Genomic DNA, 144,179 nt, shown 5'->3' with positions numbered 1-144,179 from the left:
TTGAGCCCATCTTCTCATTTTGCTTATTCCTCTATACAATCAGTATAGTATATACTGCATCATGAAGTCAATCCTTTAAGTCATAAAGTCACTCAAGAAATATATGCTGAACCACTGACCAGATGAAGATTTTCTGCATTCGATCTGACAGTGATGACCACTGGTCCCTCCCTTACAAGATTTGATGAACATCGTGCAATATATAATAGCTAACTAGGAAGCCTGTGTGGAAATCCTTCTTGACTAATGACTGAGAATGTATGTGCTAGCTTTCAGGCTATTATGATTCAGTTTCCATTAAGTCTGGTATGCTATGTTCATGCAAATGTAGAAATTCTAGGTGGGTGAATATTTAAGTTGAAGCTGCTCAAGGATTCATCATCATGATTACTGGAAACCAACAACAGTGCTATGAGAAACATTAATGGGGTTGTTAGAAAAAGGAAACCATTATTACCCAAACTGTGGCAAAATTACAGTCAATCTCTGACCAGTTTTGAAAAAATTTTTATCCTGATATTTCAGTCCTACTTGGAAGTGATTTTTGATTCTTTTTTGTAAGCTTGGAGTAGGATACTGGTAGCAATATTTATTGCCATGACCCAACAGAGGAATTTCATATAAAATCACTGCACTAATTTTTTTTCAATATCAGATATCACTTTTCTAGTTAAGACAATAACCTTATAATGAGCTGGTGGCCTGCTGGAGAATACAGAACTATAAGCTTGAAGCCAAACACTAAAAGAGTCGGGAGAGGGAGATGGCGATTCTTCCATTCAACATTCTGGTCCCATCCATGCCTCTACTTAATCTCAGCCATACTCTGGCTTGTGGACCTTGCGCACTGGCTTTCTTTTAGCTTGTGGAAAGCAATCAATGAAAGTCAGGTCTCTTTTGCTCTTAGCAAGGACTCTCATTCTCAGCCTTCTCTTCTATTCTTGGTGGACATCTTTCTGCCCCACAGGAATGGTTGACAATAGAACTCAATTGCCTCCTGAATGCCGATGCCACCCCGAACCGAAAGGGCTTTTAAAATTTCATGGGTTGAGAAAGAATAGTATGTAAACTTCACACATATGCCATATTTAGAAGATCTGTTTTTATGACCAAAAAAATAATACAAAATAAAGACAAAACATAGTAGGCTCTGAATGACATTATTTATAAACCAAACATCTGAGCTCAAAGCTCATGTATCTCTCTATGCTTTCTGCAGCTGTTGCTCAACCAAGGTTTTTGCACAAATAATCATCAGGATGATTAATTAAAGAAATTAGCTATTGTTTGTCACCAGGCTGATACTGCAAAGCCTTCCCCATTTGATTTATTCAAACAGATTACTTAAAAGGAACTTGACTAGATTGGCCAACATTTTATATTACTTGTTAGCTGTTTATTTCAATGTTTCTTTTCTTTACAGACCCATATAGGTAAGTAGGTCTTAACGTGCCCCAGTGATATTTTTCTGTGTTAAATTTTCTAAAGTTAGTATTCAGACATTAACAAATCTGTAATTTGTGGAACAAAAGAGGTTTCTGGGTTTTCTGGGTTTTGTTTTTTGTTTGTTTGTTTGTTGGCCAGAGAATTTTAGAATTAGAAGCCTCTATATTATAGTACAGGAAATTCACATGTAAGGAAGAGGTCAGATTTCCAGGACATATTTGGGTATAGTATATAATCTGCTGTAACAATATTCTCAATGGTATTTAAATTCCCAGAATATTTAACTAAGGTATCTACATTTTGGCTTTATCATATTTTGGTAAATATGTCTGGGAACCAAGCCACCACTGAAAACACAAACAATGGTAAGAGATGAACAGTGCATTCTGACTTCCAATTTGGGATTCAATATGCAGAGAACAGTACTGTCCATGTACCCCTAACACCCCACACTCATTGTTACCTTGCGAAGTGTCTGCCTCACTCTCACACACTGAATCCACAATTGGAGCCACTAGATATCTGGCTAAAGATGAACACACAAATGTGCATGACAATAATACAAAAGAATAGTAACTGACACTTACTAACTGATCAATATATGTCAACACTATATATCAATTCTTCACTCATATTTGAGACAAGGAATATCACTATCATCTTCGTATTACATATTAGGAAAACAAAGCTAAGAAATATTATTTTCTTAAATCACTTATCTGCTAGTAAAAAGTCAAACCATTTTCATGATGTTAATCTTACATTCTTTCCATCAATTTATGCTATTTTGTGACTAAACTATTTACGACTGAAAATGAGAAGTTGTTTTATTTATTTATTTTTGATAAGTTGTTTTAAACAACTGAGTAAGGACTATCATGATACAGAATACACTACAGGCAAGACTTCAATTTTATAGAGATTAAAAAAGTATAGATATATGATATAGTTTTAAACATTAAGAAAATATACTGAATAAGTTTGATAAGAATAGAATCCTCTGAAGTATCATATTCACATGAAATTAAGGATATGAATATCAACATGCTAAAATATTAAATGCCTGAGTTAAATCATTACAGAATACACATAAGAAATAAAAAGGAAATAGTTATTTGACTCTCAGAATGTGGTTCAAATATATGCAGCATTTTTGAAGTTTCCATATACATGAGGGAATATATACACATGCAAGCATATATATATGTATATATGAGTATATACACATGCAAGCATATATAAAATAAAGACCTCCTGGTTTTGTAAAAGTGAGTGTTAAGGAATATTTAAAACAAAATTTACACATATTAAACTGCTTATACACTGAGCAGTCTAAGTCACTAGTTACATAAGATAATTCTATCTAATCCTATGTTGTCATGCAGTCACTCTTTGTGACCCCGGGACTGCAGCTTGCCAGTTTCCTCTGTCCTATACTCTCTCCTGGAGTTTGCTCAAATTCACGTCCATTGAGTCGGTGATGCTCTCTAACCATCTCATCCTTCGTTGTCCCCTTCTCCTTTTGCTGCCAATCTTTCCCAGCAACAGGGTCTTTTCCAATGTCCATGGCATCAGTGTTAAAACCGAGTCTCTAATCAGCACCACACTAATCCATATCATATAAATGCATGTTTGGACAAGAAATATTTGCAAGATATCAGATTTTTTATCATTGAAAGTAAACTAAGTTAATGGTATATACTGTGTCTCTATATGGAAAACACATGGATTGTCTTCACATCATTATTTCACATTAAAAAATCTATACAAAATAACGTTACAAGACCATTAATTACAGCTAATTTTACATGAAGGAAGTTTGTTAGCTCTTTGTTACTATAGCTTCTGATTATGTTTACTATATGTTTACTTTACAATTTCACATGTTTCTTTCACTTACTCTTAACTTTCACAAAACTCAGTATGTCAGTCAATGATGTAGAGATTTGCTGACAAATTTCAGACGCTATAGCAAGAGAAGTGCAAAAATATTTGCCTGTTTCTTCAGGGCAAAATCACGCAATTGGCTGAAAAATTGGAGTGCACAAATTATAACCTCAAGAAATAATCTACTTCCTCAAGAAATATGTCATTAGGAAATTTCAAAGTGAATCATGACTTACGTAAGCTTTTCTTTTTTTAAATCTATGGTGAATGGTGGTTTTAATATTGAGGATTTCTTCTAATATTTTTAGGTCAGTAATTGGTTTTAAAAAAAAAAGCCTTTGTATACAGGAGGGAAAACTTTGGGCAGTTTAATAATCCAAATAAAGATGAACAATTTGTTTTCAAGAATCAACCTGGAAAGATACAGCACTGACAAGACTGAGCATAGAGGATAAAGGCTTAATGCACCTTGGTCCAAAGTGATAAAGTTGTCAAAATGTTGAATTGATGGAAGATGGATTATTTTCTGTTAGTAGTTTCACAAATTATAGCCAGAGGTATTTACTTGAAAACTGTAGAATCACCTGAGGAAACAGTAATTTTTTATGTAGTAGGTTTATGATTTTGAATGCCTTCTTTCACTTGCTTGTATAGTGAATGGGATTGAGTAAGAAAAGAGTAAACTGTGATTTTGGAGAGTTTGCGGATATTTTTTAATTTTCATGAAGTTTTACATCATCTGTGTTTCATTTGTTGCCAAATATGCCAGCAGTCTTGCCTGGATAATGTTTTAAATACTTTTCATAAAAATGTAGTGACTTCAACCTGTTGCCCCCAAATAAAAAGTTGCTTGAAGGTAAAAGTTTATAAGCATTAGTTCATGCAGTGTTTAATTTTTTTATATTCTATAGTGAACTTTGTAAATTGTACTTGCTCATTAAAGTCTTCCCTAACTTTTTCAAGAGTTCCATAAAGAAACAAAAACACTTATTTCATTTTCATTCAGTGATATACTTATTTGTCAGACATATTTTCATTCAGGTTATGTATTTTTTTACATTTAATTAAAGAGTCTTCATGTTAAAATGTAAAAAAAAAAACAATTAAAAACATATTAAAATATGAAATTTAAACATAATATTTATTTAATCATTTAATTTAATTATATAATGCAATACTCATATTCACTGTTTTACCTTTTACCTGAAGTATACAAAATTAGTGCTTTTTCTTGGGTTCAATAATCATAGACATTATCGTATCTTTTAGCCTAAAAACACTTCCACACAATTAGCAAAAGCTATTTCTTTAGTTAGAATAATCATTGGTTTTAAGAGTAATTAGACATTACTCCAGAGAAGGCAATGGCACCCCACTCCAGTACTCTTGCCTGGAAAATACCATGGATGGAGGAGCCTGGTGGGCTGCAGTCCATGGGGTTGCTAACAGTCGGACACGATGGAGCGACTTCACTTTCACTGTTCACTTTCCTGCATTGGAGAAGGAAATGGCAACCCATTCCAGTGTTCTTGCCTGGAGAATCCCAAGGACGGGGGAGCCTGGAGGGCTGCCATCTATGGGGTCACACAGAGTCGGACACGACTGAAACGACTTAGCAGCAGCAGCAGCAGCAATTACTCAGTCCAGTTCAGTTCAGTTGTTCAGACCTGTCCGACTCTTTGCATCCACATGGACTGCAGCACCCCTGGCTTCCCTGTCCATCACCAACTCCCGGAGTTTGCTCAAACGTATGTCCATCAAGTGATGGATGTATGGCATCACCCATCCATCATACGTCCATCATCCATGGACGTATGCCATCCAGCCATCTCATCCTCTGTTGTCCCTTTCTCCTCCTGCCTTCAATCTTTCCCAGCATCAGGGACTTTTCCAATGAGTCAGTTCTTCACATCAGGTGGCCAAATTAATGGAATTTCAACTTCAGCATCAGTCCTTCCAATGAATGTTCAGGATGGGTTCCTTTAGCACAGACTGGCTGGATCTCCTTGCAGTCCAAGGGACTCTCAAGAGTCTTCTCCAACACCACAGTTCAGAAGCATCAATGCTTCAGTGCTCAGCTTTCTTTATAGTCCGATTCTCACATCCATACATGACTACTGGGAAAACCATAGCTTTGACTAGACAGACTTTGTTGGCCAAGTAATGTCTCTGCTTTTTAACATGCTGTCTAGGTTGGTCATAGCATTTCTTCAAAGGAGCAAGCGTCTTTCAATACCATGGCTGCAGTCACCATCTGCAGTGATTTTGGAGCCCCCCCAAAATAAAGTCTCTCACTGCTTCCATTGTTTCCCCATCTATTTGCCATGAAGTGATGGGACCAGATGCCATGATCTTAGTTTTCTGAATGTTGAGTTTTAAGCCAACTTTTTCACTCTCCTCTTTCACTTTCATCAAGAGGCTCTTTAGTTCTTAACTTTCTGCCACATGGGTGGCGTCATCTGCCTATCTGAGGTTATTGATATTTCTCCCAGCAATCTTGATTCCAGCTTGAGATTCTCCAACCTGGCATTTTCCATCATGTACTCTGCATGTAAGTTAAATAGGCAGGGTGACAGCATACAGCCTTGATGTACTCCTTTCCCGATTTGGAACCAGTGTGTTGTTCCATGTCCAGTTCTAAGTGTTGCTTCCTGACCGGCATACAGATTTCTCAAGAGGCATTTCAGGTGGTCTGGTATGCCCATCTCTTTCAGAATTTTCCACAGTTTGTTTGTGATCCATACAATCAAAGGCTTTGGCATAGTCAATAAAGCAGAAGTGGATATTTTTCTGTAACTCTCTTGCTTTTTCGATGATCCAACGGATGTTGGCAATTTGATCTCTGGTTCCTCTGCCTTTTCCAAATCCAGCTTGGACATGTGGAAGTTCATGGTTCATGTACTGGTGAAGCCTGGCTAGAAGAATTTTGAGCAATACTTTGCTAACATGTGAGATGAGTGCAATTTTGTGGTAGTTTGAACACTATTTGGCATTGCCTTTCTTCAAGATTGGAATGAAAACTGACATTTTCCAGTCCTATGACCACTGCCTGAGTTTTCCAAATTTGCTGGTATATTGAGTGCAGCATTTTCACAACTTCATCTTTTAGGATTTGAAATAGCTCATCTAGAATTCCATCACCTCCACTAGCTTTGTTCATAGTGATTGCTTCCTAAGGCCCACTTGACTTTGCATTCCAGGATGTCTGGCTCTAGGTGAGTGATCACACTATCATGGTTTTCTGGGTCATGAAGTTTTTTTGTTTGTTTGTTTGTTTAGGTCTTCTGTGTATTCTTGCTTCCTCTTCTTAATATCTTCTGCTTCTGTTAGGACCATTCCATTTCTGTTCTTTTTGTGCCCATCTTTGCATGAAATGTTCCCTTGGTATCTCTAATTTTCTTGAAGAGATATCTAGTGTTTCTCATTCTATTGTTTTCCTCTGTTTCTTTGCATTGACCACAGAGGAAGGCTTTCTTATCTCTCTTTGCTATTCTTTGGAACTCTGCATTCAGATGTCTTTCCTTTTCTCTTTTGCCCTTTGATTCTGTTCTTTTCTCAGCTATTTGTAAGGCCTCCTCAGACAACCATTTTGTCTTTTTGCATTTCTTTTTCTTGGGGGTGATCTTGATCCCTGCCTCCTGTATAATGTCACAAACCTCCATCCATAGTCCTTCATGCACTCTATCTATCAGATCTAATCCCTTGAATTTATTTGTCACTTCCAATGTATAATCGTAAGGGGTTAGATTTAGATCATACCTGAATGGTCTAATGGTTTTCCCTACTTTCTTCAGTTAAAGTCTGAATTTGGCAATAAGGGGGATTCCCCTGTGGCTCAGCTGGTAAAGAATCCACCTACAATGCTGAAGATCTGGGTTCGATCCCTGGGTTGGAAATCTCCCCTGGAGAAGGCAAAGGCTACCCGCTCCAATATTCTGACCTGGAGAATTTGGGTCACATTCGGAATTCGGGTCTCAAAGAGTCAGACATGACTGAGTGACTTGCACTTTGCACTTGGCAATAAGGAATTCATTAGACATTACTGGCTGATCATTATTTTTAATTGTGGAGGTAACATTAGTATTATATTTTGAGCACTTGACTAACCCCCTTTTAAAATCATGGATCCCTGCTGAAAGTCTTCCTAACAAACCAATAAGAATCTTAGTTTTCTTCCATTTTTATCATTTAAATAGTTCTGTTAGTTTTGAACCATGTGTTTTTGATCATCTTTTAAATATTGTATTTACTTTTTATCATCTTATAAACTAATGTATTTATTAATTAGTAATGGACAAAGTGTATTTTTATTTTTCAATCATCTTTTAAACTAATGTATTTATTAACTAGTAATGGGACAGTTATAAGGATAAATGATAACTAAAATTAAAATATTTATATTTCTGTTTCCCTAGTGGCTCAGCTGGTAAAATATCCACCTGCAATGCAGGAGACCTTGGTTTGTTCCCTGGGTTAGGAAGATCCCCTCGAGAACAGAAATATGAATTTTTAACAATATATTTTATATATTTATAAATATATAATTATTGTATAAAATATATTTTATATATTTATAAATATACATATTGAGTTTTTTATATATTTGATATATTTATAAATATATAAATATTTTTTTAAATGTATGGTATATATAATTTATAAGTATATAAATTTTATAAAAATATTTATATTTCTAACCCTTTAAAATAGGAAAAATAAAACCCCAGTGCATCAGGCAATTATTCATACAAAAGATGCCAAAGGCAGAAAATAAAAATGTTCAAAGGCTTTGCAATGTAACTAAGGAACGGAAGGGAGCAACACACACAAAAGAAAGACTGGCTCTTCTCTTCCCCAAAACGACCAGCTCAAGAGACCTGTCAAGATGAAGAAGCCTCAGAAAGTCTCCTCCTCACTGTTACATCCAGCAGTCAAGTCTGAGTCATGGTCTGACCCAGCAGCACTGGACCCAGTGGACCAGCCCCTCCTGAATTCACCCTGAAATGATCTCTCCACTTGACCGAGAAGGAGCCAGGCTCCCTCTCAGAGTCTGCCACCTCACTGCTTTCTGTCCCCTGAGCTGTTTCGTCCATCTCCACGTCTAACTTCTTAACTTCAGGTGACCAATAATAGTTCAGTCTTCGGTTCTTCTGTCCCCTCGACAACCTCATTGCCTGGAGCTGCACTGTCCACATGGTTAACAGTAGCCATGGATGGCCATTTGAATATAAATTTAAATTCATGTAAATTAAATAAATTTAGGAATACAGCCCCAGTCTGAAACTTTCTTCCTCTTGTCTGTCTTTCACCCTCGACATTCAACTACCCAGGGATCCATCTGGAACTACATTCACAGTATTTCCAGAATCCTGTCAATTTTCATCGCTTCCAAAATTATCAGTGTGGTACACACCACCATTCTCTTCTGCCTGGGTTATTACAACAGACCCCTAAGCCAAACAAGCATGTCTCCACCACGTGGCCTTTGCACTTCCTTCTTGCTTTTCAAGGACTCTCTTACCACAGTCCTCTCCACTCCCTTCTTCAAGTCTTATTCCCTCACGTCCTTTAATATCTGCTCAAATACTCCTCTCTGGGACTTGATCACACTATATAATCTGATTTTTCTCCCTCACACATCTCACTCTGATTTATATTTTGAGTAAAGGAATTCCCTCCCCCCATTACCCAGATTTATACTTTGATAACGTTCCAGATATAGTCCCTCACCTATCATAGATAATAATATTAATAATCTTACTTTAAAAACCACAGGTATTCTATTTTATGATGTAGCTTTTCACACTATAAAATTAGCATAACCAACATTCATATCAATAAAGTTTGATCTACATAATATATTTCAATATCCTCATGATTGTTTTTAGTACGTATATTCCATCACATAATGACACTAAAATTAGAAGTATTCAACATAGCACTGAAATGAACATCTTGGTGTCTTTGAACACTGGTTCAATATTTACTCATTTCAAATTCAAGTACTAGAATTGATATGACAAAATACATGCACATTTCCAATTTGGATAAAGTATTTCGAAAGTCAATCTTCCTACTCTACTTAAAGACAGTAAATGCTACCTTATCTATTACATAATTACTAACCCCTCTATATTTTTACTTAATATTCTTGAGGTTCAATCTTTTAAATGGTGTGACTCTTCCTTTTTTAAACGTGTTACCCCATATCCTATACCTCTGACCATTTTTCTAATGAGTTGTTGGACATTTTCTCATTGTTTTGCATGAGCTACATGTACAGTTAGGTCTTTAACACTTTTTCTGTTACACACACACACATACACACAGATATACATATAACTATATTTAATATAGAAATAGATATACATACACATATAATTTCATTTACATATATGTACTACTTTCTTTACCATTTACAAGTTTTAAATCTTAGTCAAATCCATTGTTCTACTTTAAAGTTTATAATCTCTGAATTTTGAATATTTACATAAATCACATGTATATATACATATGTGTATATATACACACACACTCTGGTTTATAACTGGTACAAACATAGCATGCATTTAACTCTTCCAGCTCATCCCCAACTTGCAATCCTGGAACTAGGTCACAAGTTGGGGATTCAAAACTGGTGTTTGTTTCCTTGCACCCTTTACCCCAATGACTACTAGTTGATTATAATTATAAAGTCTCCTTGTTATTGCTCATTATCATTCTGTCATTTAGTCATGTCTGACTCTTTGTAACCCCGTGGACTGCAGCATGCCAGGCTATGTGGTCTACTGGAGAAGGGAATAGCAAACAACTCCAGGACTCTTGCCTTGAGAACCCCATGAATATGAAAAGTTTTCTTGAATATAAACTAAAACTCTTTTAATGTGAGAGCCAGTTTCTTGGCTTTACGTTTTTCTCCTACTAATCTGTCTCTCTATTCCCATTTCAGATTCTTCCTTTTATTCTTAAAAGTTTACTTTTCCAGAGCACAGATTCTTAGCACACATGTGGATACTAAAGCTAATCTAATCCCATACTTAGTTGAGTGAAGACTAAAAATTACACATGTTCTTCAGAGTTTATACATTTTTAGTTATAATTCTTTGAAATAATTTTGAAATTATGATCTCTGAAGGTCAATTACCTCTTTTTTCAGTAAATAACAAAACATCACAATATAATCCAGATTTTAAAAGGTACCAACCAAGAGGTGTTCAAAGCTTTTCTAATATTTTGAAAATGCAATCACCATCCATGAAAATATCCCATATTTATTACAAATGGATGGAAAGGTTACCTAGTGGTTGATTAATGAATTTGCTACTTAATTTCTAATCTCAACTTTATTGAGTCTATCTTTAGATTCTTCTGAGTTGCCCCATTGTCTTGCTTCTATCAAATTCATTTATTCTTCTTGTGGCTAATCAGGATACTTAGTAAGTGAAGTATTTAATGCATTTGTGTGCATGTCTACTAAGTTGCTTCTCTGTAACTCTATGGACTGTAGCCCACCAGGCTCCTCTGTCCATGGGATTCTTCAGGAAAGATTACTGGAGTGGGTTGCCTTTCCATTCTCCAGGGGACCTTCTCAAACCAGGGATCAAACCAGTGTCTCCTGCTTCTCCTGCACTGCAGGCAGAGTCTTTACCACTGAGCCACCAGGGAAGCCCCACTTCATGCATTTACTTAGTAATTTACTAAGTAAATTACTTAAATTTTCGTGCATTTACTTAGTAGGTAAAAACTTGCAACCTGGGTGGTGGGGTTCCTGGAACACTCTTGGAGGTAAAAATAATTTAGTAATTGTGCATTTTGTGTTTGAAAGTCATAAAAACTGTTTCATTATATAAAAGAGAAGATGAAGCTCAACAAAATCTCAGTTGTTGATAGATACAAGCAACTGATACTGTGCTTTTTTAAGAAGATCTTTTCACCATAGGGCAATGGAATCAATAATTACTTATGTTTATCAAAGGGAGGTGAACATTTTACCCTTGAGAAGTATTTAAAACAAAATCATTTTTCTTATTTTAATTTAGACTATCACCACAGCCATATACAGGTGTATACGTATGTTTATATACATGAAAATATATACAAATAATTCTAAAAATTATAAGAATAAATGATAAATCATTAAACAGTTTCAAGGTGATATACTATATTACACTGATTCATTATAAGTGTTATTGACTATGACAGATGTTTTATTTAATATAATTAACCAACATCAATAATAAATAGCTGTGTTTTGCAAATAAAAAGTCAAATAACACAAATGTACACTTCTGATAATAAGGATATATTCAAACAGGCAACAAGAATCAAAAGTGAGAATAAATTGTAAATTCATACAGTATACAGTTTAATATGCTTCTCATGTTGTGTTTCTCAATAGAACATGTAGTTACAAAGTTTAAATATATGAGAAATATATATTTATTTTTTTCTTCTAGTGAAAATGGTACAAATAAACCAGTGCAAAACATTCTCAACATACATTCTTAATTTACCTCTCTTCAATCTGCTTTTTCTTATAGTTGCATCTCCCTATGTCTGCATTTTACAGCATATGTTATCACTTTATTTTTTTTACTCTGAGCATCATATTATTGTTTGTTTGCTTTTTGATAACTGCTGTTTATATATGTTTCATTTATGACTGCAAAATATTCTGGTTACACATAGCATCAATAAATAGTTAAAATATGAGGTATGTAATTTTATAATGGTCCAGTTGTTTAAAAACACTTAAAATCATCTCAAAAGAATATTATATAACTATTGCAGAACATAATCATTAGGAGTCGTATATTTTAAAATACTAGGTTAAAAAGTACAATACAAAATTTTACTCTTGTAATAAGAAAATACTGAAAAATATATGTAAATAGGACGAAAAGTAAAGAGACATGGAAATAAGAAGAAAAATTGCTAAAATAATAGAAAATGAGTAGATTTTTCTCTCACTTATATTATTCTACTTACTATTAAATTGCTGTTTGTAAAATAGCTAATTTCTGAAAAGTTATTTTTATAAATTAATGCCCCAAAGCCTCATACTTTGGGCTTCTGCTCCTGTGACCTTGTTGATTACACTTCCAGATCTAGTAATTGGAGACACACACAAATGCGCACGCGCACACACACACACACACACACACACACACAAAGTATAACCATGACTCACACTAGAAGAAAGAAAGTAACAGTTTTTGTCCTACTCAGACTCACCAATATGTACAGACACCACAGAGGAATTTGAACAACATCAAAATGTTAGTTCAGGTACTCATTATTCCTCTTTTATAGTCCAGATGTATTGTAAAGTGGTACATGCCTAATGAAACCTATAAGACAGCCTTAATTGAGACAATTTGAATTCATTCCATTCTGCTTGTTTTGCATATGTCTATACAACAAAAACAATAGTTTAGTGGCAATTTTGTAGTAACATAAAATAAACTTGTATTTATCTATATATCCCAATGTTAAGTACTAGTTTGATAGTATACTTCAATTTAAGAGCTCACCTAAAGTAAGCAAGGTTCTGTTTTGGGAAATCATTATATTGATATCATGTGTAAACCTTGAATTAAGAAATTTTAAAATATTTTATATAAATATCATGTAAATAAGACACCAATGCAAAAGTAATATGGATAACCTATGCCCTTTTCTTAAAACATATCTATTTCTTTTATTACTAGAAGGCTTCATATCTTAATAAACATGTTTGATTTATTTTATTAATAATATCATTTTTTTTGGTCTTAATGGTTCACTCTATACTATGCTAATTCAAGATTCAACATGTAACTTTAAATAGAATCTGTCTCACAAAATCAAATTCCATTTTCCACCTGAAACTGTGCTCATGAGTAATCTTTGCTGGGAAGAAAGAGCCTGGTAGTAATAATTCATTTTGTAATGATTTACTTGTTCTCATGATTTTTATTTCATCAAAGTAATATATAAATTTCCTATATCCCCAAGGAAAGTTCTTCAGACCTAGTAACATGACGTTGCCATTTGGTGAAATATTTCAAAATATATTTCATACATTGACAAATTTGACTACAGAGGAAAAGTGATAATATAATAACTTGATATCTCAACTATTCTTCGGTAAACATTAAAAATTAAAAGAAAAAATAACTTGATATCAAACTGTACCAATTCATCATTATGTACATATTTACAACAACCTTGGCAAAACTATAATAGCTTTAGGTAAGGAAATTCATTCTGGATGAAATACTGTTGGCAGCAAAATGGTGGGATTCATTTGGAATATCGTAGATTGTAAATAGACAGGTACATTACTACACTTTCTCAATTCCAATACTAATATTTCTTCACATTTTAACATTTCTTAAATTGGGTTGCATCCTACAATGGATTTTTAAAAGCAACTTGCCAGCCATTTCTGTTTTTCCCCTAGGAAAGCTGATGTTAAATCAATGGTACCTTGTACAGATATTGACATCTTAGAATTGAAGATACAGACTGTAAGCTGAGGATCACATAATGGCTGATGCCAGCAAGAGTGTAAAACAATATATTATCTCTACTATCACTAATTATTTTATTTTCTTGAATATGTCCATTTTAAACATAATTCAAACATTTCCAATATAGGTTTGGAATAATTCCATTTCATTAGAAACTATTTTTTAAAGCCCTGCCTCTTTTCTGAACTCTAACAAATGAAGGTTATCTAAATAGCTACCTTTCAAGCCAAGTGTTATCTTAATGAAAAGTATCTGAATAAAATTCAACCAGTTTTGCATTAGTGAAGTCGCTTCAGTCGTGTCTGACTCTTTGCGACCCCATAAACTGTAGCCTGCCAGGCTTCTCTGTCCATGGGATTCTCCAGGCAAGACTATTGGAGTGGGTTGCCATTTCCTTCTCCATAATTTTGCATTAACAAACTGCTTTAAGAATGGGCAGCTTAAAAGGAACCTGGAACCTATATATGATTTATTTTCCATTGCTTAAATTCAGTGTTAGTAATATTTCTTATTTTTACTTTCAAAATTGGATTAGGTGTTAAAACATAACTATGAGATAAATATGAGCTTATTAGCATCTTAAATATGAATTATAATATCAAAGGTATCACACCCATCATCAAACTTGTTGTACAAGGGAAATGGTACATATTAATAGTGATATGTTAGATGTTAGAATTAATTTAAAAGAATAACCAAAGGAGAGAGAATCTTAACTGTACCTAAAAATATATGGAAAATAAACATAATTGTTTAGAATCTGCCTGCAATGCAGGTTTGATCCCTGGGTCGGGAAGATCTTCTGGAAGAGGAAACAGCAACCCACTCCAGTACTCTTGCCTGGAGAATGCCATGGACGGAGGAGCCTGACAGGCTACAGTCCATGGGTCACAGAATCAGACACGACTGAGGACCTAACATTTTCATACTTTCATACATAGTTGAGTAAAGACATGAAACCACTTATTTACTTTTTTAAAAGTTAATCAACAAAACTTCACTGAGAAGCCATAATCTTATTCACAAAATATTTATTACGAAAACAGTTTTTCATTTGGAAGATTTTTGCTATTTATCAGAACTGGTTTAAAACAGATCAACATGGCTTACAAATAATTTGAATGAACCAGTTGTATTGGATCACAATTAGTTAACAAAGGTATTCAAAGTAGATTTTTGTTCTTACCACATGATGCTTCTTTATCTCTCTGAGGGCATTAGAAGCAGATGGACAAGAAGTCTGCTTAGCGAGCCAGTTTTTCTACAGGATAACGTGAATTTACATATTTGAAAAATCAACATTTAAAATCTCATAAAATTGATACAAATGCCACATATGCATCACACATAACTCTTCGTTTTTAGTTGTGATTACAGCGAGACTGGAGCGGCACCCCAGCGAGAAAGATGTGCGTGAGCGGTCAGCCAGCCTCCTGCTCTGCCCCTCACCAGCACCTCTGGTCCCCGACCCGGGCTGCGTCCCCAACAATGGCTCCACGAGGCCACCATCATGACCTGCAAATTTGGGGAAAATGTCTGCTTCCCTCTCCTCCACAGTCAGAAACTGAACGGTGCCTTTGTTTTGAATGTATTTTAGCACGGTTCTTTTCTTTAATGATAGAAGCACACAATATGTCAGAGGAGGATATAAAAACTCAAGATGTTGAGCTCTCACTCACACTCAGTAGGCTGAAGGACATTTTTCTCTTTCCATAAGTCCCAGTATTTTCTGGAAGATTTGAGAAGAGATGGTTTTCTGAGGAAGGAATCATTAAATACTATGTTTGAAAAAAAAATTTTTTTTTGAAAATTTTAAAAAAGTATACCTATAATTTTCAAAAGAGCTCATGCAGTCTATCCAAGCATTTTGAACTGGAAATAAATGATACAATATGAATATTTCTGTCTTGAATATGGGTAAAATAGAAATGTTAATAAAGTTAGGGAATATCTCTTTCAGAATATTGGGAGTAGTCTCAGAACAAGTTCTATGATGGAAAAAAATAGAAAAATAAAACAAAAGACACAACAGTGCAGTAGTGGTAGGGAGAAACTAGGTATTGTAGACAAAGGAAGTCACCTGCTGTATCAGTAAAAAAGGATGTTGTGGTTATCAAGCCATCAGTCATGGTGGCCACCCCAGACTATGCACCTTAAGGGGATTCAGGATGGAAAAAAATAAACAGGATCCTGGCCATAGAGAGTTAAGGGGCATATCAAAGAATGATTTCAGTGAGTCCAGACTCTTGCATCTTCCTAGATGTACAAAAGTGCTAAACTTATTACCTTGAGATGTCTGTTTTTTTCTTTAATTAATAGTAATATTTTAAATTTTCCAACTACTTGGTCTTTCCTGCAAAATCTCCTATATATCCTGGCTCCTCCCTTACATCTTGAGAACAGGTTTTCAGAGATATTTGAGAGGCTGTCTCTTGGACTGAAGTCCTCAGTATACCTACCAAATAAAATATAATTCTCATCTTTTAGGTTGTGCAATTTTCCAGTTGGCAATATTACAAGGGCACAAATAATCATATGCACAAAAATTTTAAAACAAAAAAATAGGATAAACCCTATGGAATAATTGATTTTTTTAACTTAAAACATTTAATGGATCTAAAAGATATATTTCAATCATCCAACACATTGTTACTATTATTGGAATAATAGTAATAGTTTATCTTATAATAAACAAATGTTTATTGAAAGCTACTATATTCAAACAATATGCTACTTGACTAGCTGCCTACAGTGGTATACAAGACATAGTTCAGTTCCCTAGGTGTATACTATCTTGGGAATGGTAATGAAAAGCAAACTATGTATATATTTATCTCCAATAAGAAGCATTTTTGGAGAGTAAGATTAAAAACTGTCTTCAATGACTTTAGGAGGAAACAAAACCTCAGCTATAAAATTCTTCATCATTACACTAGGCCTACATCATTCTTCTCTCACAAATAACAAATTTTCTGCAACCATGTCAATCCCTGTTTTTTATTTTTATTTTTTACAACTACTCCTGAAATCTTTAATCCTCCCCTTCCCTGTTTAAAATCTTGGTAAAATAATGCTTTTACGTAACTGGGCCTCTGACTTTAGTATACTATCAGCCACAAAGCCAAAATAGGTAAGTGCCTTTGGATTCAATAATATAAAATCCAGAATGCATGCCCTCTGAGGCATCTTTATGCATCTTCTTTCAAAACTAACTCCTGATACACATGTTAAATTTATTTAAAAGTATCTTGTGCTAAAAATATCATATTTCCTTTTATTTTTGTTCCAGTCTTATCTTCCAGTAAGTTTCAAAAGATAGACAAATCCAACAGAAACCTAACAATCAATACTTGCTTTTATTTTATTCCAGTCCTATCCTTCAGTAAGTTACAAATGATAGACTCCAACAGAAACCAAACAGTGAATGCCCATGTTTTTACCCATTAATCCTACCACAGATCCAGTACAGTTTGGACTTTGGGCAACCGGAAATATAATGAAATGATGTTATATGATCATTCCAGAGATATCAGGGAATGAAACACAGCACACATGCTAATGATCAAGAGAGGAGATGCAGTTGCATGTTTAGGACCATCTGAAATTTGTCAGCAACCACGTATCACAGAGGGACTTCCCTGCTGGCTCAGATGGTAATTATCTGCCTCCAATGCAGGAGACCTGGGTTCATTCCCTGCGTCGGGAAGATCGCCTTGAGATAGAAAGGGTAATCCGCTCCAGTATACTTGCCTGGAGAACTCTATGGACAGAGGCACCAGCTGGGCTACAGTCCATGGGGTTGCAAAGAGTCGGACATGACTGAGCAACTAACACTTTCACATGCACCATAGAAGGCATTGATAGATTCTCAGATGACGAGTACCATCAATTGGCAGGACAGCCAATCGGCCGGAGGACCTTTAAAATGCCAGCGTAAGCACAGTTCTCCACCAGCGCAGGAAGTGAGGGGTGGTTCTGGTGGTAGTCCTTCCAGAGGTCCCGGCCTGCCTGCCAGTGCAGGAGACATAGACACGCGGTTCTGATCCCTGAGTCAGCGAGATCCCCTGGAGGAGGCCATGGCAACCCACCGCAGTACTCTTGCCCGGAGAATCCCACGGACAGAGGAGCCTGATGGGCTACAGTCCACGGGGTCACGAAGAGTCGGACACCACTGAAGCGACTGAACACAGTCAAAGGACAGGAAAGACTGCTCGGACCAGCCTCTGAGGCTTTTGCTTCCTCGCAGCCCCGGACAATAGCTTGAGGGTGGTGGGGACAGTCTGAAAGCATTTCAACTGATCGCGCTCTTGATCAGTCTCCTTTTTGGACTCTATCAGGAGTAACGTTACAGACAGAGATAAATCACAGTGCACCAGGGAGCCCTTGTTCGCCAGGCCTGCTGCGAGCTCCCAGGGTGTTTCGCTGCGGAGCACTGGCTCCAGATCAGACCGCCTCCCTCTGATAGAGACGTCTGTCTGTCTGTCCTGACAGCTGAGCCCGCGGGGCTGTCTCTCAGCCCCTGGAGGGGGCTGCACCAGGAGCTCCAGGACCAAGTTCTCTGAACTCTCTGAAGCTCCGAGCCTTGCTTTTGCTTAAAAATGACTGTCTCTGTACTTTAAAAGATCTAAGTGGCTTAGTCTCTCATCTTTTAGCAGTTCAAACCACTCCTCTTTACTATTATGCACAAAACTTCCCTCGTAGCCCTGTTTCTTCTGTCTTTTTACCCTGCTGTTTTCTTTTGTGCCAGAATCCGCCCACTGAAATAAAGCTCAAGTCAGACCCAGGCAGTCACAGGCAGGACTGTAAATCCAAGGTGATCTTCCAGTACAGTACAAATCCCTCTCGAAATCTCGACTACACTACTTTGGTCAGTGAAAACTTACATAGTAGCTTAGGTGGCGATATGAGAAAGTACCCACAAAACTATCTTTGTCTAATTCCTTAATTATCAAATATTAACAAATATACCAAAAGACTGATGGTAAAATATAAAACACCGTATGAAGCAGCTATAATTTTTTTTTCACCTAAGAGAACAGAACTGTATTGAGTGATACACCTAAACTTTTTTTTATTTTTTTATTGAAGAGTAGTTGATTTACAATGCTGTAGAGCAAAATGGTTCAGTTATATATGTAAATCTTTTTTGTTGCTGCTTTAGTGAATTAGAAACAGTTGTGATCATATTACTTTATTGAGGAAGCTTTTATGTAAATCACTTGCATATGGTATTGCTAATTTTAAATTTTTACTTCTCTAGAAACTACAACTGATAATAAAACCAAAAACTAATGTCATCTTTTGTAGTCATTTCTAACTATAATATTTTTATTGTTGTAATGATTACATTAAAATAGATTTTGACCACATTAAAATTGAATTTCTAAAGATGCTCATGTTCCTCTTTAGAAAGAAAAATTAGCATATGGGAGTTTAGTGCTTCAAGGAGGACCATAAAATTTTAGGTTTAAAATATTATTTTGAAACACTCCTAACTGTTCCATCTTTCTTAGTTTACAGAGTGAGAATGAGGGGACCCAGAGGAAGTTAGTGACTTGTCTACAGCCACACTGGATTCCAGTATACACAGATTTCAATCTAGTCTATTGGCCTGTGCTTTTCTCTGTTTTAAATCTTTCATCCACAAAAGAGGTTTATAGTTTCTAAGTTTAAAGCTGCGCTATCATACCTTTCAAACATCTGATTAGTGTTCAGTAAATGTCATTTACTTTACAGAAAAGCAAAGTCAAAGAGACTTCTAACTCCAGATACAGGTTTATAAACACTGATCTAATCATTGGGACCAGGATTCCTGGGTTTTCTCTGATCTTTCCTATACTGATTTGCGAGCAGTTTAGCTTTCTTTCATATGTGTTTTAACCAGAATGGTCTTTTATTAGAATCCCTGACCACAGATTTTATAGTCACTGATTATATGTTTTATCATTAGCTTTTCAATATCCACATAAAATAGAACCATTAACAGACAAAACATGCACATACATAAACCTAACTATTGGTGAAAGCAATGAATGAGGTCTTTCTCTGCCCAAACCTGATATTTTTTGCAGTATCATACCAGCCAATTTATAGATAATACCTTGGAGATAGCTCTTCAGTCAATAAAACTTTTGCTTTAATCCACCACCAAGACTTATTTTGCCTTATGAGGTAGTAAGTCACTCATGACAAAAATCATAACTAGTGTCTATTTTGTCTCATGGGGACATCCCTGGTGGTTTACTGGTTAAGAATCCACTTTCCATTGCTGTGGACACAGGTTCAATCCCTAATCAGGGAACTAAGATCCCATATGCCATGCGGTAATTAAGCCCACATGCTGCAACAAGGATCTCACCTATGGTAGAGAGTGTTTCTTTTCCAGAAAAAAAAAAAAATTGAAGAAATAAGAAAAGAAAAAGAAAGAAAATAGAAAATTAAATAGAAAATAAAAAGAGGTCTACCCTGACTTCCTGATGACTAGAAATAGGAGAAAATGAAGATGGAAGTAGATGAGCATACAAATAAGATAAAAACATCATTTCAATGACCTGTATATCAGTGTTTCTTAATGAGTGGAGCCTTGATTCTATTTGGGAACAGTATATAATGGTGTGCATGTGCCCCAGCCCTAAAATAATCTTGAATTTAGACTTTTTTTTTTTTTGCTTATTTTACTGCAATTTAAAAACTTTTTTCTTCACATGTAGAGAATTCATAATATAATCTTTATAAGTAATTTGGCTTTCTTTTTTAAATTTTTCATCCAATTAATTCTTTGCTTCTTGAAAATAAATCATTAAAATTTCACAAGTAAAATTGAAAAAAAAAGAGAGCACAAATTTTATTTCTGCACAAAAAATAATTTCTGTGAGATTTCACAGGTTTTTTTTTCTAAAAAGGAAGCTAAAGTGTTCAAATATTAGGCTTAGTCTTCATAAAATATATGCCATATATTCTATATTTGGTATTCATAAGAGACTGCAGCCATGAAATTAAAAGATACTTGCTCCTTGGAAGAACAGCTATGACAAACCTAGACAGTGTATTAAAAAGCAGAGGCATCACTTTGCTGACAAAGGTCCATATAGTTAAAGCTATGGTTTTTCCAGTAGTCATATATGGATGTGAGAGTTAGACCATAAAGAAGGCTCAGTACCAAAGAACTGATCCTTTCAAACTGTGGTGCTAGAGAAGACTCTTGAGAGTCCCTTAGACTGCAAGGAGATCAAACTAGTCAATCCTAGAGGAAATTAGTCCTGAATATTTACTGGAAGGACTGATGCTGAAGTTGAAGCTCTAACACTCTGGCCACCTGATACAAAGAACTGACTCATTGGAAAAGATATTGATGCTGAGAAAGATTCAAGGCAAAAGGAAAAGGAGGAGACAGAGAATGAGATGGTTAGATAGCATCACCAACTCAACTGACATGAATCTGATCAAATTTCAAATAGTAGAGGACAGAGGAACCTGCATGCTGCAGTCCATGGGGTCGCAAAGAGTTGGACACGACTTAGCAGCTGAATAACGACATTGATATATGAATTAGAAAACTGATTATAAAATCCATGTCATTAAAAAAATGAAAAATACAAAAATGAAATTGCCATTGTTGATGTGGCTGAAGGATCCACTTTTGAAGCAATGACTCATTATTGTCTTTGTCTTCAATTTGAGGAAATTATCTTCAGCAAGTTCTTCCTCACTGTTCCCAGCTGTGTCAGTAAGAAAGAATTTTGAATATATTTTTCATATTTAAGGTTATCTGAGAATTTATGTTCATAATGGTTTGCAGTGTTTTAAGGTGTTTCTAGAGTTTTCCAATCAATAAACAGACCAGGTTTTACCCACTGTCATTTCAGTCCACTTGGGGCTTAACTTTTCTAACTCTGGGAAATTTGAACTGCGTCTAGTTTCTTCCTAGGCAATGGCTCCCACCTTTGTTTTCAGCAGTATTGTAATGATGACCTCAGAGCTTTAACCAAAGATGATTTTTCATTATTTACACAAATGACCCAAGCATTATTCAGGTCAAATTTATCCTTCTAACATTCACCTGAGAATTTTGCTGTATTTAAAAAAACAAAACAAAATAAAAAAACAAACTAACAGCACCAAAAAAATAAAAATAAAATCTACAAGTTTCACCTGAATTTGAACCAAGTGCTCCAAGATGCTTTTAAGAAAACCTTATATATATATTATCATATTATCATATTTTATTTCTTAGCAAAATCCTTAAGAAGGTCCTGACATTAAGTGCCTTGAAAAAGTTTAGGATAGCAAGAAAATACTTCTAAGAATATCTGTCTGAATCTCTGATGACAGAGAAGCTCACGAAAAATCATGATTCAGAGCTATGGCTTCCTTTTTTTTTACCAAATAACCAAAATCATATATGATGTCAAGTCTGTAATGGTTTCCACTGCACGAAACAGTCTGAGGTTTTTCTTTCAAATGATGTTTTCATCAGTAAAGTAACATTTCTATATTTTAAAAAATCAGTGGTCCCTGAAATTTTCAAAATAGATTCCCCCCAAATTACACTTAATTGATTGTGCCAGGATGCGCACAACTGGTAGATGGATAGATGTTATTAGTTCTTTCATTTACTTATTAAAGAGAAATTGTGAGGCTTTCATTTCTCTTTGATATTCAAAATATTCAATGAAATGTCACTGATCTAGGATGAATGTTACAGTTTGAAGGAGGCTTTTCAGAAAATTTTTCTTTATCTAGTCTCTCTCTGGAGGTTCCAGGGAGCTGTATTTTTTCCATGGCACCAAGAAACCAAGGTCCCTCAAATTGTCTGTGGGTTAAAAAAAAATAGGGACATAAGCAACTCTGCTTGAAGCATAATGAATTGTTTTTTTTTTTTAGAAAATCCACATATCAAAAAAATAAGTTTCTAGTCATTTTAGATCAGGTCTTTCTTTTTTCTCATGAGAAAGTACATACTGCTCAAGGCACTTTTTCAAGAAACTTTTTAACCTAAAAATAACTAAAGATTCACATAGTTTCATAATATTAATAGAGAGAAATCGTATGCACATTTACCGAGTTTCCCCCAGTGCTAACATCTTGCAAACTGTAGTACAAATAACAATCTGGACATTGACATCAACACAGTCAAGATACAGAACATTTTCCTCACCACATAGGTTTCTTGCACTACCCCTCCTTCCTAAACCCTGTCAACCAGTAAACTGTTCTCCATTTCTAGAATTCTGTTATTTCAAAAGTGTTATATGATCGAATCAGCCAGTACATAACTTTTTGGGACCAGCTTTTTTTCATCCAGTGCAATTTTTTTCATCCTGGAGCCTGAACCAAGTTGTGTTTTTTATTAGCTCATCACTCACCTACTAAAGAACATCTTGGTCCCTTCTAGTTTGGGGTTGTTAACAAATAAATCTGCTGCAAATATCTGTGTACAGATTTTTGTGTGAATGGTCTTCATTTCTCTGGGAGTTTTATGATGGATCCATGTCAGGGATCGCCTTCAGCTTTGCTGAATTAATATTTCCTTTAATATCACTTTTTTTCCATGAAAAGAAAACATAGCTTTTGTGTCCTAGCTCATCAGTCATGAAAATAATACCACAGATTTATGACTGATGATTCTTAGTTTCAAATAAGAACACTGAATTCCCTGATTAACACAAAAAGGAAATATGTTGAAATGTTTCAGAGCAGTTCCCAGAATCAGCCGGTAGAAGAAGAATGAATTTCCCAAAAAGGACAAGAACAAGAAATGCCAGGACATATGGAGGACCACAGGAAAAATCGAAGAGAAGAAACCCAACAGGGGCACTGCCCCCACTATGCTGGGAACAGTACTGGGCATCTAACACCACTGCCCATGCTCTGGAAACCACTGGACAGAGTTTCCATCAGTGACACTTTGAATTCTTACAAACTGGGTTACTCTATCAACACTGACACAACTGGCAAAGTAGATCTCCCATTATCATCAGACCCAACTATATGTATATTCCAGATATCTGGCAGTGTCCCCCGAAATCTGTGATCCCAGAGAAAACAGTGTACTGAACAGGCATATTTTCTCATTAACAATCGAACTGATGGCTTTAAATTTAGGGCCAATTTACTGAAAAAGTATCAGCAGATTAAAGAAAAAGAATGGGCATATTGTATAAAACTATAACTTCCCTGTTATATAAAAACAAGTTCATTTTATAATTTTATAAAAGAAAAAATGTAAATAATAAGGGGGAAAGAGAATGTGTAGAAATTGGAGCGTTCATTTAGGGCTGGAGGGAATGTAAAAATGGAGTTGCCCAAATGTTAAACAGAATTTCCAAGTGACCAGAAATTCCAAGTGACCAAATTTCCAGAAATTCTAGAGCTAGTTACAAACCCAAGAAAATTAAAACATACGTCCACATAGAAACTTGTGCATGAATGTTCATAGCAGCATTCTTCAAAAAAGCCAAAAAAACAGAAACAACCCAGATATTCACCAAGTGATGTAAATCTGGCATTCCATACAATGGAGGATTATTCAGCAAATAATAGAATGAAAACATCCTGCTAGAACATGGATATGTTCTATATAAAAATCTATATAAACATATAAACATATAAAAATATAAACATATAAATCTATATGTTCTATATAAAAATCATTATGCTAAGTGAAAGAAGTCCATTAGAAATCACCAAAATAGCTCATGATCCTGTTTATAAGAAATGTCCAGAACAGACAAATCTATAGAAAATAAGGTAATTAGTGTTTGCCTACAACTGGGTAGGGATGGCAAGAGAGGGAATGAAATTAGATTATGGTGATGGCTGCACACAGCTCCTTAAATCCATGAAAAAATCACTGAATTGTGCACATTAAATGGGTGAATTTTGTAGTATATAAATTACATACCTATAAACGTGTTAAATGAAAGAAGTTCATTTTGTTTTCTGGCTTTTTGAGCTCACTCCTCCATTTACTCTTTATAAACTGCTACTGATATTTGTATATTTCATCTCATTTTTATTGACAATCTTATTAATCATAGAGATTGCAATAAGACATCAACAAATCTGTCATAACATTTTGAAAGTTTCAAAAACTGATTCATCCACCTGCCCTTTAGATTCCCTTTCCTCTTATTCTCCATGACCTTTTGCACTAATTATGAATACTGCCTTAATACTTTAAAGACAATGACTAGTCTATTCTCATGGTCTCCACTTACAGACCTCCCAGCAATTTCTGGCCCTTTTCTGACCCTACCACACTGCTGAAACCCTTCTTCTACCTCTAAATTGATAAATTGCTCTCATTTTTCTTTATACCTCTGCATTATTTAAAATGTTAATCACTTTCTCCTTAATCAATTCCTGTGGCTTCTTACCACCCACTCCCTTGTCTTTTTTAGGCTCTCAGACTAATCATCCCCAAGCACGTTTTCACTTTTCTCTCTTATTTCTTAAGTTCAGGTGTTCCCAAAGGTTTGAGTCTCCATTTTCCTTCCTCCTGCTGTCCAGACTTTCTAGACAACCTCACACTAGGTCTTCAACTTACATTTACTGATATATTAACACACTCAGAAGCCTGTATTGGCAGATCTCAGGGATATTGCAGGTTCTAAGTCCTCTGCCATATAGAAAATACCACGATAAACCAAGGTGCTGAATTTCTTGGTTTCCAGTGCACTGAAGAGTTAAGTTTATGCCATACTGTAGTCTATTAAGCGTGAAATAGTGTGTTTTAAAAAAAGAACATTGTTGCTGGTTAGTCACTAAGTCGTATCTGACGCTTTTGCACCTGCATGGAATGTAGCCCACCAAGCTCCTATGGGATTTCCCAGGCAAGAATACTGGAATAAAGGAAATGCTATCTCCTTCTCCAGGGGATCTTCCCGATCGAAGGATCAAATCCTTGTCTCCTGCATTGGTAGGTGGGCACTTAACCACTGAGCCACCTGGGAAGCCCGAAAAAGAACATATATACTTTATTAAAAAAAAAAAAAAACTTTTCTGCAAAAAATTCTAGCCATCATCTGAACCTCCAGCAAGTCATAATCTTTTGTAATAGTAATACCAAAGATCACTGATCACAGATCCCCAAAACAAGTAAAATCATTTTAAAAGTTTTAAATATTGTGAGACTTACCAAGGTGTAACACAGAGACATGAAGTGAGCAAATGCTGTTGGCAAAATAATCCAAATAGACTGGCTCAAAATAGGGTACAGATAGACCTTCAATTTTGTGGAGAAAAAAATCATTATCTGTGAAGAGAGCAATAAAACAAGCTATGCCTCTATATGCCTAATTTCTTTTGTATTAATAGTACAGATATAGGCATAGCTGTTTTATTGCTCTTTAAAGATATTGTGTTTCTTCTGCGCTAGTAGTACAGACCAAAATTACAAGGAACAATATAAACTGTAGCCACAATCACAAAATCACTGTTAGGTTATGTTTTATAAGCACTCCATAGATTAAACGATCCAATTTTCATGGGGACACTACCTGAAATATAAACTTTGTCCATTTGATAGATTAAGACACTAAAGTTTAGAGAAAGTAAGCAATTTATTCACAGATTTTAGGTGATCAGGTTGGGATTTAATACACAGTCATTGTCTCTAGGGGCTTCCCCGTGATGCTAGTGGTAAAGAGCCGGACTGTCAATGTGGGAGACTTAAAAGAAGCCAGTTCAGTCCCTGGGTTGGGGAGAGCCCCTGGAGGAGGGTAAGACAGCCTGCTTCAGCATTCTTGCCTGGAGAATCCTATGCACAGAGGAGCCTGGCAGGCTACTGTCCGCAGGGTTGCAGAATCAGACACTACCGAGCGACTTAGCACACAGCACATTGTCTCTAGAGCCACAGCTAAAAAGTATATTGGCCTCCAAACCTGTATTTCAAATAGTTCAGTGAGCATAGCAACGTTCCTCAGGCACTTTAAAACTAACAGAGGAAATGTGTTTCTCCAAATTCCTAAATTCCTTAACGGCACATAGTCATCTTAGCATGAACTTTGGGTTTTATTCTAAATTCCTACCACAGCCTCAGGCCCAAATCCAAATAATTCCAATAGATTCTACCTGCTACATATGAATTCAGTCCCTTCACTGCTCTCCACATGTAACACCTGTTTCTTCTTCCAGAATTGTCACCAACTCTCCCCTGGAAAATTGCAAATCTTCCTAAAGATTTCTTCCTTAATCTCAATCTTTGTTAAGACTGTGGTCCATGTATAATTTTGCTGGAATCTTTGCCTAATGATGTGGTAACCCACAGGGTTAAGTCAAGTCTCCTTGCATGGCACGCATTTCTGTCTTATCACTCCACTTCTGTCCATTCTCTTTCACTCTATATTCTAATTATATTGAAGTACTTGCGCTTTCCAGAAACAATTATTTTCCTCAGCCTCATCTGTGTGTTTGCACTCCTGGTCCTTCCACACTGTTTCGGGCCATCTCCTGTGGAAAGCTTTTTCTGACCACAGAGTGCTCTGATTAACCCCTCACCTCCCACTGTGCTCCTTTACATTTGAGACTTCTTTCATCTAAGAGAGGCAGCGTGAGCTCTGAAGCCAGATACACTTGCCCCAGGAACACATTTTTCTATATTCAAGATCTTGAAGAACTAACTTCAACTATCTGACTTCTTTCTCATCTGTACAATGATTTTACTAATATCTACATCAAAATTTTATTGTGAAGATCCAGTTTAAATAAATAGTCCCTGACACAGTATAAGTACTCCAAAAGTGCTAGATATTACATTGCAGTCTTCTAACAAACTAGAGCTTATTTTACATCTCCCCTACTACTAGGACTGTAGCTTCTCACTACTCTTTTGAATTCTCCAGTCCATTGCATAATAGGTGCATCACTATATTTTTCATGTACAAATGAAGTTTTGATATCAATGACTTCATGTTACAGATATTGTTAAATACTATTCATATGCAAATATAAGTATTTATTGTTTTAACCTGTTTTTTCTATTAAAATTATGTATCTTTATTCTTAAAACATGCTTTTGAACTTTGGTGTTAGAGAAGACTCCTGAGAGTCCCTTGAACAGCAAGGAAATTAAACCAGTCAATCCTGAAGGAAATCAGTCCTGAATATTCATTGGAAGGACTGATGCTGAAGCTGAAGCTCCAATACTTTGGCCACCTGATGTGAAGAACTGACTCATTAGAAAAGACCCTGATGTTGGGGAAGATTGAAGGCAAGAGGAGAAGGGGACAACAGAGGATGAGGTGATTGGATGGCATCATCAACTCTACGGATATAAGTTTGAGCAAGCTCTGGGAGTTGGTGATGGACAGGGAGGCCTGGATGGCTTCAGTCCACAGGGTCCCAAGAGTCGGACATGACTGAGCAACTGAATTGAACTGAACTCATTCTTAAAATGCTAAAATATAAAATTTTTAGACATGATTGATACATACAAGCAAATCATACCAAAGTTTGCTCTAAACTGAGAGAAAAACAAGCACAAATGCCAGAGGGTAGAAAACCAGGGAGACAGGAGGGAGGTGAAAAAGACCAGCAAGGCAGGAGAATTCTGAATCACAGGGAGTGTGTGGACAGGCTGGCAGATGTCTGGACATAATGGGCTGGAGAAGGACTCCAGGTTTAAGTCAAGATCAGAGGGAGCTCTATTGCAGAGTTGAAGAGTTAGGTCTTGCAGAGTTCCAGGGGTTTAGTTAGTTCTTGGAGGGTCCAGGGCTGACGTCAGCTGTCTTACTCCTCTAGGGACAGTGTGATGTAAAAGGAGGCTGGAAGCAGGAAGATGAGCCAAGATGCCACTGCCGTGGTGTCGGGAAGAAATACTGTAGGCATGAAATGCCCTTAATAACTGTGCACAGCTTTTATATCATCATATTAGACTCAGTCAGCAGTTTGCCTGTTTTTGTTTTTTTTCCCCAGAAAGCATTACAATTTCTATTCATTGCTTCATTTGTCAACCAATGTTTAAGAAATGCCTACTCTGTGTCAGGCACTATTTCAGGCACAACAGACAGAGAAGCAAAAAAAAAAAAAAAACACACAGGCAAAAACAAGTCACCCTATGGAACTTCCATTCTAGTGGGACTGAGGGTGGGGAGGGGAGACAAATAAAGAACCAAAAAGTGAGTGAAATAAATAGTGTATTTGGAAGAAACATAGTCTAGTTAGAAGGGTAGAAAGAGTCACGATGGGTGAAGGACTGGAACTGAAGCAGGCTGAACAGACAGATCCTCCCCAAGAAGGTCGTCCTGCATCAGGATTTGAGTGAAAGAAAAAACCAAGTCAAGAACATATCTTGGGGAAGAACATGCCAGATTCAGTTCAGTTCAGTCACTCAGTCGTGTCCGACTCTTTGCGACGCCATGAATCGCAGCACGCCAGGCCTCCCTGTCCATCACAAACTCCCGCAGTTTACTCAAACTCATGCCCATCAAGTCAGTGATGCCATCCAGACATCTCATCCTCTGTCATCCCCTTATCCTCCTGCCGCCAATCCCTCCCAGCATTAGGGTCTTTCCCAATGAGTCAATTCTTTGCATGAAGTGGCAAAGTATTGGAGTTTCAGCCTCAGCGTCAGTCCTTCCAATGAACACCCAGGACTGATCTCCTTTAGGATGGACTGGTTGGATCTCCTTGCAGTCCAAGGGACTCTCAAGAGTCTTCTCCAACACCACAGTTCAAAAGCATCAATTTTTCGGTACTCAGCTTTCTTCACAGTCCAACTCTCACATCCAAACATGACCACTGGAAAAACCATAGCCTTGACTAGATGGACCTTTGTTGGCAAAGTAATGTCTCTGCTTTTTAATATGCTGTCTAGGTTGGTCATAACTTTCCTTCCAAGGAGTAAGTGTCTTTTAATTTCATGGCTGCAATCACCATCTGCAGTGATTCTGGAGCCCCCAAAAATAAAGTCTGACACTGTTTCCACTGTTTCCCCATCTATTTGCCATGAAGTGATGGGACCAGATGCCATGATCTTAGTTTTCTGAATGTTGAGCTTTAAGTCAACATTTTCACTCTCCTCTTTCACTTTCATCAAGAGGCTTTTTAGTTCTTCACTTTTTGCCATAAGGGTGGTGTCATCTGCATATCTGAGGTTATTGATATTTCTCCTAGCAATCTTGATTTCAGCTTGTGCTTCTTCCAGCCCTGCATTTCTCATGATGTACTCTGCATATAAGTTAAATAAGCAGGGTGACAATATACAGCCTTGACGTACTCCTTTTCCTATTTGGAACCAGTCTGTTGTTCCATGTCCAGTTCTAACTGCTACTTCCTGACCTGCATATAGGTTTCTCAAGAGGTGGGTCAGGTGGTCTGGTATTCCCATCTCTTACAGAATTTTCCAGTTTTTTGGGATCCACACAGTCAAAGGCTTTGGCATAGTCAATAAAGCAGAAATAGATGTTTTTCTGGAACTCTCTTGCTTTTTCGATGATCATGCCAGATTAGACAAACACAAAGAAAAACTTCAAAACATTCTAGTCTGAGTCTCCATAGATGATTTTTCAGGGTAATCATTTGAGTTCTCCCGAAGGTCCTTCAAATCACCATGCTCTGGGGCTGAAACGCTCAGAGCAATGAGACAGGAGGGCCTGGGCACACAGCTTGAAATATATCCCACAGACTCAGTCTCCTCACTCAACTCTCACGTTCTTTCCTCAGCTCCATTCTGCCTTTCCCTCTATCACACTGACTTTAAGCAGCTTTTAGTGGGGCATCCCGGGTGGTTCAGTGGCTAAGTCTTTGCACTCCCAATGCAGGGGCACAGGTTAGATCTATGGTTGGGGAGCTAGATCCCACCTGCCACAACCAAGAGTTCTCATGCTGCAACTAAAAATCCTCCATGCTGCAAGGAAGACTGAAGATCCCATGTGCTACAGCTAAGATCCAGTGTAGCCAACAAGTGCATTATTTTTTTTAAAGAAGTTACTAAAACAATGTAATAAATGTTAGTAGTGCAATCCTGAGTTACTTTTGACTCCCTCTGAGAAGCTATATACAAATTTCCATCTTCAAAAACACTGGTTAAAAAAAAAAGAAAAACAAACACCCTGGTGTGTTCTCCAAGTCTGCATCCTTAGAGATTATAGGAAAGGAACAGTTTGAGAGGTTAGTGGAATCACATCTTTGAAGTCAGGCAAAACCAAGAGAAAATAACCCCCAGAAGGGAACAGGGAACACACCCCACAAAATAACTCTTTGGTCACATGTCCACTGCCAGCTTTTTCTGCGAGTTGTGGCAATCACTCTCTGAGGTGAGGGCTGTCCTTCCCCGAGAACTGCAGTTTCCGCTGAGAACCAGAGCTGTTTAACCAGAATCTCCAGCCTCGCGCTTACATGATTCCCGGACAAGGCAGATCTCTGCAGACGCTGCTGTTTCTATAAGTGCTGCCACCACATTCCTGCTTGTTCTTCCCTGGGCACTGCTTTCCGCATTACAAATTTACACGGCATGGCCCCTCTCCGCCAGTGATCGTCACTAAACATCTGACTGTGCTGAGCCCGTGATCTCTGCCGCTTTTGGTGTCTTGGTCATACCGCTGATCATGTGAATCATCTGTGCCTTTAGATTACCTTTTGCATAGCAGCTTTTAGATAAGTTACTGAGGAAAATCTTGTGATCACTGATTTTATGTTATCACCTTGATTGGGGTAAAAGGTGCCCAGTGAGTGGATTATTTCTTAGTATACCTGTGAGGATGTTTCTGGAAGAGATTAAGTACCATTTCATTCAGGAGACTGAGTAAAGAAATTCACCCTCACTGATGTGGGTAAACACCGTGCAATTCCCTGAGGGTCCCAACAGAACAGAAAAGGCAGAAGGAGGCTGAATTCTCTCCCTTTCGTGGAACCGGGATGCCCACCTTCCTCTGCCCTAGGACCTTGGAGCTTATGGTTCTTGGGCCTTCGGACTCTGAACTTACAGCTGTGGCCCCAAGATTCTCAGGCCTCTGGATCAGAGCTAAATTTTCCCACTGGCTTTCCAGGTTCTCAATCATGAAGAAGGAGATCTTGGAACTTCTCAGACTCTATAACCATGTGAGTCAATTCCTACAATTCTCTTCATATATGTGTATGTGTGTATTATATATATTTATATATATATATATATAATATATATGTGTGTGTGTATATACATATGCGTGCATGCTCATTTCTTTCAGTAATGTCTGACTCTTTGCAACCCCACGAGCCTGCCAAGCTCCTCTGTCCATGGAATTTTCCATGCAAGAATACTGAAATGGGTTTCCATTTCTTCCTCCAAGGATCTTCCCAACTCAGGGATTGAACTCGCATCTCCTGTATCTCTTGCATTGCAGGCAGATTCTCAACCACTGAGCCACCAGGAAAGTCATATATATATATTTATAAATTTCTATATAAATATATATATATTTATATATATGTATATTCAGTCCTGTTCAGTCCTCTTTCTAGTATATTGTTAAAGACATTTCCAAGCGACATTAGTGGCACCCTAATATTTCACAAAGTTCATAGAAGTATAATTTCAATTGTTACTTACAGGTCTCTGTGAACCTCAGGCCAAAACTGGTGGCTCAACCATGAAATAAATACATTGGCAGTCTCCAGGCTGCATTTAGAATTCTACCTCCCTCTGAAAACTAAGACTTCCTCTCCCAGCCAACCTCTTTATGCCCAGGACTTGATTCCTAAACAATGATTTATCCTATGATAAAGAAACCAGTCTTCATGCACATGATTTTCTTGTTGCCCATCCTACCTCTGTGTTAGATATTCCCTAATGTAGCACAATTTAATATAGACTCAAACTGAAATCCCTGCTGCAGATAAACAGAGGAGAAACAATAAATAAATAGGTATTTGTTTTGTGTGCCAAATAAAATTATATATGTGAAAGATCTATAATCCATAAAAGAGATTACTATAGGGAGCAGATGAACTGAGTGCCCGCTGGTTTCTCCAGTTTGTTTTTAGTTTCTTGCTCCAGGATAAAAGCTAAGCACTCAGGACTAAATAAATCCTGTTCCTAGTCTGACTTGATTTTAGAGTAGGCATATCATTCCAAAGCTCTTCCGTCTCTCCACCTCATACTCACCATCCAATGCATTCCCATGCATAATCCTTTTACTTTCATCTTCATCCTGAGTTTCTATTTTTGTAATCACTTCACACTTCCACCCTTCAATTTTCTTAGCTGGAAAGTATTATGCACTCAATAAATGGCCACTGAATGAATAAAATATGACTTAAAACAAATAAAAGACTAGATAATCCAATTATAAAGAGCACCCTCATTAATGAATTTGTGATCTCTTTACTACAGCCGTCAGCCTTCTAGCCTTAGCCATGGTGTTGGGATTTTATTTGAATAGCTGCTGTAGTTTATTATGTCCTCCAGATATTGTAAAATGCCAGTGTGGTTTTTATTGTATGATATTATGAGGGGAAAAAAATGAAATAAAATGTCACTAATTTCTACTTCATTAAATTTGGGATTTGTGATCATTTAACAGGCTCTGGCCTTAAGGCTACCTTTAATAATATGATAAACAAATGAGTAGCTTAAAGTATATAACAGGAGGGATGGCAAAACCCTTTGGAAAAAGCACACTGTTCTATGCCAGCTGATGATACTAAGTATGAATAAATTTGCTAGGCTTTCCTGATGGCTCAGCGGTAAAGAATCTGCCGGCAATGCAGGAGACACAGGAGCAGGGTTTGATCTCTGGGTCTGTAAGATCCCCTGGAGGAGGAAATGGGAAGCCACTCCCGCCCTCTTGCCTGAAAAAACCCCGTGGACAGAGGAGCCTGGCGGGCTACAGTCCAAAGGGTTTCAAAGAGGGGATACGACTGTGCAACCGAGCACAAACATGAGATAAATAAAATTGGGTTGAGTATATCTATTTTGAAGCATGTTCTGCTTAACAACTAAAACCCTCTTCCCCCAAAAAAACATGTTGAAAAAAAAAAAAGAAACACAAACTTTTCTTTTTAAATTAGGCTTTTCATTTAATCATAGCAAATATGTAATTTATTCCTAATAGATTTTTATACAACTATAAACATTATGAACTGGATGGTGCATTTACAAGTATTATAATGCAAACTCTCGTTTGTAGACGTGGAAGTTGAGGCCACTATGACATGTCCAATTGATATGTCAGTCTGGTCTTCATATCTCAGTTACTGCTGTCTCATGATACTTATGCCATTTTTTCTTGTATTTAAAACAAATTAATGATTTTTTACTATAGTCTTAGCACTTTTTGGGGAAAAAAAAGTAACTTGCTGACCTCTGTTTCATAAACTATAAAATAAAGACAGACTATCTGGTCAGCTCTAAAACTGTATCAGATGCTGAAACTAAAATTTTGCTTTCTCTGAATTTTTTGTAACTTCCTTAAGTAACATTCATTTTCTATCAATACTGCAGACATATATCTCATATAAGATTGTAATTACTCTGAAGACAAGTGACTCCTTTAGACAATCATGAAATATTTGTAGAAAATGCTGCAGAGATTATAGAACATTTTTAGTTGATAAACTGAATTAAGAAAACAAATGCTACGATTTCAAATCTCAACTATTTCATTGAGTCTAAGGAAAACATATATCCCCCCCACCCATGATGGTTCATATTATCTTAAACTGAAGTTTGTATTTAAAGAGATGAGAAACCCAGTGTGTACTAATAGGAATTCTATGTTTTGCTTCAGATTTAAAAAAAAAAAAACATTCTAATGCACTATTATATCTTCATGGATCTATATATCCCCTTGATATCTCTAAAGAAAATATCAGTGAAGTTTCAGTCATAGAGTTAAACAATTTGATTGAGTTCAGCTTATTCTCTAATCATATTAAAACCAAAACATTTACATATACATCACAGTGATTACTTGAAATTCTTTTGTCCTTATTTGTGGCAAGTTTTCAACAGATAATGTAATTTAAAATTAAGATCAGAAAAAAGGTGGCTTAGAGTTTTAAAACTTATATTCAGTAAAAAATAGTGTATATTTTGACTTTGAAATCTGTCATTCAACACAAATAGATTTTTCTATACATATTTGGCAAGTCAGCTATAGTTAAAATGAAATATTTACACATAGGCATGAGTTATTATATTTTGTGAAGATTGTAAAGAAAAATTAAATTTTGATTTGTGTTTATAGTTTTATCAAATGACTCCAACAATTACTAATTTTCAAAACAATATTTTTATGTGACAGAAAATCTTTCAAAACACTAAATTTCTTTCTTGTTTTTTTTTTCCTTTGTATGGAATCATTCCCTGAATGCAAGCTACAGGTTGGCACAAAAGATATTTATTGTTTGAAAAAGCAAAGTCAAACGGTTCAAGTACCCATGAAATTATGATCTATTGACTGAGCATTTATAGTTTAATTTAAACTACCTTTGTTAAATTTTTATTCTGAAACTCTTTAAGTCATGGCACCGAGGAGAGCCTGCCAGAGTTACAATTTCTCACTCTCTGGCTGTAGAAATGATTGAGATGGTGTGAGGGTCAAGCCTGTGGTTGGCAGAAGAGAGCGGGGGCTACCACATCGCTCACTTTGTCTCGGTGCATTGGCGTGTTTCTGGAAAAGAAAAAACTGCTTTATTGAGCTGTCTCCAGACGTGAGTAAAGGACTGCACACGCTGCTAGCTGTTTTCTGGAAACCCCTCCTGTCAGGACTCGCGGGAGGAGAACACCCCTGCCTCCCTGCTTTCCTTCCTCCACGTTTAGGTTAATGCAGCGTATGCAGAACACCTTTCCTGGCCTTCAAAATGTGTTTGACATTGCATTTGTTTATTTTTCTGTCCTACCGTTTCTTTCCTGTGTTGTACACTCTTCTGTCTTCTATCTCCCTCACTTTTCTAAACCACAAGAGAAGGTGTCAGAATTTGTGTAAGCAACGTTTCCCATTTCCTCCACCAAAATTATATATATATTATACATATATATATATATATATACATGAATTGCTGTGGTGTACCCCTGAAACTAACACAATATTGTAAATCAACTATACTACAATAAAAAGCCAAACCAAACAAAAACAATATATACATCTGTATGTCATTTCTCATATCATACTTCCCTTTAAATAATAATATATCTAGTCTTTCTCTGGATCTTGCGCTGTTTAGAAGTAGTTGTACTGTGTTCAGTATGTAATGTTGTGGTCACTATGGAAATCATATGTCAGGTGTCTTTGAACCCAAATTATCACCCAGCTTTTGAGGAACATATTTAGACAGTAGGGTGATAATTTAGTTTTAATCTTGGTTTGAAACTGAAATTTTAACCCTAGTTTTTTCTTAAGCTTGTCCTGGGCTTGTGAGAAGTTATTATAATTTTCCTCATTTTTATTCTTCTTATTTAAAATACATGGATGTTGGGTTGAATGTTTTTTTCAGATCTCTTTCTACTTCCAGAGCACATGATGATTATAAATTTTAAGTCTATATATGAACTCAAACATCACATGCACATCTACTATTTAAAATTCCCTCTGTTGTTATCAGAACATCATAAAGTTAATCCTTAGAACTAGTGGTTTTATCAAACAAAAATGCATTTATTTAGCTCATTTTGAAATACATATGTGCATATACATATGAAATATATATGAGTCTTTAGATTCTCTTCCCTTTGAGATTACAAGATATTAACTATAGTTGCCTGTGCTAAACAGTAGGTCCTTGCTGCTTACCTGCTTTATATATAACAGTGTGTACATATTAATCCCACCTCCTAATTTATCCCTCCTTCTACCCCCTCTTTCTCCTTTGGTAACTTTAAATTTGTTTTCTATGCCTGTAAGTCTCTTCCTGTTTGGGAAATAAGTTCACTTTCACTGCTGATAAGTTGTCTTTCTCATAACTTTTAAGAACTTAATGTTGAAAACTTGAATATTTGTTTCCTTAATCTTTATTTTGTTACATTTTTATAATGCCTTTAACTGCAAATAAATGATTCCACTAGTAAAGTAAGGACGCATATACTTTAAGTACCATGAATTATAAAAATAAAGTTTTTCTGAATTAGTGTTTAGTTAATTAACCATATCCTGTGTGAAAGGAAACAGTACCTCTGCTTGGCATATTTTTAGGAAAGTTACTAAATATAATATAGCTAAATGATATGCTTTAGATTCATGGAAAGCTTCAAAACAACCTAAAGGGAAAACTTTAGCTAAATAAATGAAAACACCAGCAGTTTACTTTAATTTTTCCACACTCTCAACTGGGAATAAAACATGGGGTGGGACTGACATATTCCAACCTCGACATATTGAATGGGAAGACAGCACAGAACAGTGAGTTCCGGAAAGGACCCTTACCAGGGTATTTGCGAGCACAGAGGACGTGCCTGCTCCCATGGGCCTGATAAACAAAGACTGGAGAAGGACGTGACTGTCCTACTCTCCAAAGTCCGCCACAGGCAGAAGGGATGTCTGATGAAAAGAGATCGTTCCAGGTAGAAGAATCTGTGTGTGAAGGCCTAGGAGCTTCAGGAAGACTAGAGTATTTGTGAAAATGTGCAGGCTCCGCCCTGACTAGACTATGTCATCATGGGATGTGGCAGAGAGATGTTAATATTGAGGGGAAGATGGGTCAGAGAGTAAAGGTCCTTGTGAGCCACGGTGGGATTTTCTAGTTTGTTGTCAGATCAATGGAAAACCATTAAAGCATTTACCAACACAAACTAGTGAGAAAGAAAGATTAGAGACTAATTAAGGACTGACTCTGACCCTTACGTGCAAGAATGACTGAAAATCTGAAGGTAAATGATCACTGGAGATGTAAAGTCTTCCAGGAATAACTGAGCTTCAGGAGGACTTAGAAGGTAAGTGGTATATGGCCAGGTGGTAAAGAGGAATGAGAGGATCACAACAGTAACAGATAACGCAGGCGTTGTTTGTGATACGGAAATAGAGTTGACTTAACAAAAACAGTTTTACAAAAGACACAAGCAATGAGGTATACAGAATCAGCTAAGTTACGGACACAGAAAATAAGGAAGTATGATTTATCTTCATTTTAAAATTCTGATGACTTCTTAGCCAAGCAGTATGGGATGCAAGGGATTCCTTCTGAATTCAGAATTATTTCAGAAACGAAGGCTGGGGATGGCCAAGAACTTTCCTAGGATTGGAAGCAAGGTCTGGAAGAACACACAGGGTGAATGCCAGGGCCCCTGAGCGGGGCAGGGCTGAGGACGGGAGACTAAGAGCCGGGCCAGGGCTAAGCGAGAGGAGCTTTGCGGTGTGGTCACTGCTGCCCCCCAGCCCCAGCACCGCGCCCACCACGCTCATGCCATGGAGCTCAAGAGCAAAGCTGGCCAGTGGAGTCAGTCTGTCTGCAGAACAATGAAGCGTTTGTTTTTGGACATGCTTTTTTTTTTTTTTTCTCGTCAGTATGTGGCCAAATACATGAATCTCAAGGTCCAAGGAAGGACAAAGAAATGGCAAAAGCTAAGATCTTATAAACCATAAGGGCCTCGAGAAAGAGGATATGAAGAAGGCAGTCTTCAGACTTCCTGCTCAAGTTTTAATCATTTGGACAGGAGTAGTAGGATTAGGAGATATGCTGACGGCAAATGCAATTTCTCTCAAAGTAATCAAGTTGTTACAGAAATTGGCACTTCCTCAATGATAGATATCAACACAATTTCAATAAAATTTTGCATCAGCAGCAACAGAATTTAATTACTCTGGAATTGATTTTACAATAATAACCCAAATCATCATTTTTCCCTTTATCTTTTTGTCTATTTGATCATTTCTTCCTGCACATTAATCTCTCCAAAATTGAAGAAGATAGAAAAGATATAAAAATAAAGACTAAAATGCATCACTTCCTTGAGATTTCATAAAATTTTTGGTGAGAAATAAAATAAAAATTAATCAGTTCTCTAGACTGGTGGAGACTATTCTGAGGTATAAAAATAAGACAATATTTTAAATCAGTGTAAGTATTATTGGGGGCTTCCTTGGTGGGTCAGACAGTAAAGAATCTACATGCAACGCAAGAGACACAGGTTTGATCCCTGGGTAGGGAAGATCCCCTAGAGAATGGCTACCCACTCCAATATTCTTGCCTGGAGAATCCCATGGACATAGGGGTCTGGTGCCACAGTTCATAGGGTCACAAAGAGTCGGACACGACTGAATTGACCTAGCACATACACACACACACACACACACACACAAGTGTTATTTAAAATACTATTAATTATGATATGTTGTAAAGGGTAAAGGATAAAGGGTGTAGAAGCCTGGCTACAGTCCATGGGGTCACAAAGAGTCAGACACAACTGAGTGACTTTCACTTAAAGGGTATAGATTTCTGAATAAGTACATTTTTGCCTACAAAATGTTTACACTAAAATTTGTTTTATATTTTATGCCCCATCATGCTTGCAGAACTCATTTCTTGATGTGTAATACAAAGCCAACTTCAGTTTGGTACTAATGAATTATGAAAAATAATAAAATACAAATTAAGCTTTATTATAAATGCTTAAATGAACTTTACCACATTTTAAGTTTGTTTTCCTGTTTCTCACTAGTATCCATAATTTGAAATTTGCCTTTATGGTGGAATAAAATTGCACAAAAGACTTTTTTTTATTATAGTGATGGCAAAGAATATGTTGCCAAAAAGATTTTGCCAAAGATGGCAAAGATTTATGTGTGTGTGTGTGTGTGTGTGTGTGTGTGTGTATATATATATATTTTTTTTTTTTTTGCTCTTAAGCCTTATTTCAGCAACAAAGAACTCTGATCAAGCAAAACTCTGATGGTCTCCTACTTGCATTTAAATGGAAATGTTAACTACAGAAAAGCAGAAACTATTTCTCTATGAATCTTGAGCAACTTCTAACATAAACAACTCTCCTGCTGTTACAAAGGAATAGATCAATAATGAAGAGGTTTATAGCATTTGATGAGACAGGCACTCTTTAATTTTTTTAATTAGTCTCCTTTTAAAGACTCTGTGTACCTTTAAAACAGGTACTGTGACAAGACCACAAACTCTATTAGTCTCTGTTTAACCAGAGAATGAAGATTGAGAGAATCACATTTTCCTTCTTCAAATGAACCTGGTTCAACATAACCAGGTCTGATTTCATTTGCACAATGGCTGCCAAGTCTCCAAGGGCACTTTCTACTGATTTTATGTTTAGTATTTTGCCAGGAAAATGGAATTTTTCTGGAAGTAACAACACATTCTCTTCCAATCTAGCTGTTCTCTAAAACATTTGATTTTCCAATTCATCAGCAACTTCTAATCACATCAGTCAAAGTAGTTTAAAATATTTACCTTAACGTATCCCCTTACTCATAAGCTACATCAGAAAAAAATAAACTCAGTAAAAAGGTTGATGAATAATGCTGAAGGGACTTGCAGTGGTGAAATGAATATCTTAAAATAATTCAATCAATTCAACTTTATCAAACTTGGGTTTCAGCTATCTTAACAAGTGTTTAAATTATTTTTTAAAAATCTCCCAAGAAATCAACAAATCAAGGGAGTTAAGAAAGCAAAGCTAATTTTTAAATGTTTGATTAAATGAATAAGAAAATCACAATAAACACTAAAATGTAGGATATTTCAGAATTAAACTTGACAATAAAATTTTCACATGAAAGTTTTATTTTATTTTTATATAAGAACCTATATGAGCATTTTAAATAGTGATGATCTTTTTATATTGTCAAACATTTTTACTGAAGTTCACTATCTAATGGAGATGTGTAACTGAGCAGCCTTAGAAAAGAAAGGCAATTGGTTCTGAGAAGTAAGAACTTAAGCTACTAATCCATAGTCAGAGTAACTGTCTCAGATCAGAAAGCAAAATAAAGACTGCCATCTATAAGGATGGAGATTTTTTTTTTTCCTTTTCTGAAATTTTCCCCCCTCTCCCTACCCCCATTGTTCTCCATTTCTTATCATCTACAGAAATCTAACATGATGATAGCCTGAGGTGTTATCAGTGTGGTTTTTTCAGTGATATTTAACTCACACAAAGACTAGGCAGAGAATTTATTATTATTTGAGATCAGCATTTGCCTGGAGGTTGTGTGATGTTGCTAATCTTATTGCTGCTTTTTAAAGAGAATTTTTCCTACCCATCATTATAAGTTTTTTTAATTGGGTTTTTTAAATTTTAAAGGTCTTTAATAATAAATTATCCCCAGCATGTCTATTGCCAACCACAGACCATCTCACTCACTGCAGTTTTTAATGTACTTTATAATTAATCACACAATTAACTGATTTTAGGAAAGAGTTTTGTTTCCATACCCAGTTCATTACTCACCTTCTAAATATATGCATAGTTCATGAAAAATACAGTGTGGATACACGGTACAAAAAAACTCATGGGCTGTTATAAATATAAGGGCTAGATACAATCATATTAATCTCAAAGATGGTCAGACATATGTTCAAATATATTTCCTCTCCTTTAGTCCATCAATTTCTAAACCTGATTCTTCAGGATTGAACTCAAAGTTCATTTACTCTGTGGAATAATACTATTACTTATGGAAAAAAATAACACACTAAGGAAATAGAGCCTTCCAGGGTTAGGCAATAGAATATAAAGAATGTAGACCCTGACTTCAAGTGCCTAGAGAGAAATCAAAGTCAAAGTCGGTCAGTCATGTCCAACTCTTTGAGACCCCATGGACTACACAGAGTCCACAGACTATAGAGTCCATGGGATTCTCCAGCCCAGAATGCTGAAGTGGGCAGCTGTTCCCTTCTCCAGAGGATCTTCGCAACCCAGGGATCGAACCAGAGTCTCCTGCATTGCAGCTGGATTCTTTACCAGCTGAGCTACCAGGGAAGCCCCCTAAATAGATGATTATAAAACCAAATGACAAGTTCATCAAAAGACATCACAAAAATTAACATGGAAAAAAGGAAATGGTCGTTATTTTTTTCTGAAATTCAAGGAAGACTTTCTGGAAGCAGAGACATACCAGTTAGAAGGAGCAGGTATGGACAGGTGATTGATTGGCTGGGGACTGCGGGAGTGACCCAAGTTAAGAGGAAAGAGCCTCCTCCCAGGAGGAGGCGGCAGTGAGAACTGCCCAGGCTGCAGCTGCATCTCTAATGAAAAGGGGAACCAGCACTGAGGGAGCTGGGGATGTGTGTGCACCTAGGCTTGGTCAACGGAACCTTGCAAATTACATTTAGGAGTTTGGAATTTATCTCAGAAGCAATGGAAACCATGCAAACGCTTTGAACAAGGAAGAATAACCCCAGAAAAACAGTGCGTCTGTTTTTCATCTTGATCTGCTTTTCATAAATACCTGTAGATTAATCCCTGTAGATTGCTAGATTAATGTATTTAAGAAGTATACAGTTCTTAGGAAAGTAAGGGTATCAATGCATTATTTCAACATAGTAATAATAAGCACAAATTCAAGGGTATTTTGATGAGATGGAGAGATTTGGGGGAGGACAACATGTTCAGGAAACCAGGGCTCGACCCAAGGCTCGAACCTGCATCTCCTGTAGTTCCTGCATTGGCAGGTGGATTCTTTACCACTCTGCCACCTGGGAAGCTCGAGAAATATTGGAGAAGTAAAATGACAAGACAAGGTGACTATTCAGAATAGAAGGTTAAAGAAAAGTCAAAAATCATTCCCAGGAAGGACCATATGGTTCAACATGCATTCCCAATGAGCATCCCAATGCTATTCTTTCTGAGTGACTTTTGGCAAATTATTTAACACATTTCAATTCATATACCAAACTTATAAAATGGAAATAAAGTGCCACCAGCTTCACAAACTGTTAATATTAGTTGAAATGATCCATATAAGGTACCTGGCAGTGTGAGGCACATACTGTGAACTCAATAAATGCTCGTTAGGTATTAGTCTTTCATACTATCAGCAATTGCAAACACATAGTAGTACCAATGACTAAAAAAGAAGAAAATAGAAGCAGTGATCAGCTCAGGAGGAAAAAAAAAAAAACAATGATGAGTTTAATTTTGGAAATTTCAGATGCTATGGAGGAAGATATCCATCTGGAAGTGCCATCTAATAAGATGTTACAGTCTAATAAGATATTACCAATCTAATCCCAGGGAGAGTATGATGGTCGAGAAAATCAGTATGACAGTTATGGAATTGCAAAAATGTGGAGCAATAACATTTAAGAGAAAAGAAAAAAGATAAGCCCTAGAGAGTCAGAACAGAACTGGGGGGGTGTCGGTCTAACTTGGGTGGCACAGAATCACAGCCGACATGGGAATGGGGGTCTGAACGAGGAGAGAGGAACCAGCACAGACAAAAGTCAAAATAAAGTCCAGCACAGTAACTGGAAATGCTCAGTGAATTTGGCAAAGTTAGAATCCTACTAAAACTGCCACTGTGGACCAAGGATGTGAAGCCAGAAGGCAGCAGGTTGTGCAGGGACCAGAGTTGGAAGGTCAGAGGCAACGATTGGAAAATGCTCTTTGGAGAAATTTCATGAAAGTGATGAAGAGAGGCAGCCAAGAGGCGAGAAGGGTCCCAGGGAAGGTCTGTGTGCGTGCAGGCACACGTGTGTGCCAGAGTATGGTGACTGTCTGTTTTTAATTACTGCAGACTTAAACTCATCTAGAGAAACACTTCTTAGAGAGGAGGTGTGTGGTGACCCAAGACAGAGAAGGGACGAATTGGATAAAGCCTTGAATGAAGCAATAGCGGTTTGGGTTAACAGCGTGGGTGAATGATCTGTCTTTGAAGCAGCTTTCACCTCCTGAAACTAAAAGGAAATAGATTAGAAAGGTATAGATGGACACGGGTTTGTAAATATTTTAGAAGATAGAATGGGTGAAGTGAAACATAAAGAACCATTCCAGATGTTTAAAATATTCTCAGTAAATGGCAGGAATTGTCACATGTCGGGGGTGAGATCAGGTTTTGAGAAGGCCGGTGAAGGTTTGAGATCACTGGCAGCAGAAAGAGAATGTGGGCTGACAAAGGACAAAGAATGGCTGAGAAGGATAAAATACAGATGTCTTCTGAAACTCAGAAATGAATGCTGCATCCCAAATGCACAACAGTGTGACTTTTTCCAAGTGGAATACTGTCTGGGTTTAAGAATAAATAGTGAAAAAAAAAAAAGAATAAATAGTGAACCCTGGTACTGATACCTAGTTACTGGATAGGAATATGTAGAACATTGTGGAACATCAGATATTAGAAGGGAACGGTTCTGACTACCAAATATGGGTTCAGCAGGGAATGAAGAGATTTATAGGGACTGATAGAACAGAAAAAATAAAGCGCTGAAGGGACTGGAGAGTTTAGCAGAGTTTACTAGAAATCTCCCTTTTCCACTCGGCTCTTGGGTTCCCTGATTCTGGTGAAAGCTCCCGTACATAACACTTAACTCCTGTGGCCGCTGGGGTTGACATCTCAGCCAGGCTGGGTCAACCACACCCTGGACCTCATCACTCTGCTCAGGGTGGGGTCTTCCTATGCTCTAAGCAGGTCAACAAGAGTCCTTCCTCGGAATTTTCTAACTGAAGCTGGTGAGAAAGTCTTCCTTTTCTTTTGGTGGAATTCTGAGTATGGAACTTGAGCCTCAAGAGGGAATCAATGCAAGGTTACAAGAGAAGCAGGTGTGAGAGAGAATGGTGATGATGATATAATTGCTGTTCAGGCTTCATATGATCACTGTGAAAAAAAAAAAATGAGGGGCTAATTCAGTGATGCAAAGTCCCCACCCACAGCTTCCTGAGCAGGTGGATCTTCATATCCGTGCACTTTTTGGTAAAGCTAAGTCTTTATTTGTGGCTAAATAATGGTAACTGAAAAATAAGCTAGTTAAATTATCTTTTATATTTTAACACTTTGGCAAAGTATCCTGAAGAAGGAGAGGGAAATAAGGAATAATAGTTGCTCTCCTGAGCCCTGCAAAAAAAAAAGAAAAAAACCTTTTTTCAGTTGAATTATTCTTTCACTGATTTTTTTTATATTATCCAGAAGTTGCACACTAAATTAGGCTCATATTAAATTAAGCTCAAAATGGTCAAATTTTAAAAATTGTCTATCTGGTCTAATTCAACTGTGAATGAATATTTGGTAGAGCTTAAAATTTAGAGTAGATAAAAGGGATAAGAGAACTCTTTCTTTTGGCTGTAGCAGAAGTAGCCAATATTTTTTAAGGTTAATCTTATTTTATAAAAGCTCATGTTAGAATTTATAAGAATAACTGGAGTTAATAATTTGGGAACCAAATAAGCCTATTCATCTAATGCTCATCAGGTCACAACTATTCAAATATTTATTAGATTGCTTACCATGTCTTAATTAATCTATTTATATCAATACACCAATAGACTACAACTCTCTCTCACACATAAGCATAAAATAAACAGAGAATTTGACTTTGCCAAATTTACGGGCCTTGAAACCATAAGACTTACTCAAAAACTTTAAATCTGAAAAAGAGGAGCAGTTAATTTAGCGGGTTCTACCGTCTGGCTAAGGTTACCCTTTATTTATAGCACAGGCTCATTTCTCTACCAAGTATGAGATTAATTCCCCCAGATCATTCACTAGCAAAATGTCTCAGCTTCTGACCAACTTAGTCTGAACCTCTCTTTCCTGGCAAAAAGCCTCCCTTTGGAATCAAGCCTTTGTTCCTCCATGAGAGCGGCTGCTTGCAATTCTAGCAGGACCCACTACCATCATTTCTCTGGAATTGCTCAGATACTTCATTCATTCCAGTATTCCAGGATAAAGAAAAGTGCCCCAGGCCTTCTCCCACCTCCAGAAGTCAGGAGAAGAGATGGAGTGAGTGCTGAGACATGAAGAAAACAGCCAGTCAAAGGCTGCAAAGGGCACCATGAGACTGAGAAGTGACCTTGGACTAAGCAGTCTGGTGGTTGCTGATGATTCTAAGAGAAGCAGTTTGAACAGAGATGTGGCAACATCTGTTTGGAGAGGGAGAAATATAAAATGAGAGCAGATTAATTGATAATCTTGTCTAATGATGACACACTCAAGGGTTTTGCTATAAAGAGGAATGAAGAAATGGGGGCAGTAACTGGTGGAGAAAGTGATATAAATAAAATACTTGTTTTAAGTGGAAGAAATAAGAGCTGGTAGAAATAACAGAGGAGAGAAGAAAATGTGATGATGACGTAGAGAATTGCATACTTGTGGAATGAATGGGAGAATGAATGTGTGAATAAAGGAATGAATCATGGAAAGGCTTTTAACATTTACATTAGCTATATTAGAGTAACATATTTATAAATAAGCCAAATTAAATAATACTCCATTCATAAACTCTTGAAAATAATAAAGGAAAAATAGACTATGTCATATAACTGTCAAATCAGTAACAGTAAATCAGCACCCACTCTAGAATGAGTAATGTCTCATATTATAAAAATAAAAGTCTAAGACATGTTTGTTATCCTTAAAGTACGTAACACATCGTATAGAAAAAACATCTTATGTGTAATCACCAAAGTTGTCTGTTATTTAGCTTTTAAATGTTACGTGTCATATTTATTATAGATAGTAAATATAATTAAACTGTTGCTCTTATTATTTCTTGACTCAAAATATAAAGATGCAATCAGTGAGGATTGTTACACTCTTCTAGGAGAACCCAGTCCTTCCTTAGGAGCTTCACGTACATCCAGGTTTCGTTAACTGGTCCTGTCGCTCTGGTAATTTTCTTTTCTTTTGCCTGGAACTAGGACACATCCCCCTCTGGACCATATCATTAGGGGATGTTCTTTGCTTCTTCCGAGGCATTCTACTGCCCAGGACACCCATTTTTCTTTGGTTTTGGTTTCCTTTTCCATTTTCCTAGCACAGACATGCTAAGCACAATTTTACCACGTTGGTGTCACTGATGGTTTAGAGCTCAGACTCAGAGTCAGGCTGGCCGGGGTAACAGGTGCCACGTCCAAATGTCTTCTCAAGGTCCCCACTTGGATGCCCTGCTATTGAGTAAAATACACCTCGAACCAACCTCATATTCTCACTACCCACATTCCCTACTCCCCAACTTCCCAATCACGAATTCGACTTGCAATATCTTTTTTTCCTCACCTGTGCTACCATCTTTCATTACATGTCATCTCATTTAACTTGAAATATCTTTGCAAGCTATTATTAGTCTCATTTTGCAGATGAGGAAAATGAAGTTTGGGAAGCCTCAACCATAGCACAGAATAAGACACAGCCAGTAAAGGAGCGTTTCAAAACCAAGTTCATTATGTGGGTAAAATTCTCAAAAACTGTTAAGTGAGAGGTAATAAAGTAATAATTTTTAAGAATACTGTGTATATACTATGCATGTGTGTGTGTGCGCTCAGTCATGTCCCACTCTTTGTGACCCCATGGACTGTAGCCCACCAGGCTCCTCTGCCCATGGGGATCTTCAGGCAAGAATACTGGAGTGGGTTGCCATGCCCTCCTCCAGAGGATCTTCCCCACCCAGGGATCAAACCCGGATCTTTTGCATCTCCTGCATTGCTGGTGGGGTTCTTTATCACTAGCACCACCTGGGAAGCCCCGTGTATATACTATATACACACTGTATCTTTGTGTCTTAAAAACTGGAAGACAGCACATCAAACTGCTAACACTATATTCTTCTCCATAGGAGGGAGATTTCTGAAATTTGATTTGGAGCATCAATACTTGTCTACTCTGTCTATCCGATAAGAAAAAGTGAAGACAGAGCTGTAGGTGGTACAGAGGTCTGTGCAGAAGATAATAGGGAGCACTGTAGGCAGGTGGGTGGAGAGTGGCAAGAGTCAGCAGCTAATTACAGGAACACAGGCAGGGCACTAGAGAATCGATGTAAGGATCGGAAGGACACAGAGGAGAGGAGAAAACGGATGCTTTACCATTTGAAGAATGACTAACACAAAAAATGAGTTCATCCCTTCATGGATGAGAATGTTCTCTCACACCTATTTTTGATGTCTAATTGAGAGAATACCCCCCATACTACTTATTAAAATATTGCTTGTTTTTTTTTTTTGCTCACAACAATTGCCTATGTTGAAATGCCCTCTTTGACCATGTAAAGCTCACTTTGAACTTGTGACTCAGCCCCCCCCCTCCCCTTTCTCCAGCTGGTCCAGTGACTCACGAAGTTTTTCACTTTTGAATGACTCTATCTTTTATCCAGTCAACTTTGCTGATGGTAATTACAGAGTGATTCTACTGACCTACAGATATTGCACTGCATATCTTAACCCTACAACTAGAGTGTAAATTTCTTAATTGTTAGTACTTTACACTATGCTTTTCCATCATTGCATAAAGTCTTAAATGTGGTGTCTTACATGTAGATCCATTCAATAAACATTTCCTAACTAATGCACCGAATTTTAGATGTACAAGAATTCTTCACAAGTAAAAATATTAGCAGAAATAAAGACCTGGTTATGATTGCTACAAATTATTTCAATATAATTAATCTGTATGAATTTAAAATAAAACTTTAAATAAAGTGTTTCTGTTGAGATTTCCATATAATGAATCAAGAAAATTCAAACTAATGTTTCCCTTAGTAACCGTAATTCCATTTCCTTATGCATATATAATATCCCATTGCTATTAATTTACAGTTAAGTTTTATAAGTATATATATAATACATAATCCTGACAATAAAAACATATACTACTACAATAATGCCTAAAATTATAGTACGCAAGAGAGCTTTCTATCTCTCCTTTAAAAGTAAGAATATTTTTGAGAATTTCCCAAAAGTGGCTCTCTAGAGCTACACCTTCACGTGTTGCAGCATGACCATCTGTGTTCATCAAGTCTTTCTACTTGTCAAAATCTTCCCCTGGCAATAATTTCCACACATATTCTTCAATTATTACCTTAGCCTTTTAGTATCTTTTAGCATTTAATTCCTAAAATTCTTAGGAGTCATATATTTATTGAATTATTTATAACATAAGATTTCACATCAATTATTACAAACATATCTCACAATAAGCTAGCAATTTGCAAAAGGAAAATGTTTTCATACTAATTTTAATGGTGGCAATGTAGTAAGTGCAAATGTTAAAAGACACACATCAAAGGACTGCTAAGAGAGTAACCACGTTCACATTTCCTGATTCTTAATGTTCTCTGCATTTACCAACAAGGTCTTGAGAGTCTTAGAATAGATCATTTCATATTTTTATAGTGTCATTAACATTTTCATCTAGGTGCTTTAATTTCCTAACCAAATTAAACATCTTGAGAGGTCAGAGATTCTATCTGAAGCTTTTGCTTTCCACAAGTTACAGAGTAGCAAACAAGTATCAGTCACTCGGGAAAGATGTGCTGACGTGCTGTTAATCATTTCTAAATATTTATGATGGCTCATCAAAAAGCAAAACAATAACAACTACAAAACCTCCCTCAGTGTTACAGAGGTCAATTTCTAAAATAAATGTCATGTTGATACATAGACAGATATTTGATTTTAAAAATCACAAAGAGCTCACACATATGGGAAAATTAAATTATTCACACATTAATGTGTCTCGAAGTGATCTCTGTGTTATATCCTTTAAAATATAGATTGGTGGGTCAGGGAGATGTCATATAAATTCACATTTTTAAGAATTTCTGTCATTCTCATGCCCACTAAATTTCAAGGACTCACTTTTACATGTTTATGGGTAGAAAATTTCATATACCATCTTTCAGTACGCTTCCTAAAATGACTAAATTATATTAACACGTCTAGATATTTTATTGCTTACTTTCTCTTTTCAGAATTTAAAAATTTTTCTCATTTTAAGTTAAAAATCTTAAATTACAATGTGTAATTCAAAAATGGTATGTTCCGTTATACAGGAGATGTGGAAGTATTGTATCCTCAACAGTGATGTTTTTCCCTAGGAATACAAAGGAAATATACCTTCAGATACTGAACTTTACATTTAGTCTATTATGTGTTTCATCATTGTCATTACAAAATGGGTAAATCATTTTTTAACTTAAAAATATATGAATTCATCATCAGTTTCAAAATACATCTACACTGAAGTAACAAGATACACTAAAATTTGAACTGTTTTTATGATGAAAATAGATCATAGCCTCCCACAAAAATAACTGAAAGAATATTTTCTTTAACTTTTAAAGACAATTTACATTTGACCAAAGAATGTGTACAGTGAAACTATAGCCCTGAACTCAGTTTAGCAAAATTACAGGCACTTATATAAGAAGGGTCTGTTAGTAATTCATCTTGCGGCACTAAATTTGCTACAGTTATAACATTGCTCTTATTTAGATGTTTTATTCAGAAAATTACATATTTTCAGAGAAACATCTATATTGAATTAAAATAATTCAAAGAGGTATTTTGGAGAAATAATGCAAACACTGGGAAAATGTTCTTTTTTGGGGGGAGGAGGGCAGATGTTAGCATCTAAAGACACATTTAAAAATGAATTACTTTTGTTCACTCTGTTACAAACATATAGTCAAACTATTTCTATAAATTCCTCCTGTGACTGGTATAACAAAATATTAATGCCTGCAGCTCACATATCTTCCTCATGCTGAGGCAGTTAAAAAGTATAAATGATTTAAAGACTAATCGATATGATCTTCATAAATCAATAGGATCTAGGATACCAGACCCTTGCACTTTTTAGTCCACATGTAGAGAGGAAGGTAGAAAGAAGAAAAAGCATGCAAATGACTTGACCCTAATTGTTCACAATCCAAAGCACATGTCATATAAAATGGCTACAGGTCATCCAGACTCAAGATTTTGTCTCTTCATACTCTAAGTTCTAAAGTCAGATATTATTAAATATATACAAAGTTGCAAGAACACATGGTGCCTGCAAAGGTCAATTAAGACAACCTTTAAAATACTTTCCGGAATAACTGATTAATGTCAGTTAATATATGAAAAAAGTGTCAGTAAATGTGTGATTCTAGCACTTGTGAGAAAACATTTATCTCATTTTATTGTGTATGTAAAATAGTATACTTGTACCAAAAATTTAACTGGGATATTAAAATGTTTTATGCTTCAAAACTGATAATCTATTCCATAACCTCTGTTAAGCCTGACCTAAATAGCTAAGAAAATTAGTACATATCCTAGTTATAATGTTGGGTAGAAAATCAAGGATAACAAAGCACTTTAATGAAAACATTTGATATTATATTCATGAATAACCAAATTCAACTACATACATGACATAAAGACTTCTAATTGCATTCCATATGATAGAAAGATCAGAAAATTAACTCCCCCCCCCAAATCCACCATTATGAGTGTCCATTGCCTAAAACTATTCGCTAATTTTTCCTTCATATTCTTTAAATAAAAATAGTAACAGAAGTATCTTATAATCGAACCTCTCTATCTCAATGTGAGTGTTTTTCTGAATGTATTTTCCAGTCTGACAGCTCTGAGAACATCCTTCTGGGGGAGGGGGGGCAGAGTATAAAAGAATAAGGCAGGGAAGGCAGGGGTGTTTCTCTTAGACAAGGCATAGTGTTAGTGAACCTTGAGAATTATAATACAGAACTGCATTCTGGAAATAGTTTCCCTCATAAATTTGTTTTTTGAGGTCTCATTTTCTGTTCTCTAAAGGTCCTGTATATCTTGAAGGGCTTAACATCTCTTGGGGAAGAGAAAAAATATTAAGTTCTTGAAATATTTTGATACTCTTGATCCTCTTTTCCACATGGGAGGAGAACTCTGTGAGTAAGCAAGTGCCATAAGTGATACAGATGATTACCACCCGCCCCTCAGGGCTTCCCAGATGGTTCAGAGGTAAAGAATCTGCCTGCCAATGCAAACATGTGGATTCTATCCCTGCGTTGGGAAGATCCCCTGGAGAAGGAAATGGCAACCTCCTCCAGTATCCTTGCATGGGAAACCCCATGGACAGAGGAGCCTGGCAGGTTACAGTCCACGGGGGCGCAGAGTCGGACATGGCTGAGCCACTAAGCAGGCATGCAGGCTTTCTAAAAGCATGCGCCAGATAAATTAATGCACTCACTTCATTGAGCACATACCGGGTACTATTTTAGCAACGGTATACCCTGAATAAACCGAAAGAACCCTTGTCCTTGTAGAGTTGACAGTCTCAAACATCACAATTATATCATGAGACCATCTTTTTGAAAGAATAAGATGAGATAGGATAACATTTCTGGGTGTCCACTGGCTCATTTCTAAAGCAGAGGATTTGGAATACATATGACCATTTTCTTCTAATTCTAAAATCCTGTAACTATTCTAACAGTGATGACTAACTGGACTGGAAGAAATTCAAGGAGACACTGGCTCTCCCTTCTCCATAAGCTTCCAAGCAGATAAACTTAGAAAAACTCCCTTTAAATTTTACTGAGAACAGCTACGGTTTTGTTGATAAGTACCTGGAACTCAATCTACAGAGTCTGTCTAAAGAGCACTTTTCTTAAACGCAACCGTGCTTAAATAGTACTTTTGATAACACTCACTAAAAAATCTTAAATTACACAAATTTAACTGGAAGTTGTTATACATAAATTTCCATTTTATGTATATGATCTAACTACACTTGCTAGCTTAGTGCCTTAGTCATGTCTGATTCTCTGCGACCCCATGGACTGTAGCCCACCAGGCTCCTCTGTCCTTGGGATTTTCCAGGCAAGAATACTGGAGTAGGTTGCCATTTCTTAGTTCAGGGGATCTTCCTGACCCAGGGATGAAACCCGTGTCTCTTGCATCTTGCACTGGCAGGCGGATTCTTTCCCACTATCACCACCTGGGAAGCCCATGATCTACTTTGATGCTTAATTATTGTATTGTCTTAGTGTGTCCCTTACTTACCTCTCCCAAAAAGACTTGTGGAGTGAGTGTAATCCTTATAATGTATACTTTTTGTTGTTGTTGCTCACTGGCTAAGTCATGTCTCACCGTTTGCAACCCCTTGGAATGCAGCACGCCAGTCTTCCCTGTCCTTCAACATCTTCTGGAGTTTGCTCAAATTCATGTCCACAGAGTTAGTGATGCCATCTAACCATCTCATCTTCTGCCTCTCCCTTCTGCTTTTGCCTTCAATCTTTCCCAGCATGCTTTAGTAAGTATAAGTATACTTACTAAAATGAATATAGTACTTATTGAAATTTATGCTCCCTCTGGGTTATACATTTATACAAATAAATAATCAAACATTGTACCTTGATAAAATTTAAATATTATCTTCCATGATAACATTATCTTTGGAATTTCTTAATTTTCCAAGGTATTTTCAATAAAATCTATTATTTATACAAGCAGAAAAAATATACAATGTCTCAGGAAAATTTCTCCAAAACCTGGGGCAATGTAACTTAGCACTAAAACCAAAAAATTATATATAAGTTAAAAAATTTAGCCAAAGTGCATGTCAAATATTTTAGTAAGTGGAAAACTATAAAAATTCTTTTCACAAACATTTATAAAATAATCAATGCATTTCTACTATTCTAAAAATTTCTTAATTAACCCCTTTAACCAAATAAACTATCACTAGTATGCTCCATCCATGTGGTTCTAAATAATGGTTAATGAAATCAGTGGGAAAATGTTAACATTTCAGCCACAAGGGCAAAATAAATTATTTCAGTAAGAGGAAGCACAGTATTGTAGAAGGTCCAGAATTTTTTTCTTTTTGATAAACTGTTCTTGATCCTTTTTTAGAAGTAGGAAAATAACATCCAGTTTTGTGTTTAACACTGTTTCTTGGGCTTCCCTTGTGGCTCAGCTGGTAAAGAATCCGCCTGCAATGCAGGAAACCTTGGTTTGATCCCTGGGTTGGGAAGATTCCCCTGGAGAAGGGAAAGGCTACCCACTCCAGTATTCTGGCCTGGAGAAGTCCATGGACTGTATAGAGTCCATGGGTCTCAAAGAGTCAGACACGACTGAGTGACTTTCACTTTACTTCATTTCTCAATTAGATTTACTGTTAAATTGTCAGTGTGACAGGAAGGAATGTGTTTAAATGGCTTAGAAAAATTCACTTTCAAAGTATCATCAAATATCAATGAAGACAGAGTCATGTTTCTACCTTACTATCCAAAACAAGTAGTTTATATTGGTATGCTCAGGATAAGACTCCCCAAAGACACAGGACATTGACGATTCCACACCTTCTCAAAACTGTCAGTGGTCCCCTAACTCAGTGCTCTTATTCCAGTAAGGAAAAGATGGTGAAGGAAATGCTCAGAAGGATTTTTAAGAGCAACGCCAACTACCATCCCTGTGATCAAAGACACTTTCCCTTCTTTCTTTGGTTAGGTTTTGACCAGCATAGAAAAAAAAAAAAAATGAAAGTCAGTGAACAGTGGGAGTAGAGATCATCCTTGCCACTTTGTCCCATATACAAAAAGTCTTCAGAAGTTGAAATTCTGGATGAGAAACAGAAGTATTCATTCCTACCAATTATTCTCATGATCCTCCCTTCTCTTCTATTGGCCCTTCAGAAAGGTCATTTAGAAGATGCAAATCTTTATGTCTAAGTAACACAATGTTCTTATATCTGCTCATTCCAATTGGTAGGAGGCTTTAAAAAACAATAACATGGTGTCTTTGCATGCTTGCTTCTCAATAAACATGTCTTAGTTGACTAAATAAGTAATCAATGCCAGGTAAGGAAATGAGGTCTAATATGTGGTTCAAGTCATCTTGAAAATAAAAATATATTTTTAATATGCATTCTTAGAGCAGTCCTAGAAAGTTTTAGGGATTTTTGTTGGGTTTGTTGGGGTTTTTTGGCTGCACCAGACAGCATGAAAAATCTTAGTTCTCCACCAGGATCAAACCTGTGCCCCCAGGAATGGAAGCATGGACTCTTAATCACTGGACCAATGGTAAGTCCCTACACGAGTGTTGATCCTTGTAATATCTGCCAAAAGAAGATTGGTCGAAATGATGCTTATAAACAAGAGCCAAAATTTTTTAATTGCATGTTTCAAAATACAATTTAAACAATCTTGTTATAAATATAAAACTCCTGCCTTCATTTTTGCCATCTGTGTTTCATGAAGGAGGTATTCAAAAGCTACAAGAAATCATATTCCAAGATTTATGTACACATTTATGTACACATATGGCAGCTTTCCTGAACCAGCACGTAGCAGAGAGTGAAAAGGTCTGTTTTATGAGCCAGAACCTGACTCCAGCCACTGCAGGTATATCAGCTCCACTCCAATTACTTGATAAGTCAAGGCCACCAAGGTTCCAGGGGTTATTTCATACTGAGTAAGTCTCATGGTGGGGAAGAGCCCTTTATTCAACAAATGTCATCTTCCTATTTACCACTTACATTCATCTATGGCTTATGTGAAAAGTAAATCAAATTTTCTTTTCTAGTATTAAAACATAGGAAAATGTATAGAGTATTCCATTTATTATAACTGTTCTGAAGTCTAAGAAGTACTTAATAAAATGGCAATTATTTTTTCTGATTGACCAAACATATTCAAAGCATTTGTTCTGTTAATGATTGGTCTTTGATTAAGTAAAATCAAGTCATACTGATTTGAAAAGCATTTTTCCTGGATTTTTTTTTTTTTAAATCAGTGCTTTTGTGCACAGACAACATAAGTTTTCATGAAACAAAGACTCAATCATTTCCCATTTGGGCAATGGTGAATGGACAACACTAAATATGTTGATTGAATTAAAAGGAGAACAAATATTCAAGATATAAAACAACTGTATTTTGAAAAACATAAACTGAGAATGGCTTAAAAAGAGACACTGTGTGTACTATAGTCTTCCACTAAGGTTAATAAATTATCCCTTGATTTATGATTTCATGACTATCAATACTGTTTACCTCCCTAATTTAACTGTCCATATTAAATAAGTCAAAACTGTAACATTAACTGGTATAAGCATAACTAAGAAAGATGTTTTTGAGGTATAACCCAATTAAAATCAAATAAAACAAAGACTATGATATTATTGGTTCTTCAAAAATACTATATAATATTCATTTATACCAGTAAGCAGAGAATTATATGGTGATATGCTATCAGACATGCTAAACAAAATCAAGTAAAAATATATGTATATTTGAACAAAGCAGAATAAGAAAAATATCATAATATAGTTAGCATTATTATTATATTATTAATGTATAAAATTTTTAATTGTTTTTAAATAATAAATATTAACAACTAGTCAAGTTCTCAAAAAATTTTTGTGGTTTTATGCTATAATAAATTACAAAGAAAAATTGATGAGACAAAAGAACATCAAAGTAAGAAAGCTAAAAAAGGAAAGTATATTGCACTAAAACAAACAACTTTCATCAATTCTATTGCTTTAAATTCATTTGATTTTACTGGCCTAACTTTGCTTAGTTAACATTTTTTAACTAATAATAAGTTAAAAACCATTGTGAACAGAGTTATGGTCATTGAATATGCAGATATTAGAAACCTTTTTACAGTATTGACATTTTAAAATGTTTGTGTCTAAGCTTCACTTATGATATTTTAGTTATTTTGAATGATCAATTGCTGCACTAGTAAAATTTAACATTTTATCCTAGTTTATTAATATGAAATCACCATTAAAAATGTTTATAACTAATTTATAAGATACCTGAAACAGATTTTAGTTTAAAAGTTCAAATGTAAGAAAGAATATAAGAAAGAGTATCAGGGACGAAGGAAATCTCTAAGGAGAGTTTTCTTTCCTCTCTTCTTTATGTTCATTTGCTACAAACTTATCAAGACAATGAGATTCTCATAGGATTAACTGAGCTAGTTCTTACCTTCCTCAGCAATAAACCTCTGCAACCAGCTTTATATAGCCACTTGTATGTAAAAAATGTCAACCTGAAGATTTGGCCCGCTGAAATACTTACTAAATAAAATCACAGATTGTCTAAGGATATATTTAAGGAGCAAAGACAGCAATAGAAACAAGTACAATTATTCAAACTAGTAATGCAAAATTTTTTCAAATCATTACTGAACAAGGGCCACTAATAGCAACTGAGGATTCATAATCAACTGTAGATAAAGTTTCACAATTATATTCTAGCAAAATTGCCAAAAATAGGCCACAAAATCAGAAATCCGCTCTTGGATTCATCATTAGTTGAGTGTGTTGATACTGAACAAATTGGTTATGAGCTTCATTTTCCATACTTTAAGACAGAAATACTAATAGCTGTATGATATAAGGCTTACAGAGAATATTTCATTTAATATCTTTGACAACAGTGCATTGTTCGAGTGTTAAATTTCACTGCAATTATATACAGGCAATATAAATAATAGTATTGTTTTCATTACCCAACAGTAAATCAGAGAGCAAGAATCCACAGAATGTGAGCCTGAGGAGGGCAACTAAGGAAGAGGGATTAGAGTGGATCTCTTCAAGGATTAAAGTGAAGAAATCTTACACGTACACACATAAATTTATATCTTGGCACTGACTCAGAGCTATCCTCAATATCCTGATTCTTCATTTAATATTAACACTTTAGCTTATTTTAGGCAGAAGCTACCAAGTAAGTACATGAAAGGAGTGGGGAAACCTTTTATTAGTGCTATCACATGAGAACACAAAAAAATGGACGGTTACTGGCTTCCTTGGGGGCGCCAAGTTTTGCCCCCTACTGCAGTCTATTCAGTGGGCAAGCTCCTGCTCCCGAAGAGTCTTCACTGTGAATGTTACAGGCAGAGTAATCCAAGTACCAGGCTGTCACACCGCGGCAAAGCTGTTCCAATCAGAACCTGTGAATGTTACGTCCCAGGGTAAAAAGGACCTTGAGATAGGGAAATTCCTCTGGAGTTTTCAGGTGGGTGGATTCTAATCACAGGGGTGTTTAGAAGTGAAAAGTCTCTCTCAGAGGTAGTCAGAGGGAGACATGAGGATAGGAGAATTGTCAGAGAGATACAACGTCACCGACTTTGAGAATGGAGCCAAGGAACACAAGTGTCTTCCAGAAGCTGAAAAAAGCAAGGAAAAGAGAGTCTCCCCTGGAGCTGCTAGAAAGGAATGTAGCCAACACTTTTAGACCGGTGAGATCACTCTTGGACTTCTACATAGCCTTTAAGATAACAAATTTGTGTTGCTTTAAATCCACTAAATTCTTAGTGCTTTGTCACAGCTGCAATTAGGGAACTCATACAGTGGAGGGCTGTCACGCCCAGTGTTAAGATTATTAGCATCGTTACCCCATTGAAATCTATTGTCAAGTGTGCTCCCGAGTTACTGCCACAACTAAAAAGCCCCTTCTACTTTTCCAAATTCCCAGATTTGTGCAGTTCCAGAACCCATGCATTAATGAACAGTTGCCCATAATATAAAATGGCAATGATATAGCTAGATTTTAATGGAGAAATTAAAATCTTCTGATAAACCATAAAGATCACCTTCAATGCAGTATAGGCCATATTTCCTCTAAATAAATTTCTTATAAATAAAATGACTAGGTCAGACCCATTTCACACTATATTGTTTACATATTTCAGTGAAATCTATGTGGTAAGCAATTGTTTTTCTAACTTTCTAGACCAACTCATTTATCAGGATATCCATTAAGAAGCCATTGCTAGCATGGAATCTAATGGGAGTCCAAAGGAGGGAGAAATACATTTCTGACCTAAAAGAAATATGAATGCTATTTTAAACCATTTTAAACCATTTGCATGACAAACTTGATGATTTGAAACTGTTGATTCATATGTCATATATAAAAAAATAAGCAAAGTATTTGTTATTCTCCTAAGTAGTTAACAAGGAACAATATTTTGCTGTTTAAAAATGTCTATCTATAATATCCACATATTTCAAATTTAAACAGAATTCCTGTTAACATTTTAGTATATTTTGTCAAATTTATGTGAGTTCTAATATGCAAAACAGTTTCCAAGTGACACAGTAAGGGTTAACCATCCAGTTAGAAAATTTGAAGGAAGGATACTGAAGTGAAAATAAAAATTATTTTTCACTTTTTTCTTAACACACATATCATAATAAACAAGTATTTCTGTGATAGTTTGAAAATTACTCATCACATCTTACCAAAGTTAAGTACCACAGAAAGAAATTAAAGTTTATATTTGGAGATTCAAAATTTCAAAAATTTTTAAATTTAAATTTAAATTAGATTAGTATAGTTTGGGCACAACTGCCTAGTTTACTAGTTCCAAGAATTCGTGATATCTGCCACCAAAAGGTAAAACTAACAAAGCTAAGCAGAAAAAACTAAAATGATGCTACATGTATTGTTTCAAACCTGAATATAAACAAAATACTTTATGTGATAATCTACTAAAATATTTATTATTTTAACTATAATAAATCTTCCATCTCATAAAAATACATATGCTCTTCGCAAGAATAGGCGATGCATTCTATTTTCTAAATAATTTATTCTCTATTAATCAGATAGAAATAAAGATAACCTCATATCCACTTTGTACTAAAAATAAATAGTACTTGATCTACACTTTGAAATATTCTTAATCGGCTTCAAGCGATAAATACCTCAGGAAAGAAATGCTATAATTTTATTTATTGCAGTGCTTATTATGCAGTCAGATGGTTTTCACACAAAGGTCTAATATACTTTCATCTTCACAGAAAAATCTAAAATGTCCTTTGAAATCAAACAGACCTTCCAAAGACATCAGTCAGTCCATTGTGAAAATATTACAGCTTTGTCACTTTGGCCCAAGAGATTTCTGCCAGTCGCCAATCTGGTGTCACTATAGAATTACAGCTAGGGTTCGCTATCAATGCCTGCTGCGTCCTCTGGGAAACCAAGCTTTGCTGGTTGAACTTTACGATTTAGTCCCACAGGCAGAGGAACAAAGCTTTGAAAAGCAGACAGGACACATTCTTCCTCTAAAATTCTAAAGAGACAAGATAGAATCTATTTGCAATTGTTTGGTGTATTATAGATTAAATTGAATATTAAACACATTTCTCTGTCTCATAATTAGTATTAGCTGTCTCTTTGTGTTTGCTTCAACTAATTACATTGTTTTAGAATTTTCAAAAGTACCTGTGCACTTTTAATATCAGTGCTCCTTTTTGCCTTACTGAGCAATTACCAGTTAACAGTGATTCCCTCTGTCAAAGTGCAGGTAAAAGGAATAAAGCTTTCCCCTTCCTATTCTTTAAAAAGTATATCCTAAAAATCACTTCCTAAAGATAAGTGCAACATTTCAAATTTGCTGATAAAGTATTATAGAAGAAAAGTCTATGAAATTAATGTTTTAAATGTCCTTTATTGTTCACTTAATTACTATTATTTTATTATTATAGTTTCAAAAATAATTAAAATCTAGGCTTTAGAAACAGTTACATTGGTGAGATGAATGTACTTATTTTTTTCAAACAGAAGGCTTCCCAGGTGGCTCAGTGGTAAAGAATCACCTGCCAACACAGGAGATATGGGTTCAGTCCCTGGGCTGGAAAGATTCCCTGGAGAAGGAAATGGCAACCCACTCCAGTCTTCTTATCCAGAAAATTCCATGAACAAAGGAGCCTGGCAGGCTGCAGTCCACGGGCTCACAGAGTCCAGACACGACTGAGTGCCTAAGCACACAGGCATGCAGATATATACATGTATATTCTACTATTTCCTGGATCATAACACTTTTATTTTCTTCATGTATTGGATACTATATATCCCAAATCCTGAATGTTAAGTTTTTTTTTTTTCTACTGTATTTACCCCTAGACTGAGCTCAGTCACTTACAAAAGTCTATCAAGTCGTATCCAAAAACACCTTCTTAAGCTTCAATGACTATAAATTACACTTGTCCTTCTGTAACTGCTGTTTCCACATGTGCAAATTTAACCCACCATGAATTATACACTTGGTCCTCTGTTTCCACATCTACAGATTCAACCCACCATGGATTGAGTCCAATGATCACATATCATTTGCTAGGCTCAAGTAGGTTAAAGGAAATAGAATTGCTTCCAGGTGACTAGTTAAAACCAAAGAAACCGACCAATCAGCCCACAAATATTTTGTTTCTACTTAACTGAAAAGTAACAATTCTTTTCTATTAGGATTAAATATTAAAATGTGTTCCAAAATCGATTTTTAAAATAAAATGTAGAATTAACAGAAATCATGGAAGAGAAAATTATCTGTTTATTTGGAAATAGAAACAAAGTTAATACACATGTAAACACTTCCCTTTTAATTTATAATAGATTGAATAACTCTGTTCTATATAAAATTACATGTCCTATGTATATTTATATTACTGCAATAACTTTCATACTATGTAAAGAAATGCAAGAATAAAGAGTCTAATGGCAGCACTAGTGGTAAAGAATCTGCCTGCCAACGCAGGAGACATAGACTCGGGTTTGATCCCTGGGTCATTTCCTTCCCTGGAGAAGGAAATGGCAACCCACTCCAGTATTCTTACCCGGGAAATCCCATGGACAGAGGAGCCTGGTGGGCTACAGTCCATGGGATTGCAAAGAGTCAGACACAACTGAAGTGACTTAGTACGTATTGTACGTACATGTATTGTACACGTACAGTGTACAAACCGCTTCATAAAATTGAACATATTTCCTTGCCTCATTCAAACAGTAAAGTCAAAGGATGAAGGGACTTTATTGGTCATTTTCTTATTTTATATCTAACAGTAACTAGTCCCTATAAGGTTTTGGGACTCAGAAATTAAAAGTGTCCTTAGGAATTAAAGTTCTGCCAACTTAGCAAAAAAAAAAAAAACAAATCTTCAGACAGTGTAATGAGAGTCTTCAAGGGTGCAATAAGACGCTACATTTCCAGAGAACACCCAGTTTTGCTAGAATCTTTGAACTATCAGAAGGCAATCAATACTTCAGCCCTTTGAGAATTACTAAGTTGTTTGAGATCACTGAGGTTTGCCTGAGTTGGTTTTCCCTATCTTTACAACTGAGTAATATGTTGATTACCAACTAATCAAGATGTGTGTGTGTGTGTGTGTGTGTGAGAGAGAGAGAGAGAGAGATGCTTGCAACACATGGTTATCTTTTATGTCGTATGATTTTGTGCAATGGTTCAAAGCCCTGTCTCAATAAGATATCTCAGACCAAAAAAAAAGAAAAAACAGATAAAATTCCTACTACTGAAGAAACAGTAATAAGTCATTTTACAGTGAATCAATTCCAGAATAATTTTAAAATAAAACATATTTTAATGTCTTTCAGTAGCACATTAGCAGAGATCAAGATCAAAACAGGAGGTGAATCATTTGCTTGGCACTCTCCAGTAGGTTGCCACTGGCCAGTCTGGGCTAATGAACACTTGAAATACAGCAAGTACAGAAAAACATAAAATATGCACCAGATTTTAAGCAGCAATTTTTAAAGTCTGAAAAATATTTAGTTTATATGTATTAAAAATACTGTACTTTTGGATATATTGCTTAATTAAATTATTGTGCATGCATGCTCAGTCGCTAAGTTGTGGCTGACTCTTTTGCAACTCCATGGACTGTAGCCCACTGGGCTCCTCTGTCCATGGGATTTCTCAGGCATGAATACTGGAGTGGGTTGCCATTTCCTCCTCCAGGGGAGCTTCCCAATCCAGGGATGGAACCTGGGTCTCCAGCATTGGCAGGCAGATTCTTGGCCACTGAGCCACCAGGGAAGCCTATGAATTTAATCTTAATACTTTCTAAAAGTGGTTACTAGAAATTTTTAAATTACACATGCAGTTCATATTATATTTCTATTGGAAAGCACTCATCTCTATATAAATTTGGAAAGTTAATAAGAGCTTAGAGTGAAAAGGCATTGGGTTAGGAGAAGCACTTCAGAATGCTATTATAGAATAAACACTGGTAGATGGTCATTTTGAAGTCATTTAAAGAGTTTTGCTTTGTTTTCTTTTTTGGATAATATACTAAATGAAGCACCATGAGACAAAGGCATGGTGAACACACTTCTGGAAAACTTTTAGAATACCCACCCCTGGGGGCAACAGTCAGATTTTGATTAAAATGGTCTGCTTTGGGACACAGAGCTTTTAAAAATAACTCCCTGGGTGTTTCTCCAATAAAGAAGGATTGTGTACCACTATTCACTAAAAGGTCAGAAGATTAATAAACTCATATCCAAAGGATTCACAGAAAGACTATAGAAGGTGGGCTTACTAGAAAAGAGGCTTGAGCCACAATTTTACCCAGGGCATAGGAACAGGGTGAGGAATTTATCTGCTTCATCTCATGAGCCTGTCTTGATTCTCTAAATGCTGTGCTATTGAGAAGAATGCAGAAGATGCATCAGAACTTGCAAGAATACAGTTCTCTGATTGATGAGCAATGTCTTCCATGGGAAAATAGAGAGGAAAGTGGTGCTGAATGTTCCAAGAATGTGTCCTCCAGGTCCACATATTCACCTGTTTGATTTTCAACTATTTTTATGCTCATTAATGCCACATCTGCACTGAAAGAAATTGATAGTTGATTGAGTCCCCTGATACCACCACATGACCCTCGAACAGCTCTTTCTTAGTTCCTTTCCTCTCAATTTGCATAAGCAGGAGCTTTTTATCTATCTGTTGCCTCTAACAATCATCTCTCTAGCAACCGCTTTTCTTTCATTTAAAAGAAAAAAAAATAATATATATATATATATATATATATTTATTTGGCTGCGCTGGGTCTTACTTGTGGCTCTCGGGATCTTCTATCTTTGCTGTGGGATTTTTTTAGTTGTGGCATGTAGGACTTTTAGTTGCAACAGAACTCTTCGTTGGGGCATGTGGGGTCTAGTTCCTTGGCCAGAAACCAACCCGGGCTCCTTGCCTTGGGAGCATGGAGTCTTAGCCATGATACCACCAGGAAAGTCCCAGCAAGCACAGTTCTAATGAGCCAGTGTGAAGTAACCGCCCAGCTATTTGGTTCCTTGGTCCTAACTCAAGAGTGCAGTGCTTGTCACAGAGGATGTTTTCCTTCTTTATTCACTTTTTGTATAGAAGGTCTCCACAACCAGAGGTAACACTGAGGAGATAAGATAAATCTCTTCCTGGTTCACTGATACATGCCTACAAAAGCTTTGGCCCAGGGAAAATATTGAATAAAGATTTACTGTATCACTCAATTAAGAATAAATGAATAATACTTTTTTAGATAATATTAACTTTGGAGATGAATGCTTTATTTGGAAGGAAGGCAATTTCAAAAAAAAACCTTAAATAATATATTTTGTGATTTATTTGGATTGCTCTAAAATGAATTAGACTTTCTGGTAAAGGAAAATCTTTAGAAGGTTTTCTTTATGCCGATGTCTAATTTATTGAGATCTTATGTGAGTATATTTATAGGCAAACTATAATGATTTGAGGTGCTGATTTTTATTCTTGGAGTTACAGACCTTCTAATATTCCTTATTTCTAAATGCTTGACTTTTAACTACTTCATTTATAATAAAAACTTTACCAGGGAGTGGGTTAAGGCTAGAAAAAGACAAAATTCAAATCTGTCATTTTTACATCTTCTTAGAAATATAAATAAAATTCTAATTAAAGAGGTAATAATGAAATTGGATAAAATCAGGAATCTTATATTACCTCATCACTGCCATTATTCAGTACAATTTCATTTATTTCAATTACAAATTATTAAACCTGGAATTCTTTCTAAATCCTGGAGATCTTTTGAATATAGTAAGAAATTGTAAGTCACATACAAAATGTTACATTTGATAAGTAGCTAGAAAACACATTGTACTATGATTTAGAGTTAAAATAGCCCATTTCCAAATGTTTTATCTTTAAAAATATTATTAAGATACATAAAAATCTTCAGGGACAGAACTTTTATCTTTTAACTTCTATACAAATATGTAAGTAAAGAAGGAAAATATCCCTTATAACAAAATATATGATGCTAATAGAGTTATGAATGAATCCTTTTAAGATTTCACTTCTTTATCTTCATGGAACCATGACATTGAAAACCGATGAGGTAAATACAGGTAAAGACACTGGCAGAAGGTGAATATGAGACTAGTGAAAGTTTGGGGAAATTTTTAGACTGAGTCAGCAGCTCCAGGAAACAACTGCTGTGATAAAATGCTTCTGAGTGATCCAAAAATATTCGGAGGTTATAGAGAAAATATTTGCAGAGCATAATATGAGATAATAATACAGACATATTCAAAGAACACTTAGATATTTTGTCAAGCAAGATAGGTAAACACGTCCTCGGGGGAAGTGAAGCCAGTGCAAAAGCTCTTTGGTTACACTATGAGCTTCTACATGGATTTTTACATGGATGTGAGCTTCCCTATTTGCTAGACCTTTTGTCTAATCTCATAACTGTACACTTTATTCCTTTACTTACTCTTTAGTATAGGCCAAAAAAGGGCTTCCCTGGTGGCTCAGACAGTGTAGAATCCGCCTGTAATGCAGGAGACCTGTGTTCGATCCCTCAGTAGAGAAGAGCCCCTGGTGAAGGGCATGGCAACCCACTTCAGTATTCTTGCCTGGAGAATCCCATGAACAGAGAAGCCTGGTGGGCTACAGTCCATAGGGTTGCAAAGAGTTGGACATGACTGAGTGACTTTCACTCACTCACTTATAGTGCAAAATTCTTAAAATAATACTTTAAATTCTTTACTACATGGTGTCTCATCTCCACTAAAGCCATCATGCTGTTTCACTTTCCCAAAGGAAGGTATTTTAAAGTCATAAAACATATGTTAATAATCTTTCCCTAGAAATGAACATTGGAGAAGAAAATGGCAACCCACTCCAGTATTCTTGCCTGGAGAATCCCATGGACAGAGGAGCCTGGCGGGCTCCTCGACGGACTTGCAAAGAGCTGGACACGACTGAGCAACCAACACCCACACAGAAATGAGCATGGGGCTTCCCAGACGGTGCAGTGTTAAAGAATCCATCTGTCAATGCAGGAGACGCAGGAGATGAGAGTTCGATCCCTGGGTTGGGAAGATCTCCTGGAGTAGGAAATAGCTGCCCACCCCAGAATTCTTGCTTAGAAAATTCCATGGACAGAGAAGCCTAGAGGGCATATGCCATATTTTCTACTCTCAAAATCCCTCACAGATAATGTAAAAACAAATGTCCTCCAGTTATGGAAAGACCTGGGGCCCTCCCATTAAACAGTTAACAGATGAAGCAGAGTTAATTCTGAGGTGCCAATCACATGTTTTCTCTTTCTGAGTAACATTTTTATAAAGGAAAATTATAAAATTATGGTTAATAAAATGATTCTGTGCAAAAAAAAAGGTACAAAAAATCCAATAACAGACACCAACATTTACAACAATCCCAATTCTGTGAGTGAACTAACATTACTATCTGCCTTTAAGGTCACCTGCCTTATCTATCTTGGGTCCCTATGTTTTCACGTGAGTAATAAGTAAGTGATTCAGGGCCTTGCTGGATTTAAACCAGACAGAGCAAAGTATCAAAGAGAATGTCCCACAATAAAGCACCTTAATGTGATCATCGAACTACTAGATAAGATAGATGAAGTGATTATTGACTATGAGAAGCTTTCAATTCAGTAGAGAATGACTTTGGATAAGAGGTCTCCAGAGTTAGAGAGAGAGGTTATGTTTTGGTTCTTCAAATAATAGTGAGGAAAAGGGACACTGCAAGCATATTAAAGTATAGAGAGAAGAAATTGAGCACACAGGACCGTTCCATTTTTTCCAAAACAAATTTGGAATGCTTTTATTTTAAAATTAACTTAAATTGTATTTTAAAATTAATCAGTCTTTTTAAGGAGGTGATATTATAAACATACGTATGCGCACACAGCTCTGTCAAATAGAATTAGGAGTAAATGACCAAATTTCTTATATGCACTACTTCAAAGCTATCAAAACTTGCAGTTTCCTCACAAAAATGCCAACATGCATTCTTAATTAAATATATTATCAATGAAAAAGATCTATTTTTTTCACACTCTAACAGGTTTAAAGATAACATTCTGTGATATACTTTTAAACTGTAGCATGGGTATCGTATCTAATGCAGTATTTCTGTATGACAAGAAAACAGATAAGTTCACGGTTTCTTCTTCTCAGAAAAACCTAGCTTAAATAAAATTATGCTCTAATTTTAAGAACAGACAAAACTGGCAGACACTGCTACATTTCCTTTACTAAGTGACTCTGGGACCATCCTGCAAAGCGTTTTCTTTGTAACAGGATTTACAGCCTGGCTCTTAGTTGCTCCAGTGGAAGCCTCCCTGATGGCAAGGGATTTGAGGTTTCAGATCCTCCATCCTGAATCTCCTGTCTCTCTGAGAAGGAAAACCACAAATGACACCTCTAAACCTCTGAGACTGAGAAACTCAGTTCTCATTTAGAAAATAAGGAGGACTGGAATAAACAGTCTCTAACTCCCAGTTCCGAAATTTCTACTAAGAGAGTCAAGAGAATTTGAATAAGCACTTAATCTTTCAATGTATCTCTTCTTATCAGCTGCAATATTAGTGAAACCAATGTCCATCATCTTCTACTTTTCACCTTTTCATCCAGTCTTAGAGTCTGTTTCTTCAAATTGACTAACACATTTCCTCCTAAAGATGCAAATATCATGGTATAGGAATACTCTGGGTTTCAGAATTCAACAGATTTTCCTTTAAACCATGTCTTGACTGCTTACCAATGGGGATTCTTTGATGATAACTTTATACTCTCTGCATCTTAATTTTTACCACTGAAAGCGATGATAATAATGCAGGTTATAGGTTTTTTTAAAAAGAAGATGACAGTGTGGTATAGTTCAAAGATGAAAAAAAAAAAACACTATATAGGCGGTCTCTGCGGTTGACACATTATTAATTAGTTGCTCAGTCATGTCCGACTCTTTGTGACCCAATGGGCTGTAGCCCACCAGGCTCCTCTGTCCATGGAATTTTCAAGGCAAGAATACTGGAGTGGGTTGCCATTACCTTCTCCAGGTGATCTTCCCGACCCAGGGATCGAACCTGCGTCTCTTACATCTCCTGCATTGCAGGCAGATTCTTTACCAACTAAGCCACCAGGGAAGCTTAGAGTCAGCATGCAAATTAAACACTTAACTAAACGAGACTTGACCCTCTCATGGTTCTTTTCTTATAACTGGGGGCACTGCTTTCAGAATGCTCATTCTCACTTTCTATTGGTAAAAATATAAGTAATCATCATTGACATATGTAAAAGCTATTTTTTTCACCAGCTAACTTTCTACAAACATTTCACATCATTTAGTTTTCCTGCTCGTAAGACTAAATGTGGTTGTCCCACGCTCTCTAGGACTACTAGAGTCCTGTTTTCTGTAGTTTCCACATCTAACGAATCCTTCTAGTAATTAGGCATCTTTTTGATGATACATACTTCTTGAAAAACATAGTCAAGGGGGGAAATTAAAATTAACTGAGAATGATGGCCATAACAGCAGAATAACATTTAGTGAAAATGAGTTAGATTCATTGGCTACCTAAGGCCACAATCAAGAGGTATTATTTCCCCAGGCATAGTCTTGAAGAGTATGGGAAAAGAAAAAAAAAAAAAAGTATAGCTAACTGAAGGAGGAAAATGCCATAAGTAGAATATATATGTATCTATAAAACTAGGTATCAACACTTAATTTCCTATGGACAATGGTATATCTTTCTGCACAATCACTCCGATCAATAGATGTTCATAGCAAATACTCTCAAGGGAAGAAAAGCTTTGCAATTACAGTCTTGATATTTATCTTCCTCTTAAAAGAAAAACAATGCATGTGATCATGGCTTAAATGAAGTACAATAAGTTGCTTCAAAGAATGTTCATCACATTATGCTTAATGTACTTTTTTAAAAAATCATAGATCCATATCCTCCTCCGGGAAGAAAAACAGAATTTGAATACTATCCTAAATTCTCCCTAGCCTTAAAGATATTACCATGTGGGGGCCCACTAAAATCATAATTGTTAATAATTTTATACAAGTTGTAGATGGTAACCTTCATTTTGTGTGCAACATTCCAACTGGTCCATCCCACATTTACAAATTACATCTACCTTTGATTTCTTTCATATACCATGTATCACAGAAAAAAGATTATAGTAGGCAATATAAGCATAGTAGGGATTTTTTCTCTTATAACATGCAATTCTAATTTAATTTGAGTGCAAAGGACAAAGAACTGGGTCATAATCTAGCATCCTGAGCACCTAAATGCTCAGACTGTGACTGCAGCGTTGTGTAGAGCATTTGGCATTGGGGATGTGAAGACGAAGAAATACAGAGATCTCTCTAAGTCATGTTTCTCCAAACCTGATGCATAAACCACCCGCACTGGAATCACAAAGAATACTTATTTAAAAGGCTGATATATGACTTCCCCATAGCCCAAACGGTAAGGAATCTGCCTGCGATGCAGGAGACCTAGGTTGGGAAGTATTCTTGCCTGGAGAATTCCATGGACAGAGGAGCCTGGCGGGCTGCAGTCCACGGGGTCGCAAAGACTCGGACACGACTGAGCGACTACCACACACAACACACACACAGGGCCCCCTCTTAAAAACCCCTGGGAGAGTGCCCGGGCCTGGTGCACTGGGGAGACCCAGAGGGATCGGGTGGAGAGGGAGGTGGGAGGGGGCATCGGGATGGGGAATACATGTAAATCCATGGTTGATTCATGTCAATGTATGACAAAACCCACTACAATATTGTAAAGTAATTAGCCTCCAACTAATAAAAAATAAATTGGAAAAAAAAAAACCCAAAACAACCCTGGGTCAGAATCTCTGGTCATGGATCTCAGATGTCTACATTTTAAACAAGCTGCTTGGGTAAATCTTCTACACACTCAGTCACCGTGTTCCCTTACAGAAAAAAGACCTCACATCTCATTAACCCAGAAGTGGACTGTAACTTCATGGCACCCTAAAACTTCTCACTGTAGGACCAAGGCCCTTCAAGACAGAGTCTCTCTCCTCTGCAGCTTCCCCACCCTCCACACAACGCAAGCCAAGGACACCAGACCATGGAGGTTCTCGTGTCCTGCTGCACTTGCTCAGACCGCCCCAGCCTGACTGCTTCACCAACTTAAATCCTGATTAATTCAGACGGTACCCTCTAACACCTCCTTTGCTGCCTTTGACCAGACCGTGTCCCCGCAGCTACCCCAGTTGGGTAAAATGTTCATTCATGTAACTTTAAAAGAAATCTACCCTGAATACTCATTGGAAGGACTGATGCTGAAGCTGAAGCTCCAATACTTTGGCCCCCTGATGCAAAGAGCTGACTCATTGGAAAAGACCCTGATGCTGGGAAAGACTGAAGGCAAAAGGAGAAAGGGGCAGCAGAGGATGAGATAACTGAACAGCATCACTGACTCAAAGGATATGAGTTTGAACAAACTTCAGGAGATAGTGAAGGACAGAGAAGCCTGGAGAACTGCAGTCCATGGGGTCGCAAAGAGCCAGATATGATTTAGCAACCGAACAACAGGATTACTTACATATAATTCACATACTATAAATTTTATCCATTTAAAGGAACATACAATGTAAGTTTAGAAGATTTTCACCACCCCAGGAAGAAGCACCGTACATATTAGCCATCACCCAACAAGTGCACCGCCCCTCCACCATTAATCTGCTTTCTCCTTGCCTACGCTGGACATTTCTTACAGATGCCAGAGGCATATGCTTCCATCTCAATACTACCAACTACATTCTGATCATTTATACATCTGCCTTTCTGACCAGGTTGACAGAGGCTCGGCTTCCAGGATGTGGCGCTGGCCGTGGCACAGAAGGAAAAATCAGTACATGCTGGATTAATTAATAAAATGCCCCCCTGTGCTTCTTGTCACAGGCAAGGAGGGGCAGAACTCAGATGCACTGTCATCCCTTAAACGGAAAAGATGGGGCCATGGCGAACTTGGGGCTTGGGGAGTTAAGTTCAGACAGAATGGAAGGCCAGCACTGAACACCTTCTGAAGTAACTGATCAATTAAATTAGGCATCTGTCATCTTTGAGATGACAGCAGAAGCCCATGAGACTGTCCGTGATACACACCACCACCACTACTGGATCCTGGAGGGACCGCACACCTTTTTATTCTCTTTTACCTCCAGTTCTGAGTCCCTCTCTGAGCTTCTGTGTACTTTCCCTTGTCCAGGAGTCCAGTATCAATAGGCTGTCCAGAGTATTCCTCTGCCGAGGTAACCTAAATTTGAAACGCAATTTTGCTTTCCTTTGGTCTTAATCAAAATTGCTTCTGCCTGAGAGCAACTCACATCATACAGGTGTAATTCTGAACACAGCAACTGACAGAACTGGTTAAAAGATTAAGCAAAATAACAGTCATTAAGAAAAACTTATAATACATGCTCTGGAAGAGTCTTCACAAATAAGCACATAAAACGGAAATAATTAAATTACCCAAAATGCCACGTGGGGAGGCATTGGGTAGTGGATTTCATGGTTAACATTTTTCTGAACATCCTTTAAGGCAGTGCTCTCTGAGGACAAATACACATACACAAATAGACATGCATAAAAATATTTACACTTTGCAATATGTTGTGCAGAGTTTTCTATTTCAGTAAATGTAAATCTATAGCATCCACTGATGGTTGCATAGCATTTCACTACTGAATGCTAGATGATTCATGGAAACAATCCTTTACTCCTAGACATCTAGGTTATTTTCCCTCTTTTCCCCTCTGGGTACTATAAAGAACTCTGAGAAAAATACACACACACACAAATATATATACATATTGCCTACACATATACATACGTATATATATATATGTATTCTTCTCAACTAATTGTGTGTGTATATCTATATCAAGTTATGTGTGTATATATATAGATACAGTGAAAAGTGAAAGTGAAATTTGCTCAGTCATATCTGACTCTTTGCAACCCATGGACTAGTCCATGGAATTCTCCAGGCCAGAATACTGGAGTGGGTAGCCTTTCCCTTCTCTAGATACAACTTCTCAATTAACTGTGTATATATATATATATATATACACAATTATAGTGGCTTCCCTGGTGGCTCAGTCAGTAAAGAGTCTGCCTACAATGCGGGAGACCTGGGTTCGATCCCTGGGTTGGGAAGATCCCCTCAAGAAGGAAATGACAACCCACTCCAGTATTCTTGCCTGGAGAATTCCATAGACGAGCCTGGTGGGCTACAGTCCATAGGGTCACAAAGAGTCAGACACAACTAAGTGACTTACTTTCACTTTCATATGCAATTATATCTCACTGAAATGCATTTCTATAATGACAACCTCTGTAGCAAAGTATGCTGCTGTTGTTCAGTCGCTGAGTATTGTCTGACTCTTTAAGACCCCATGGTCTGCAGCATGCAAGGCTTCCCTGTCCTTCACTATCTTCCGGAGTTTGTTCAAACTCAAGTCCATTGAGTCGGTGATAATGTCTAAGCAAATCAGCACTTCTGTTTGAGCAATGCTGGAAAAGCACCCTGCAAAACGACTGTGTACCTTTATACTCCATCAACAGTGTGTCCATGTCTGTATCCCTACACTCTGACCAAGACGGCATTTTCATAATATGTCTACTATTTAACAACAGGCAAGACGCAAAGCCTGGCCGTTTTGACACTGCCATGTCAAACTGTAAAATAAGTGTTTTATTAGCCTTCACTACAAATGATGACTGCAGAAAAGTCTCTGCCACTTTCAGCATCCTTGACCCTGTTTTGTCCTCTGAACTATATCCTCTTTCTGTCCCGTCTCTTTCTGTCCCTACCCCAAATCCATGTGACACTTTCGTTCCTAAAACTAGGGTCAAGGAGGCTATGGAAAATACACATTCCCTAACATTCAAAAGTACAGAAATTATAGTGCTCTCTTTTTTAAGTACCCATCAAAACAGAAATACAAGATTCATATTTCATTTGCCATTTCTTCAATAACTAGTGAAGTATATTTTTTTGGATCTTTTACATGTCTTTTCTGGAGCCCAGTATCTATTTGCGTGGAAGGATATTTACCTTGGATTATTAATATAGGTTTTTTTCCCCACTCATGTAAAATGCCTTTGGATCACATATTAAAATTCCATACATTCATAGATACAGTGTTTTTTGGACTCTGTTCTTTCCATCAGGATGCTATTTCAACTTGTCTAACTTTATGATGAATTTTAATATCTACTGGGGCATAACCCCTCCTCCGCTGCTGCCTGGCAGTCCTTCACTTGTTTTAAATCTTTGTAAAGAGGTACTTTAAAACCACTTGACAAATTTTTAAAATTCTAGTAGGATTTGGGTTGATTTTACATTGAACGCACAGGTTAGTTTTTAGATAATTCAATATTTAATGTTGCATACTTCTCAGTAGTAGCAGCGAGGTGTTAGCAGGAATAACAGGAAGACTAGCAAAGGGTGACTAAATGATCAGTGTAAAACAATTTTCCAAACAGATGACATCATTATCTCTTTTATCCATCACAACTCTGTAAATAGGATATTTTTCTTGTCATTTTGCAGACGGGAAAACTGAGGTAGAGAAATGGTACATAACTTATCAATGGTCAAGTAACCAGTGAACACCAGGGCAGATACTGCACCCAAGCATTTTGAAGAGAGAGTCCTCACACATAACTATGTAATTTAGGTAAATCTCTTCATTTCAGTATTATTGGTTTTTTATAGTTTTAAATTTTCTTCACCTGAACTTTGTACATGTCTTGCTAACTTATATCCACATATTTTATGTTTTTAGCTGCAGGTTTTAATTATTACATTTCCAAAGAAAACGTTTGACATCACAAATATTATCATTTATTTTTAAATGACCAATTTACTGAATGTTTACTATTTCCAATTATAGTTTAGTTGCCTTAGGTTGTTTAACAATGATTATCATCTGTAAATGATAATAATGTGGCTTCATTGTTTCTGGAGTGTATTTTCTGATTCCATTGCAAAATAATTATTTAAATACTATATTATATAACAATATATAACAATTGTTTTATCAGAAATGGACATTAAAATTTACTAAATGCCTTTTTATAATGGTCATATGATTGTTCCAGTTTTACTGACACCAAGCATATTGATTTCTAAAATAAAAGAGGAAAAATTTCTCCTTTATCCATATTTCCAGTAATTAAAATAGCATAGGTTTTTTGACTCCTAAAGGAATTCAACAATAATGTTTTCAAGGCATACTGGTCTTTTGGGGGACAGCTCAATAGCAGTGTCTCATGGTAATTTATATCTTATAGCACTTATTGAGACAACTCCTCTAACTTAAAGTATCTAAAAAATAAATTTGATGCAGGTTTTACTCCACCATTTCTGATTTCTTATGTTTTCATAGTTTTACTCATATTTTTTGACCAGCAAATATTCGTGTTTATTGCTTTCACAAAATGTTTACTGTTTTATTTTCAAATTCTGCTATTTATTAACTTACCTTTTTAGGTAAGTTTTAGGTAAGTTATTATTCTTTGTACTTTTCTTTTTATTTTGTTGATTTCTTTCAGATTTCTTTTTATCTTTTTTATTGAAGTATAGTTGATTTACAATGCTGTGTTAGTTTCAAGTGTACAACATAGAATTTTATTTCAGACATATACATATATATATATTTTCCACTGTAGGTTATTATAAGATATTGAATATAGTTCCTACACTGTACAATAGGTCCTAATTGCCATCATTATGGAGAACAATATGAAGTGTTCCTTAAAAAATTAAAAATAGAGCTACCTTATGATCCATCAATCCCACCCCGAGCATATATACAACAAAGTTGAAAGCTCCACTTCAGATTTTTAGCTAAAGAATTCATTTTTTTGTATTTTGAATTGAGTAACGAAGTATTCAAGAAATTAACTTCCTTTTCATCACAGTTTTGTCTGCACCCACAGATTTTTTATACAGCAGTATTTTTTTATAACTGTTATTTCCTAAATTTTCTGAAATTACAGCTTTAGTTTCTTAATTTGGGGTGAGTTATTTCTAAATTTGTTACCTTATTTTTAAAAGAGAATTGCCTATAATTACCAGCTTTTCATAATTTATCACAAACATTTTTCTTTTTTGCACATGTGTATGTGTGTGTGTAGGTTTTTCCAGTAGTCATGTATGGATGTGAGATTTGGACTATAAAGAAAGTTGAGCACCGAAGAACTGATCCTTTTGAACTGTGGTGTTGGAGAAGACTCTTGAGAGTCCCTTGGACTGCAAGGAGATCCAACCAGTCCATCCTAAAGGAGATCAGTCCTGAATATTCATTGGAAGGACTGATGATGAAGCTGAAACTCCAATACTTTGGCCACCTGATGCAAAGAGCTGACTCATTTGAAAAGATCCTGATGCTGGGAAAGATTGAAGGCAGGAGGAGAAGGGGACCACAGAGGATGAGATGGCTTGAGGGCATCACCGACTCAATGGACATGAGTTTGAGTAACTCCGGGAGCTGGTGATGGACAGGGAGGCCTGGCGTGCTGCAGTCCATGGGGTCGCAAAGAGTCGGACACGACTAAGCGACTGAACTGAACTGAATTGAGGTGTGTGTAGCTAAGTATATGGTAGCATAAGTGAGACATAGAATTTGCTTACAATGAACTTTTATTTGCTCATGCAGGAGAAAGTTTGCTACTCGTCTATCCAGCGATCTTATTTTGTCAGTAAAATCAACCTTGCACAATTTAATTCTTATATATTAATCTTTTATAAAGTATGTTAAATTCAATTATTTTGTGTTTCTCACTTGTTCCTTGTGATTTAGCAGTTACGTATTACATATTTTAATTCTATGCTATAAATTAAATTATAAAATGTGATATTAGAGGGAGGAGGACACTTCTGCTATGATTTTGGTGAAGGATTTCAAAGTGTAATCAAAAACCCCTCTCCATTTCCAATTACTTTCCAAGTAAAGCAATACATGAAATTGTATGGTCTATAGCCACCTAAAACCCACACCCATGAAAATCATAAAATAAAATGACTAAAACTGGCAAGGAGAGCAATGAATAATTTCAACCACAAATCACATAAAGGGAAGTTTCAGGACGTTTCCTGAATTCACACACAGTTTACAATCATAGTATCCTTGAAATCTATATCACTGAATGACAAGTTAGGGTATAGCAAACTGAGTTCTCACATTATTTAAACATGAGAAGGGGAATCTAAGAAATTACTTGTATGTAATGTTCCCTCTTTATAGTGCTGTTACTTTAAAGGTTATAGGATTCATGTTTTCAAGAAATTCCTGCAAAGAAGAAAAGCCATTGTGCTAAAAAGAGGATATTTAAAATTCACTAGGTTCAAGGCATACATACCAGTTTCTGGTGCCCACAAATTTAAATAACTGCATCTAGAGAGGAAGCAGGGAAGGGAGGGAGGGAGGGAAGTAGGAAAAAAGGAAGGAAAGAAAGAGGGAAGGAGAAGGACCAGGGAGGAGGGGAGGGGAAGAAAGGGAAAACAATGGACAGTATGAGAACAGAGGGAAAGAGAGGAACTTTTTCGTATGCCAGAGACTGTGCCAGAGTCGCTGTCCTATACGACAGCCAAGAGAGTAGTTGTTTATACTTAAATTAATTAAAATCAAGTACGTTCCCAGTCCTCACCTTGGGGCCAGGGGTGTGGACAGCATGGGTGGATAACACTCTCATCACCACAGAATGTTTTCTTCGGACCTCACTGGGGACAGACATTTTTCCTCCCAAGAATAATGAAAACTAATTCTCATTATTTTTCTTTTACATAGGATAATTAACATTCAAAGAAAATAAACAGCTTACTTATATTCAGAATATTAGTAACTGACAAACCAAAGACTTTACCTCTGTCCTGTCTGACTGCCGAACCACCAGTTTTTTCCATTTACTACGTAGAATTAATTACAGGAAAGAAGCCTTACCATCAGGTTTGGTTGCAGGAGAGTCCCTGCCCATTCATGTCCTGACCTCAAAAATCTCAGTAGAGATGCCACTGACACAACTTGTCCTGGGGACATTCACCCTTGTCCTTCCTCGATTCCAAGTCTCCTGCTAAGTTCCCTGAATCATGTTCAGGGTTCTTACCAGTATGTACGTTATTAAATCAAATTCATCTCACTTTTCAGGTTTCTACATTAGACTGTTTATCTCTGGCACAGACTTAGCAATTCTGCCAACCACTGTATGTACATTTTACAGCACGTATAGAGAGATTTTCTGTAGATGATGCAGTCTAAATGGTTCATCCAAAACTAACCTTTTAAGTCCTACCAAAGTTGCCTTTTTCTCCTGCTGTGGATTGAATAGGGTCCCCTCAAAAGATATGCCCAACTTTTAACCCCTAGTTGCCTATGAATGTAACATTATTTGGAAAAAAAAAGATTGTGCAGAAGCAATTAAGGGTCTGGAAATGAGATCATCTTCCATTCAGGTTAAGCACTGCATCCAAGGACTAATGTCCTAATAAGAGGAAGGAGAGGGAGGCTTGACATACACAGATACAGACCAGGAGACCCTGGAAGGAGGCACATATCAAAAGATATGCCCAACTTTTAAACAGTACTACCTACGAATGGAACATTATTTGGAAAAAAAAAAAAAGGTTGTGCAGAAGCGATTAAGTTGAGCATGAGTACGAGATGGGAGAGAGGCTTCTACAAACCAAGGGACACCAGGGTTTCTGGCCCCACCAGGTGCTCGGAGAGGCAGGATACCAACTCTCTCAGAGCTGCCAAAAAGAGTCACCGCTGCTGACATCCTGATTTCAGAATCTGGCGTCTACAGCTGTGATCTTCCCAGGTGGCCCAGTGGTCAAGAATCCGCCTGGCAGTGCAGGAGATGCAAGAGATGCAGGTTCGATCCCTGGGTCAGGAAGATCCCCTGGAGAAGAAAATAGCAACCCACTCCAGCATTCTTGCCTGGAAAGTGCCATGGACAGAGGAGCCTGGCAGGCTATACTCCATGGGGTCACAAAGAGTTGGATACGACAGAGATATCAAGCACACACAACTGTGAGGATACAAATTTCAGTTCTTTTCCGCCACCAGTTTGCGGCAATTTGTCATGGCAGCCCTAAGAAAGCCACCATCTACGTCAAGATTTCTTTTGGGGGCTTTGATCTTCTTCAAAGCAGTTACTGTTCTTTCTGCATCTCTCAAAGAGGTAATCAAGAATTTCTGGTGATTGACTTCCCAATTAACTACAACAGGGAGGCAAAAGCTGGGAGAACACCTGAAGAGAAATGTCAAAGATACATGAATGTCAGGTTACAGGAAAATGACTTTGCCTTTTAAAATGTGGTTGACTGGCTGGATCTAGAGCGGGCTGCTTCCTTTTTCAAAGTGAGGCTCTGAGGCGATATAAACCTAAGGAGACTTATGACAAGACATGCGAACGTGTACTGTTGATCAAACAATGCTACAGAAGCAAGAGAAGCTTAACATTACTGACAAAAGAATGGTTCATTTACTATGACACCCACTTAATGATATGCACATGAATTATTATGCTTCCTGGAGATGAGAAAAATGACTCATCATATAAAAATTTACATTTTCTTATTGATCTTATTGATGACATTATCTTGTATTTCTCTAGCATCTGCAAGAACTAATTTTAACAACTTTCCATACAATGAATCTTTTGATAGCCATTGAGTTCCTTAAACTATACAGAAAGACTATGAATGATCACACTAAAGCTTCCCTGGTGGCTCAGCAGTAGGGAAAAAAAAAAAAAAAATCCGCCTGTCCATGCAGGAGACCTAGGTTCAATCCCTGGGTTAGGAAGATCCCCTGGAGAAGGAAATCACTACCCATTCCAGTATTCGTGCCAAGAAAATCTCACGGACAGAGGAGGTGGGGGGCTACAGTCCGTGGGATTGCAAAAGATTTGGCCATGACTGAAGGACTAACAATAACAAGGACAGAATGCTGTGGGTGAGATGCCCAGGTGGAAGTGAACTCTCAGACAAGGGGACAGAGGGAGGTGACCTCGCAGCAGTTAAGAAAGCGGAGGAGAGCACCAGTGACCCAAAGATCAGGAAGGAGAACGTCATAGGCTTTCTGGCAGAGGAGAAAAAGTTTCTATTAGTCAGGGGTTGGGCTTTAGAAACAATGAGCTAATGATCCAGAGACAAAAATTCTCCTCAGTAAAAGGTTTAAAGCTTAAATGGGAAAATTTAAAATATTTTTAAATACCTTTAAAATATTTAAATAATTGTAAATATTGCCTGAAACTCATGTGCATCTAGGTATAGATAATTGCAACACCAAAGCATAATTTTATTTTAAGACAATGAGAAATAAAAATACATTCAGTTCCAGAAAAATAACCAGGAAGTTAAAGGAAAAAAAAAATGTACATAGTTGTAATTTTGAAGAACCATGTCTCATCAGCTTTTTCTGGAAAGAACACACATAATGCATTTGAGGTTATTTAGAAGAAAATAGAAGACATTTGGGCCTTGACCATTTAATTTACAAGGTAACCTGTTATCATTTGTGTTTATTTTTCTTCACATGAAGTAGTCTGCAAAAGGCAATGGACTCAAAGGGAATGGTCCTTATGATTACTTTAGCCTAATTGGAATTTATGCGATCTCACAGTTATCTATTTAATAAAGACTATGTAAGCTGGTAACAGGAAAGAAAAACTACTGATAACAATAACCAAAAAAAAAAAAAAAAAAACCCAGCAGCAAAACCAACTACAGGCCAATCAGGAACGTCCTATGAGTCTAGGATTCTCCATAACCCACTTTTCCTCTATTTCCTGAAACTTCTCCACACACTTAGGAAACTTTCCACTGTGTGCAGCAGACAATCAGAGTTCTTACTCCATGATCAACTGGAAATTTGCCTGCCGCTGAAGGCTGGTCTCTAATTTTCCTTCTCCATCAAAGGTCTTTATATAGCTAATTTAAAGTATACACTTGTTAAGGTGCTGTTTGATTGCAGTTAATTAGAATACACTAATCGCTTTTTCCCACTACATATTTTACAACCAATTTGATCTAGGATAGGGTATATCCCGGCAGCCGTGCTATAAAGAATCTAACTCGTGATGGCAGGAATGAAAGATCTCTTAAACGGGGTTAAGGTTATGAATCCCATTAGTCTCCATCTCCTGTGCTTGAAGGCAGGATGGGAGACTTGGCATGATTACTGGTAAAGCTGTATTTGTGTAAGTGTCCATTATTTGAGAGCTTATGTTCACTTGCATTCTCTCCTATATATACATGTATGTACAACACACACACACACACACACACACACACACACACACACATTTTGATTAGAGGACGAAAGTGCAAAATAGCAAGACTCAGGGAGCACTAATATTCTCTATGATCATAAAAACTATTTTCCACATATAACCTCGAATATATTGGCAAATTACATTGACTAAATGTTTGTATACATCTTGTAATGGCAAAAGCTCTGGAGAGACAGGGCATTTTTTACAGTTCAGGAGGAAGACAAACGCTGAAAGAGGAAATAATATTTTTGAAAATAAGGCCCTAGATAATCAGGTTCAGGCAGAGCACCAGAGTCACTGGACTTCAAGCACCATACATGGGCCAGTCTACTCCTAAGTTCATTTAATAGGCAAGTATTAAGTAATTCTAAAACTTACTTAATCTAGATAAATATCCAAACATAATGAAAGCATTTTCTTTCTAGAAACTTAAAGTGATAGGGCACAAATATTTTAAAAATTAAATGACAAAATGCTGACAAATATTTAAATATCTTCAGACTTATTTATACAAATTAGAAGTGTACTTGAATATTAGCCTATAACATACATTAATATAATTAGTGTAAATTCATGCAAGAATCAATATATAATGCATGCATATACACGTTATTGCCACAGAATAAGTTAGAGAAAATGATGTAGGGAATTAATTGTAAATCTACACGCTACTATCTATGTGTCTATATTCCAAAATAGTATGTAATCAGCTGTGAAAATGTTTGCCCAAAGAAACCTAAAGCAATGTTAAAATTGCAGGCTAATTTGAGTTCACTCCAAATGATTGGCTCTATTATTAAACATTACTGTAAGTAACTGACAAAAAAAAAATTCTTGCAACTTTGCAACTGGCAATAAGTGAGTTAACACTGATTAAGTCGTTGAAGCAACTTGTTTTTATTCCTACACACTATTTAGTTCAGTTCAGTTCAGTCACTTAGTCTTGTCCGACTCTTTGCAACCCCGTGGACTGCAGCATACCGGGCTTCCCAGAATCACCAACTCCTGGAACTTGCTCAAACTCCTGTCCATCGAGTCAGTGATGCCATCCAACTATCTTATCTATTTACCTTTTTTCCAAAATCAGTAGTTAGAATAATAAAATGTCAGTGTAGACAACATTCTCTTAAGCATTGTTAAAAACTCCTGGGTTTATAAATCAGGAAATTGATACTAGGAGATATTCAATTACCCACACAAGATCATACAGATTTAGGTGAAATCAAATCTCAGATTCTGGCAGGATTCATTTAATGTCTATGATAATAAAATATCAAGATTAATTTTTTCAAGCAATAATTCACTTAACAGTCAACCACAACAATACAGCATCTCCAATTATTTAAGAACATGCTTTTATGAAAGCTACTGCATTATTTTAATTATATTAAAAATCAAAAACATTCAGGCATACCCTCTGACTTAATTTCACATTTGATAATCTATCTTAAATAAATGCTTTTGGATGGCAACGAAAATACAAACCACAATAAAACACTTCATTTAGCTTTTTGAATCTTATGAAAGTATAAAAGACAACTACCAAAATATATAACTATATGAGATTGTTAAGTGACTTCTTTTAAACCTATACAATGAAATAATAGTCATTAAATTGATACTGCGGTAGGAAGATATTTAGTGACATAGATATTTCTAATTTTAAAAGTGTACATATGATGCTACATTAAGTACATGATAAAAACAAAATAAAATATGATACATATATCACAATATCATTTTATAGCTTATGCAGCTGCATATTTTGTATTGTATTTTGCATTTCTCTTTTGTATTTTACTACATTATTATGCTTAAGAACTTTTCCTTATGTCGGCAAAGGAATACTAAAACTGTAGTTTAATCATATAAGGAAATACTGAGCAGTGGTTATATTAAACAAACACGTTCAAAATACATGAGTAAAGAAAAATCTTAACAATATAAAGGTGAGTAAAAAAGCAAGTTGCAGAAGCCTCCATAGGGTAAACATGCAAAGAATTTTAAGACTCTACTATTCTTCTAAATTAATCTTTAAAATTACAAAATTTTATTAAGGCTATATTTTAAATCTTGAATTTGGTTTTGTGAGAGTAAATGATTAAACATCCCAATAAATGTCACGATAGAAATATTTCTGTTGGAAGTATTTTCATTCCTTTCATTACATAATGTTATTTATCCTAACTTTCCTTTTCTGTTCCCTGAGTAATTGTAGTTTTCTTTATTCTCATGCTATTTTAAAAGGACAGTGGGCTTGGGGTGGCGGGTGGTTCTTGTTCCTGTCCGTCTGTGCAGTCTTTGAAAGAAAAGTTCTCACTGGTGAGGCGAGGGGGGCTGCTCTCAGCGTGGCTGGCGGACAGCCCTTGGTAGTGACGCTGCTCTGGTGAAACGGGTCCTGCAGTTTTGGTCACTGTATGCGGCAGTGCGCTAGAGCTAATCATGTTGGAGGCTGGTTCTCACCCTGGCAACACCCACAAGATAATGAAAGGTAGAGCACAACACGCCAGTTCAGTCATTTCTAACAGAAATACAAGAGTGCCCAGATGACTGTGCAAGAACCCCTCAAACGCCTTCCCTCCCTAAACAAAATGCATAGGAACAGACAGACTATGGGACGGTTGCTTGGTGAGCACTGATTTACCATAAAAAAGTTAGTCATGTTATTTTATTTATAGAATATGCTGCGAATGCTACCAGCCCAAGCCTGCCTGCTGCATCGACGTTCAGAAGGCTAACCCCCCACGGTATTCCTGGAAGGAAAGTAAGACGAAGATCACCAAACAGTGCCTTTGGGACTCTGGATTTGTTTGTCCCTATTGTGTTCATACCTGTTACAAAACATTAGGGGCTTCCCTGGTAGCTCAGCTGGGCAAGAATCCGCCTGCCCTGCAGGAGACCTCAGTTCGATCCCTGGGATGGGAAGATCCCCTGGAGGAGGGCATGGCAACCACTCCAGTGTTCTTCCCTGGACAGAGGGCCTGTCGGGCTACAGTCCATGTGGCCTCAAAGAGTCGGGCATGACTGAGCACACAGCACAGAAACATTTGTCTCTTAGATATCGTCAACCCTGTCAGTAAGATTAGAGAGGCTGCCTTGGGAACAGATTCTATTCCTTTTGGTAGAGGCTCTTTTTGTGTAGATTTGGTCCCATATCATGAGGTGTCTTCTCATCCATTATTATGTAACTGTTTATTTGAAATCTTAAGAGATTTGTGAGGGATCTTTCTCTTACTTTTGCCTACAAGGACAATATTTTTCCTGGATATTATATTACCAACACTAATAAAAGATTTTAAGAATTATTCATATTTTAAACAAGAATAAGTGTTTTCTGACATTGCTCAATGGAAAATATTTTTAAATAAGACTTTCAACATATGATTGGCTAAACATGGGAAATAATATTTAAATGAATAGATCATATATAATGAAAACTCAATACCAAAGCTGATTCAAGAGTAAATTCTGTTTCAATAATATTGTGCAAACTGAAATTTCCATTTGTTTAAATTTTTTCATCTGTTAATTTTTTTCATTTGCTTTTAAATTTTTTCATTTGTTGGTACATGCACACTTTTATTTAAATGCACCCCAAAAAAAGTTTTTTTTATTTTTAGGTACTGTAAATTCAAATTTTAAAACTAATCGGAAGCTATTAATATTGTATCAAACAATATTGATTGAAATGCACAAATTTTTTAAAAAATTAAAATATTAAATGATTCGATATAAATATTATTAGCATGACACTTTGGAAAAAGTCTTGCCAAATCAGTACCAGGAAACTGAAAATTCAATTAACATTGGTTTCTGCACTATTTCAAGGTTATTTTCCCTCAAAATTTACTAAATCAAATAATGAGATTTACATAACTATATATATATATATATATATAGGAGAAGGAAACGGCAACCCACTCCAGTCTTCTTGCCTGGAGAATTCCATGGACAGAGGAGCCTGGAGAGCGACACTCCATGGGGTCGCAAAGAGTCGGACACCACTGAGTGACTAAGACACACACACAGATAAGTTGGATTAAGTCATCAAACAACTTTTCATTTAACAGAAACATTTTAAAATATATATGCTAAAACCATTACATTTTTGCTCTCCTTTTTGTTCAAGTTAATTACTATTAAAAGGCAAAATCTTAAAATGTATAATACATCAGACAAACATCAATAGGAAATATTTTACTTAAAATCTTACTATGAAACTTCTAAGTGATAGACTATAAACACAATAGAAATATCACTGACTCATAATTATATTTAAAATAATAAACTGGTTGTTATTGTTTTTTTGGTTGCACCATGGAATCTTAGTTCCTAGACCAGGGAGCAACCCACACCCTCTGCAGTAGAAGTGCAGATTATTAACCATTGGATCATCAGGGAAGTCCCAAAAGTAGTGAACTTTTATAATCCCACAGTTACCAATAAAATTTTGAAGAAATGAGAAACAAATTTGATTTAAACATATAACTTTAGAAATAAAATATATTTAAGGCTAATAATACTTTTCATTATTTTAAAGTAGTTTTGAATCAAAGTAAAATGAAGTTGGCAATAACTAAAATATTATCAAGTGCTTTGAATTTAATAAGCAAAATATTAAGTTCTATGGAAAAGTATTATGAAAAATGTGAATAAGGAAACTTTGAGTGATAAACAGATCTTGGATCTGTATTTTAGGAAAGACCTACAGTATAAGTAATGATATACTTGAAATAAAGATTTAGTATTCTAAACTCAATACCAGTATGTATCACACATAAGAATGTAAAGTATTTTCACTGTATTTAATTTGATCATAAAACAAACATACTCTACTTTGGGAATCTTTATATACCACATCAAATTAAAATTAAATATCTACTCTCTAAGATAATGAGGAAGAGAAATTGTGATACATCCCATCACAAAACATTCTCCAATGGTTAACCTCTTGGATTATCCTGTAAGTAACTGGATTTAAAAGAAAAACAGGGTACTGTTTGTTTTTGAAATTGATGATATGAACAAATCAATGATGACGCTGCTGTTTATTTGCTCAGTCCTGTCAGACTCTTTGTGACACCATAGATTGTAGTCCACCAGGCTCCTCTGTCCTCTGTCCATGGGAGTTCACAGGCAAGAACACTACAGTGAGTTGCAATTTCCTTTTCCAGGAGATGTTCCCGACCCAGGGATCAAACATCTCCTGCTTGGCAGGGGAGTTCAAAGCTTAGCCATGAGGGAAGCCCAAATCAATGACAGGAGGAACCTAATATTGATAGAGATTTAATTTTATATTTATCTTTTAAATAATTTTTAATCAAGCTTATGAACACTGTCTAAATTTAGGAAAATGCTCTCCCAGAAAAAAAGAGTTCAGGGAAATAAAGTAAATTGACATATTTGTTTTTCAATAATATAACAATACAACTTTTAAAACTCTATTCAATGGGATATTATTATTCTCTCAGCATATTCTATTCTAAGACAGTTCAAACTAATCAACACAGAAAATTATACACACACACACAAACACATACACACACGGAAACCCATTTATCATTTCTAGTTGTCAAATTTGTTGAAATATGGGTTTCTCTATTTATGCTGCTGTTTATTTTATATATAATCACAGCTTAAACCTAGAAATATTTATCTTCCAAATAATAAAACTAATTCCTGAAATCTGCATCAACAAGTTCTTTTTAGTTTTATTAGTAATACTCAAAACAAGTTCATACTAGTATCACCTTATAACTGCTGAAATATTTTTTATTTTAAAAGGTAACATGAATAAATCTTTCTGCTTTAGTTAACACTTAATGAATAACTGATGGAGCCATAAACCAAAAGTTATTAAGTATCAATGAAGTCCATGAATGAATGAGTTGGTATTTGTAACTGCTATTAGTTAAATACATGTATTTAACAAACTTGTATAAACTGGCCCGCAAAAAATCATGATATAAACAGGTGACCCCAGTCACCTTGCTTTCATCTTCATGTAACTCAACTAGGAGAGCATGTTTCCATTCTTACTTGCCTGGGGCACTAGTTTAGTAAATTCTATAGACTTACAGCATTTTGGGGATTCTTTATTTCGTACGATAATGTTCATAACCTGATGCTAGCATCAAAGATCCCAGCAGGTTCCTAAACATACTCTATTCTACTGAATATGGGGAATTGAATAGGACTATAATTTGATTATATTCCTACTAAAATCATCAGCAGAGTTGGGGGGTATATGTGAATTAATATCAATTTGAACTTTTTGAAAACAGTTATTCAGTCTTTTAATTTGGCGACAGCATTATCTCTTCCTTCAATTTAGGCACAAAGTTCTGAAAATTTGTCAAATATTACAAAAACCTTTAAAATATTCATATTAGAAAACAGGAAACAATTTTGGGGGCATGGGGGTTGTAAATCAGTCAGAATCATAAAACGTATTGCTATCATAATGCAAACACTAGGTAGACAACTGTTTTCTTCTAACAATATCAGGTAGTAAATTCTTCCATGATGCTGCTTTCTTTTTCTTTTAATTATGCCTCTTTCTATTTCTTTCAAATCTCCTACTTCTTGGAAAAATGCCTAGAAAATATGTTTATTGTAGTAATTGATAGATGATTCTGCAAAATCCTTAATTTTTTCACTAATTTGATACCAAGTTTTGACTCATCCACCTTTTTCAGTAAACTTCTAAATGTATGTCCTATAAAAACAGGGAAGATAGTTTTCCACCATCACTAAGAAATACCTGTTTGTCTTAGCCAATGATTTTAACCTTTAAATAACAATACAAGTAATCCATATAATATGCTATACTTAGGGATCCATCACCTATTTAATGGTAGTTGGATGTGTAAGGTGGCTTTCTAATCACATTTCTACAACTGAGTATCTCTAAAACCACATAGAAAAAAATGCCTGAAGTTCCTAGACTTCAAAAAGACTTTTGGATAATCAATGAAGTAAAATCTGTTCATTAATATTTATATGATAAGAGAAAAATTACACTCAGGTTTAAAATGTAAATATATATACTTAATACAGATGATTAAATACACATAATTTAGTTATATTTATTCTTCGTAGAGTTTTATAAGAGTAAGTGCTTATTGGAAAGTGAAAAGGGTTCTTAGATATAAAGGCTTGCACTCAACACATCATAAACATATAAATTTTAGAGTAACATTAAAATTTGGAAATATCATTTGAAATAAACCTTCAGATTCTCACCATTTCTGCTAAGAGTTATAGTCTAAGATATATTTTTAACTGCTGTGCACATCCAGAATAATTTTTGTTTTCTTATGTTATAACTGATCTTTTATATATACTGCTTGAAACTCTTTCTTCATTCAGAAACTAAAGGTGTCACCCCCAATAAAACCCAAGGTTCACATATATGTGCATTTTCTAAAAATTACAAGTGAAAGTCATATTCAGTTATACTTTACATTACAGGTGAAGTCAAACAGGCTGCTGACAAGATAGAAATTAAAGGATAAAAAGATTTCATCTTTTGTTTGATCTTCACTGACTGATAAATCTATTTCATCTCTTAGATGATAATTTAATGGAGAAAAAGAAACAAAACTTGCTGCTTCTTCATAATCTCTCAGACCCTCTAAATATTTTCTTTAAGGTTTCATTCAACTGAAATATATTTAAGTCTAAAATCAATAGCTACATTTTTATACTGTTGGAAGAAAACTGCCTAAGACAGCTATAACAGAATAAAGTCCTGAAAAGACAGAAATAATGAAAAACTTGGATAAAAATCACTATAATAAAAAGGACAAACACTCAGTGATTGCCAGACTGCAAAAATGAGGTTTGGGTTAAATAGAGACACACACTTTAATTGATACTTTAAAATAACCTATTTGTGATACTGTAGCTTCTAAAATAAGAATTTAAAAGTTAATGATTAGAGAATTTCCAAAGTTCATCAGTACACTACCACAGTCACTTCAGGAGACTTAATGATATCTGTCTACCTACCTTACATGATTCTGTCAAATAAACTTAATTGACCGAGCTTACTTATTGCATTAAATAGAGAGTATTGAGCATTTTTAAAAGTTCCAAAATATAATTTATCTATCTGTAAGTCCACGTTATACCAGAATTATATTATTTGTATCAATATTTCATCGAGAATAAATTTACGCAAAAACCTATAAACACCTGGTTTTGTTTGAAAATGTATATATCACATAAGCAATAACTATACATACTCACTTCTACCTATTTTACTAAATCAACATTGCTGTTACTAGCTGCCTTTTAAATTATCAATTAGTTGTCATGCTCGGGGAATCTAACATGCCTAATAAAGATAAAAATTTATTAAATGTCCTGTTCTCATATTCTTAAACATTTAGACATGGAATAAATATTTCAACAGTTTACATGGAAATATTTTTGGGTTTGCAATGTGTGAATGGGTAAAGGTATGTGATAAATTTAAAAACCCATAATCAATTTGTGTGGCAACAGACAAGATAAAATCAGTTCCTTCAGAAAAGTAATTATATTACAACAGAGGAGTTCCGAGCCTTATTTAATATTATGGGAATGTAAAGGAAATAGTTTTTAGAATTCACAATTAAGTACTTTTCTAGAGATGTTATCTGATAATTTATAAAATAATCACCTATATCATATAAACCTGTACACTCAATCTAAAGCAGGTATAGTTCAAATGATTACTGGTACTACATTTTCCAAAAGCATCCTATTTGTCCCTAGGTTTCCTGAGATGTTTGATATATTGTTAGAAGTTTTAAAGTACTAAATAATAAAAATAAAATAACTGAGTTCTTCCAGAGTAGTTAAGCAGAGTTCTAAGACACAGTGAAACCTACAGCAAAATGCAATGGAAGGTGCAGAGACTGGAGATGGTCAGCCTAGATTTGACAAAAGGTTCTCTACTGAAACAGCGCACCAAAGACCTGAAGTTTCTTAAGCCTTTGCTGCTTTGCCTGTAAAATGGACAGCCTGTTTGTTTTTTTTTTTTTTTTTCAGTTAACTGTAAAGCTACACTGTCAGATGCATGACTGCTTGTAAAGTTTATAAATTTATGTAGGAAGGCAGATTCTCTCTCTACATGATCATTGTTACAATAATCACCAATGTACAGGCACAAAAAAGGTAGTCTTTGAAGATTTTTTCCTTTCTATCTGCATGTATGATTAATGTGTTCAGGTCACAGCAGTTAAAAAATTCACATGAGTCTAGGGAAGAAGGACTAGCAATTCACCAGAATTACTAGAAAGTTTTATCAACTTTTCTTCTTCAATTTCAGTTACAGTAAATTATTTCAAGAAATATGTATATCGGCCTAGCTTAACTTTGTATAGCACAAACTCAGTTACATTCGAACTACTGAAAAGTATTCAAACTGATAATGTTGATTCACTTTTAAATACAAGTTTATGTAGTCTTTCAAATTATCACACAGTAATTAGCTTTTAATATGACAGGAGGAATTGTTTTCCATGTTGCTCTGAATCACCCCCAAAATGTAACTATACGACTAATTGGTATTTCTCACATGAGTGAATCATATTATTCTTTAATCGGTACAAGGAACTATTTTTTAATGTATTATGGAAGAAAAAAAGCTTAAAGAATTGAAATTTCTACAGATATGCTTCAATTATATTTCAGTTGGCATGATTTTTTTCTCCAAACAGGACAGAAAATCCACTGCCTCTCCTAAAATGAGCTCCATATACATTTTTTTTTTTTTTTTTTTTGGTATCATGGTGACTGAACAGGGATAAATGAGTGTGGCCGGCAGGTTCTAGTACAGCTTTCCACTGCTCCATCTGCTGGATCAGCCCACATCGCCTGCACCAAGCGGTAACCTCTAAAAAGTAAGATGAACTAATTCAGCAGGTGGCTTCAAAAGGCTCACGCACGTTGCTTGAGAAACTTACTGTGACTTTTTAATTTGTGTTTCGCCTAGAGTTCCAATTTCACTGATAATTTAAAAGAAAATAATAATAATAAAGAAACCACAACCGCCATTAAAACAGTAAGGCACTGAAGATACGCTTCACCGTAGGGGATCTAATACAAACAAGAAGGAACTAGGCTATACATCCATTGCAGGTTTGCACATTGCTCCAACCACAGAGGTAGACATTTCTCCTAAGGGTCCTAAGAAGTCGTTCACCTCATCGAGAAATGGAAATATATGCATAAAAGTTTTAAAGAGATTAAAAAAAAAAAAAGCATGCCTATCAGTAAGTGCATAAAGACCACAGAAGAGAAGAATGCCTGTCCAAACAGGATTTACCCAAAGACCAGGAAGCCCTCGGCTTCTTTCCTCCGCAGCATCTCTGCAGGCAGCTCCGGTGTCGCGCTTTCGGAGCAGGCAGCCACACTTTTCCTCCAGCTCCCAGTCACAGGCGGGACACTGTGCAGCCGCCGCCCGCCGGGCTGCCGTCCCCGCCACCACGGCCGCCACCGCGGCCGCCACCACGGTCGCCACCGCGGCCGCTACTGCAAAGACAGCGTTAACTCCTCTCTTGGAGTCGAGTGGCTGCAAACTTCCCCTGCTTTACATGTACCTTTTCCTGCAAACTTGAACGTCCTTCCTTGCAGAAGGGCCAAGGAAAACCATTATAAGCATCACAGGGAACAGTAATAAAGGACACTCCCGCAAGGTAAGACCTGCGCCTTAATCAGAGCCGCGATGTTCAACCAGATGGGGAAACACCACGGCCAGCGGATCCTCCCCCCCGGTCGGAGCCCCTTGGCCAGCGGTGCCCACGCCACCGGGGAGGGTTTGGCTGCAGCCGCCACGGGCTGCGCCAGGCGGAGGTAAAGTTTGACAAATGACGATTGCTCCGGGGAAGGAGAGACCCCGGGCAGCCCGCAATCCGCGAGGGCTGTGCCGGGGTCGAAGCCGTGGGGAAAGTGCCACGTACCTTGCTGCGATCGCCAGGCGCGGAGGCCGAGCAGGGAGCGTCGCTGGAGGTGGCGGGGCGAGAGTCCAGCGCTGGCCGCGGGCTCCCTCCCGCGCGAGCCGAGGCGCCGCCGCCGCGCCCGGGCGCAGGGCCGAGGCACCGCCGCCGCGCCAAGGGCGCAGGGCACCGCCGGGCACTTGGCCCAGAGAAGTTGGGCAGCCTCCGCCGCGGCCCCGGCGAGCGGTGCGAGCAACACGTTTAGTTTGAACTTTCCAGCTCCAGTCCCGGCAAATACACACTCACGCACACACACGCGCGCGCGCGCGCCGGGAGAACCTCTCAGAGGCGAGCGAACGGGCACCGGGGGCTCTCTGGCTGCGTCTCTCTCACTCGCTCGCTCTTATTGGCGCGGAGGTTATTGTTTTATTTATTTATTTCCTCCTCCCGGCTCCGTCCTCCTCCCGCGCCTCCCGCCCCCTCCCTCCCTCCTCCTCCTCCTCCCCCCGGTCCGAGCGGCCGGCCCCGGCGCTCCAGCTGCGGCGAGCAGCTGGCGGGGGCTGCGGCGGCCGGGGCTGCGCGCCGGGCGGGGGCGCGGGGACGGGGCCGGGGAGCCGGGCGGGCGGGGAAGGCGAGGACCGCGGGCCGCGCGCCGGAGGTGAGGGGACAGAAGCGGAGGCTGCGCGGGGAGGACGGTGCGGCGCGCTTCCGCCAGCTGGGCGGCTAGGGAGACGCGGGTGAAGCCTGCAAGGCTACCTCCCGGCCCCGGCCGAGCCCCGGCGCGCCCGGACCCTGCGGCCTCAGGCTCCCGGCCTCCCGAAACGCTCAGCCCCCGCCCGCCGATTCCAGCCCCGCCGCCTTTCCAGCTCGCCCCGGGCTTGTCCTAACCCCTCGGGGACGCTCCAACGCGCCACCACCGCTCAGCCAGGGAGGCGCGAGTTGGCCTTTTTTTTTTTTTTTAATAGTGGTTTAAATGCTGCGCAATTCGGCTTCCCTCTCCCCACCGTCCTCGCCCCCGATCAGCGGGAGAGGTTTTAGTCCACCCCCGGTGCGGCGCCCGCGCCTCGCTGGGCTGGCTTCACCCCGGTAGGAGATGCTAGAGGTGGCCCCAGACCGCAGCCTCCGAGCGCAGTTTGGGGCGCCCTGGTCACGCTCCAAATCCACCCACGAGCTCCGGCGCACGGATGTCTCTGCTGCTACATTCGCCCCCTAATGAGCTCGCCGGTGTCCATTGACCGCCGGTGCCACGGCCCTTCAGTGACAGTCTACCTGGTTCCCAAAACTGCAGGAGGGATGGCCTTAGAGCTGGCCGCCCTCCCCCACCCTGCTCAGCCTCGACGCCGGGCTGCGAAGAGCCCGGTTCCCATTCAATGCAATTGATCTTCCACTTGCATCTTCCCGAACCTACTTTGGAGCGGCTTCTTCAACGCATACCCCTTGCAGGCTTCCCATTAGGTAAATCTGGTTTGGGTTTTTGTTTTACGGGTTCATGATTTCAGTCTTGGAATGGGGGGAAATAAATAAAAGGAAGTAATTCTCGAATAGAGCCAGATAAATGAACAGTCAGTAAACGAATCACCGTCCCAGAGACGGGAGAGCAGATCTCACCTCTTGCGTTTGGAAGCAGGGCTCCTTTCCTCTGTAATTTATCCTCCAAAGTCCTAACAGTTTGGGGCTATATCGTAGTAGGGCTCCAGGTATAGCAACGCTGTGACACGGGAGTCCTTACCATTATCTGGTATAATATGAACTTACTGTTTTTTCTGTCCGAAAATAACGTCCAGTTTCTCTGCAGCGTATTCATCAGATAGCCATCCCATAGTGTTTTAGATCTTTTCTCAGAGATTCCAGGGTAAGTGTACAAATACTCTTTAAAGAGCTGATTATTTCACTGATTTTACATTTTCATTGACATCTGGAGTAAGCCCCCCAGAGGTCAGACAAGGAACAGGTGAAATTCTGAAACAGGAGAAAACGAAAAAAATAAAAACTCATCCTTTCAGAATGTTACTATTCTCTGGCACCAGGTTTAATATACACTTGCCATTTTCAAAGAAGGTAAAAGGGAAGCACCTATATCTAGACATCCAGCTCTCCCCTCACTCGTGAAGCACCAGCTTATTATGAGAAAAGGGGCCACTCTAGTTGAATTTAAGACCCTCCTACTGTATGGGAGGATCCAGAGATAATCCCCCCAAAGCAGGGAAGTGCCTCCTTGGTCAACCAAATGGTGGATATGAGGGTGTGCCCATTTCTCAGGGCATCTGTACCAGTAAAGAAGTAAGATGGTTGCTCAGAACCCGAAAGGACCACTTGTAACTTAAGACCCAGGTCTTTGGAAGCATGTATATCTCTACAGAATACCACCCCACACCCCACACTCCACCCCACCATGTGGCCAGGGAAACACCTGTCTGATGTTGATACTTGTATTGTTCTTGTTCAGTTGTTCAATTATGCCTGACTCTTTGCGTCCCCATGGACTGCAGCACGCCAGGCTTCCCTGTCCGCCCCCCACCCCCATCTCCTAGAACTTGCTCAAACCTGTATCCATTGAATCCATTGATACTTTTATATGCTTTGCATACAACCTCCTCTGGGTATATATCTTGTTGGTTTGTTCCTATTGGCTGAAAAACAAATGAGATGGCATTCATATCTAAAATTTTTCTCAGGGAATACAACTGTGCCCTAGTACCGCTTTCTTCAGTCTCTCCATATACATTTGTTTCCCGTATGCTTCTGTACTCCAGTGTCCAGAGTAACCAGTGCTCGCGGGAGATGCAGCCCACACAGTGACGGTCATTGTCAGTATCACTAGGAATACACACATCTGGTGCTGAGAAAGATGTTGCCTCTAGATGCAGCAAACATCATAAGCTGAGATCTGAGATGGAGAAAAGATGTTTAAACCAGGAACTGATATTAATCATCATAGTAAATCATTGAATATTTTTTAATGTCTACTATCTTTGAACTTCATCTGTTTCAATGATTGTGTTTGTACCCACAGCATAAGACCTATTTCATAGAATTTGTAAAATATGTGTGGAGGGAGTTAAAATTATAGAAATGTAAAGGGGGTGTGTAGCTTTTTATTTGTTAAGGGTCACTGAATGAGCGGGAAAGTAAATATTAATCATTCCATAGATATTAAAGAATATCTTAATGTTGAGACTTTATTTTGAGAAATACCAAAAAACCCCACCATTTTATATAAAATATATAACTATTGGATTGATTAAATTTGGCTTTTTGCGTTGTTTTTTTTTTTTTTTTGGCTGCATCATGTGGCATGTGAGATCTTAGTTCCCTGACCAGGGATCAAACCTGTGCGCCCTGCAGTGGAAGGAAGGAGTCTTAACTACTGCAGCACCAGGGAATTCACTGGATTGGTAAAATTTGTTTTAAAATCTTCAACTTCTTACAGTGAGAAAGGCAAATAAAAGGAGATTAAAAAGATGTAAAAGAGAAAGGAAGATTAAAGAAAATGAAAATTCTGACCCCAGATAAGGAAGCTGTTACATGATAGGTAGATGGTAGGAATCATGAAAAGAGTCAGAGATATTAGTGTCCTTTTGCTCCTGGCCCAAAATAGCAACAATCCTCATAAAACTCCTTAAATCTCTGCTTAAGATCCTGAATTTATGGAAATTTGCTTAGACACCACTTTTTTGCTTGTGTAATAAAACTATACTATACTAGAGAATGAAATCAAATCAATAATCTTCATTTCCCCAATTAATAAATTGACTCACCTTTTCATAAAAGATAAACTGAGTCATAGTTTTATTTGGTAACAAATGTTAGTAATTTTTTTTAAATCTGTGAATGTTCATGAGCAAGTCACACATACTCCCCTTTTCCAAAATCCCTCTCTATTAATTCATTCCTAGTATTTAGTGTGTTAAGTCTCTTGCTTTTCAGATTCTCCAACATTTATAATTATTGTTACAGTAAAACAAAAAACAACAAAAAAGAGTCCCTACACTATACATACACATTTTGACACAAATATGCACATTATAAAGCAAAGATTCTCAATCCACCTCTTCAGTCTTAAATTTCTTATGCTCATCTCACCTGTCAAAGTTGAGAAGGCAGCTTCCTCTTCCCCATACCAGGCAGCATCACTAGACATCACTAGGTTCCTCAACCTCTGATTCAAGTTGCAATGAAACCCTGGATGAGGAACTCAGGGATCCAGAGCATCAACAGTACTGGGCCATTTTATATAATGGACTTGAACTTCTGCAGATTTTTATATCCTCAGGGGTGCTGGGGCTAATACCCTGCAAATATCTAGGGACAACAGTAGCCTTCACCAACCACCACTAAACTCAACCTGTTTTTCCCTACTCCTGGCGTCTTTAGTCTCCACATTTAGAGTGTTCAGGAAAAGATCAGGGAACCTTTGGACAAGTTCTTCAGTTATATCTCAAGTGTGGATAAAGAAGGGCAGTAAATTAACTGTTAGTGGATTTAAGGTTATATCAGTAGAAATTCCAAGTGATTAAAAAGTTCATTCCCCAGAGAGGCCAGTGCCCTTTCTGGAAACTGTGGCAATTGTGACTGAACCTAATCCTGTAGATGCTGGTGCTTGAATGTGGTCTTTCTGAGAGTCCCTGTGTCTAGAAACTCAGAGCTCATCTTCACTAGTCTCTTGGTTTCTTCCTGTCTCACAAACTGGCCTCCTCTGATTCTTCCTGTGAGTTTTTCCTTCCTTCTCAGGACCCTTGCAAACACTGTTGCCTCTGCTTAGAACGCCTGCATTTTCTCACCCACCATCCTCAACTCATCCTCTTGCTCATCTCCGTGCTCCGGGAAATGTCACACGCTAAGGATGACACAGGGATGCTAAACACTTCCCGGATTGATTACTTCCTAAAATTTGCTATCATGGCTCCCAGACCTTTCCTGTATTGTATACAGGACAACTTAAAAGTTCATACAACTGAAATATTTACCGAATATTTTTCCCAGCTCTGGACTAGAAATTCCATGAGAGAAATTTTCATTGTATCTTAATCTCTTAGTGCAGGGCTTGTTGTAAAGTAGTTGCCAAAAGCACATTCTTCTTAAATTAATGTATGAAAGAAAAATCAATATAATCCAGGATGGCCAGTGTCTGGGCTGGACAGTGGGATGCTGGACACCTGGGACATGGTGTGCTGCGCTGTGCTTATTCACTCAGTGGTGTCTGACCCCATAGCTCACCAGGCTCCTCGGTCCATGGGATTCTCCAGGCAGGAATACTGGAGTGGGTTGCCATGCCCTCCTCCAGGGGATCTTCCCAACCCGGGGATCAAACCCAGGTCACCTGCACTGCAGGTGAATTCTTTACCATCTGAGCCACCAGGCAAGCCATGATAGAGTAAAGAAAAAACTACTTCATTTTATCCAAGTAGATTCTAGTTCCATCATTATTATGGAACCCTGGTATTTTTCAAAATCCTAGAATATTTTCAAAAATAGGATACTTTTTCTCATTGAAACTTTATGGTGAAGAAAGTCCTTTTTAAAAAAATTGTATGACCAAAAGGAGTGGAAATTTACCAAGAAAGAAGAAGAAATTACAGCATTTTGATATTCTAAGTAAACAAATTTTTATTCTTGGCCAGTTTTGTGAGAAGCTCTGTTTATGCTTTGAATTTTTCCTTATTAATAAGAAGTTCAGCTCTGTCTTGAATTAATTATAGTATGTTCAGTACAAAGTCGGGAAGGTCTTCAGCAAAATTTATATTACTATCAGTAGAGTATATAAGTAAGGAAGAAAAGAAGAAATAATTAATGCCAAATTATTCCCAACTATGACATTCATAGAAAATCAGATTTTAAAATGCACATGTCAAAGACAACTGGAAATTTAGAGCACAAAGTTTCTCTTCTTACTGAGACTATATTTTCATAGACCATTTACATACCTCTGAAGCTTGATCTTTTGCAACTTAACCTCATTCTGAATGCCCATACTTCTACTGACCTTTCTCAAAATTTGCTCTTAAAAGGTACTTTTCACAGTCTTTCACTTTCATGGAAACTTCTGATATCACAAGACCCATATTAATTTTTACCTTTCTTGGTAACTGCTGAATAATATTTATCTCACATTAAAATATTTAACATAATTTTCTAGATTTCATTTACATTAAACAGCAATGAAAACTTGAAGTTTTAAGCATTTATATTTTTGATTTTATAATTCAGGGAGCTTATGGTTTTTCTTTTGGTTTCCCACTGAAGATACCTAAAAAGTTCTCCACACTTAAATACAATCTACAAATGATAAATTCACAAGTGTTTAATATAAAAGGAAGGACCTATATAATTTGAAAAGATTTTTAATTTAAATTTACTCTTTTTGATAGGGAGTCCCACACATGCATTTGAAAGATTTATCAAAGTATTAATCATTGTATCACATATGGCTATACATATAGTCATATATATATATACCTATATATGTATATGTATATATATATATAAAATATGAGTCAATCTCAAAATGTTCTATCTGATAGGGGCATCCAACAGGTCAAGAGCCAACCAATTTTTTTCAAAGGTGAAATTTCTCAAAGTTATTGGTAACATTTTCAAATATTACTCTTAATGTTTATTCCTATTAAAATGAATTTTAGTCTGCAATTTTGGAAGCTGTAAATGAGAGTGAAGGAGAGCAAACTCAGTAAAGAACTGGAATATGGAGAGTGGTTCCCTGTTACTAAGTGAAAATCAAAGTGTCAGTCACTCAGGCCTGTCTGGCCATTCGCCACCCCATGGACTGTAGCCGGCCAGGCTCCTCTGTCGTGGAATTATCCAGGCAAGAATGCTCAAGTGGGTTGCCATGCCCTTCTCCAGGGGATCATCCTGACCCAGGTATTGAACCTGGGTCTTCCACATTCCAGGCACTGTTACTGAGAGCCCAACATAATTTCAACAGTAACTGAAGTCCAGTTTAATGGATCACATAAAAGAACACACACAAAATTTAAGGGAAAGAGAAGCAGATGAGGACATTATATTAATATTTTATGCTCTATGAAGAAAGTGAAAGTGATAGTTGCTCAGTCACATCTGACTCTGCGACCCCATGGACTGTAGCCCACCAGGCTCCTCTGTCCACGGAATTCTCCAGGCAAGAATACTGGAGTGGGTTGCATGCCCTTCTGCAGGGGATCTTCCTGACCCAGAGAGTGAACCTGGGTCTCCCACATTGCAGGCAGATATTTTGCCATCTGAGCCACCAGGTAAGTCCCTCTGTGGTACATGGTTGCTGACAAATTTCACGTGCTCCCAAACATGCAACTAGATCTCCTCTCTTGATCATTAGCATGAAGAAAGCAATCAAACTAACTCTACTTAGAGCCAGTGAAGCTCAGTTCTCAGATGCACCCTTTAGTGGGGCAGAAGCAGGGAATACCACTGATTGAGTTCAGTAATATTTAAATGCTATATTTTAAAATTGAATAAATATATGTAACATAAAATTTATCATTGAGATGATCTTATAGTGTACCACTCAGCAGCATTAATGATATTCCTTTTGTTGCACAACCATCACCACCATCCATCTCCAGAACTTTTTCATTCTCCAGAACTGAAACTCTGTCCCCAGTAGACAATCACTCCCTGGCGCCCTCTCTCTTCAGCCCTCGGCAATTCCATTCCACTCTGTCTCCTGAGTCTGAGTACTCTGGGAACTCCTATTGGCGGGAATATATTGCCCTAATGCGACTGGCTTGTTTCTCTTAATATAATGTTCTCACTGTTCATCCATGTTGTGGCATGTGTTAGAATTTCCTTCCTTTTATAGGCTGAATAACACTCCATTTTACCTACATGCCTCATTTTATTTATCCATTCATCTTTTAATGATTTGCCTCTACCTTTTGACTATTATGAATAATACTGTTATGCATAGTGGTGGTTTAGTCACTTAAGTCGTGTCTGACTGTTTTGCGATCCATGGACTGTAGCTGCCAGGCTCCTCTGTCCATGGGATTCTCCAGGCAAGGGTACTGAACTGGATTGCCATTTCCTTCTCCAGGGGATCTTCCTGACTCGGAGATTGAACCTACTTCTCCTGCACTGACAGGAGGATTCTTTACCACTGATCCACTAGGGAAGTTGTGCTGTTATGCATATGGATGTACAAATATCTGTTCAAATCCCTGCTTTCAGTTTTTGAGGGCATACATCCAGAGGTGAAATTATTGGATCATATGTTGCTAATTTTATGCCTTTTTTTTTTTTTTTTTTGAGGAAATGCCGTACAGTTTTCCATAGCTGCCTTAGCATTTTGCATTCCCACTAGTGGTACACAGTTACAGTTTCTGCACATCATTGTCAGCTCTTGATATTTCTTTTCTTTTTCCCCTTCTTTTTCCTCCCTTTCTTTCTTCAACTTTTTCTCTATTTCTTTTTCTTTCTCTCTTCTTTGTTTCTTTTCCTTTCTCCTCTCTTTCTTCCTCCCCTGCACCCTCAATAGCCATCTGAATGTCTGTGAAATTACATCTCACTGTGATTTTGATTTGCCTCTTTTCCCTTCCCTAGTGATGACTTTTGCCAAGCATTTGTTTATGTGCTTTGGGGCCATTCGCATATCTTTGGAGAAACGTCTATCCAAATGTATTGCTGATATTTTAAGATGGGTTGTTTTGTTGTCCGTGATTGGTAGCAATTCTTCAGGTGTTCTGTATGTTAGTGTTAGACACTCAGTCGTGTCCAACACTTTGCAACCTCATGATCTGTGACCCTCAGGTTTCCTCTGAGGGTTTTCTTCAGGCAAGAATATTGGAGTGGGTTCCCTTCTCTAGAGGATTTTCCTGACCCAAGGATAGAACCGGGTCTCCTAAATTACAGGCAGATTCTTTACCCTTTGAGCCTAGGGAAGCCCCACATGTTCTGTATCTTAATCCTTTATCAGATATGTGACTTGCAAATATTTCCTCCCATTCTGTGGCTTACCTTTTCATTCTATTGATAGTGTCCTTTGATGCACAAGAGTTTTTAATTTTGATATAGTCCAGTTATCAATTTTTTCTTTAAAATGCAATATATTTTCAAATAAGAATTAATTTAAAAGCATAAGAAACTGTCCAAATTTTCCATATAGATGGGCCTGTATTACAAAATTTTGTTTTTGGCTCAGGGTCCACTCTGGCTCAGCATGGCATTGCTCTGTGCATTTTCTATACTATGCATTGTGAAATGTAAATCCTTTGGGTTCAAACACCTCTATTAAACAAGTAGACAAATAATATAGGAAGATTCTACAAAAGAGGCTTCCTTGGTGGCTCAGATGGTAAAGAATCTGCCTGCAGTGCAGGAAACCTGTGTTTGATTCCTAGGTTAGGAGAAGGGAATAGGTATCCACTCCAGTATTCTTGTCTGGAGAATTCCATGGACAGAGGAAGCTGGTGGCCTACAGTCCAGGGGATCGCAAAGAGTTGGACACAACTGAGCGAATAACACTTAACATTCTACAGGTGAAGTTCTGCATTACGAAATAAATTGTATCAGATTGATGAGAGTTTATAATTTTCTTTATTTGGGTTTTGTCTATTTTCAGGAAAGGGTAAGGAATAAAATCCAAGTCTCTATTTGCAGCAGTTTTTTTCCATACCAGTGGGATTATTCTTGTTAGATACGAAATTGTCTTACTTCTTGATGGGCATCACAGCTGCAAAGAGTTCCCAGGGAGTTGCCCCAGGAGGAGAGATGCCCCAGTGAGGCAGGCAGCAAAGTGAGTAAAAACCTATTTTGTGTATATCGTGCCTAAAGCATTTTCTAACCCAAAGAAATCATGTCTTCGTGTTGTATAGGGAAATCATAAATCCAGAAACCTGCAAACATTCTGAAAGCTCAAGGAAAAGTTTGAGATATTAATAGATTTAATAGATTTCCTTCTAAATGTCAGCATATGGCCCTCTAAGATTCCTTTTATCTTAACCACTAGTGACTGTATGTAGATTTACCTTGCTGAAGAGAGCATACACAGTTACCATTGTTCTACAGTCTGTATCTCTACTTTTGTCAGATGAAAACAATAAACTAGATTAATGTACATTTTCTTCTTTGTAGTGTTTCCCATTGTCAAACACTGAACCCTTCTTTTTTAAATGGTTGGAGCCGTGGTTGACTTTGTTTTGAAGCTCGTATTTAAGAAGGTATTTTAAAGGAATGAAGTTCATGCTCTTAACATCCTCAGAAATCAGTCCTCAAAGACCATTGCACCACCTGTCAATCAGCAGACGCTGCCATGTGACAACAAAGACCATGAAAGTTGCTTGTAAACTGCTTTGAGTGGGAGCAGTTTATTTTCTCAACAGATGAGAACAGAGGATTTTTTTTTTTTTAATTAAATGAAGTTCAGTTTTATAAAGCCATCTGAATCTTTTTAACTGCTTTCTTTAAACACGCATAGTAAAATCTTTCATGTGAATTTCATTAATCTTCAAGGTCATTTAGGAGAAAATGGTAAAATCTATGACAGAAGTGTTGTGCATTTAATGCAGGTGTTTCCCTTCAAGTGGATATATGTTAAGACAATAGACATGAATTCACATCTGCTCTTACTAGCACGTTTGGAAAGAGATCATAACATACTACATACTCTCTCCTCTCTTTCATGGCTAAGAGCATATCTACCATACAATATTTACCTTCAATTCACTCTGATTATTTTTATTTTCAGTAAATTACAAGGAGAAGAGAGAGAAAAAATAATCTATTATTCCCTTAATTGATTTTAGTTATATCTGAATGCCCAGGATTGTCCCAGTAATTCTGAGAGAGAAATATATAATTTGATACAAGATTGGACTTTATGCCAGAAGGATATTTTAATGAGCATATTAAAATTATAGATTTTCACAACTTGTACTTATTGTGTTTTTATAATATATGTTCATCGCTTTAATTGAAACTAATGTCCACAGCAGAGAAAACTATTTCAAAAACAAGATATTCTTTTAATGCTTTCTTTTTACTTCTGAAATGCAATCAATCAGTTGTAAAGGACTGAGTTTTCACTTAATTATTTTTATATGCTCATCTCAAAAAATTTTGCAACAGCTTAATTATGTATGTTAATGTGCAGGAATTTAGACTGAAATTCTGTTATGCAGATGTGTCAAGACAGAACTGTTAAGTACTGGTGAATTTCAGACAAATTTACTGGTGCAATTTACTAGAATTTCAATGATGATGGTAGAAAGGGAAGATTCTCTTCCAGTTAGTAAATAATTAGTACTGTCAATAAACTTGTAAATAGTGTGCTATGTGAGCTTATTAGTTGCTGTGACTTGCTGATAATTATAATTTTGAAAACACATTGGTAATAGAAGACAACCTACACTGAAGAAAACAAAATCAGTTTAAGTCAAAATAATGAACAACAAAAAATGTATTTTGCATTGAGATAATCTAATCTGATAGATTCTAATGACAAAAGGATGGCTGTGATAAAATCTTGATTAGCTAGAATGCTCTAGAATAGCTGTGTATAATTAATTACATTTTTGATTGAGAGTTAATTGTCATAGTTTGTTTCAATAATTTATCAGTTTTTCTGTAAATGTTAAGATGGCTCCTACTTTAATAGACAAAGTATTTTATACCTTCTCAGCAACATGATCTTCAGCTAACATTATTTTTTTATGTAAATTGAGTTATATGTTATAGTATGGGTTCAACATTAGAAATACAAAAATAAATAAATCCTAGCTTCCTAGGATTGGTATCTTATAGCTAGATAGCCATCAGAAATGTTAAGAATGATTATGCAACATCATGGGCCAAAATGGTTATTACTAAACTTTTTAATCTTTGAAAATCTAATAGGTAAAGTAATACTCATTACATATTAATATTTATGTATTTATTGTCTGGTCTTTTACATCTTTAAGATTCATTTGTAATGTTTATAGGGTAAACTATACTTTCATGTCATTGCCCATTGTTTGGTTGGGCTGTTGATTTTCTTCCTAGTGATAACTGTCACATAACCATAACTCCTCTTGCAGCACCATTAGTGATCCTCATCCCAGCCAGGTAACCCAGAAAAATCTCCCCATTTCCAGATCCTTAATTTAATCACACAAGCAGAGTCCCTTTTGCCATTAAGGAAGTATATGCTTGGGTTCATGGGCTGTATGAACATTGTACAACAGGCCAGCAAACGGAAATTAGGCACAAGACTTAAAATATATTATCATTGAAATACAGCTCCAAGAGGAGTGGGATAAAAAATTAAAGTAAACATAGGAGCACTTGAGGACACAAAGGAGTAGTCCGTGTATAGACAGACATATATGTAGACAAAAAACATTTTTCCAATTAAGCAATTAAGTAGGATATTGGAGGGAGAGACTATCACATTTGAGACCAAAATCAGGCCCTGAAAGATCAAGGGCAAAATATACAGTGGTAGAAATCCTGAAGGATAATAAAGAGACTGTAGGACAGATCTAGGAAATATATAATAAAAATGATAGGTATTCCACAGATGGAAAAAGGCAATAATTGCATAATAAGAAATAATTCATCTGTGATTATAAAAGACCTCCATCTACAGACTGAGAGGGCTTGCTGAGATCCAGTCTGTATTGATGAGAAAGGACACATACTTGGCATATATTGTAAACCTCCTGAAAGATAAGGACAGAGAGAAAAATAACACAAGCACAGGGTGGAAAGTATGGATCCCTTACAAAGGGAAAACAGACTAGTGTTTGGAGGTCTCTCATGCAATGTTGGGGTTTCCCTGGTGGCTCAGAAGGTGAAGACTCTGCCTGCGATGCCGGAGACCTGGGTTGAATTCCTGGGTCAGGAAGATCGCCTAGAGAAGGGCATGGCAACCTACTCCAGTATTCTTGCCTAGAGAATCCCATGGACAGAGGAACCTGACAAGCTACAGTCACTGGGGTCGCAAAGAGTCAGACACAACTGAGCGACTAACACGTTCACTTTCTTTCATGCTGTGTTGGAAGTGAGAGGAGCCTGAGATAATATCTACAAACACAGAAAACTATCACCAGAGGATCTCATGCCCAGTCAAGATAGTACTTACATGCCAGAGAGAAAGACTTTGTGACCATACAGGAAAACCGTGGTGTATATAATTCATTTGCCTATTGAGGAAAGTACTTGAGAAAAAGATTCCTAATTATATACATAATTATTCTGAATCAGAAACTTCAAGATGAGGGGGAAAAGAAAGCAAAGGGGATTGAAAAGAGCATCCCATTCTGTGTTCCCATGGGCATATGTGAATCATGGAAAATTAACCCTGGAGACAATGAATGATTACCCAGGAATACGAAATATGATTGTGGAATAGCGGCTTTACTAATGGAAGGGACCTGCTCTTGTTGAAGTTCTACATGTTGTACAACCCAATGTAACACAGGAATTTTGGGAAGGAGGAGATGGATGGAGGACTAAATGCTTTCCAAACCCGTCATCTGGCAGAAGGGTGTGGTGGAGAGCGCAGAGGGACGGTAAAAGTGCTTAGAGAGCCTGCTTCTATTGGGACAAGTGCAAGTGTGGACAAGAGAGAATCTTGGAGATAGAAATAAGTAGCATCTTGTTTTCAAATATTCTGAACCACATGGCTCTTAATACATGGGCAGAGAAAAAGAAAATGACAATGAGTGGATATAGAAAAGTAGAATTGTGGGACTTCCCTGGTGGTCCAGTGGGCCATGAGATGGAGATTATAAAGGGGCATCAGAAAAGTTTTATGGTATTGAATATGATATATTCACGTCTTGATTGCAGTGATTGGTTTCAAAGTGTCTACATATTAAATGACATCAGACTTATCAAATTGGGTTCTTTAAGTTTGTGTAGTTTATCAATGTCAACTATACCACAATAAAAAATGGGGAAAGAACTATATGTGGACAAACCTTCTCTGCACTTAACATTTACTACTAATAAGAGAATGAAACTAATTATTACAACAAGCACAATATTCTGTATTGATTCCAACATGTAGGAAAATATCATTAAATAATATAGATTTAAGAAAGCCAGCATGTCCTCTTGGAGGGGGCATACTGTGGCTGTAACAAAGCTTTATCTACAGACCAGCCAAACAGCTCTGAAGTAGTTCTGGGACATAGTCCTCTACCTATTGTTAGGCTTAAAATCAAGTTCATCATGTTGACATTTCAAAAAAAAATGACATCTGCATTACATATGAGCCATGGTTTAAATAAAAGAGGAAGAAAGTTGGGCCATCAATAAATGAATTCCTAAGAAGCTTCTTGAAAATTTTCTAGCACATGATAAGCATTCAGTGAATATTTTGAAATGGATAAAGGAAGTATGCTTGCACTGAAGCTTCATTTTATTTAGGACCAGAAGGAAAAAAAATAAGAACAACTTTCAGGAGACCAGAGAGAAACAATGCTACATGCCTGGCTAAATTCCTACCTAAGACTATGCATTATAGCTGGATAACAGAGACACATTAAAGTAGAAAAAAGATATCGGAGACTGGGTTGTTTCATTTTAAGCAAAACATCCAAAAGTGAATGTAGTTTGAAAATTGCAGCCAAATCTACATAACTACTTGCTCTTAAGAATTCAGCTGTATTTGAATATATTTTTGCAAATTTCCTTGTACTGCTATGAACCACATAGAGGTTCTCATTTTTTTCTGTGTCAACATTTGTAGAGTATAGAATCTCTTCTTGGCTTTATAATACACAGCCCTCATTTCATTTTCAGATTTCAAATGAAAAGGAGAAAGATGATGTTAAAAGCAAATTCTAGATTTTCACTCATTTTCTCTTCAAGTATCGCCATGATTCAAGGTATACTTCAATATTCAATGATAATTCATTCATTCACAATATTTGTTGAGCCCCTATGAACAAACTGTGGAAAATTCCTAAAGAGATAGGAATATCAGATTACAATACCTGCCTCCTGAAAAATCGTATGCAGGCCAAGAAGAAATAGTTAGAACTGGACATGGAAAAACAGACTGGTTCCAAATAGGAAAAGGAGTACATCAAGGCTGGATATTGTCACCCTGTTTATTTAGCTCATATGCAGAGTACATCATGCGAAATGCTGGGCTGAATGAAGCACAAGATGGAATCAAGATTGCCAGGAGAAATATCAATAACCTCAGATATGCAGATGACACCACCCTTATAGCAAAAAGTGAAGAGGAACTAAAGAGCCTCTTGATGAAAGTGAAAGAGGAGAGGAAAAAAGCTGGCTTAAAGCTCAACATTCAGAAAACTAAGATCATGGCATCTGGTCCCATCACTTCATGGCAAATAGATGGGGAAACAATGAAAACAGTGACAGACTTTATTTTCTTGGGCTCCAAAATCACTGCAGATGGTGACTGCAGCCATGAAATTAAAAGACACTCGCTCCTTAGAAGAAAAGCTAAGACCAACCTAGTCAGCATATTAAAAAGCAGAGACAGCACTTGGCTGACCAAGGTCCATATGGTGAGAGCTATGGTTTTTCCAGTGGTCATGTACGGATGTGAGAGTTGGACCGTAAAGAAAGCTGAGTGCTGAAGAATTGATGCTTTTGATCTATGGTGTTGGAGAAGACTCTTGAGAGTCCCTTGGACTGCAAGGTTATAAAACCAGTCAATCATAAAGGAAATCGGTCCTGAATATTCATTGGAAGGACTGATGCTGAAGCTGAAACTCCAACACTTGGGCCGCATGATGCAAAGAACTGACTCATTGTAAAAAGACCTGATGCTGGGAAAGTTTGAAGACAGGAGAAGGGGAGGACAGAGGATGAGATGGTTGGGTGGCATCACCCACTCGGATGTGAATTTGAGCAAGCTCCAGGAATTGGTGATGGACAGGGAAGCTGGCACGCTGCAGTCCATGGGGTCACAAAGTGTCAGACACGGACATGACTGAACTGAATTGAACTGAACTGAACTAAGTAACAGTTCTGTCCGAGATAATGAAGATAGTAGTTACAAAGACATAGACTTTCCCCCATGGAGCTTATGATCTTGAAGGAAAAACTGAAAACTGTAGGACAGTACAGGGAAGGTAGTCAGGAGAGGTAAAGAAAGAGAGGATCAAAAACATTGTTTCAGAAAGCGTTATTTCCAGTCAGGATCTGAATGTCACCAACGAAGGAAGGAGATCAAGTTATTCTAGATAAGCATGTGACTGGCCAAATGAAGCACATCTGAGGAACTGTCATAATTAAATGGTTCTTCCCAAGTGGCTCAGATGGTAAAGAATCTGCCTACAGTACAGGAGACCCAGGTTCAACCCCAGCATCAGGAACATCTCCTGGAATGTTCTTGGAGAAGAAAATTGCTACCCACTCCAGTGTTCTTGCCTGCAGAATTCCATGGACAGAGGAGCCTTGCAGGCTATAGTCCATGGGGTCACAAAAGAATTTGACACAAATGAATGACTAAAACACACATAATTAAATATGGCTCATGGAAAAAGATGATTCCATGGCACAGAAATCCTTAATTTCAGTACATTTTTTTAAGTCTCAGAAATTGTTTAGAGTCTGTGTTCTACTCAGCAATATAGATTATGATAATTTCATTAGAATGACTACAGATATTACAGATTCTAGGAAGATCTTTTCTTTTGATTTAATATTAAATATGTTACATGTGTTACATTTACCCAAATCCAATGCATAAAACTTCAAACATATTGGTACCTGACCTGAAATAAATTCAGTAGAACGTCATGCTTGCAAGATCTTTATTTCCTAGCTATAAAATTATTTATGTAATAAGAAAAACATATGTTACTTTGCCACAATTATCAACTTTCTCTAAGAAGTATTATAGTAGATGTCTATGTTCTTAAAAATATACAAAGTTATAGAATAATCATGGAATAAATTTCTGGAGAGCTTATTTTACTCTATAGCAAACAATTCAAAGTATTTTATATTACAATAAGTGCAACTGCATTATTGGGCAGAATGTGAAATTTGTATGATTTTCTAAGAACATGAGCATTCAAAGAGAGCTTATTAAAAAAAAAACAAAAACAAAAAAACAAAGAGAGCTTATATGTGCAAGTGGACAATTTTAAATTATACTCCCATGCCTTCTTATTCTCTTCTCCTATAAAAGCTATAATTGATAAATTAGCAAACTTTTTTAGAAAAGAAATTGATCATTTTCATTCACCTATTATTCATTTGGTAATTGACTCTCAATATTCAGTAAACCCTCTTCTATACATGAAAATGCCCAGATTTACATAGGTTTGCCATGAGGCAGACCTGAATCTTATTCAAAGTAATTATCTAATTCAAACTACTGATTCTTTAAAAAATTATTGTATATAGTAAATTATTTTGACTATATTTCCAGGGAAGAATTATATATATATATATGTGTGTGTGTGTGTGTGTGTGTGTGTGTGTGTATGAATTATCTCAAGGATGTTTGCTGAGGTTTGCAGCTTTCTCAGATAGAATGTCCTCCCAGAAAAATGAAAATATTACTAAAGATGTCATTTAGTTTATATTCCTTCATTTAAGTGTATTCTTTCATACACATATTCTTTCATTAGTAAGTGTATCAGGTTAAACTTCACAGGATAAAAGAAAATATATTTTAGTGTTATTTTATATTAGCCATAAATATATATTAATAGAAAACTCATAAATGTAAAAAGAAATAATTTGACATCTTCCAGAATAGCTCATCCTGATTTTTCCATTTTTCATCTACTAGAACTCAACTAGAGTTTGTCCCATAATTTTGCAGTGCATCTTAAGATAAAGTTACGATTGTTAAGTATGTGAGAGTGTTGTTTCGCTAGATTGCTTACTAACTCATTAAGGAATTATTTTCTCAGTTTGGGGAACCAAACATCATTCCTGATGGGTCTTGCTGGTGGTGGTCCTGTTACAGTGGGACCACTATAACACTAAATCTTGACTACTGGAAACTTTGGAGGGCCTTTTTCGAGTTCCAGAATGTTCTTCCCTGCCCTGATTGTAGTCAGATTCCTCCTATGTAAACCGGGTCCATCACACCTTCAGGTAAGGTAACACTGTAATATGCCTGGTGGTTCAACAGTACTAGCAACCCACAGTCCTCCCCAGCAGATGGCAAGCTTACAGTACGAAGGTGTCATTGTTTCGTCTACAGAGTAAACCCTCTTCCCTTGGGAACAAGGGGAACACAAACCTACAGAAGGAGAAGCAAAAGTTTGAAACAAATTATGAGAAATAGTCAATTCTCTTATTAAAGGACACACATGTTTAGAGAAAGCTGCACCTTATGTTGAACTTTGGTTCAGAATATATGCCACATCCAGAACGGCTTATATCAGAGGATGTTGTCTCCTGGCTGGTGCCATAATATTGCCTTCCACAGACCTTTCAAAAATTCTATAATGCTAGCAGATTTGCATGAAGTGGTATGAGTTAAAGTCAGTGAATGCTGTGAGCATAATTAATTGATTTTTATTTTTATAAAATAGTTCCTTGGTTTTAATAGTATTTTATATGATACCAATCATGTGAGTAAGGCATTTTATATGCATTATATATATGTGTGTGTGTATATATATAAGGCATCATATATTTATACACACACATGTATCTATAAAGTGTTGACATAGAAATTTCCACTAGAAAAAGAAAATGCACATATAGAATATGTGTCTATTTCAATGAGGACAAGTTGCTGCCTCCTCAATGATGGACAGCCAAAACGTGATTTCATAGGACCCTTTCCCTCCACTGTATACACAGAGGTGTAAACAGGAAGCTCAACATAGACATATCCGCTTGCAGACTAGGCATTCAGCAGTAGTGGTAACCAGAATAACTTCAGCCAAGGGTAGTTCATTTATCTCACCCCTTCTGTCATGACTACATTGCACATGATCCTGGGAGGCCTGGAGAAATGGCTGACACACTTCCAAAGAAAAGATCATCTTTTCCTCCTGATTACTGAGAGCCTCTTCTTCAGTGGACCCTTTGATGAACATGTAATTATATATAAGAGTCTTAACAACATCCCCATTCTTAAGTTTATTCATACATTCTTTCCTACATACCCTAGTTCCCAGTGCTCAGATTATCCTCTTTTAAAATCTTTGTAATCTGGCAAACCTATGAGTGCTACTCATAAAGTAGCATAGATTTATGTCTCTGGCTGTTTCTCCATCCTGGTAAAATAGATCAGTAGAGGCATTGCTCAAAATTATTATCACTAGTAGGATTTCTCTCAGGAAATTCCCAAAAGCAGAGATAAAAGTGAAGAAAATGCACTATTACATTAGAGATTTTAATACACTTCTCTAAATAATATAATAAACCAACCAATTAAAAAAATTCGTTAATCTATAGAGGATTTGAACCATTGCAACCACATGGCTCCTCTGTCAATGGAATTCTCTAGGCAAGAATACTATAGTGAGTTGGCATTCTCTTCTTCAGGAGATCTTCCTGACCCAGGAATCAATGCCAGGTCTCCTGCATTGCAGGCAGATTCTTTACTATCTGACCCACCAGGGAAGCCCAAATAATATAAGAAACCAACTCCTCCCCAAAAAGGTTCATTAATCTGTAGAGTATTTGAACCATACAATTAACCAACTGGCCTAATTGATATTAAGAGATCATTATTTCCTAAGGCTGCAGAATATACATTTTTTACAAATGTGCAAGTAATATTCACAAAAGTAGACAATATCTTGCTATGAAAAAAATTATCAAAGTCCAGTTGATTAAAATCATGCAAGGTATACTATCAAAAACATATAGATTAAACTATAAATCAGTAACAGAAAGATAACAAGAAAAACCCCAATGTTTAAACAACACATTTCATAACAAGTGTGATTAAAAACAGAAAATACAAGATGAACTATTAGAAAATATTTTGAACTCAGTGATAATGAAAATATATCAAAACTGCAGTGCGGTTAGAGATATTCATAGCTTTGTATACACATAACAGAAAAAAATTAAAACAATAATATAAGCTATCAGTTCAAGAAATTTAAAAAAAGAACAAAAATGAAACTCCAAATATGAAGGAAGAAATCAAGTGATATATCAGAAATTGATTATATAAAATGCAATGTAGGAATCAGGACACAGGAAAGTTAATGTAATATGATATCCTGGATGGTAACCTGGAACAGAAAACCGAACAAGCAAAAACTAAGTAGACACTAAGGAAATGTGAATAAACTATCAGTATTATGGTTAGTGGGCTGACCTGGTGGCTCAGATGGTAAAGAACCTGCCTGCAATGGAGGGGATCCAGGTTCAGTCCCTGGATTGGGAAGGTTCCCTTGGAGACAGGAATGGCTACTCTTTCCAGTCTTCTTGCCTGGAGAATGCCATGGACAGAGGGGCCTGGCAAGCTACAGTCCATGGGGTTGCAAAGAGTTCAACATGACTGAGCAGCTTAAACACATAAGAAGAGAGGAACTTCGGTATAGATATTGCAGTTAGCAAAAGTTTACAAATGGTAATAACTTTAGGAGAATACATTTGAAAATTTCAATGGACAAATTTCTTGAAAAGCAAAAAAAAAAAAAAAAAGTAACTCAAAAAGAAATAGGAATTCTATATAGACTATATCTACTTCAGAAATTGAATCTATCATTATTAATTTTTCAAACATATAAAATGCTTAGTAGTTTCAGTGGGAATTCTTAACACTGATGAAATAACACTAATCTTGTACAAATTTATTTGGAAACTAAAAATTAAGGAATCAATGTCCAGCTCATCTTATGAAGTTAAAATAACCTTTGTAGAAAACCTCACAAGGCCATTAAATGACACGAACACAGACATTAAATGCAATTATAGACTCTGATGTTTTCATTAAAACTATGCAAAAATATTCAATACAATATCATCAATTTAAATACAGTGATATGTAAAATAGATAATGCAGCATGACTGAGAGCTTATCCTGTAATTGGAATTTATCATTTAAAATAAACAAATTTCCTCTGTATCAAAATAAAGAAAAAACATTTTTTCTTTAAAAAAATCTATTAAAAACATTTTAATAGATTCAGAAAAAGCACTGCTACTCATAAAAATATATGATTAAGAAAAAGACATAAAACTAGGCAAACTGAATTAGAAAAGGACTTTCTCAATCTGATGAGGGGCACCTATTTAAAACTGTTACATTTATTGCTGATACTAATGGGGGCATATTGAATATTTTATCCTTCAGTTTAAGAATGAAGTAAAAATGCAGACTTTTACCACTTTAATTTAGTATTGCTCAGGAAATCCTTGCCACTAAAAATGAAAAGTAAAGAAAAAAGTTATAGGTCTTCAAAAAAGAAAAGAAAAAGAAAATTGCCATTATTCACAGGGAATATGTCTAGACTGAAAATAATTTTTTAAAAATTAAGTATTAATATCATATGTGAATATAGGAGTGTCTCTGGATACAACATTACTGTACAATGCTTAGTCATACTTCAATGAACAATTATCAAACAAATAGAAAATGAAATCTGAATATCTACTTTATATGAGTTATAACAACAGTTAATGAATGAGAATGTACTGCACGGTATGAAAAAGAATCCTAAGAGGAATTTTTAAACATATAAATAAATGAAAGGTTATAATATGATTATGGGTAGGAAGATACAATATTGTTAAATACCAATTTTCTTCAAGATGGAGAATTTCTCCTACTGGATATCAAGATTTAATAGAAAGTTGTTATTAGCAAAATGATAGATAAATAGTCCAACAGAAGAGAATAGTGAATCCAAAGTGACCTAACTTATGGAGTCATCTGATTTACAACAAGGACAACATTGTAATTCAATGGGGGAATTATGGCCTTTTCAATAAATGATCTGGGTCATTTGGAAGATTTCCAATTGAAAAAGAAAAAATAGACCCATCAGTCACAACATAATACACAATTCATTCTGACCATAGACCTAAATGTGAAATCTGAAACTATAAATTTTCTAGAGTAAATTTAGGAGAATATCTGTGTGTATTTTAATAGATTCAGATTTTTTAAAAAGAGCAAAATAAATCATGAAAATGATAATGATAGCCTTTATGATTAAGAATCTCAGTTCTTTGAGAGAAACTTTTAATATCATTAAAAGATGCATACTAGAAGATGATTTTGATACATTTAAAAAAAAAGACTAATGTACTATAATTACACATAAAAAGATAGACATTGCAACTTACAAAAAAATAAAAATAAAAGGGGAGTTGTATTTCCTGAGAAAACTCAGTATAGGAAAAGATAACTAAATAACTATGAGCATGAAAAAAGACAGTAACCATCAATTCTAATTAAGGAAATGCTAATTAAAATCACAATAGCTATAACTTCATTTCCACCAGAACAGTTACAATTAAGAGAACTGAAAACCTCAAAGAATAAATGAAGATTGGAGAAACTTGCTATCTTTACAGACAATAATGGTGGGAGTTAAAATTTGTCTTTAACAGTTCTGGAAAATTTTCAGCAGTATCCATTAAAAATAAATACACAGTATACCTCTGCTACCACTTTCAATATAAAAAGTTGCAAACAATGATATTCATATACAAACAATGAAAAAGAAAGAGCTCAATTGTCTACACAGTGTAACTTTTCTGATCACATTAAAGAATTCAAATCGCAAGACAACCAAGTAAGCTGAGATCCAAGTCTTTAAAATAACTGCAATATGTTAAAAGATTTACTGGAAAATGTCCACACCTTTCATAAAAAGATGAGGATTATAAGCAGAAAGATGAAGAATGTAAGCATATGCAAATGGAAAAGTTAGAAATAAAAACTATAGTATCAGAAATTGAGTTTCTTCAATTAAAAAAATGTCATCAATATTATATGTCTTGTGAGAAGTTATTTAAACTAATGGACAAAGAAAAAGAAAAGAATGGGGGCGGAAATGAACAGACCAGTCTAGAATTGTGGAACCATATCAAATGGTCTAATATTCATAGAAGTGTAGCCCCAGAAGAAGTAGAAAGAGAATGAGGCAGAAGAAATATTACAAGAGAAAATGGTTGAAAATTTCTGAGAAATAATGAAGGAAATCAAATAACAGATTCTAAAGACTCAAAGAACCCTAAGGAAAATACTAACACACACATACCAGACAATACACAGACACACACCCTCTTAGACACACTAACGATAAACTGAAATTTATGAACAGGCTCAGAAAACAGACTCATATTACACAGAAGAGCAAACAGGATTAAGCAGTCCCAATAACCACATTAGCGGCAGTGCACCCAGCAGAAGTCCAGTGTAAAGAGAAATACTTCAGAAACAAAGACGTAAAAACTGTGATTCCTTGATATAAAGTTCAAGAATTAGCAGAATTATCTATGGTGATGGAAGTAAACACATGGTTTCTTTAAGAGCTTTGGCTTGTAGTGAAGCCAGTGAACACAGGCACATGGAATATTCTAAATTTTGCTTTTGTATTTGCATTTTCTTGCTTTTTCTTGGTAAATTGGGTTTACATTTTATTCGTAGGAGTTCTTCATATATTTTGTGTGTATTGCCTGTTTAAAAATTGATGTATTGAAAATTTCTTCTTCTAGTCTGCAACTAAGCTTTTTATTTTCTTTTTTTTTCTTCTTCTTCTTTTGGTTTGAGAGGCCTTAGTTCTTAACAGCAGAGGAACCCCCTGCAGTGAAGTGGAAGCCTGGAATCATAACCACCAGACCCCAGGGAATTCCCTGCAACCAAACTTCTAACTCTCTTAAAAGTTTCTTTTGATCAATAGAGATCTTTAGTCTTAAGGAAACTTGTTTAGCATGTTAAATTTCACTGAGATTTCACTTAAGATTGGGATTTTCCCAACCCAGAGATTGAACCCTGGTCTCCTGTGTTACAGGAGGATTTGCAGATTCTAAATGTGAAGGAAGTTCCTACATGTTTATATGCAAAAGAAAACATAATAGAATAGTTTGTGAAGTTTCTTTAGTGATCATCTTACAAAATAGATGATCAAATAGCCACTAAATACATAAATAGATATGAATCTCACAAGTAAATGCTGTAGATTAAATTGTAAATTTTAATCACCACTTAAAAGAACAAGGTAATTTTACACAGATTGTTAAAAATAAAATAATACTCAGTGTTGGCACTAATAGGGATAATGGGTAAACACAGATGCATGCATAAGTGTGATTAAGGTGAATTTACCTAGCCTTTTTGGAAAAAAAATCCGGCAATGTCTATTTATATTGAAAACAAACACCTCTGTGATCCCTCAGTCAGATTCCAGGAAATAGATAGACTTACCTATTATTATTTATTTATATGGCAAACATTTGAAAAGAGAGATCACAAAAATTAATGGTCTGATGAAGCTCACTATAATGAAAGTAAACCTGCAAATGAACTAAAGCCTTAAGGGATCCCAACGGCAACATCCTGGAGCAATCCCCATGGAAAACCAGGCAGTCACAAGGGTGAGGTAAGTGAACACCAGATGCCTCATAGAAATGTCATGATATAACTGCAAGTGAGAAAAATCAAGTTGCAGTAACATATATGACAAATCTCAATGTCATAAGCAGATAAGGAAAATATATGAACATTACATTTTACTTGATTGTGTGAAAGATGAGAACCAGTGGATTAGTGGAGAGAGCAAGCAAAAACCAAAATATAAATACTATGATTAAAAAATATCCCACTACAATATAACAAAAATACTATAATAAAAACAACCATTCAGTATGACATAAATGATCATATTTATATAACAATAATACACATGCATATATATATTTCTCTAGCCATCTGTCTCGACAAGAGGTTATTGCTAGTCATCTCCAATAATTGAAAACTTCAAGTGCTTTTGACTTTCCTCCTACATTTTCCTACACTGTTTGAAGAATTTACAATGAACATGAATTATTTATATAAGCAGAAAGAAACAAGGAAATATTTTTTTATTTAAAAAAGAAAAAGTGTAACCCATGTCACACTCATGACTCAGAATAAGTGAAGTTTGTAATACTCCACCCCTACGATTTGTCACAGCCCAGAGCTTCATGCATAGGTAATTCTCTATTTACCACCATCTAGCTGTCTTCCCTCTTGAAAGAATCCTTGTCACAGCAATTCCCACTGACATACCTTGGAGCCACTGCCCACTTGATTAGTGGGTTCTGTGCTGTGTGTAATAAATGAGGCTGCTCTGCGAGGCTTCTGCTTCTGCACTTGCTGCCCAGGCCTTGTTTTCACTGCATGCAGTTGCTCTTCCTAATGGTTTCCAGACCTGTGCTCTGCTTCATTCAGGGAACAAGTTAGTTTTTTAAGTAGTTTGGTACAATATGATGTTCTGTGATTATGAAAATGTCCTCTGTTCTGGCAGTAAACAGCATCTAGCCACATGTATGTATGGAGTGCTTGAAATGTGGTTACTGCAATCAAGGAACCTACTTGTAAAATCTTATTTAATTTTGATTTATTTATATTTAAATAGTCACATGTGGCCAGTGGGCACCATATTGGACAGTGTGGCTTCAGAGTGGCTGTTTCTATTGGGTGAGAAATAATGTGCTTTTTCCCCTGTGTGTCACATTTTTAGCTCTCCCTGAAGCGTTGCCGACATGGCTGTGCTTGAGGCAACAGCCTCACTCCAATCACACTCTCAAGCCTTTCTTCACTCATAATTATTTATTTTCTGGATCTACATTATCTTTTCCTCCAGTCAAAACTCCATTATGGAACATTTGTCATGTAAGGAAATCTGTTTACATTCAAATCAATACTATGGATGCTATAGTTCCTTTCCCAGGGACTCTGGATGACAACAACTCAAGGGCTATGACCAGGCGTCCTTTTTAATGTTAATGAACCCTTGTGACAATTACAGTAACAAGTTCCTAAGCATTTCCTCAAAGAGGGGCTTGGCCGCCAGAAGCTCACTTGGAGGAGGCGCTGCCTGCTGCCCCCGTGAGCCCTTCAGAGCCTTATTTCTGAGCTAGGAAAATCTGTGCATACCTGAATGTCCTGCAGTGACGGACAGCTCCACTCATCTGCCAAGCAGGGGGATTTAAAAGGCATTTTCCACCTGCAGTCACCACAGATGACAGCACCAGAGTTATCATTAGCCCCAGATCGGCTGAAGTCCTAGAAGCCACCACCGTACCACCAAGGCTCATTTTCTCTGATCTTATTCTTTCTTCTCCCGGGGCGGAAGCCAGAACCACACGCGGGGGCAGGATTGGCTTACAATTTGCCTTCATCACACATTCAGTGAAGTCATTTGACTTCTCCTGATCTCCCCTGGACTTGTGGCAGCTACTTCTTTCAGACACTCAAAATACAAATTACACATCTTTTTCTAGGCAGTGGGGAGCCAATATACACAGCACAGTGGTTCAGAGTGGGGACACAGGAACCAGGCTGCCTGGGAGTAAGCCCTGCCTTCTCAACGTTTGCTGTTTCCTTCTGTGTACTTGAGCAAGCTTTTGATCTCTCCATTTCCCTGTCTTCATATTTAAAGGAGGAATCGTAATGGTATATGAATTTCAGAGGGTTGTAGAAAGAGTGAAATAAAGTGATATTTGATGCACTGATAGTGATGGTTGGCAATATTACCGGTGCTGTCAGCTACAATATTAATTCTCATCATTTCCTGCCCACCTCCTAAAGTTGGCACCCCTTTTCACATTCACAGAGAAAGCAATGTTCAGAGAATTTCCTTCTATGAGCAACCAAGCTTCTTCTATCTGTCACCTTTGGTGAGAAAAACACCCCCCCCCCCAACATACCTACACACATTTTCAGGTTAATAACGAGTGTAACTTTCATAAATAAAATGCAGTTTTTTCCATTATGTTTCTTATTTGAGATGGTGAATACTAAAGCTGAAGGTATGCTTTTCTTCAGAGTAATTTCTTCTCCATGCCCAATTTTCATGGGCACTATATTGATCAATGAATTATCCTAAATGTTTAGCACAGCACAGAAATCAAATATATTCAGGTACTGGGAAGAGGGTGGAAGCCATAATCCATGACTGTTTTTATGTCTGCCATAAAATTATCTCAAAACTCCTTCTATCATGAAAATTCCCTTCTTGACTATTGTTGAGTATTATTAATTGGGATATATAGAATATGGCTAAAAGATACATGGAACAATGTTGCCAATGAATAACAGATGGTTATAATCATCTTTGAAAATCAGATTATCTGATGGTTTTCAGGGCTTGTCTGGTAAATGCTGCCTACAAAACTGGAGCCACAGGAAATTCCTCAGTCTTGTTTTCAATGAGAGGATCAGAGAGATCATATGCTAGAAGGGAGAAGCAAAGTCTGATTGGACTCAAAGTCTGGACAGGAGATGTTTATTCAATTGGCCTAAAAAGCTAAAAGGCCAACACAGAAGTCGGGTAATAAAATAAGTGGTGATAGACAGGTGAGAAAACCAACAAGCTACAAAATACATGCAGAAGTGAAATAGCAAAATGAATGAGGACTGACAACTGAGAGGACATGAGAAAACCAAGAACAAACATAATCTGGGTGTTTCTGCAGCTGATTCAATGATATGAAGTGTTCTTTGTCTGTGCCAACACACTTATTTCCACAGCTTTAAGGGTCATTATTAAGTAAGGCTTATCTCTACTCCCTCATTCATCAATTTCCATCTCAGTCAAATCTTTGATTATTGACTTGCAGCTGTCCAATAGTTGGGAATATGCTTGAAGTGAACTTCTATTAATGAGCTAAAATTTCTAAATTTCTATTAATGAGCTCAGGAGCAGTCTCTAAATATATGAGAGTGGTAGTGACAGGGAGAGAGGCTAACACTTAGACCTTTTCTAGCCATGGACTGGAATGGGTTATCCTAAGTTATCTTTGGAGAATCTCTTGGGTAGATGGAGACTACTATGATGACATTTCATTTGAATGGAGACAGGTAAATATGCTACAGAAAAATTATTCTTTAGGTGTCTGGTGCAGCAATTCAGCATGAGTCTGGTAACTGATTTAATCTTCCAAAAAGGTATTCACATACTTCTCTTGCAATCGTTTCTCTGTGGCTGATAATACAGAGGTTTCTGAGCATAAAAATGCCTTAATTAGGACACTACAGGACTTAACATGAACCGTGATCATAGATAAAATGATGATTTTGAATGAGCCAGTTGTTCTTCCTCAGAATACGAGTTGAAAAATAGGACCAAGGCATTCAAGGCATGAAGAGAGTCCATTACAAGATGCCCAATCATCCTGCTCTGTTCCAAACTGAAGGTGTTTTCAGTATATGGGACTTACAGTCTTAAAACTGGGAAAATCTTTGGGCAAACCAGGACAATATCGTCCCTGTATTCATGCATCTATATCAAAATGGTTACCATGACTAAGAAGGCTTCATGACCCTAGAATGGTATTTAATAGATTCAAAGTAGGATGAAGTAAGGCCACCCTTTAGAGACACTTAATAAGTGAAATTTAGCTTTCTGTTTCCTAGGTAGCTTCCTTTTATAATACATGATAATTTTTTTCTGGTTTGCATTTGTATTGAGTTTTTTGAAATGTGCTTTCTGAGAACAATAAAAATAGCAGAAGTTCAACGTAAAACATTTTCCTCCGGGAGTTTGAGGCTGGAATTTCTGTGAGATTGCCTAACACAGGATGTGTCTGTTAGAAACAGAGTTATTTTCTAGTATTTCAGAAAAATGTTTCCTGAAGTGATGCCTTATCAATAAAAGACATCTTAGAATCTTCCAAGAGTTGGTTTTTATAAAAGATCTGAGTACCTCACAAATCTTGGAGCACTGAAAATTCTCTAGAGTAGATGGACAGTCATAAAATAAATAGATTCCAAGAGGGTTCCACCTCTATCAAGGGATCAGGATATTTCTGACATACTACAGTTCATAGGGAGAGGTCATCTATGAAGTGACAAGAAATAGATAGAGACATAGTCCCTACAACTGTGAATCTCTGCTCCTACAGCTGAGAATGCTCAGAGAAATCCTTTTTATTGCAAGCACTCCTGTTCAGCCACATGTCTTGCCCATGCCTGAAGTATGAGAGATCTGTTGAGGAAGCATGATTCAATGTCTTCTTCCATCCTTTTAGCCACATCATTAGACTCATTCCACAAAGGTATAACCAGTAACTAGTGAATTTGAACAAAAAAAGAGCCACTCTAATCCAACGCAAAATCCTTTACTTAATGAAATACCTAGAAGAGGAAGTTAGCAGAAATTAACAGTTCTCTGATACTGCTGGAAGTAGAGAATCAGTTAATTGATGCTCTTTGTTTGAATTGGCCTTTAAGAACCTTGGAGCACCCTATTAGAGATAAAACATATGAAAAAAGAGATGCTTAGGGACTTTTCTTCCATCTTTCCTTTCTCCCTTACTTCCTGAACTATTATTCCAGTAAGATACCTGCAGGTAAGAATATAAGATTCTATAAGAATATAAAATAGGATAATTCAATGGAATAAAATTCTAGTAGACTTACAAGAGAAGGGCAAAGTGTTTTGACAGACTTTAGAATGTTTATGCAATCCCTGTGAATAAGTAGTTGGTCATCTGCTGACACAGTGATGAGGGCAGGAAGACTGTTTGATGTCGGGTGAGTGGGAAGTGTTGGACATGTTTTCAGTAGATAATATAGTGCAAATTGATCAAATAAATATTGGGCAATATTCTATAAAGAGGATCTAGTTATAGTGAGTGGTCTTGGATTCATAGTGTTACCAACTTGCCAAGTTAAATAATTTTCTCTAGCTGTGTTCAGTTGCCCAGAAGGGGAAAAAAGTGTCATAAGAATAATATAGAATTATTAAATAATAAATCTTTTAACTAAATTAGAAAGTAAAAGACAAGGGAGAAAAATAATACTGGGAAAAAAGTGTTATGATGGTTAAAAGTATTAAGTGAGGTTAGTTGGCCAAAGGAGGTAGAAAAACAGAGAACATGATACTCAAATGAGTGATTTGGGAAATGGAACATTTGAGGACTGAAATTAAAGCACAGAAAAAAATTGTTCATCATGTTCTAGAAGGCAGAAGAAAAGGATTTATAAGGGTATAGAATTAAAAAATACAGGCCAAACCAAAGAAGTTACAGAATATCACATTTTGTGCTGCTAAAGCAGAGAGTGCTGGCCCAGACTGTGAGTATGGGCTGATGGACAGAAGAGGAATTATATTAATCATGACTTTTAGCTGCAAAGAATAGAACCCACTTCAGTTATTTTGATCAAAAACATCTATTAAAGAACCAGATTACTACAGGAGGGTCCCACACAACCAGGCAACAGAGCTTAGGGCAATGCAGTTCAAACACAAATACTTCCAACAACACTGCAAGGATCCCTGTCCATGTGCAGAATCTCTGATGCTACTGATGGAAACTAAAAAATAACAAGCCATAGTAGGTGTGAAAAACTGAATGCCCCTGTGACACTGGTCACTTGTGAATTGAGCCACTCTTGGGCACCAGGGTGCTCACTTCCACATCTACAACTAATGTAGGAATATCTGTGCTGGGGGATGGGGGCACATACAGATCCCTCAGTTCCTGGGGCTCTTCCAGATTACTCAGACTGCACAGAAGTCAGATAAGGTGAAAATGGGTGCTGAAAGAGGGAATCTACTGTATCTGACCCAAAACAATTCATATTTGAAGATTAATTGATAGGAAAAAGGAACTAATCATGATGAGTTTAAACTGAGTCAAATGGAAAGAGGTTCTTGCTTCTTTGGGCTTGTGTATTTTTAGCTAGATAATAGTGGTCCATCACAGTATTCAGTAGAGTGCATGCATTCGTTTTCGCTTTTTTAACTCTGGACATTGCCATTCAGAAACACAGCAGTCTCTGCTGAACACCTGAGATATGGCCTCTTTCCCTTACTTTAGGGTAGGGAATGAAAAAGTCACAAAGAGTTGGACATGATTTAGTGACTGAACAATGAAAATTCTAACGTCAATTTGTACAAAAATTGATCATAAATCTGAGAGATAAAAGTATAAACAAATTTTTAAAATATAGGAGTAAATCTTCACAACCTTAGGTTAGGCAGTTATTTCTGAGATAAAATACAAAACTATAAGCTACAAAAGAAAAATCAGATAAATCAGACACTATCAAACTAAAATATTTTGTGCTTAAGAAGACAGCATTGAGAAAGTAAAAAGACAGTTTACAAAATGGAGTGAAATATTTGCATATGACATATGTGATATGGAACTATTGATCTAGAATATACAAAATACTCTTAAAATTCAACAATGAAAAAACACATAATGTAATTTTTAAATGGGCAGAAGATTTGAACATTTCTCCCAAAGAGGATAGACAAATCGCCAATAAGCACATGAAAAGTTTCTCAATATCATTATCCCTTACGAAATTCAAATCAAAACTCCCATATAGGAGAGTAGCTAAAGTTAAAAAGACAGATAATAACAAACATTAGCAAGAGTGTGGAGAAATTGAAACCTTCATACGTTGCTGGTGAGACTATACTATGGTGCAGCTATTATGGGAACCAGTTGTGGTAATTTCTCAGAATGCTAAAATATAAAACATGGTCCAATAATGCTACTCCTACATATTTACTAAAGAGAAATTTTAAAGAAGTCTATACAAAAAATGCATATAAATGTTCATAGCAGCATTACACATAATAGCTAAAAGATGTAAGCAATCCAAACATTCACCAGGTGATGAATGGAAAAATTAAATGTGGCACATCCATGCAATGGGGTATTTCCTGGCAATAAAAAGTAATAATGTACTAATACATGCTTTAACATGGATGGACCTTGAAAACATTATCTGAAGTGAAAGAAAATGCTAACCCGACACTGTAAAGCAACTATACTCCAATAAAACAATAATAATAAATACCACATATATGTGTGATTCCATTTACATAAAATATCCAGAATAGACAAATCTGTAGTGATAGAGAGTAGATGAGTAGTCAGTAGCGGGTGGGGAAAAAGAGAATGTTGAATATACCAGTAGGTATAGGGTTTTGGGGGGTTGGAGACATGTTTTAAAATTATATTGTGGAGATCACTGCGCCATTCTATAAAAACACTAAAAATCTATTGAATTATACATTTTAAAATATGTTTAAGATATAAATATAAAATATATTTCAACGAAACTGTTATATATACTCAAGTAACATACTTTTAGCGTTCCCAAAGGTGACCTAACAAAATACTAGCATCCTTGGTAATTTTGGACTCTTTTGTTTCCATATTCTTTCTGGGTGGATACCTTTTTTGCCTGATTGCTAGTTCTGAATCTGTTTAATATAACTCTAATTTTCTCTTTAGAATCAATCTCTTTGTCAGATATTGCCTGACACTGTGATAGCAGAGATTATGGGTGTGATAGGAACTATTACTCCCTAATCACTGTTTTCAGTGAATACAGTGTTGAATGAGAAAATAACCCCAGTCTGTCAGGAAACGGACAACTCTGCAAACCCTGCTGCCCCTTAGCTTACAGGACGTTTCTCATGCCAGCACTATGCATTTCTTCTTAAAGAATTTAGAGCTGTTCCATCAAGATCCACTTCCCCTAGATGCAATTCATTTTTGATACTCAGGGTGGCAACTTGTAGGTGAACTTTGTGTAATGATCAACTTCACACTCACAATCATATAATCACACTGAGCTTGGTAAGTAGATAAAGGAGCAGTCCCCTCTACACTCCCATTTAAGGAGACTTCAAGAAAATTTTGGCTCACCTTGACTCCAAATCTGACATCCTTGATTGGATAATTTGTATAATACAGCTCTCTAACTGCCAGAGCATTGCGGGAATTGTGGAGCTCATGAAACATTTCTGAGTTGGCATCTGAAAATGAATGGCTGCAAACTCCTGCACATATTTAATTTGTGGGAGGCACAGCTCATGACAAACTTATGTTCTATGGAAAGAGCCACTTAACGAATGCGGAAGAAATAAAAGGTAACATCAATGTGTCACCACAAGGGACGCCAGTAGAGTGAGTGTGTTTCGAGGTAGAACAGCGTGCCTGTACTTTGGTGTTCCAGGAGACATGTCAATACCCCTCTGAGCAACAGTGCACCCACTGATTAGAAATGAATTGTCCAGTAGTCACGGGGAAGCATCAAAGCCAGCCTTGAATCATCAAGGAGCCTGCTTCCCCAGTCAGGCTGGCAAGTGTTCTAGTGCTGGGCAGCTTGAATGCATGTTGAGCTCATCGAGATTCTCTCCACGGTGGTTTTGCAGTGCTGCATGTTGTCACACCTCAATAATTTTTCAACTATTTTTGTCTTGTGAAAATATGTGATGATCACTAAGGTTTCTTCTGTTCCAAGATACAAGGCCATCAGACAATTAAACATATCCAAAAATTTCCAACATTCCAATAGCCAACATTTCCAAAATTTTCTTGCCAGATACTTCTAACTTTACTTTTTCATGCATATTATTTTATTAATGAAGCATAAAGTAGCATGACTTGAAACATAGTGTCCAGACTTCTAATGTGGCGGCCTCTAGACAAGCTCTGGAATCAGCCTCCCTCGGAATGAATCCCAGATCCACATTTTCATTGTTCTAATTGTATGTCTTTGGGCAAGATATTTTGTATAACCTGAATCTCCCCGTCTAGAAATTGAGAGTGTTTATCGTGGTTCTTCCCTGGTGGCTCAGACGGTTAAGTGGTAAAGCCTACAATGTGGGAGACCAGGGTTCAATCCCTGGGTTGGGAAGATGTCCTGGAGAAGGAAATGGAAACCCACTCCACTATTCTTGCCTGGAAAATCCCATGGAGGAAGAGCCTGGTGGGCTACAATCCATGGGGTAGCAAAGAGTCGGACACGACTGAGTGAATTTTCACTTTTCACCATAGTGGTTCTTAATAAAATCACTATGGAGTTAAATGATTTCATAATGTATAAAACACTGCCTAGAATAAGCACTAGAATCAGAACTTAATAGGTATTATATTATTTTATATTACATCATTAGTATCTTGGCTTTCACATTTGGTTTCTCTTATCCTGATTTCAGCTATGGCATAAAGCTTTCCCACTAACTCTTCCAATGTAGGACTCACTATAATGGTCCTCAGTTCCAGAGAACCAACTCTAGACTCTAGCCTGTGTTACCTTACAAATCCCAAGTAAGAAGGAGGAGGCCACAATTATTAGGTAGGCTAGCAAGAGAGGTTGTTAGATTCAGACACTGTCAAGCATGCTAAGTACTGTTCTAAGCAAAGGAAGCCCGCAGGACCCACCAGGGGGTGCCTGTCTTGTAGAGGTGTGTGAGTTGTGTTATGCTCAGGGAATGTATTTCAGATCAGTTCAGTCGCTCAGTTGTGTCTGACTCTTAGCGACCCCATGAACCGCAGCACGCCAGCCTCCCTGTCCATCATCAACGCCCAGAGCCCACCCAAACTCATGTCCATCGAGTCGGTGATGCCATCCAACCATCTCATCCTCTGTCGTCCCCTTCTCCTGCCTTCACTCTCTCCCAGCATCAGGGTCATTTCAAATGAGTCACCTCTTCACATCAGGTGGCCAAAGTATTGGAGTTTCAGCTTCAGCATCAGTCCTTCCAATGAACACCCAGGACTGATCGCCTTTAGGATGGACTGGTTGGATCTCCTTGCAGTCCAAGGGACTCTCAACAGTCTTCTCCAACACCACAGTTCAAAAGTATCAATTCTTCAGTGCTCAGCCTTCTTTTAGTCCAACTCTCACATCCATACATGATTACTGGAAAAACTGTAGCCTTGACTAGATGGACCTTTGCTGGCAAAGTAATGTCTCTGCTTTTTAATATGCTGTCTAGGTTGGTCATAACTTTCCTTCCAAGGAATAAGCGTCTTTTAATTTCATGGCTGCAATCACCATCTGCAGTGATTTTGGAGCCCCCAAAAATAAAGTCTGCCACTGTTTCCACTGTTTCCCCATCTATTTGCCATGAAGTGATGGGACCAAATGCCATGATCTTAGTTTACTGAATGTTGAGCTTTAAGCCAACTTTTTCACTCTCCTCTTTCACTTTCATCAAGAGGCTCTTAAGTTCTTCTTCGCTTTCTGCCATAACATTGGTGTCACCTGCATATCTGAGTTTATTGATATTTCTCCCAGAAATCTTGATTCCAGCTTGTGCTTCTTCCAGCCCAGAATTTCTCATGATGTACTCTGCATGTAAGTTAAATAAGCAGGGTGACAATATACAGCCTTGACGTACTCCTTTTCCCATTTGGAACCAGTCTGTTGTTCCATGTCCAGTTCTAACTGTTGCTTCCTGACCTGCACACAGATTTTTCAGGAGGCAGGTCAGACCGTCTGGTATTCCTATCTCTTTCAGAATTTTCCACAGTTTATTGTGATCCACAAGTCAATGGCTTTGGCATAGTCAATAAAGCAGAAATAGATATTTTTCTGGAACTCTCTTACTTTTTCGATGATCCAGAGGATGTTGGTAATTTGATCTCTGGTTCCTCTGCCTTTTCTAAAACCAGGAAGATATTTAAAGAGGCTCAAGTTGAAGAAGCATTAATGTAAATAAACCTGTCAATCTGAACATGAGGTAGAATTTCATCTTCAGTACTAACTGCATGGATGTATAATAGAACTAATATTGCAGTCTAAAGTCACTTAAAGAAGCTCTAGTAGAGTCATTAGAATAATGTGAAGTTTACACACAAATTAGACATTTTTAACCATCCTCTTCTTTCCATTCTACTTCCCCACCTCTGCCCTCAACTCACATATACCCATACACACACATAGACTCCCCTGCACACCAATGCACACATTTTTACCCCATGTTTACCCCCCTTTAAAAAAGATATTTCCTAACACTTACAAGCAATAATCAGTTCTAATTTAATTTGTCTTCCTGAAAGCTATGATGTTTATAAGGGTTTCCCTGGTGGCTCAGATGGTAAAGAATTCACTTGTGATATAGGAGACCTGGGTTCAATCCCTGGGCCAGAAAGATCTGCTGGAGAAGGGAATAATGTTTATAATGTACTACAATTTCTGACTCTGCATCTTTGACTCAGAAACTGTGCTGCCTTTGTTTTGAACAGAATAGAGTCACTCCCTGTTAATTTTAATAAATATAAACTCAACACTTGACTAAGTTATTTGCATTCTCTAAATCAACTTCAGGAAGTTCTCGCGATTATATTAGATACACTCCACCAATAACATATATATATATATATATATATATATATATATATATATATACACACAACTGTGTACTTTTGCCCAGATGGCACAAACAAAAAAGAAGCTTTAAAAAGAGCTGATTAGGAAGGACTGATCACCGTACCAGTAAGTATTTATTAAAGGCAAGTCTTTTATGAAAAATTAAACTAGCTTCTGCTTTAGGGAGTTGATTAAACAACTCTTTGTAGGTATGTATGGATTTGAAGTGCTTTTAAAATCTTATTTCATTAATATAATTACCATTCAAAATTAAGTTACATAGAGTATCTCCATTTGTTGCTCATGGGATACGATCTCTCTTAGTTTAAAATTACATTACACTTGGAAAGCTTCAAACTATCAGGTTAGCTTGTTTGGCAGATTGTTAGATTAATTCTCTAATTCACTGAAATATCTATTACCATTTTCAAAAGAATTGACTGTAATGAATTAGAGAGCTAATCTCAACAATTTATCACTCAAATGAGGTCATCACACTTTGCAGAATATTCAAGACTACAAGCTTCTTCCTAACATTTTCTTTATATAAGAAAAACGTGTATTTTCTATATTATACCTTATCATTTATTAATGGATTCAAAAATATAATGAAAAATTGCTCTATTAAAAAATAGAAATCATACAGTCTGCTGTAAATTATTTCCATGGAGTTATTAAAAATATTAACACAGAGTTAGTATGATGGTATGATACATTGATAATAGAGAACAGTGGTGTAACCATGCTCTAAAATTCTACCTATTTGTAAGGAAAACTGGATTTATATTTATTTTCTGTTATGTTCTTCAGAACCCCCTCCCCTATCCTATTTTGTTTGTTTCTTACAAATTCTGATTGTGTGTATATGCCTAAAATTCTTTTATGATCAAATGTTTGCCCTAAGTTCTTTGTTCCTGCTAGTACCACACATTTCTTCCCATTTCCACAGACACTCCACTTCTCCACTGTGAACAGAGCTCTGTGTGTGAGAATCAGTGGGGGGGCTGACACTACTGTATCTGCAGAATGGCCTTGAATTGTTTGTCCAGGTACATATGAGGCCTTATTTGCTCCTATATGAGTATAGCACTGAGTGGGCACCGATTGTAGCAGTGCCTGCATGGGACCTTCTGAAGGAGGTCACCATCATCTTCATCACCTCCACCATAGTTTGGCCCCAGGTAAAGAGCAGGGAGGGAACACAGCCCCACACATCAACAGAAAATTGTGTTAAAGATTTACTGAGCTTAACCGGACACATCAGAACAAGACCCATTTTCCCCCTCAGTCAGTCTATCCCATCAGGAAGCTCTCATAAGCCTCTTATCCTTCTTCGTCAGAGGGCAGACAGACTGAAAACCACAGTCACAGAACACTAACCAATCTAATCACATGGACCACAGCCTTGTCTAACTCTATGAAACTATGAGCCATGCAGTGTAGGGCCACCCAAGATGGACTGGTCATGGTGGAGAGTTCTGACAAAATGTAGTCCACAGGAGAAGGGAATGGCAAACCACTATTCTTGCCTTGAGAACCCCATGAACAGTATGAAAAGGCAAAAAGATAGGACACTGAAAGATGAACTCCCCAGGTCGGTAGGTGCCCATATGCTACTGGAGAGCAGTGGAGAAATAACTCCAGAAAGGATGAAGAGGCTAAGCTAAAGCAAAAACAATACCCAGTTGTGGGTGTGACTGGTGATGGAAGCAAGATCCGATGCTGTAAGGAGCAATATTGCATAGAAACCTGGAATGTTAGGTGCATGAATCAAGGCAAATTGGAAGTGGTCAAACAGGAGATGGCAAGAGGGAAAGTCAACATTTTAGGAATCAGAGAACTAAAATGGACTGGAATGGGTGAACTTAACTCAGATGACCATTATATCTACTACTGTGGGCAAGAATCCCTTAGAAGAAATGGAGTAGCCATCATAGTCAAGAAAAGAGTCCAAAATGCACTACTTGGATGCAATCTCAAAAACGACAGAATGATCTCTCTTCATTTCCAAGGCAAACCATTCACCATCACGGTAATCCAAGTCTATGCCCCGACCAATAACATTGAAAAAAACTGAAGTTGAGTGGTTCTATGATGACCTACAAGACCTTTTAGAACTAACACCCCAAAAAGATGTCCTTTTCATTACAGGGGACTGGAATGCAAAAGTAGGAAGTCAAGAAACACCTGGAGTAACAGGAAAATTTGGCCTTGGAGCACGGAATGAAGCAGGGCAAAGGCTAATAGGGTTTTGCCAAGAAAACACACTAGTCATAGTGAACACCCTCTTCCAACAACACAAGAGAAGACTCTACACATGAACATCACCAGATGGTCAACACCAAAAACAGACTGATTATATTCTTTGCAGCCAAAGATGGAGAAGTTCTATACAGTCAGCAAAAACAAGACCAGGAGTGGACCGTGGCTAAGATCATGAACTCCTTATTGCCAAATTCAGACTGAAATTGAAGAAAGTAGGGAAAATCACTAAACCATTAAGGTATGACCTAAATCAAATCCCTTACAATTATACAGTGGAAGTGAGAAATAGATTTAAGGGACTAGATCTGATAGACAGAGTGCCTGAAGAACTATGGATGGACGTTCATGACATTGTACAGGAGACAGGGATCAAGACCATCTCCAAGAAAAAGAAATGCAAAAAAAGCAAAATGGCTGACTGAGGAAGCCTTACAAATACCTGTGAAAAGATGAGAAGTGAAAAGAAAAGGAGAAAAGGAAAAATATACCCATTTGAATGCAAAGTTCCAAAGACTAGCAAGAAGAGATAAGAAAGCCTTCCTCAGTGATCAGTGCAAAGAAATAGAGGAAAACAATAGAATGGGAAAGACTAGGCATCTCTTCAGAAAATTAGAGATACAAAGGGAAATTTTCATGCAAAGATGGGCACAGTAAAGGACAGAAATGGTATGGCTCTAACAGAAGCAGATGATATTAAGAAGAGATGGCAACAATACCCATAAGAACCATACAAAAAAGATCTTCATGACCCAGATAATCATGATGGTGTGATCATTCACCTAGAGCCAGACATCCCGGAATGTGAAGTCAAGTGGGCCTTAGGAAGCATCAAAGCTAGTGGAGGTGATGGAATTCCAGTTGAGTTATTTCAAATCCTGAAAGATGATTCTGTGAAGGTGCTGCACTCAATATGCCAGCAAATTCAGAAAACTCAGAAGTGGCCACAGGACTGAAAACGGTCTGTTTTCATTCCAATCCTAAAGGAAAGCAATGCCAGTAATACTCAAACTACTGCACAATTGCACTCATCTCACACGCTAGTAAAGTAATGCTCAAAATTCTCCAAGCCAGGTTTCAACAGTACATGAACCATGAACTTCCAGATATTCAAGCTGGTTTTAGAATAGGCAGAGGAACCACAAATCAAATTGCCAACATCTGTTGGGTCATCAAAAAAGCAAGAGAGTTCCAGAAAACATCTACTTCTGCTTTATTGACTATGCCAAAGCCTTTGACTGTGTGCATCACAACAAACTGGAAAATTCTGAAAGAGATGGGAATACCAGACCACCTGACCTGCCTCTTGAGAAGCCTGTGTGCAGGTCAGGAAGCAACAGTTAGAACTGGACATGGAACAACAGACTGGTTCCAAATAGGAAAAGGAGTACGTCAAGGCTGTATATTGTCACCCTGCTTATTTAACTTATATGCAGAGTACATCATGATAAATTCTAGGCTGGAAGAAGCACAAGACGGAATCATTATTGCTGGGAGAAATATCAATAACCTCAGATACACAGATGACACCACCCTTATGGCAGAAAGTGAAGAAGAACTAAAGATCCTCTTGATGAAAGTGAAAGAGAAGAGTGAAAAAATTGACTTAAAGCTCAACATTCAGTAAACTAAGATCATGGCATTTTGTCCCATCACTTCATGACAAATAGATGGGGAAACAGTGGAAACAGTGGCAGGCTTTATTTTTGGGGGCTCCAAAATCACTGCAGATGGTGACTGCAGCTATGCAATTAAAAGACGCTTACTCCTTGGAAGAAAGTTACGACCAATCTGGACGGCATATTAAAAAGCAGAGACATTACTTTGCCAACAACGGTCCATCTAGTCAAGGCTATGGTTTTTCCAGTAGTCATGTATAGCTTGGAGTTGGACTATAAAGAAGGCTGAGCATCAAAGAATTGATGCTTTTGAATTGTGGTGTTGAAGACTCTTGGGAGTCCTTGGACTGCAAGGAGATCCAACCAGTCCATCCTAAAGGAAATCAGTCGTGAATATTCATTGGGAGGACTGATGTTGAAGCTGAAACTCCAATACTTTGGCCACCTCATGTGAAGAGTTGACTCATTGGAAAAGACCCTGATTCTGGGAAAGATTGAAGACGGGAGGTGAAGGGGATGACAGCATATGAGACGGTTGGATGGCATCATCGACTCAATGGACATGAGTTTGAGTTAACTCTGGGAGTTGGTGTTGGACAGGAAGGCCTGGCATACTGCAGTCCATGGGGTTGCATAGAGGTCACAAGTTTTGTGACTGAATTGAACTGCACTGAACTTGCTCCTATATGAAGGGCTTTCATGCCACACCCATAAGAATGCCATTGGAATGTTGTGTGTCTCCAAATATAATCTGCATACTGTTGTAGAGTTTGAATTATCTTTGTTTTTCAAGTAGGGTTAGGGTTCTTAGGCTCAGCTGGTAAAGAATTCTCCTGCAATGCGGGAGACTTGGGTTAGTTCCCAGGGTTGGGAAGATGCCCTGGAGAAGGAAATGGCTACCTACTCCAGTATTCTGGCAAGGAGAATTCCATGGAATGTATAGTCCCATGGGGTTGTAAAGAGTTGGACACAATTGAGCGACTTTCATTGCTAGGGTTCTTCCTCCTCCTCCTTTTTTTTCTTTATAATGGATATAATGTTTGAATGCTACATGAGTTATTCATCCAAATTCTTTTCAATGAACATTTGGGTTGTTTCTAGTTTTTGATTATAAATAATACCACTGCTATAAGAAGTCTTTATTGGCTTCTAATAGATTGAATATGGCAAAAGTAATAGGGTGTCACTTTTTTATTACCTCCTTTTCTACAAGACTTCACTCCTTAGCAAATACTATTGATGGCCCACACAGTGAGGAGCAGAGGGCAGTCCTAGGAAGTGATTTGGTATCCAGACTGAAGACAGTAGAAAGCCAGGACTCTAAGTCCTTCAGTCACATGGAAATGGGTTCTGGTAACAAGCTCAGTGAACTGGACATGGACATCTCCTCTGTCCCGACAGGAGCTGAACCTGGAAGGTTCTTACCAGAAAACCCCGCTAAGCCATGCCCAGAATTCTAATTCTCAGAAACCATGAGGTAATACGCATTCTTCTTATACAGCAATAGAAAACTAATACAGTTAGTTATCTCAACTAATATATAAATGAAACGGTTTAATGGGATAGGATTATAGGTTTAAGGATTGATTCATATAAATGCAAGAAAATTTGGAAATTCAAATTGTGGCATACACAGAGTGAGCAATTCTGTACACAGTGTAAGAAAGAAATATCTGTTTGAAGGAAAAATAGGACTACGTTAATACTCAACAGTGCACAGAAAATATGGGGCGGATTAAAGACCTAAATTTTAAAAATATGTATTTTTTGCATGCTTATTTGTTTAATACACTCATATGCAATATAGTAGAAATCCTAAAATTTTTATAATATGATGATTAAAGCCTTATTAAGAATACAAAAGAGTTCACCCGTTTTGCATGCACTTGTTTGTGTATATTTGCTTCTGTGAAATTTTAACACAATTGTTGACTTGTGGGACAACCACAGCAGGCAAGATAAGGGATATTTCCATCAAAAGAATCAGTAGTATCACATCAATTTGATTGCTATAGTTATATAGTAAGCCTCTCTATCTCCACTTTGCTCTTCTTTTTCAAAATGGTTTTGATTATTCTATCCTGTGTGCTACCATATAAATATTGGGAAAAGCTTATCTATATCTGCAAAAGGTGGGGGGTGGTGTCTCAGAGATATTTTAAGAGGAGCTGGATTAAACCTATAGACCAATTAGGAGACAGTTGTCATCTTGTCTAAGCTATTTTATTTTTAAGCAAAATTTATTTATTAAAAAACTACATCCTTAAAACAAAAGAGCACATTTAAAATAGGTTATATAAAAAATAAACCTTAAATTACATTCCAGAACCTGTTAATAGACTATTAGAATCCCACATAGATATTTTGAAAAGCACATTGATGGTTAAAATGGGGGGATTTGAATCTCAGATGTTGCTGGTACTTAGAGAGGTATCATAGTGGATGAATTATGTAGATGCAATAATACATATTTTTCTTGAATATTATGGCACTAGGATGGGAATCTTTCTTTAAATTGACAAAAGTAGAATGTCTTACATTGGGATATGAAAATTTTTAAATGTTTCAATTAGAAGTGCAAACAAAGTTCCCTTTGCAGTTTTCTCAGCCTAAACCCAATTTAGCCAATTTCCTTGAAATTTTTCTTTCACAGATTCTTACAGCCACATCAGAGTGGCAAAAAGCCTGTATCAGTTCTTCTGAGTTAGATAGTTAACCTAGAGTTGCTGCCTCTTTATCTGATTTGTCTGTGCCATCAACTTCTGTAACCAGAGATAATTAGTGACTGTTCAACCATCCTTCACTCCTCAATTCTCATCTTTTTTCAAATCTTAAGTCTCTAACTTATCTGGTTTATTAAAGGAAATTGGCATTTTATTGTAAATTTTTACATGCAGTTTTCTTCACAAATGTATTTATTGTGGTGTGTTATTGGTCTTTCCATATCATAAACAAAATGTTTATGGTGCAACATGCAAACTGTATATTTGACTGTATACAAAACAAATTTAATGACCACATTAATTTTTTGATGGTCAGGAAGCAAACTATTCAGCATTTTTACATCTAAAGATGATATTTTGTAGTTTATAAATGAGCATTTTATTGCATTTAGTAATGATTTAGGAATTGTTTGGGGTTTTGATTTAGGTGTAATACATTATGATTTTTTCCCACTTAAGGTGATGATGACAAGGTTATTATTCCCTTAAAAATGTTCATATAGAATGTTAAGTTTTTAGAATCACATCATTCACCTTGCGTGGAAGATTGCTGTATTCTGAAATGATGTTTTGCAACAAAGAACTTGATAAAGTTTTACAAACAGCTTGTCAAGTATAGAGCTGAGCTTATAAGTAAACAAGGGTTTCAAACATGACGGGATCTTTCATCCCTAGTTTTAAGGTAAAATTGATGCTATTTTGGCCCTTAGAGGGTGATGTCTTTTGTTTGCTTTGGCAACACCCTTGATTTCAAGTCTTAGGGTCAATGACTACAGTGAACAAGAGAAAAGAACTTGGCTTCATGTAGCAGAGAATGCTTATTGCCTATTTGATATACTTTCCTCATTAATCTAACTACTGAACATATCTAATACATCTGAATAAATCTAACTTTATTTCAGTGGCAATATGCATGGCTAAAGATTAGATTTCCAGTCATCCTCCCGGAAGGAAATAAAGATGGAAACATAGATTCTATCCAGTGATATGCAAGTGTAGGTGTTGGGTGAGTAAATTATGAAATCTCCTTATAGGAGACTGCTGTTGGAGTGTGTTTCTCTCTTTCTTTCCCATCTTTCTGCCAGGAACAGGGAACAAAGGGATGCGTCACTCATTTATAATTAGGCAGTCCTAGAGATAAATATTTTATTTTCAACTGACAGAGCATAAATAGATAAGGAAATTGGGTTTATAACAATTGTTGAATTATCATGCCTACCCTAAACTAACTACCTTCAATTTTTTTAACCTGAGAGAAATTAAACTATTTTTTTGGGTATAAACTATGCTAGCAAAGTAATGCTCAAAATTCTCCAACCCAGGATTCAACAGTACATGAATCAAAAACTACCAGAGGTTCAAACTGGATTTAGAAAAGGCAGAGGAACCAGAGATCAAATTGCCAACATCTGCTGGATCATAAAAAAAGCAATAGAATTCCAGAAAGACATCTACTTCTGCTTCATTGACTATGCTAAAACTTTGACTATGTGGACACAACAAACTGTGGAAAATTTTTAAAGAGATGGGAGTATCAACCACCTTACATGCCTCCTGAGAAACCTTTTTGCAGGTCAAGATTGCTGGGAAAAACATCAATAACTTCAGATATGCAGATGTCACCACCTTTATGGCAGAAAGCGAAGAGGAACTAAAGAGCCTCTTGATGAAAATGAAAGAGGAGAGTAAAAAAGCTGGTTTAAAATTCAATATTCAAAAAACAAAGATCATGGCATCTGGTCCCATCACTTCATGGCAAATAGATGGAGAAACAGGAGAAACAGTGACAGACTTTATTTTTTTTGGGCTCCAAAATCATTGCAGATAGTGACACCAGCCATGAAAGTAAAAAACGCTTGCTCCTTGGAAGAAACACTGACACACCCAGACAGCATATTAAAAAGCCAAGACATTACTATGCCCACAGAGGTCCATCTAGTCAAAGCTATGGTTTTCCAGTAGTCATGTATGGATGTGAAAGTTGGACTATAAAGAAAGCTGAGCACCAAAGAATTGATGCTTTTGGTCTGTGGTGTTGGGGAAGACTGTTGAGAGTCCCTTGGACTGCAAGGAGATCAAACAAGTCAATCCTAAAGGAAATCTGTCCTGAATATTCATTAGAAGGGCTGATATTGAAGCTGAAGCTCCGATACTATGGTCACTTGATGTGAAGAACCAACTCATTGGAAAAGACCCTGATTCTGGGAAAGATTGAGGGCAGGAGGAGAAGGGGACGACAGCAGATGAGACGGTTGGATGGCATCACTGGCTCGATGGACACGAGTTTGAGCAGGATTTAGGAGATGATGAAGGACAGGGAAGCCTGGCGTCCTGCAGTCCCTGGGGTCACAAAGAGTCGGTCAGGACTGAGCGACTGAAGAGCAGCAACAATTTTGGTTTCATGTTAACATATCCCTAAAGTTAGTCCTAATGATACAAATATAGGAGTCCTGAATGATCCCAGGACTCAAATCTAGCTACTGGTCTACAGTAATAGAATTGCTCTTTCACATAAGAGAATAAATGAATGAAAGGATGAAAGAGATGTATTTCTCAGATTAAGGTCTAGATGAGGACCCCTGAGAACCCCTGGGCACTGGAAAGCACAGGCCTTCTTTCACTTGGATACACTGTAATCTTGCTGGTTCTGGGAAACCTAGGCTGGGAAAATACCTAACATGGACTTCATACAAACTAATACACAAACAGGGCAAGATTCATGAAAGAAATCATTGATAATCTGGACTTAATTAAAATTAAAACCTTCTGTACTATTGAAGAGTCTCTTTAAGAGATTGAGAAGACAAGCCACATATTGGGGTAAAATATTTGCAGAAGACCATCTGATAAAGGACTGTCATCCAAAATATTCAAAGAATACTTAAAACACAACAATAAAGAATATACAACTCAATTATTAGGTTGGCCAAGATCATTCAGATTTTTCCATAAGATGTTACAAAGGCCTTAACAGACCCCATAACAAAGAAGATATGTAGATGGCAATTAAGCACATGAAAATATATACTACACCACTTATCAAGCAAATGCAAATGAAGCAACCGTGACAAACTGCCACATACCTATGAGAATGTCTAAAATCTGGAATATTACAACTCCAAATGCTATGGAGGATATCATACAAAAGGAACTCTGATTTATTGCTAGTAAGAATATAAAAGGGTAAAACCACTTTGGAAGACAGTTTGTCAACCTCTTAAATATTAAACATTCTCTTACCATACTATCTAGTAATCACATTCCTTGGTATTTACTCAAAGGAATTGAAAACTCATGTTCACACAAAACCTGCACATAGATAGTATTAGCAGACTTTTTTCTTAATTGCCAGTACTTGGAAGCAACCAAGATGTTCTTCAATAGGTGAAGAACAAGCTGTAGTACATCCAGACAAGGGACTATGATTCTGTATTAGAAGGAAATCGATCTGTCATTCACTATGGCAGAGAAACCTTAAATGCATTTTACTAAGCAAAAAAAAAACCATTCTGAAAAAGCTACATACCGTATGATTCCATATGACATTCTAGCAAAGGCAAAACTTATGGAGACAGTGGAAAGATCAATGATTGCCAGGATTGTGGGGAACAGAGGACAGATGAATAGATGAAACCCATAAGATTTTTAGGCCAGTGAAAATATTCTGCATGACACATATCAATCATTGATATATATCATTATACTTTTGTCCACACCCATAGTATATACATGGGCTTCCCTAGTGGCTCAGACATTAAAAACAATCCTCCTGCAATGTGGGAAACCTGGATTTGATCCCTGATTTGGGAAGAAATTCTGGAGAAGGGAAAAGCTACCCACTCCAGTATTCTTGTCTGAAGAATTCCATGGACAGAGGAGCGGGGCAGGCTACAGTCCATGGAGTCACAAAGAGTTGGACTAGACTGAGTGACTTTCACTTCATTTCATAGAATATGCAACACTACATTTGAGTCAGAATGGAAATTATGGCTTTTGGGTGATTTGATGTGTCAATATAGGTTCATCACTAGTAAATATCTGGTGAAAGATGTTGGTAATCAAGGTACCACTCTGGCGGAGGATCTTGACGGTGAGGGAGGCTATGCATCTGTGGGGACAGGAGTTACATGAGAAACCTCTGTACCTGCCTCCCAATTTTACTGTGAAACTAAAACTGCTCTAAAAAGAGGTCTAATAAAAAAAAATAAAATAGTAGATATCAAAAATCTTCACCGGAATACTTAACATTAAAAAGATCAATGAGGGAAATATTCGGCAAAGAAAGTTACTAACAATAGATAAAGATATTTTTAGATAGAAAAACATTAGCATAGAGAAAATAGGTCAGGTCCTAATAGTGAATAGTCCATTCGTGGGAAAAATTTTAAAATCCTAAAGTTCTGTACATTTAGTACCACAACTTCAACATATCTAGTGAAAGTCTATATTAGTTAGATTTCTCTAGATAAACAGAATCAGTAGGATATACACACGTTCTTACAAAAATGTATTTCCTGTTGTTATAGGGGATGGGAAGGACCACATTCTGCCATCTGCAAGCTTGGGAGTCAGTGATTTAATTCAGTTAGTTTCCCAAGGCCTGAGAACAAAGGGAGTTGATAGTGTAAACCTATTCTGAGAGATTTTTATATAAATAGAGAAGATATTTGGATCTTCAAGAAACTGGATGATATTCACTCAAATTGGGGAGGGAAATCTCCTAAGTCTATCAATTTAAATGCTAATCTTATCTGGAAACATCCTCACAGATACACTCAGAAATACTATTTAATCTGGGCATCCCATGGCCTGTCAAGTTGATAGGAAAATTTAACCATCTCAATATTCATGCATATTTTTTCCAAGCAATCATAAAACATTTGTAAAAGGAAACATATATTGAGTCATAAATAAAATATCTATGAATTTCAAATAATTAGAATCACAATGAAAATATGCTAATAAAAAAGATATGTATAGAAAAACCAACATATGATTTAAAATTGATGAACATAACTCAAAAAAATTCAGCTCAATGAAAAAGCCATAAGGAATTAAGTTACATTTCAACAGTGAAAATTAGATATGATATAATAAAACACCAAGGAAATGTCTGTGTGCATTTATGTATAAATCTAAAAAAATTCTTAAGCCATTTATGAAGTGAAGTGAAGAAAAAGTCGCTCAATCATGTCCGACTTTTGGAACCCCATGGACTATACTGTCCATGGAATTCTCCAGACCAGAATACTGGAGTGGGTGGCCTTTCCCATCTCCAGGGGATCTTCCCAACCCAGGGATCGAACCAGGGTCTTCTGCATTACAGGTGGATTCTTTACCAACTGAGCTATCAGGGAAGCCGTTTATAGTGAACCTGATAAAATTTAATTGAAACACATTAAGCAGACAAAATTAAATGGAGATCTACACAATGTTTAGACAGAAAAAAGCAACAACTTAAACTAATGTGCTGTGTACTTAGTCGTGTCCGATTCTTGCAACCCCATAGACTGTAGCTCACCAGGCTCCTCTGTCCATGGGATTCTCCAGGCAAGGATACTGGAGTGGGTTGCATTTCCTTCTTCAAGGGATCATCCCAACCCAGGAACCAAACCCGGGTCTCCTGCATTGCAGGCAGACTCTTTGCCAACTAAGCTAATAGTCATCCCCAAATTTACCTATAGATTTAGTTTCAATCAAAGCCCAGGAATAAACCCATGCACCTATGGTCAATTAATCTGTGACAAAAGAGGCAAGACTATACAATGTTGGAAAGACAGCTTCTTCAACAAATGGTGCTAAGAAAACTGGATAGTTTCAGTTAAAAAAAAAATGTAATTAGATCACTCATAAACACCATACAGAAAAATCAGTTCAAAATGAAATAAAGACCTAAATATGAGGCCAGACACTACAATTTTCCTAGAGGAAAACATAGGCGGAACACTCTCTAACGTAAATTGCAGCAATATCATTTTCAATCCATCTCCCAGAATAATGGAAATAAAAACAAAAATAAATGGATTGGGCCTAATTAAACTCAAAAGCTTTTGCACAGCAAAGAAAACAATAAACAAAATAGAACCCACAGATTGGGAGAAAATATTTGCAAATAATGTGACTGACAAGGGATTAGTCTCTGAAATATACAAACAGCTCATGAGGCTTAATATCATCAAAACAACCCAATCAAAAAGTGGGCAGAAGACCTAAATAGACATTTCTTCAAAGAAGATGTACAGATGAACAAGAGGCACATGAAAAGATACCCAGCATCACTAATTACTAGAGAAATGCAAACCAAAACTTCAAATGAGGTACCATCTCACACCAGTCAAAATGCCTATCATCAAAAAATCTACAAATAATAAATGCTAGAGAGGGTGTGGAGAGAAAGGAACTCTCCTACAATGTTGGTGGGAATGTAAATTGGTGCAGCCACTATGGAAAACAGTATGGAGGTTCCCTAAAAAGCTAAAAACAGAACTACCATATGACCCTGCAATCCCACTTTTGGGCATATATCTGGAGAAAACATGGTCTGAAAGGATACATGTACCCCAGTGTTCATTGCAGCACTGTTTACAACAGCCAAAGCATGAAAGCAACCTAAATGTCCATCAACAGGGGAATGGATAAAGAAGTTGTGGCACATATATACAATGGAATATTATTCCACTATTAAAAAAAAGAAATAATGCCATTTGCAGCAACCTGGATGAATATAGAGACTGTCATAATGAGTAAAGTAATTGAGACTGAAAAGGAGAAATATTGTGACATCCCATGTAGGATCCAAAAAGAAATAATACAAATTAACTTATTTGCAAAATAGAAACAGACTCACAGACTTAGAGAATGAACTTATGGTTGTGGGGGGTGGGGGATGGAGGGAAGGGACAGACAGGGAGTTTGGGATTGAAATGTACACACTGCTATATATAAAATGGATAACCAACAAGGACCTACTGTATCGCACAGAGAACTCTGCCCAATGTTGTGTGGCAGCCTGGATGGGAGGGGGATTTGAGGGAGAATGGATGCATGTCTATGTATGACTGAGTCCCTTTGCTGTCCACCCAAAACTATCACAACATTGCTAATCAGCTATTAAGTTCAGTTCAGTCGTTCGGTCATGCCCGACTCTTTGCAACCCCATGGACTACAGCACACCGGGATTCCCTGTCCATCACCAACTCCCGAAGCTTGCTCAAACTCATGTCCGTTGAGTTGGTGATGCCATCCAACCATCTCATTCTCTGTTGTCCCCTTCTCCTTCTGCTTTCAATCTTTCCCAGCATTAGGGTATTTTCCAAGGAGTCAGTTTTTTGCATCAGGTGGCCAAAGTATTAAACTATACTCCAATATTAAATAAAAAGTTTTTAAAAATTACAAAAGAATTTTTTGAGGAAATTGGTGAGTTTGTTTCAAATTCATATGGAAAATAAATGTCTAGCCCAAGTCACTTCTGCAAAAGTGTAAGATGCAGACAATCAACTTAACCAACTTTAAGTCAGTAAAAATTGGTGGAGATGATGACCCACATATATAAGGAAAATTGATATATGACAAGAGTACACTATATATTCTGATAAAATATTGGCTATTCAAATGTGGGGGAGGAGGAATATTGTTTAATTCCTATAAAAATTTTTAATGCATTTAGCATTTAAAAGTCAAAAGAAAAATATTAAAAACATAGAAACTCTATCTCTATGTATCTGGTTTAGGACAGAATTTATGTAAAAGACACAAATGATTGTAACATAGGTAGAAATATTAGACAATTGACTCTACTAAAATTAAACCATCTTATTTTCACAAGACATTCTAAGTAAAGAGATGTTCAAATTGCTAGTAAATGATTAAGTGCAAACAGGTAGGAAAGGATTTATATCTAAAATGTATAAATCCTATTAACAAGTCAAAAAAAAAGACAAAAAGAATTTAGATAACAGAAACTATCTATGATAAGATATTTTACATTGTATGTTATCAGGAAAATGGAATTAAAACCATAATGAGAGACACTTTTATACTCTACTAGATTGGCAAAATTAAGAAGTCTTATAATTCCAAGGTTGGTGTTAATCAATTCAAACCCCGGACACTGTTAATGGAAATAAAAATTGATCTGAACCCATTGGAAAACAACTTGGAACTATCTTGCATAATAGAGTTTATGCAAACCTAATTTGACTCAAATATTCTACATCTAGGTATTTTGAGAAAGCCCATTTAAAAATAGTGTTTAAGTGGTATCATAAGAAATTCACAGTAGTGATAACTTCCACAGATACGAAAAGGAAATGGTGAGAATGCAAGGAAACCCAATCATCATCAGCAACTTCTAATGCTTAATTTCAGGGGTTAATCATTGTAGACATTTCAAAATTATGTTTCATAGCTTATATTTATTTTACATATACACACTCTTCTGTATAAATCAAATAATACATTGTAATAGCTCTAAGTGGTAATTAAAATAATTTATGATTAAAAACAAATAAAAATAATTTATGATTAAAAAAATTCTATTTTAGGTGAAAGAAGGAACTTTCTAAAAAAATTAGTAGCTAGAAAAGACAGTGGTAAATTTTCACCATGAAAAAATTCAGTAGAATATTTTATAAATGATAATTCATGGTATCCAGCATGGAATACACCAGGAGTGCTCAAATAATAATTGCTAATGATTACCTGAATTTTTCAGGATAACTTTGAGTGCACTCAATTATTTTATCACAAGCAGTTTTACTTAGTCATCAAATTTTTTTCGATGAACTGGGAGAAAATGAGTGCCTGATAAGTCTTTGTTTAAGAGATGAAAATAGATTTTCCCTCAGTTTTCATGCAAATGAACCAAGCCTGTAGATTTTTTTAAATGTTTCTTTTTCCAGTGTAGCTTTTAAATGCTGAAACTCTTCAACAATAAAATCCACAAAACATAGTAAGTAGCTACATTATTCTAAGCATTTAGCTCTTAATGTCAAAAGATAAACAATAAACAATGAGATAAAACTTACTCAGGATAATTTTTTAAAATACAACCTGTATGAACCTATGTTATTATCATGTGGGTACCTATGAAGTCAGTAATACTCAAACTTTCCTAAAATTGCTCCACCTTCAGAATCCAGGTTTTCAGTCACCTAACATTGTTGGCCTTGGTTGTTTTGGTAATTCTGAAGAAAAACGTGTCCTAATGGAGTCAATTCTCATTTCTAATCTTGTCCCCAACTTGACAAAGGCCCCTCACCTGTGCGTCTACTGTGACTACATTCCAGGAGAATGTAGACTCTTGTCTATCATACAGTCCAAAGTGACAAACGGATCTATTTGTAGTTTATAGTGAGAGAAAACGAGAGGATGTCCCATGAAGCAGTGAGGAGAGTGGTGTCTCCTCCACAATGGACACAAATCCTAGTAGGGATGAGAGTGAATGATAGAAGGTGAAGAGAAGTGGAATAATAACTCCTTGTGTCCTTGCATCTTACAAAATCCTTTGTAAACAAACAAACCCCCAGAAACACAATTATTGACATGATTTACAAACAGGATTCAGATCACTACATCTAGATAAATAGAACTTATTTTTGGTATTGTTAATTGAGAACTTTTAGTTACATTATTATAAATTTAACTAAGCTAATTTTAATACATTAACATGGGTAAATCATGGGTTTGTAATGACTGCCACAAGTAAGATTACTGTAAATATCTTCTTAAGAATGAAGAACCCAGGGTTCAAAACTTAGGAAGGCACTTACTCTCGAGGATCAGACGTGTGCCTGGGGGGCACCTGGGCCTGAGTGCCTCCTTGGATTAAAGCACGAGACTCTATGCCTTGTTGTCTCACCCAACTCCTGACTCTGACTGTCACAGTGGATACAGACAGTGAAGCTTTTTGCAAACTGGACTGAGATGGAAATTAATAAAGGCAAAGTATGGACTTCCCTGGTAGCTCAGCTGATAAAGAATCCACCTGCAATGCAGGAGACCCCGGTTCAGTTCCTGGGTTGGGAAGATCCACTGGAGAAGGGATAGGCTACCCACTCCAGTATTCTTGGGCTTCTCTTGTGGCACAGCTGGGAAAGAATCCTCCTGCAATGTGTGAGACCTGGGTTCAATCCCTGCATGGGGAATATCCCCTGGAGAAGGGAAAGGCCACCCATCCCAGTATTCTGGCCTGGAGAATTCCGTGGACTGTATCATCCATGGGGTCACAAAGAGTAAGACAGGACTGAGTGACTTACACTATCTAGAATAATTATTTTAGGTTACCTACATACCAACACTCCAGTAAGATAAAAAAGGGGAAAAAATAGAGTTTATTTTTCAAATAGTTTCATTCATATAGACGGTGAATCTGAAGAAAAGTGGTCCCAAATTTC

The sequence above is a fragment of the Cervus elaphus genome, chromosome 32 (assembly GCF_910594005.1).
Source record: "Cervus elaphus chromosome 32, mCerEla1.1, whole genome shotgun sequence".
NCBI classification, from domain to species: Eukaryota; Metazoa; Chordata; class Mammalia; order Artiodactyla; family Cervidae; genus Cervus; species Cervus elaphus.
Note: the sequence above shows the minus strand (reverse complement) of the source record.